The sequence below is a fragment of the Halichoeres trimaculatus genome, unplaced genomic scaffold, assembly GCF_033239565.1.
Source record: "Halichoeres trimaculatus isolate MK-OKI-2021-1 unplaced genomic scaffold, fHalTri1.1 fHalTri1_scaffold_21, whole genome shotgun sequence".
NCBI classification, from domain to species: domain Eukaryota; kingdom Metazoa; phylum Chordata; class Actinopteri; order Labriformes; family Labridae; genus Halichoeres; species Halichoeres trimaculatus.
The window spans coordinates 25,457,797-25,601,975 of NW_027437199.1; the positions used below are offsets into that span (position 1 = coordinate 25,457,797).

The 144,179-nt window shown below is 43.1% G+C and overlaps 2 protein-coding genes and 1 pseudogene across 3 annotated transcripts; 1 reads left to right on the plus strand and 2 right to left on the minus strand.

Moving 5' to 3' along the window:
* The first annotated feature begins 28,155 nt into the window (after positions 1–28,155).
* LOC141810953 (uncharacterized) lies at positions 28,156–28,784 on the plus strand (annotated as a pseudogene).
* A 41,181-nt stretch (positions 28,785–69,965) lies between these two features.
* On the minus strand, positions 69,966–118,656 carry tbc1d22a (TBC1 domain family, member 22a). 2 transcript variants are annotated; one of them, XM_074697713.1, is made up of 14 exons: positions 118,412–118,656; positions 117,679–117,735; positions 114,090–114,273; positions 112,008–112,290; positions 109,632–109,814; positions 102,294–102,364; positions 101,029–101,157; positions 94,678–94,743; positions 93,699–93,813; positions 91,571–91,677; positions 81,729–81,804; positions 79,771–79,898; positions 79,430–79,525; positions 69,966–72,906 (listed from the first exon to the last, which is right to left on the minus strand). In XM_074697713.1, exons 1-14 carry the CDS (start codon positions 118,471–118,473, stop codon positions 72,778–72,780), a joined length of 1,686 nt encoding a protein of 561 aa, XP_074553814.1. In that variant the 5' UTR covers positions 118,474–118,656; the 3' UTR covers positions 69,966–72,777. The 2 variants fall into 2 exon arrangements, with proteins under 2 accessions (XP_074553814.1, XP_074553816.1); XM_074697715.1 differs by lacking the exon at positions 94,678–94,743 and adding an exon at positions 96,499–96,561.
* Positions 118,657–127,744: 9,088 nt separating this feature from the next.
* LOC141810308 (uncharacterized) lies at positions 127,745–128,500 on the minus strand. The gene has a single exon (XM_074697716.1). The coding sequence runs from the start codon at positions 128,498–128,500 to the stop codon at positions 127,745–127,747; it is 756 nt and encodes a 251-aa protein (XP_074553817.1).
* Between the last annotated feature and the right edge of the window lie 15,679 nt (positions 128,501–144,179).

Genomic DNA, 144,179 nt, shown 5'->3' on the forward strand with positions numbered 1-144,179 from the left:
GCTGCACCTCTACTCAGTAGGCTGGCCTTGGCGACCCAGAGAAAGGCTTACACGCGTGGCAGAAACTGCTGTTAAACTCTTGTGAGGCTAATTAAGTATAAGAAAAATTATGCAAACTACTTTAACTTCATCATGGTTACACAAAAACATTCAATATATAATGCAATATACCAAAAAAACTAAAAAAAAACTAACAAGACTACAACACTACAACTCCCATGAGCACTGCCTGCACAAAATGCTAGCTCATTGGTCCATTCCCAAAGTCTTTTGCTGACGTAACTGCTGACAGGCGCCCAGATGCGCTCGTCTCCAGCCTCCGTCTTCACTGTAAACCCGAACAGTATTACTAACTCAAAGTTATTAAGGCCAGATAACTCAAAAGCAGGTTTTTAGTTGAAATAACTATAAATTATAGAGTTTTCTAGATGAGTAATGTGTTTTTAATTTGGAATAAATCAAAACTATTAAGTTACTGGCTGTCGTCCAATGATAGCTTTTAAGTTAATTGGCAGAGCGCATGTGTGATAACGTCATTGACGTCAATGCGTGGTCTGTCAACGGGCGCGTTTTGACTTCTCAACGGCTGAACTGGTAGAGCCTGACAGATTACCAAGTTAAGGTGACAAACAATATGAAACCCTTTTTTAAAAACAAGGACCCAGTTTAATAATTATGTCTTAGGTGCACAGAAACGAATGTTTTGTGTTCTTGTGTTTTTGACGGCAGCAGAATTGACATCCTCAAAGTAGCAACGATGTTCGCTTGCTACCATGCTTGCAACTGAGGCCATTATCATTCACTCGGTCAGCGGCGTTGTTCTGAGCCTGGGACTTCTCCTAATGCTAAGCGCTCTTCTGTGGTAAGTAGACATGTTTCTTAAACGTTTCTTGTCGACTGAAAGACACATCAGTGTTATTATGAGAAAGAATAGAACCGCGCACGTTTACTTGGACGGTGGCGGAGTGATCAGATAACGTGGTCGGATGCAGGTGACGCTGATATTCGCGAATATTCGTGAGGACCGTCACCGTCAGACCGAAGTTACGCGAAACCTATGGGTTTATAAGAGCTCCTAAAGTTACAACGGTCACCTAAAATCCGCCACACAGAGGTTGTAACGCCAGCAGGTCAGTGCTTTGAGTTAACTTTGTTTACAAATGGCAGTAACGCATGTCATCAACCAGAACAACAGCTAATCCTCCTTCACGCGCTCTCTGCACGTGCATGATTGTCGGGTTGAATACCGTGAGGGGGAAAGGGTGATGCAGTGATTCTGACAGGCACTCGTGCTGTCTTTTTCTCTCGCTGTGGCCTCTTGGCAAATACAGCATTGAGCCTTCATGGGGGTAAAAGTGCAGATTTACGTGCTGCCTGCATGTTTAGCTGATGTGAGACCACGGTGTGTCTGCAGATTTCATTAACTTCACTGGGTGATCCGATAGTTTCACAGAACACAGACAGGCTACACATTAAAAGGCATGTTTTGGTAGTCTGTCTCTTCCTCCTGCACATTATGAACTAAAAAAAGTTATATACAACTCAGCGCACTGAATAAGAGTTTTTCAAAAAAGCTTAATTATTCCAAATGATTTGATAAAGCATATATAGATAATAAATTGACAAAAATTAAATAGAAACTCACTACTGCCACAGACAGTTACTGAAAAAGATACAAGGGCTAAACAGGTCGAAGTTTACACTCATATAGTCAGGATACAGCAGATCACAAAAGCAGAAGGTGTGTTCATCAGGTCAGTGGAGGGTCTGAGAAGTTTGTGTTTTCATGGTGCATGAACTATAATGAACAATAATGTGGTTGCAAAATTAAAAGTTAGTTATTATCATAGGTCTTATTTCTGTAATGTTGTAATGTAAAATCTGGTCTCAGACATTACCAGAGCACTGTGTGAATTATGGAGCTATTTTCTTGCTAAAATGTGAATTATTACATGTATGCTTAAAGTAGAGGATGTTAAAATAAAGCATTTTGTCTACTGATAAGCAGACAAAAGAATACTGTGATATGGATCCCCTTGGGTCTGAAATAAAGAGTAAATTGAACAGAGAACTTGATTACAAAAATCATGGATTAGTTTAGCCCTTCACCAGTTCTTACCCAAGTTTAGCTTAAATAGGAGCATTCTGGGGCTCAGTTTTCACTTGGCATATTCATGGTCTCGCCGGAACAGTTGATTATGCACAAGTAACCTGGTAGAAATATTGTCACGTACACAGGGCATTGATCTTTGGATGTTGGTTAACCCAGAAATTAGTTATGTATATTTATGTTTTTATGTTATATAATTTGTACAGGGGCATGTGTAGAAACTAAGGTTGTTATTGTTAATTAAATCTAAATAATTAATACTAAAATTAAGCAATATTTTTTTTTCAGTTAAATAACACTTAATTAAAACTAAGCTTTATGACTGAAACAAAACTCACTTAAACTGTGTTTTGTGCTTACAAAATTAACCAAATAAAATTAAAATGTAGATAAAACATAACTGACTTTGGTCTTTGATGCAACAAAACTGACTGGAACCTACATCAAAGTCTTGAGAGAGTGAAATTTCCTAATCTTATTAAGACTTCACAAAGTCATAGTTTTATGTCAGGGGTTTGATTCCAACATCATCATGAAATAAATAGTGATAAGTGAAAATTAGCCTGTTTGAAAACACTTTAAAAATGTATAATGCTCATAAAGCCCAACAACTTTCTGTAAAAATCTAAAACTAACACTAAAAACAAACAAAAGCTAAAATAAAACAAAGCACTTTTTGCAAAATGGAAATTAAACTAAACTAATAAACTTGCAGTCAAAACTAATAAAAACATAACTAATAAACCAAAACAAACCCAGAGAAGACTGTTTCATGAATTTATTTATTGTATGCAATGTTAATTTTAATTCACGTCTGCTATGCTGAATGTTTCTTTTCCAATAGGCTGAAGAGGAGGGAAAGTAGTGACGATCTTCACACTTCAAACACAACTAGGTAAGATGAATGTAGATGATTCATTATGAAATGATAATATAAAAAATGTCAAAGCGTTAGATCATGAACTGTGAAGATGTGCCTGTGTGCTGTCTCAATGAAGAAGTGATTGTCTCTCCTTTTAAAATTACTGTCACTTTCAAATGACAGTGACAAAACATTTCCACTGGTGAGAGCTATTTTTATTGAAACTCTACTGTAGTTATGGTGTGAGAAGCTGAAATGCTTAATAGAACTTGTTCCCATCAGAACTTTCCCTATTGATTAATAATTGAGATATTATCTTTACCAAATATTTTAAGAAAATAAAATATTGATCACAATTATTGAAAGTATAATTTGTTGCAGCATGTGAGGGAGTAGTAGTGTTGCAGTTTTAAGAGGACACTAAGTGTAAGTGATAGCCAAATAGAATATAACCATGTACATCGAACGCAGTGTTTAAATAGTTTTCTATGTGTAAATTAAACGTAAAACTTTTAAAAACTTTTTTTAAAAACTATTTTATTCTTTGGCAATTTAAAGGATACAGAGGGAGCTGCTGGAGGCCTTTTCATCATTTCCACAAACACCTGACTGGCTTGATAGCATCATTTAATCTGGTAAGTCAGATTATTTATTAAACTTTGTAAGTAAAGATGGATCTAGACGTTTTATTCAATGAAATAATTACATTACTTTCCTATTTCTTTATTCAACCTTTTCCCCCAGGGTGGAAACTAATTACTGAGCAACGCCACCATTATCTAAGGTATGTTTTACATTTTTATTAATACTGCATTATTTACCTGTTGCATATTAAAAATACATTAAAAAAATTACATACATTAAAAATACATATTTGATAAATTTTACATTTTAACATATTTTGCATTTTTTCATCCCATTTGTTGGTATTTTGTTGATTGTTTTTTCTGTAAAACAATCATCCTCTGGTCTTACCTGCAACTGAAATTGATTTTTTTTAAAATGTTAAATAAATGAGCCCAGCTGTTTATTTAACAGTGGTGATGTTGTAAAAATGTATTATTGATAGTGGGGATGCTCCAAACTATTACAGAGGATATGCTTCAATTTGAGTAATCAAATAATTAATCTTTTTCTTTAATGTGAACCCACTAGATCAGCACCTACTTTACTTTGCTTATCCAAACACTTAATCATCTTTTAAAAAATGTGTAATGTAATTGCAGGCTTAACATGGACTGGAGATGCAAACTGTGTTCTACATCCCTGGATACACGTGCAAAGTTATTTAGGCATTATCGTTTGTACCATAGTCAGTATTCAAGAGTCAGCCCACTGCCATGTCTCTACAGCAATTGCATTTGTACTTTTCAGTCATTTAATGCAATGAAAACCCACCTGTCACGTTGTCATAATGACACAGACAGACTAGATGCATCTGACAGAGTACAGGCAGCACATGCATGTTTCACCTGTCCCTTGTGTGACTTAAAGAAGCCTTTTTTTAAGGCAACGTTGTTTGGACACCTGAGAGGTCATTTAAGAAATCACGAGGTCATTTAAGAAATCACTTTCAGAAACTGTAATTACAGCACCAATGCTTACACATCTTTTAATGCACACAAGAGCAGGTACCATGGAGACAGTTCAGACTTTGATGTTAGAGTTCTTGCTGCAGAAAATGTTAGTGACCAAGTTTTAACTACTGAAGGTGAAAGTGCTGGTGAAGGAAATGTTGAGTGTGAAAGCACAGAGGAACTGGATCTCCCTGAGATCGAGAGTCAATGTGACACAGATAGTTTACGGCTTAACTTGGCATCACTATTTTTAAAGATGCAAAGTGTCCTTCATGTGTCTGACATGGCATCTCAGGAAATAGTGGATCACCTGGCTCAGACTTTTTCTTTGTCCCAGCCTCTTCTCAAAAAGACTATAAGGGAAGTCCTACAGGTTCATGATGTCACTGTTAGTGAAATGACTTTGGATGAGGTAGTTGCTGCTGTTATGGACAGCAACATTCTTGTCAGTTCCACAGCCAAAGGGGGGATCCTATCCACAACTAAGAGAAGGAAAACATTTTTTGAAAAAAATTACCCTGTGGTAATTCCTGTGCAGTACACACTAGATTCTGGACATACAGCAGTCTACATACCCATTCTCGAGATGTTACAAAAACTCTGCAGACATACTGACATTCTGGACAAAGTGCAAGAAACAAAGACCGCACAAGCAGGCCATTATGTGAGCCACCAAGATGGTTCGTATTTTAAAGAGAATGACTTCTTTTGCTCAGATGAGCTAAAACTGCCACTAATTTTGTACTTTGATGATCTAGAAATAGCAAATCCACTGGGTACTTCAAGGAAAATCCACAAACTCAGTACTGTTTACTGGATACTTGCAGATCTACCCAGTAAATACAGATCTGGCTTGCACGTGATTCAGTTGGCAGTACTATGTAAAGTTTCTGACATTCAGATGTTTGGTTATGAAAGGGCTCTTGGTCCTTTGTTGAGAGATCTCCATACTCTTGAGCGAGATGGGGTTTTCATTGAGTCCCTTGGTAAGGCAGTCCGAGGTACAGTCATGTGTGTGGTGTCCGATAATCTTGCAGCCCATACACTAGCAGGCTTTACCAAGTGTTTCAGAGCACAATATTTTTGCAGATTCTGCACAGCTACGCAAGACACCATTCAGACTCATAATGCTGGGAGTGAAGAATTTAGTCAAAGAACTAAAGCCAGCCATGACAATGATGTGCATGCTGTGATACATGGGGACATTTTGAGCCAGTGTGGTGTTCAAGAAGAGTGTGTCCTTAGCCGATCACTGGAGCATTTTCACACAGTCACAGGTTTCCCACCTGATGTTCTCCATGATTTGTTTGAGGGTGTTGTGCCCACAGAAATGGCTCTGTGTATAAGTGAGATGATCCGAAGCAAATACTTCACATTGGAGTATTTGAACAACAAGATTGTGTCGTTCTCATACCAGCACACAGACAAAGTTGACCGACCTCAGACTATTTCCAAGACTTTTGCAGCAAAGAACACAATTGGAGGCAATGCCCATGAGAATGCCACGTTGCTCAGATTGCTCCCTTTAATGATTGGTCATATGGTACCTGAAGGAGATGGAGCATGGACTGTGTTGATGGACTTGAAGGAGGTGGTTGAGATAGTACTGTGCCCGGTATTTACAGACGAATCCATTCAGTATTTGCAGTCAAAGATACTGGACCACAGAAACATGCTCCAGGAGGTTTTCCCTGATTTCAAACTCCGGCCCAAACATCACTTCATCGAACACTACCCTTACCTCATGCGCTGTTTTGGGCCCCTTATCCATTTATGGACAATGAGGTTCGAGGGCAAACACCGCTTTTTCAAGCGAGTTGTGCATGACACACAAAACTTCAAAAATGTGTTAAAAACACTAGCAAACAGGCACATGGTAGCCTTTTATCTCAGTGGCTCATCATTTTTTAAACCTCATCAGCAGACATCAAATGTATGTTCTGTGATGGTTTCAGCACTCCCTGATGTTGCAAAGGCATATGTTGAACAAATGACAGACAGCAGCATGATTTACAGTACATCAAAAGTCAATGTTGATGGGACTGATTATGGTGTGGAAATGTTTGTGACTGTTGGACAGGAGGGCGGACTGCCTCAGTTTTGCAAAATTGAGCAGATTCTACTCGTAAACAACTTTGTCGTCCTTGTTAGCAGACAACACAAGTCTTACTACATTGAACACCTACGATCCTATGAACTTTCTCCTCAGAGTTTGACCATTAACACCTTATCTGACCTTAATGACACATTGCCTCTCTTTGCATACAACACAGCAGGTAGACTGCTCTTATCACCCAAGCGGTTCATTTCCCTACATTAAAAAGTATCTTGCACCTCCATTCTTGCACATAAACACAAAACAAGTGTGCGGTTAACAAAGTGAAAGAGTAGGCCCCTTCAGTACTTGCATTTTTGTTCCTCACAATTAGGGCTGGGCAATATGGCTTAGAAATAAAATCCCTAATTTTTTTCCACAACACTCGATTTATGATTTGAATCGCATTTTCCCTCCCTAAAAAGAAATAAAAATAACTCACAGTGACATTAAACAATTTTCGATTTTTTAAAATCCCATGCAGAAAATAATTTGATTTAATAGATTTTTTGCTCATCCCTACTCACAATATCACCTAACAGTTCTTTCTCTCTGAAAATAAATAACCTGTACCTGATCTCCTTTGTGATACAAAAGAACAGTCAACACTAACTTGATGACCTTGTACATATTTTTTTTTATTTCAAAGAGAACTCTGAGACACCAGCATAGATCAGGAGATGGCTGCTCCAAGGAGATTTGTGCTTTGAGTATTTGTTGCAAAGGATGTTGCCATGAAGCTCACTCTAACTGAGCGACCACATTCAGTCGAGGAGCTAAAGAGCATCATGCAAGACCGTTTTAAGCCAAGACTGGAGGGTGAATTCACATTGCAGTACGAAGATCCTGACTTTGATGGACAACTAAGTGTTCTTGTTGATATTCAGGAATTGCCAGAGAAGGGTACATTGAAAGTAATGAGGTCTGAAACAGATGACAGCTCAACTGGAAGTTCTGATACAGACATCCTCCCACACGTTCCTTTAACTCAACGTCAGAAGAATTGGCCAGATTGTTTCCCTGTGCCTACTTTTTCTTTTGAAGTTGAGCACATACTTCAGGAAGGAACCACTGTTTATGAATGATCTGGAAAGATGGTGAAATTGACAAGGTCCCAAAGGCACTACATCCTGGAAACCATGGCAGAAAAGATGTACAGTTTCAAGCCATATCCAAGTGACAGGGAAGTAGGAATGGCAGCTGAAGCTCTGGTAACATCATACCCATGTCTCAGTGAACCTGGAAGCAGGACCGGATGGTATGGATGGAAGGTTTGCTTGAAGTACAAGATGGGAAACTACCAGACGAAGATGGCAAGAACAGGATGTGCCGAGGTATCCATCAACACTGGCAGGAGAAGCCATACCAACCCTGATAATGAACATCCCCACTCGAATATCAAAAAAGCCAGACGGGCTGAAGTGAACTACTTGCCTGACCTCCCCAGAGGAGAAAGCCAGGCTTTTCTGGAACAAATGAGACAAGACATCATTGAAGAAGTGGAAAAGACAGAGAAAGATCAGATGTTAATTGAGAAGCTCATGCAGACAACCTTTGCCCTTCGTCGGCAAGATATTGTGCAGGGAAGTCCACAGGTGAAGGACTTTTTGGAAAGATGGCCAGCCCTGAAAATGGAGTCACAGGTAAAAAGTGTTTTCATGCATCACAAGAGAATGCTTCTCAAGACAAGTACATAATATTCCCAAGCTTAACTGTTTTCAACCAAACACTAATCTGTTAAAATTTGTTTGTATTTCCCCAGGTGTTCTCTGAGTTCTATCGCATCACAAATGTGAACCTCCGCAACACATTCTACCGTGAGCTTGACAGGCACACACCACACCTGCTTGCCTTGTTTAGGCAGAAGGCGTCCCGAACAGGCAAGCGGCAGAGGCGCTGCGGGAAATTCTAAGGATTTATGACCAGCAGGTAAAGCATTACTGGGCTATTGACACACTACTGCTCTACTAATGTCTTCTGTCAAAATAGGATGTGTCTGTTGTCTTAGTTTTAATAGCACTATTTAAAAACATATTTAGACAGATGTTTTTCTTTCAAAAAATACAAGTAAGAGAATCAATACTGGCATTTCATAAAAATCTGATGTTCTTCATTACTCATAAGCATTGTTAGACCAATAGTTGGAAATCCCTAACCTGTTGGGAAAATTGATGGTTTCTAGCATTAGTAACAACAGGGCAGCCAACTTTTCTCTTAAGGGTCCACTTTGTTCAAGAATCAAGTTGCCTGTGTAACAGTGAACAATTCTCGTCAGCTTAACTATCTTTTTGATTTTTTTGAAGGTTAACTTCTGTAGGTCATGTACTATTTTGGTTTTGAGATGCTGCTGAAAAGTGGTGCAACGTTTAGCTTCCTGTCGTTCCCTCCAAATTAAAATGACTTTTATCTCCTTTTGCTTTTGATAAAGGAACAGCACGACATACACATGAGACGCAGTCTGGCCCTTCGTGCTCTCCCTTCATACCTACGAGAAGATGACTCTGAGTTCTTCAAGACATTCAATGTATGTATTGCCTGACTTAACACAAATGTCTATCAATGGCCACAATATATACTGTACAGGTTGTTTATCTTTTTTGAGCAAACAAAATCTGACTCCTTGAAATTCACAGTGATCAACTATTCAGCCTGATTGATGCTGAGGCACCACTGCCTTTTACAAGGCCAAGCTTTTAACCCTTAGGTACAGTTGGGTTTTATTTCTGCCGAACAGAGCTGATCTTTAGATGTACATGACCATAGATTTCACTCTGTTCAAGATGGCAAAAACATTCTCTGAGGAAAGTTAAATCTAAATAAATTTTAAATATGTTTAAAAAGCAAAAAATGTTAATAATTAGTTTTTGACAAATTTACTACCCTTTTATCCTGTTATGGCTGTTAATAAGCCACAAACTTTTGTTGCTGTAAAATAATAAATGATGAATATTTTTTTCTTTTTCTTTTGTTTTCTCTTCATCAATCTCAGCCCTGATCAAAAATAATTAGTTCATATGAAAAAAATATGGATTTTAACCCTTTAAATGCCAATTTCATTGAAGGAGTCATTGATTTAGTGGAAAAAAAAAACCCACAAGTGTGACCCATTTTCAGTGAAAAAATGATCAGGGGCTTGAAAATATTTTACCTGCTATCATAGTATCGGATATGTCAAAAAGTGGCACAATATTTGACTTTGGTACAAAGGTGTATTATTATTTTTTGATAAGGGTGAGCTTTAAAAGAGGACAAAAAAGGAAAAAAAAAATGTCTCTGATTTGTTTGTACAGCAGCTGAACTTGTGGCTTATAAAAAGACCAAAAGGAGTAAAAATTAAAATCTGATGGTGTTCAAAAAATAGTCATGCACCAAAACAATTTGTTTTTACTCATCTTTAAAGACTGTGATAGCATATCTCCAGCCTCTGGACATTTTTTAAATTAAGATTTGTAATGTTGTGTGCTTTCTTCATCAACTTAGTGGCATCTCCTAAGAGTTTGGCATTTAAAGGGTTAAAATTCATAATTTTAAAAAACGTAGTTTTGATCAGGGCAGAGGTTAATGAAGAGATCTGAATAAAAGAACAAACAAAAAAACATTATGATTTGTTTTTACAGTCGCTAAAGTTGTGGCATTTGAATACAGAAACCGGAAGAAAGGATTTTTTTAATGGTACTTAAGTAATCTATGATAAATTTGCGCTTCTTGAAAGTAGTTGAGTTACATTAAAATGAAATTTAGATTTAGATTAAATTTAGATTAAAATTTCATATTATTTGTCAAACCGATGTATTTACATCTCCAGTATTCCATTCCACGATTCAAGCTTGAAACCAGCTTTTCAGGCGGACTCGAGCACAGTGCTTGAGCACAAGCATGTTTGTGTTCATTTTTATGAAATAAAAAAAGGCATTAGGCCTAAGAGTACATAGGTGAAGGCCTGGATTCATAATGTGAACTAATACTCAAATCACATTCGGCTTAGATTTTTGAGTCAAGATCAAGAGAACAAATCATTATGCCTCCTAACTTGTGCAGTTGCATTCAAGTACTGTGTCAAGACAAGAAAATGTATAAATAATTTCTGTATGAGGAGCATGTAATTCCAGTGCAAGACCCGAAGTCCAGCTTCCTGAATCATTTCTATAACATTTAAAGAGACTGTGAGGAGTTTCTAAATAATTACAAAAAATCTCACTTTTAGATATATGCCTGATCGAAATACACACTTATTGATGAGTTTTATAGCGTCAAAATAGGTTATCTATAAATGCTATTCCTTAACCTTCCGTTTGGAAGACCATTAAAACTGGAGCAAGATTTTTATTATTTTATTATTTATATTGCACGTCTTAGAGCACCGGGCTGTAAGTAGCGAAATATAGCCAGCTACAAAACTACGATACTAAGTTTTCCAAAAATTACTTGTTGTCACACATCAAAAACTACCGCTACATAACTAGAAAGAGATACATTACCCCATCGCTTTGCATCCTGTAAGTTGTTGAAAAAACGAAGCAATGCAGAGCTCTGATGAAGGTACTTATTTTATCCATAGCCTCAAAACAAACACACACTGTGGATCGTAAACGTCTGTGATGCGTTACAGTTGTAGTCAGAAGAAGGAATTTTAAGTTCCGAGTAGTAAACTGCAGCTGGAACGTCCCTCAAAGTCAGAATTTCCTCCGGGGAACACGGTGAAACCTCACCACCCCCGAGTTGACAGTGGAAGATGGATGCCCCCAGTGTAAACAGTTATTTAGCTCCTGTAATAATCAATTTATTTGCTCTTCTGACTGGGGTGTGTCGCTCTAGATCAGCTGTATACATAGTATTGTTAGACTTATATTTACAAAATGCTGGCATAGTGATAATCACATTCTTCATGTGATATTTGTGAAAAACAACGCAGGGCGTGCTTACAACAGCTAACAATAGCCTGGTAGATCGACATGTTTTTTTTCTAACTTCAACTGGAACACTGATAACGCTAAGATGATGTCACTCCCATTTCCGAGGTTACTTGAACGCAGCGTTACGACAGTCGCCGCTCGGGCTCATGGGTAGCGGAGTCTTTTACATTGCCGGTAACAGATTCTCCTCACAGTCCCTTTAATTCTGTATGTATGTCTGTATTTTGCAGTGGGAAGATGATCCAGACATTGAAGATACACCTGTTGCTCTCCTCTCTGTGGCAACTGACAACCCCACTGGCACCATCCAGTTTAACCCTGACAGAATTTGTGTTGTGATCGAAGATGGCATTGTTGTGAGTGGTCTCACCAGGTTGGCTGATGCATTTCTTCTCTTGTTTGGCCTAATCTATGCGTTGCATTTAGATTATCCAAAAAAACTTATCCACACATTTACCTTTGTTCAGAAAATACTGCTGTGTCTTGATGATAACAGACCACTCAAACCATGCCTGCTAAGTTTGAAAAACGAGTTGCTCAGCAAAGGCACCAGTGCTTAAATGAGACATCCCTGTATATGGCCCTGCTTAGTTGATAACTTAGCACCATACCTCAAAGGTGAGTGAAGAGAGAAAATTCCTGAATGTTCTTGTTAGCTGTTGAGAAAGTATGTTGTGTTCCTCAATTCAAGTGAGCAAAGTGATCTATGAAACAGTGGTTAATCTTTAATATCAGAGATTTACTCTTCTTTATCTACGTCAACACTGATGCACCGTTTGTGACGGATTTTGTTTTAATAATAGAATGTGTTAGCTTTCATCCCACCATAATGTCTTTTTTTCATATCTTGCATGATTTGTTGGTTATCAGTCCTTTTGACCTCAATTTGTGGCAAGTACATTGAAATATATTCACTGGTATCTAATCAAGTACACATTTATCAGAAAAAGTATATTTTTTTTAAGAGACGAGTATAATTTGTGGGGGGGGGGTTTCTTGTCGTGTTTACATCCTGCCTTTATCACTGTTGGGAAAATTTCTTCAAAGAACTGCTCTGGGGTTCTGGGAAGTAGACATCCTGTTATGTTCTGTTAAAATTAACATGGTCTGCCTTCCTGTAAAATACGGTTCAGATACCTGTAACACTTAAGCCTTAACAAAATTTTATCCTGGCTAAATTAGTTTTACAAAACTGTTCCAGATGTTTTATCAAAGGTTGCTTTAAGACCTTGATTAAAAAATATGTGAGCTGAAAAAGAGATGTGAGGTGTGTTTTTGTTTTTAACATTGATAAGAATTAATGGTATGTTGTGAGCTAAAGCAAAAACAATATAACAAATGTACATACATGAATACATATATATGTATGGATATAATAATTTTAAGCAGGATTATAAATTTGAGTTGGTTGAACATGAAAATTAAACTTAATTTTAACTTAGAAATCAAGATAACAAGAAATCTTTTGAGTAAACTGAGAGTACATTTTTTAGGTACAGTCAAACTCAGAAAATTTATTTCCACTACTCAAAAAACTAGTGTAATATAAAGAAAGCTTTTGAGTAAACTGAAAGTACATTTTTTAAGTTCAGTCAAACTCAGAAAATTTATTTCCACTACTCAAAAAACTAATGTAAAGCTTTTGAGTAAACTGAAATTACATTTTTTTAAGTTCAGTCAAACTCAGAAAATTTATTTCCACTACTCAAAAAACTGATGTAATATAAAGAAAGCTTTTGAGTAAACTGAAAGTACATTTTTTAAGTTCTGTCAAACTCAAAAAATGCATTTCCACTACTCAAAAACATTTACGTAATTGGTTACGATAAACATTTTGAGTATTTTCAACTTGTTCGGGTTTACAGTGTTGGACACTGTGACAGCTCCTGGTGTTTGGCGCCTGAAAACGTGATATAAAAAGTTTACTCGGGTCTTCTTTGCTCTCTATTGTAAACAGATTCCAGGGTTTAAGTCATAAACTAACGTCAAAACTCCCGTAACTTTTTAAAAGTGAGGGCATTTATCGGATGGAGCTCATTTAATCTCACCCTGCACCAATCTCACCAGCAACACTCACCTAAAGCAGGGGAGGGGAGGGGGTGGGCGTGGAGAAGCGCATGTAGAGAAGAGAAACTGGTCACAGATATGAGGAGCTGAAGGAACAAACCCCCTAATAAACTAACACTTAGCAAAGTTATATGTAAAAAGTTTACTTTGGAAATAATGTAAACAAACCAAATAATTCTAAATAAATGAAACTTATGGCCCATTGTGACTTATATATTTTGCTTTCATCGACGCATTTTTTGACTGATACTTCAAAAAAATGTATTACTATACTCCAGAGTGACTTATAGTCCATAAAGTATGGTACTCAGTTTATTACTGAAAAATAACTGTGGTAAATAAATATTTAAGCTGACAGTGTCTCTAGCTAGATTTTTCAGTTAGGTTTATCTGTTCAATAACCTCCAATCTTCCCAACTTTAATTAAATGGAATATTAAACTCCTCCCTTTATTACTTTGTTTTAATAGTCTGCATATTTTTATATTTAAGGAGCACAACCATTTCAGAGCTGAATACCTGATTTATGTAGTCTTTATTTGTGTATGCACAGGGGTCATTTACATCTAAAAAGGTTGTAAATCTATTTTAAGTAAACTTTACCATGTCATCATCTGCTTTACTCCTATTAAATATAAATATTCAACAACAAAATTGTGGCTCTCGTTGGAAAACTAGGTGCTATTCCCTCACCTTGTTTCCTGGTGTTCGTTTATGATAAGAGATGACGAAGAACGACTCAGTTCTTAATTTGATACTGAGATTTATTGATTACAAACTGAAAAATGTGCGATAGATCTGTGGTTCTTTTTACCTCTCCCTCATCACAGACATTCTCTGGGTAAAAGAACCCCCTCTCTTCTCTCCTGAACCACTTTATACTCTCTTGCTCTACCTGATTTAGACATATCATTTCCTAGTCTGAGACGTTGTCTTCTGGTATGCGTCACATCACTGCCTCTGTGCTTGTTCACGTTGTTGTTCTCTTACAGGACACAGTGACATCAATATGTTACCTAAAAAGGAATTATTTCATACACAGACACCTGCAGAAGCACACACCCACAGCCTCTGCAAAGACAGACCTCCAAGTTCCTCCCTTCTATGTCTGCCCTCCCAAAACCACAGCTTCACCCACGCAGCTGAACTTCTTGTTATTTATCTGCACCTGCAAACCACACTCACTCATGCTAAAACTGAAAGCACATCATTTATCTGAAATACGCACACACACACACACACAAGATTTTCCCTTTGTCACAGCTCCAAGCCAAATTCCTCACATTGAGACTTTTATTTCTTTTTAGATATGGGTGATCTGTAGTCTCTCAGGAGCTTAAAATCATCTGTAAAGAAACTTGTTAATTTATGTGTTACAGTACTGAGGTGTGCAGAAGTCACAGGACCCAGGAGCATACGAGAGGCAGGGGAACAGTCAACAAGCTTTATTAACAATAAGTGAAATCCAAAATCCCAGAGTGAACAACCGGTGAGTGAGCGTGGCAGAGTGAGCATGGCAGAGTGTGCTGGGCGGCGTGCAGGGAGCAGGGGAGACACTGGAACAAAGAAAAAGACACAAGGTTAGCAGCAGACACAGCTCACAAGAAAAGATCTAGAAATGTCTCAAAACACTCAGAAAAGCAGCCTTTGTACCAACTGGAAGCTGTAATACTCTGGCACTGTGCGCTGGTCAGAGGAGTCCTGAAAAGCAGTCCCTGATGATCCCCAATGAGTGCCAGGTGTGCAGGTGAGGGAGTGAGTGCAGGAACAGGCACCGCCCATGTTCTGCAGCAGGAAGGGAGGGGGAGAGACTCCAGCAGGAGCTGATCACCACATTATGATCGCATATGAGCACATTTTGATAATATTTTGAGCAAAGCACATATACACAGGCTAGATATTCTAACACTAGTGAAAATGCTAAGTGAATAGTTACTCTGGGTAACCACTAGCTACAGTGGCTGGTGAGCAAAAAAGTTAATGTCAAGCCCTGCTCATCATACATGATTATTTAATGTGAAAAACAGTATGATGGTTTCACACATTACATCTGACACTACTACATCTGCACCCGGAGTAAAGGACAGCATCATCATCATAACTGTCATTATGAAATGAACGTAAGTAATCATCCAGAATTTAGCCAACCCCAAGCAGATTTACTTTGATCGTCTGAGAAGATTTATTCTAACCCTTGAGTAGATTTACTGTGAGCTTTGAGTTTTTTTTTCTTTTAATCCCTGAGCAGATTCACACTGACCGCTGAGTAATTTTCCTTTGACGGGTTAAAACGCTGTTGGAGAGCAGAGTCCCGCGTGGTTGTGAGATAATGCTGACCCCAATGAGAGAACAGTTGTCTCTGATTCTGAATTACAGGACATGTTGTCTATCAGCTCCAGAACAGAGCCTGTCTGGTGTCTGCTGGTCTGTGAGCCAGCCTTCAGTAAGTAGGTCTGATAATGTGTGCTGCAGATAACAATGGCAGGATTCCTTCCCAGTCCATTAGCCAGCCCTGCTGCCTGTGTGACCAACAAATGCGCGATTGAAATCTGTGTGTCATCCAGTGGGGGGAAATTTCTCTTCTCTGTCTCCCCCTGCATCCTTGACTCATGTTCTCTCCCTCTGTTTGTCAGAGTTTATCTTCTCCACCGGATGTCTCTCTGTCAGTGAACTCCTTTTTCTCTTGTTGAGGATTCATTCTGAGTGGATTCATTTAGAGTGAGCTGTAGAGCAGCCTGCAGAGGTCCAGGGGCCTGCAGGAGCCAACCTTTGACCCTTTGACAAGTATAGCCTAGCTGTGTACTTGAGATGACTCTTCATTTCACCAGGATTGAAAGATTTAGTGCCTACACCTGTCTTGACCAAGGTGTCTTGCCCGGCAACTACATGTTACAGAAAAACAAGCTACAGACACAGAGTCTGTTTACCATAAATGGTTAGTTGCATGCGTTCAGAGATGCTCCAGCAGTATAAAGGGAGCTAGGACATCAGGTTTAGAGGAGAGAGGAGAGGAGGGTTTTTTGTCTGTGTGCCATCGTTGTGTCAACTTCAAATAAAGATGTTGGACTGAAGCTGCCATTGGATCTCCTCTTCTTCATTGAACTCCGTCTCTTCTTCATGCCAGTATTAGGGAAGTGGCCCACAAATTTATAACGCAGTCAGATCAAGGAGACCAGGAGTGAACCTCACTCAAGGAAAGACACGTCATTAAGTGGCGAGCCAGCCAGGAGAGTTTTTAGCATATTAGAAAGTTCAAAGTTCAAGTCTTCTAGGAGGTCTCCAAGCCAGGAGGCAGCTGACGGACGAGATCTGCACCAGTTCCCCAGATAAAGCGCACCAAATTTCAAGGTAAGCAGACCTTTTCTTTCTGCTATTAATTTGTAAAAAGAGTCGGGGAAAAGGTGACAGAAGTCTTGCCCAAAATAGAGGAAATTTGAGCTGTTCTGATGTGGCTTAACTCTAAAAGAGCCTAGTAATTAATTTGCATAAGAATCTAGTAATTAATTTGCATAAGAATCTAGTAATTAATTTGCATAAGAATCTAGTAATTAATTTTACACCAAAATCTAGTAACTGAAGAACCTGGCATATTTGGATAAACTAGACGGAGGAGGGATTCAAGCAGCTTGAGTCCAACTGCATGTATATGTTTGTAATATATTAATATTTAGTCTACATAACCTGATGTCCTTGTGTGTATGATTACATGTATGGCCATTTGTTGAATGTTTAATAATAGATTGGGTAAATGTGTGTTTAACGTATATAGGAGGTTTAGCCTGGGTGATCTTACTGCAGAGGTCAGGCCAGGGATCTGTAACTGAGAAGGGCAATCTTGTCTCTCTGAGTTATCCGTGTGTTGAAGGGCTTCACACATGTGTTTTGTTTTATGAGGAAGAGAGAATTAGCACTTTGCGGTTACCGCTTAATTGCGATTAAGGACTGTACGGGCAAAGGGGCTTAATAAAGTTGTTCCTGGGTGTGGACAACGGGAGATTTTCTAGGTAGATTATCTCTTGATTAAAGTTCTGTGGCTACCGCTCAAGAAACGCATGCATCTTGAGGTCTGTACGGACAGAAAGTGTATTTTATGAGCTCATGTTCGCTCCTGTGGTGGGCGATAGATAGATAAAGTTTAAGATTAAACTTGGCATATGTTTAAGGATACATATAGAACTGCGCAGAAATCCGTTGTCTGTCTGTCTTGTGGGCTGCATGAAGATTGACCTGCTGCTGAAGTGTGAGCGTGTGTCAAGTGAATTATAGCACCTAGTCTGAAACAGGACCCGTGTGTGTGTGTGTGTGTGTGAGAGATATGTTTGGAGTAAGCACCCTGTTCCTCTCCCAGTTAAGATAAGGGGGGGCAGTGAAATAAACTTACAAGGCTCCTACAGCTTTGGTAAGTGAATGAACCACTTTTCTGACTCCATAACAGGTGGTGGGCATTGTTAGAAGTAAACAGCATTGAGAGTAAAATTAGTGCCTTCTTTTCCTTTCCCTCTTTCTATTTTTCTTCCTTCCTTTCTTTCTTTCTCTCTTTCTCTCTATCTATTTGGAAGTGTCTGAATGCCATGAGCCTCTTAGGATAAAGAGGACGTTAATGTAACATGAGCCTTTCGATAGGAGGAAGGACTTAGTAAGTTTTACCTTAGCAGGACACTGTAACTTAGTATTCACTGTGTTAAGAAATCAGGATCAACTCAGGAAAACATTGCGATACGAGTGAGTGTGTTTGTGGGAGATGTGAGTTCCTGTTGGCAACATTAATCAATCTTGGATTAATAAAAGAAGTAAAAGCCTGAAATCTCTGAAACGGTGAGCCATTGAACTTGTCCGACTGTCTAAAGTAAACCCTTGTTGCTAGTGGAGCATCGCTGCATAGCCTGTCTTCAACTTGCTTGTGTTAAAAATAAAACGGAGACTGTAGGGAAGCCGATGACGTCATAGGCAAATTCTTGACAGCACTACTAGCTGAGAGCTGAATGAGATTTCTGAAATTCCACAACTCTGTGTATCAGGTGTCCCTAGAGGAGCACGGAGAAAAAGTTGACCAGTCTATTTAAAGCTCTGGGTGCAGTGAAGAAGTGAGGAGTTTTCTCTGCAGGCTGAAGTTGTGATCCCCCTTTGAGCTATTGCTAAACACACTTAATTTGTAACTATAGGCATCAATGATAAACACAAATTAATAAGGGAAAATAAAATTAATAAACAAGTGCTACTACTAGAATAATTAGACTAAAAGAAAGCAATTACAGATTAAACAAGTTAATTTATTGACTGATTCATTAGTTGAATGAATGGTTGAATTGATTGATTAATTGATAAGTTGGTTGAATGGATTGATTGGTTGATTTATTCATCCATTGATTGCTTGATTGATTGATTGATTGATTGATTGATTGATTGAGTCATCCATTGATTACTTGATTGATTGATTGCTTCATCCATTGATTGCTTGATTAGTTGTTTTATTAAGAAATTGTTTAATTAATTAAAAAAAAAAAAAAAAAAAAAAAAAAAAGAAGTGCATCATGGGAGCAAAGGTCACAAAAGGAATTGGAGCATCGACGCCCTTGGAGCAGGTAATCAGCCAGCAGCCTGATCATGAAAAGCAAATTAGAATTTGCATGAAGAAATGGCATAAGCGCACTACAGGTCGATTCCAGTGGCCAAAAGAAGGAACCTTCATGACGGCTTGTTGTGATGAAATTGAACACAATATTAAACACCATAAAGCTAGAGATACATCTTATAAGCGGATAGGCATGCGCTCGCGTGAACGAGAAGTTTTAAATTGGTTCAAGATAGAAGCGCAAAGGCGTGGAAAAGCAGCTCAAATGTCAGTTATGGGAAAAGAACAAGGACTGCTGACCAAAGGTGCTGAGAAAGCAAAACAACAGTCAACACAGTTAGAGGCAAAGGAAGGACACCCAACAGCTCCTGAATGGAGAAATGAACCACCGCCCTCTCTATCTAACACAGCAGTGCAAGGAATATACCCGATTATCTCTGAGAAAAGCCAGCTCCAGGGAACTATTAAAGGAAAGTTAAAAGGAAAGTTTACCTTGGCCATGGAACAGCAACTTGAAGAGGAAGAAAAAGAGGAGACAAGAATCAATCTTAGCGGTTGTACCATCGCAGAGAGTGTGTGCCATGATCGCACCAATGCTGAGAGCATTAATGGTACCCCAATCAGTGGCATGACTAGCCAAGGAACATCAGAATCAGAAGCAAACCGGAGACAATATGCTGAGATTGAAAGACATGAAGAAAAACAAAAAGAGCTACGTCGAAGACTGGAGCAGCTGGAATATGAGGAGATGTGTAAGGAAAAACAGCGAACTGCAGCCAAGCATCAACAGTCTACTCCCTCAGCTCGACGCCAGCGGGAAGAACCATTAACCCGAACTCCATCATTACAGAATCTCCTGGAAGAAGACTACAAAAACCAGAGCCAAATGGATCAGCGATTAGCACATGTGGAGGAAATGGCAGATGAAATCATCAATAGTCTGAAGCAGCTGACACCGCGGCATCCACCTGAAAATACCAGTCCAAAGCTTGTTACCGTACAGCTGTCTGGAACCATGACATCAAACAAAGACAACTATATGACCCAGCTACGGGAGCAGATGGACAATATGAATGACACTCTACAACGACTACAAATCCAGGAGGAAGACCCCATACCACAGCATGAGACCAGCCAACAATCTGGAGGAATAACTGAGGAACCACGTGTCCATGAAAGACTTGGAATGACCCTTCGAAGTGGGAAAACGCTTCACCCTACCAACCCGTTTTTCAATCTTGGTGAATCAAGAGCAATCACACCACATGAGGACTTCAGCATGTGTCCCCTGCTGGTAAAGCCGAATAAGCAGCCACAATACATACCATGGTCTTTCTGTGATATGATAGGCCTTGCTGGCCGACTACCGGATCTTACTGAAGGAGCAAATAAATGGATTACGGCTTTGGAAGAAAGTACGGCAGGAACAACATTGGCTTTGGGAGACATTAAAGCATTGCTCATGCATATTATTGGAAAACATGTTGCTGAGGAGCTTCTTGAAAAGGCAGGATTACAGATACTGATCCAAGGAAACAAGGCAGACCATGTTGGCTTTAATGGACATCGCAATCAGATATGGGCTGAGCTACGCAAGCATTATCCAGAGAAAATGGATCCGTCCAAGTTAGAAGGAGAGATGCTGAAAGCAGACGAGTGCCCTGCAAAGTTCCTGCATGCCTTCCAACGGAAATGGAGAGAAGAAACCGGAGGAGCATGGAATGCCAACAGCACAACCGAGAGCCTGTTCAAAGTTATGGTAAAGAAAGCTATGCCTCTGGAAGTACAGAAGCGCCTGGAAAACGTGGTTGGACTCATGAAAATGGATTGGCCGCTATTTACAGAACACATCATCCACCATGTGGAAAATGTGCGAAGAGAACAGCAAAAGGAAGAAGATGCTAATAGATCATTAGCCAACAAGCTGACACAGCTGCAGCTAAATGAACTGAGTGCCAGACATAAGAAGGAAAAAGGAAAAACTCAAACCCCAGTATTGACAATGGAACAACCCAACGCCCAGACCAGTGTGGAAACCGCTCTTCAATTCCCTGTTGCCTTGCCAACAACGCAACAGCATATCCAAGTGCCAACCCAACCACCGATAACAAGTAACAGTCAAGTAGCACCGATACCAGCGCCATTGCCACCTATTGTTCATGTACATGTTGAACGTTCAGAGCCACACCACGAATGTCCAAGAGAACACGTTGAGCCATGGAAAGGTCCAATCCGACGACCTCAGTTGGGGAACCGCCCAATACAATCCAGAAACCAAATTCGACCTCCTATGAACCCAAATTCAAATCCTGATGACAGAAGTATATGTTGGGGATGTGGTCAGACGGGCCACCAACGCAGAGATTGTCCCACGAACCCTTGGCAGGGGCCTGTGAGAAATTGGCAATAGAGGTGCCTAGAGAATCCTGAGGGGGAAAGAATAGCACCAGCTATATCGTCACAACCTCGTGATGAACCAACAATAACAGTTAAAATTCAAGAGAAGGAATATGCTTTTATGATCGATACAGGAGCGACGTATTCTTGCATCAAGAGTAGTGGTACCGTACTGCCTCTTTCTGGATCTTCGATAAAGACTGTAGGATTCTCTGGGAAAACCCAAATCATCCCCCTAACTAAACCAGTGCCTATGTTGATAGCAGGACGAACTGTTGTTGCGCCTTTACTGTACTCTAACCAAACACCTGTGAATTTATTAGGAAGAGACATTTTATGTTCATTAAAGGCCAAAGTGATGTGTACCCCAGATGGAATCTGGCTGGATCTACCCCCAGAATCTCATCAACCTCCACCCACCATGATGTTATCTCAAGCGTCAGAACACCAAATTGCCATGACAAAGGATGCGGTGTATTGGCTACAATTGAAAGACATGTCCAACCTAAAGAAAAAATGGAACCAGTGGAAACAGAGGATACAGAGCGAATATAAAGAAGTCACTGAGCCTGCTTCACCCTTACACTGCACTCTCATGTATGACAACGGCCAAGATCAAGAGGATTATGACGCATGCTGGCAAAAAGTGATTAAGAACAAGCCATACAGCTTGGAGATAAAAGACATTTACATTGGTCCACAAGGAGTTGCTGCATTTGTATCACTCCCGCCTGAATTGCAATCTTGTTTTCTAGTGTCACATTCTGCACCACACATAGCACTCTTGGTAGCAAAAGGTTATCATTCAAAAGATTTAGGCCCTATGATGAAAGCCGCTTTGCAGGTTCGCAATTGGCAACCCACTAGGAATAGATTCTTGCATGCATCACCTGACAAACAGTTCCTTAGATTATCACTGACAACAAAAGATGAGGGACAGGCAAGGAAAGTTCTGTTAGCTAGTACAACCCCCAAGGTATTGCCACTTTCTGAAGAGGATAAGATAGCACTACAACAGGTACCAACGCAAGTATGGTCACAACACAAAACAGATATAGGCTTATTGAAGTCTGTTGAGCCCATTCAAGTAAAGCTGAAATCAAACATCACCTTACCATACAAGCATCAATATCCCCTAGCACAAAAGGCTGTCGAAGGAATCAAGCGTACAATTGAGGGCTTGATAAGTGCTGGAATCTTGTATAAAATTAATAGTCCCTGTAATACTCCAATTTATCCAATTCAAAAGCCCAATTCTTCTGATTATCGTCTTGTACATGACCTGCGAGTTATCAACTCCATAGTGGATGCTGAAATTCCTGTGGTACCTGATCCACATACACTCTTGTCAAACATCCCACCTGATGCCAAGTGGTACACAGTGATAGATCTATGCTCTGCTTTTTTCAGTGTGCCTATACATTCCGAATCTCAGTATTTGTTTGCATTTACTTTTCAAGGTCAGCAATACACTTACACTCGCTTGCCTCAAGGTTTTGTAGACAGTCCATCTATATTTAACAGAGGTTTAGCTAAAGATTTGCACCACTTAGATGTCCCAAGCACCATCATTCAGTATATGGATGACATTCTGATTGCTAGCCCCACTAAAGAGCAGTGTGAAAAAGATTCTGTTGCAGTCCTAAGTGCGTTAGCTAACGGAGGACACAAAGTCAGTAAAGAGAAACTCCAGTTTTGTCAAACCGAAGTAGAATACCTAGGGAGAAAACTAAGTGGAAATCAGAGGAAAATTGCTACCTCTCACATTGAAGCCATTCAAAAAGCACCAAAGCCACAAACTGTAGGGCAAATGTTGTCTTTTCTAGGAATGACTGGATACAGCAGAATGTGGATTTGTGATTATGCCATAAAAGCTGCCCCGTTGAGAGCTCTAATTCGAGCAGCGGGACAAACAGACAAGAACGCTGAATTGATATGGAATGACCAAGCAGACCAAAGTTTTAAAGCACTGAAACATGATTTGATGACTGCTCCAGCTCTGGGTAATCCTGACTACAGTAAACCTTTTCTTTTGTATGTAGCAGACCGAGCAGGATATGCGTGTGCAATGTTAATGCAACAGACCCCAAATGGTAAGCAACCCTTGGCTTATTATAGTACTAAGTTGGACAATGTTGAGGCAGGACTACCTCCCTGCTATCAAGGACTAGCGGCAGCTGCTTTTGCATTTCAAAAAGCCTCGTCGATAACAATGGGATACCCTGTAACTTTGTATACCTCTCATCAATTACATGCGTTGCTTACAAGTCCACGGTTTGTTCTAACCCAAGCAAGAAGGACTGGATATGAAGTAATTCTTTCGGCACCAGAACTGACTATTCAGAGATGTAATACTGTTAACCCAGCTACTCGAATGGTATTGCCAGAACAAGGAACCCCTCATGACTGTGTCCAGAAAACAGAGACCTTTATGAAGCCTCGTGAAGACATGCATAATCAACCGATAACGGCTGATCTGACTTATTTTGTTGATGGATCCTGTTCCAGAGATGATAAAGGCTATCATGCTGGCTATGCGATAATACAGTTAAACCCTGATAATTCTTTCACTGAGATACAAGCAGAACAACTCCCACAACCATGTTCGGCTCAATTAGCAGAGATTAAGGCATTGACTGCAGCCTGCCAATTAGCTGAAGGAAAAAGACTTAATGTGTATACTGACTCAGCATATGCATATGGAGTATGTCACATTAATGGCAAAATTTGGCAACAAAGAGGTTTTACAAAAACAGATGGCACAAAAGTAACTCATGGAACTGATATTGCAGCCTTGTTGGAGTCTATTCACCTACCATCAGCCTTAGCGATTATTAAGTGCCCAGCCCACCAAAGACCCAATTCTCTTGTAGCGAAAGGAAACAATGAAGCTGATGTAGCAGCTAGACGAGCAGCAACTGCATCTTGTATGGGACCGTTACTCTCTAATGATGACTTTCAGCCTCTCACTTCAATCTCTTCTTTAATAGAAGCACAACGTCAAGCTGGCGTTTTTGAGCACAATGTGTGGCAGAATAAAGGAGCTAAACAGTGTTCTGATGATGGACCACACTTAGACTTGTGGCGAGGGCCTCATGGACAGTTTGTAATCCCAACTGGACTTTTGCATAGTGCCATAAAAGAGGCGCATGGTCAAGACCACTGTGCAAGACAAGAAATACTAAGAAAACTCAAGACTGTTTGGTGGTCCCCTTATATGGCCAGTATGGTGGACAAAGCATTAAAAGAGTGTAAAGTGTGTGCCCAATTTAACGTCCGAAAAACTCTCTCAGCCCCTATAGCTCACATCCCGACCCCAGATGGCCCATTTAGACATCTAGTGCTGGATCATATAGACATGACAGAAAGGATAAGAGGCTACAGATACATTCTTGTGGTAATCGACCGATTTAGCAGATGGATAGAAGCTTTTCCAACAAGAGGTCCAGATGCTAGATCCACAGCCAAATTTCTGTGTAAGGAAGTTTTTCCAAGGTTTGGATTTCCTGACACTATTAGCTCAGATAATGGTCCTGCTTTTGTGTCAAAAGTGCTGAAAAGTTCATTAGAAATGCTAGGGATTAAGCAAAAGTTTGGTTGTATTTATCATCCTCAATCTCAAGGCATGGTTGAACGAGCGAATGGAACACTAAAATCTAAGCTGGCAAAGATTAAAGCAGACAGTAACAATAAGCTAAACTGGATGGATGCTTTGCCACTTGCTCTGATGCACATGAGATCTCAGACTAACCGAGTAACACATCTAACACCGCATGAAATGGTAATGGGGAGGCCAATGCCAATGCCTCATTTAGAAGGACCAGGTGCTAGACTTTCTTCAAGAGAATGTGAAACAAATCTCATGACCTATCTGCAACATCTAACTGAAATACACAAAGTTATCTTTCAACAGACCAAGGCAACTACCGAAGACGAAAAGACAGAGATCCAACCAGAACTGCAAACAGTGACACCCGGTGACTGGGTGTATGTGAAAGTATTCAAAAGAAAATGGGATCAGCCAAGACGGGAAGGCCCGTTTGAAGTCATCCTGACAACACCGACAGCCCTTAAGGTCAAAGGAAAGACCAACTGGTTTCATCTCAACCATTGTTGCCGTGCAAATGACCCAACGGATGTGGAAGAACCACAGCCTGGATTGGACAAGAACAAAGCAACTGCACCACAGAATCAAGCGCAGACAAGGACAGAAAGACACAAGGAAGACAATCCTATCCCTGAACCTAACCGTCGATCACGAAGACTTGCAGAAAAAAGGAAAAGAGAAAACACAGCCTCTCATGATAACGGGTAGTAGACAACTGACTAAAGAAAAGGCCTCTTATTAAGTTAGCTAAAACCATAGGACAATTACCAGTGCATATCGATAATTCTGTGTAATTCACTGACATGAACAACTTTATAGAGCCAGCTGTACCAGACTCGGATTCAGACGACATGAGTTTGTAAATAAAGTTAAGCTTTATCATAAAAGTGGTTGAAAAATGTATGGTATAATGCCCTTTTTGCTTTTCAGTTTGACCATATTCACTCATCTTGTGTTTATCTTTCAGCAGGTTTGACCACTCAGCACCCAAATTAGATGTAAAAGGAGAAGGGTTGCAGCTCTACTTATTCTAGATATAGCAACAGTTGAGAAGTTAGTAGACTTGAGTTTGTAATCACATATAGTACTTTTAATGTCACTCTTCTTTATTTCTGATGGGACCGGTAGTCCAGTTTTCGCGGCTTTATTTCTGTTGTTTAGGGTTTTTAGTTTATATTTGGCAGAGAGGAGAACCCTGTTCCGACGGCCCTTTGTGGGTTGGACAGAGGTGGCTTCTCTTCTTTTGTTCTTTTTGGCTGACCCATCAGTATCTATTTGGTTAAGGAATAATATTTGAAGTTGCAGTTTTTAAATATCTTTATTGCATAGCGCATTAATCACTTTTTCAGTAGACCTGCAAATAATAAATCCTTAGGTATAATAGCAATAATGTTTGTCTCAGCTAACATGATTAAGTCTCCACAGGACCAGTAATACCCATGGGTGACGTCTGAAACATCTGACAGGAGAGAGTCTCCAGCACCAGTAGAATAAAGAATAACCTCTTTCAGTTTACAGGAACCACAAGCTACCCCCTGCAACACAACTCTGAGACTGATCCAGAATCAACGTGATCCGACAGGAACTGAAATTTACTGTTTAATGCTTCATATAATGCCTTTCATACAGTTGCAGTACACACATATGTTGTTAATAAAAATTGAATGTTTTGTGAATGTTTGTTATCCAAGAAATGTGCCTCTGTCTGGGAGTGCCCCAGCAGAAGTTGACTTCAGTGACAGAGTGGGACTGCCCCACCTGACTATCTATGTAGATGTGCAGTGTTTTAAGCCAAGCTAAATTTTGACAATGTTAATGGTAATGATGCTGTCTTTATGTTAACCCCTTATACTATATTTATGCACGAGTAAAGTAATGTTATAGATTTAGAATGTACCCCTAGTCTTAGTTTTAGATTGTCGTGATGTCACATCACGAAACGGGGGAAATGTTGAGGATTCATTCTGAGTGGATTCATTTAGAGTGAGCTGTAGAGCAGCCTGCAGAGGTCCAGGGGCCTGCAGGAGCCAACCTTTGACCCTTTGACAAGTATAGCCTAGCTGTGTACTTGAGATGACTCTTCATTTCACCAGGATTGAAAGATTTAGTGCCTACACCTGTCTTGACCAAGGTGTCTTGCCCGGCAACTACATGTTACAGAAAAACAAGCTACAGACACAGAGTCTGTTTACCATAAATGGTTAGTTGCATGCGTTCAGAGATGCTCCAGCAGTATAAAGGGAGCTAGGACATCAGGTTTAGAGGAGAGAGGAGAGGAGGGTTTTTTGTCTGTGTGCCATCGTTGTGTCGACTTCAAATAAAGATGTTGGACTGAAGCTGCCATTGGATCTCCTCTTCTTCATTGAACTCCGTCTCTTCTTCATGCCAGTATTAGGGAAGTGGCCCACAAATTTATAACGCAGTCAGATCAAGGAGACCAGGAGTGAACCTCACTCAAGGAAAGACACGTCACTCTTTCTCCTAATTTTACATTCAAGATTTTATTTAATCTTTCTCCTGCACCAGTAATCATATATAAATCACATATCATATTTGTTTAAAACACTTCCTGTATCTTTAACAGAAGCATTTCCTTTCAAGTGCCAGTCATATACAGGGGCACAAACTCCTCATCTTTCAGTGAAATTTGCTCTACAGATCAGAAACGAGTCATTCCTGTCCATGTAAATCTGCAATAATTTGTATTCATTTATTTATGAACTTAGTTTATTATTTTTATTCTTTTTTATTTATTCATTTATTTATTCATTATTTTATTTATTTATTTATTTCGTTTTTGTTGTTTTGTTTTTGTTTTTATTTTTTTTTTGGGGGGGGTCACCTGTTTCAAGTGGTGTGTGTGTGTGTGTGTGTGTGTGTGTGTGTGTGTGTGTGTGTGTGTGTGTGTGTGTGTGTGTGTGTGTGTGTTCTTGATGATGGCACACCACTGATTGTCATGGGTGACATGAACATTCACATTGACAAGACACAGGCAAATGATTTTCTGGCACTCCTCTCCTTTTTTTTTTACCTCAAACTGGTCCCTTCTCCTCCTACTCACAAAGCTGGCAAAATCCTTGACTTGGTGCTGACTTGTAACTGCTCCAGTTCTGCTCCAGCAGAAGTGACAGTTACCCCACTACACCTTTTAGACCATTTCTTGGTAAAATTCTATGCAGCCTTCCCTCAAACACAGGCATCCATTCAGATGGTTTCCTCCCGCAGAAACCTAAGGTCCCACCCACAGCAACACAGCTGGCTGATGCAGTGTCCTCCACACTGCCCAACCACTTTCAGTTCTCTTAACTGTCCCCGAATCAGGCTACAGACACACTCTGTTCCTCTCTGGCATCTGCTTTGGACAAACTCTGCCCCCTGGTGTCAAAACCAGCTAAGACAAAGCAACGTAGTCCATGGCTCTCTGAAGTTCTCAAGGAACAAAGAGGAGGACTCAGGGCAGCAGAAAGAAAGTGGCATGAATCTCAAAAACCCACTGATCTGTCCTCATACCAGCTAAAACTGGCATCATTCACATCCTGCCGCAAAGAAAGCCTTTTATCAGAACAAGATCTGTGCTGCCACTGACACAAAAAAAAACTGTTTATGGCGATAAACTCCTTACTTTCTCCTCCAACCACTCAGCCCTCTACTGCACTGACTCCAGGCGAGTTTGCCTCCTTTTTCACTGAGAAGGTTGCAAACATCAACAACCAGTTCTCTGAGCCTGACCAGCTCTGTCAGATCCAACCTGCTACTGACACCACACTCTGCTCTTTTGCCCCTTTGAGTGAGGAGGAGGTCTCCAGACTTCTCCTAAACTTCAAACCTACAACGTGTCCTCTTGATCGTATACCTACCAGCATCCTGCAGACCATTTTACCCCAAATCAAACCTGCAGTCACACACATTGTCAATTCCTCCTTGGAATCTGGGCTCTTCCCCACAGCTTTTAAACAAGCTCGGGTCACCCTACTGCTTGAGAAACTGAATCTCAACCCAGCCCGAGTTGAAAATTACAGGCCTGTCTCACTACTGCCTTTCCTGTCAAAAATACTTAAGCGAACAGTTTATAACCAAGTCTCTGAGCATCTCCTGAAAAACGACCGGATCAACTTCTATCAATCTGGCTTCAGGTGCAACCACTCCACTGAGACTGCACTCCTGTCAGTCACAGAATCACTGCCACTGGCTCGAGCCGCTGGTCAGTCCTCTGTCCTACTACTGCTTGACTTGTCTGCTGCCTTTGACACAGTAAACCATCAAATCCTCCTCTCCACACTCTCTGAACTTAGCATCTTAGGATCTGCGCTGTTTTGGTTCAAGTCCTACCTCACAGACAGTTCCTTCAGAGTGTCTGAAGAAGTGTCTAAATCACATGGCTTATCAACAGGGGTACCCTAGGGGTCGGTGCTTGGTCCCCTTCCATCCCTTGGTCTCCTTCCATCCATCGTTGTTGGGAACGTGGGATCTCGCTCCGGAGGATGGATGAGCTAGCTGTGCTAATCCAGCGGCATCATGCTGTTCACGGACGTGGTTGACGGAGCAGACATCGGACGCCGCGACACATCTGAGGAGCTTCGCCTGCTGTGAGCAGACAGGATCCAGGAGACAGAGACTGAACAGACTGCTGGGGAGGCTCAGTCCTGGACCCTGTGGAGGTGGAGACTGGCTGGGCTGGAGAGTGGTGGACAAGTGGTGGATGGGATGTCGTCATCTAATTTCTTATGGACATTTTGCACTTTCTATACTCTTTCTTACTTTTGTTTTCTTAAATGCTGCGGTGACTCCTGAATTTCCCCTCGGGGATAAATAAAGTATTTTCTATTTCTATTTCTATTTCTACTCTTCTCCATATACACCATCTCACTTGGTGCAGTGATCTACTCTCATGGCTTCCCTACCACTGCTATGCTGACGACACTCAGCTTTTCCTGTCCTTTCCACCTGACAACACAACTGTCTCGGCTCGCATATCAGCGTGTCTGGCTGATATCTCCGCATGGATGAAGGAATGCCACCTTCAGCTTAATCTGTCTAAAACTGAGATAATTGTCCATCCAGCTTGTCCCTAGGTTCAACCACGGATCAGTTGCTTGATTTCAATGAACTTGCACTTAATGGCAGCACCCATAGAGCCAAATAACTTGTAGCACTTTGTTGCATTAACTAGATTTTTTCCTTCTGTCTAAATTCTGGCTTGTGTTGTCTGTCGCTTTGGACAAAAGTGTCTGTTAAATGAAACTGCAGAACTGTAGGTATTTAATCTGTTTAATGATGTATATATGTTTATGTGTTATTCTTTATTCAGATTATATTTTCTTCTTCCTTTATAGAAAACCACACAACAATCCTGTGCAGTGGTTGTGATTGATCCAGAAAACCAGTATGGTTTTCTTTCTTTCAAAGGTCTATTTATATTGACATTTACAAATATTGACACATAAAAAAGTTTGGTTGTGCAAAGGCAATTTTTTCTTCTTAACATGTCTCCCAAATAATAATAATAATAAAAAAAAAACAAACCAACAATATAGTTATAAATGATAGGGAAGACACCCGCTCACCCACCCACACATTTACCCTCAATATCAGAATACTAGGGTTGTGGGGTAACAGCCTGCATGTATGAGCCATATATATATATATATATATATATATATATATATATATATATATATATATATATATATATATATATATATATATATATATATATATATATATCAAGCAAAGTGTTAGTTTAGACCGGCACAGAGTCAATCTGCTTAGGTGAGCTCTTGCTCATTTGCTTATGAGGGCAGTCTCACGTCAGCTGATGGGTCCCCCCTCCCAGCCAGATCAGCTGATCTATTTTGCGCTTTAATTATACTGCTCCAGTCTACCTGAGAGCCTGGCTGCTCATCTGCACGCTGCTTACTTCATCGCTCTATGTTACCGTCTACTTTGCTGTTTGAGCTGCATCTCACCTTGCTGCTCGGCATGTCGATTCCTGGCCATGATGTGGATCCATGGCAAGGTGATCGCTTTTCCGAGCCTCATTCTCAGCCGTCGGATGCAGAGGATGCCTCTTGGGGTGGGGGCTCCGTCGCTACCCGGCGCAGTGCCTATCTAGCAGGCAAGAATCCTTTGATTCCCAGCATCAATAACTGGCCAGTGCAAAGGCTTTTACAAGCATTATTTAAAAATCAAATCGCTGCTACATTCGGCGCTTCACATGAAGAATTGTTTGGATTGTTCATGGAAAAAGTTCACTCCGAACCACCACCTGCAGTCCTGTCATCCTCGTTCCCCAGGATATGTGCAAGGAAGAGGAAAACCACCTCTCATGACTCTGCCGCGACTCCTGCCCCAGCAGCCAAACAGGCACGAGCCCCTGTTTCCACCTCCTTTAATCCAGAGGCCAGCCTTGTCCTGTCCACTCTGCCCAACATCCATGCTTCAATTGAAAGCATAAACTTCAGGATCCAGGCTCTGGAATCCAGCTCCACTCCAGGGACAGATGCCTGTTTCCCGAGTTTGACCGTCCTCCTCTTCAGCTCAGAGATGGGTCCCGGCTTCCACTCCGTCTGCAGGTCCGACTCCGGCGCAGGGAGGTGACGTCACCCCGGCGACCATCGACAGTATCACCCTTCCGCGAAAGACTTTGGGAAGTGCAGTTCCCGTTTCCACCGGCGCTCCATTCTTTCCTCTAGCTGCTGCGATTTCTCCCAGTCTGAGAAGCCAGATTCTCGCAGGTAATGACATTAATCTTGCTAAAATCCTGTTGTGCTCAGAGCTTTCGGGCAGGCGTATTATGGGATGTGGAGATATGTCAGTGCTGCTTAAGGATAGTGATCCCTTGGGATGGGTACCGAATCAGGTACTTTTATAGGTACCGACCGAATTCAGTCAAAAGTATCGGGTATCGATTCATGTAAAATCAAAAGGTATCATGTTTAGGTACCTAAACGCATCCTTGTGACTGTGAGGCAGCGGAAGAGTAGGTTATTTTCCATGCTGGTCATAAACACAGCATTGCAAGGTTATATATTGAAGAACAAATATGTCAAATTGAAAAAAATCTATACTTTATCATTAAACAAATTGATATTTTTTTTACCACACAAACACAAAAAAAGTACCAAAAGTTGGTACCGTTGAGTACTGGTACCGATTGTCAGGAACCGGGCATCAGTACCGTATCATTTCAAAAATGAAAGGTACCCATCCCTAGTAATCCCCGATAAGTCTGACTTTGGCCGAATTTAACATAGCGTTTGGTGTTTTCTGCAACGTCATTTGTGAAGTCTACCCATCCCGTAGAGAAGAGCTTGACATTTCATATCTAGCCATTGTTTATTATTTCGTTGCTAGGCGCTGCCCAAGTAGCTGCCTGTTGCAGTAGCTCTCTCTTCTTTGTCCATTTGTCTTTGTATTTTTTTAGTCTCTTTTTATTTGGAGTGGATCATTACTTTGTATGGTTCATTGTTGGTCATGGACACCAAACTTTTTGTGGCTTCAGCGATAGTTTTACTACTTTTTCTCCTGTGTTTGTCTGGAGATCCTACATGTAACCATGGCTGCATTGTTTACATGTGAAATTAGCTGTTAGCAGCCTTTAGCACATCAGTGCTAACTGGTATGCTAAAGGCTTGATGATTTCCCTCGAGGTGAGGAGGAGGAGGTGAGGACGACGTGCTGGTTCTCGGGTACTTGTCCTTCCATCCATCCATCGTTGTTGGGAACGTGGGATCTATCTACAGTGGAATGGACGAGCTAGCCATGCTAGCCCAGCGGCAGAGGGCAGAGTGGCATCGTGCTGTTCACAGACGTGGCTGACAGAGCTGACATCGGACGCCGGCGCAACATTGGAGGAGCTTCACCTGCTGTGGGCAGCCAGGGTCCAGGTGACAGAGACTGAACAGACTGCTGGGGAGGCTCAGTCCTGGACCCTGTGGAGGTGGAGACTGGCTGGGCTGGAGAGTGGTGGACGGGATGTAGTCATCTATTTTCTTGTGGACCATTTTGTACTTTCTATGCACTTTCTTACTTTTGTTTGCTTGATTGCTGCTCTGACTCCTGAATTTCCCCTCGGGGATGAATAAAGTATTTTCTATTTCTATTTCTATTTCTAGTTCAGATCTGGTCATGACCTATGGAGGTGCTTTGTTCTACGATTTTCCCAAGTCATTTTTGACAAAAGCTGCTATGTACATTCAACGCTTTAATCAAAGACTGGACTGGTCAGCAGTTGATCTGAGCCTCATCAGTAGGCATTTCACGGGAAATAGGCCCTCTCCAGTTCCATCTGTGGCTCCTTTTTGCATTCCCCCAATCTGTGCCTCAAAACTACTATTAATAACCATCCGTCTAAGCCTGTTTCAAGCCCCCATAAGGAGGATGCTGAGCTACTGTGGAGAAGCGCACCCCAAGTCTGTGTGCCTGAGACGAACCCGCTTCATGAAAAAAGACAAAAAATTAAGCCGTCAACGCCTGTCAACATCCCTGAGCTGGGGAAAGCATTGGAAAAGCATCCAAACCGCTGCTTTGTCAATTAATAGATTACGGGTCTGGTTCATGGTTTTTAAGCTGGATTGCTTTGGCTTCCTAAAGTGTCTTTTGTTTGTAGTAATCTACAACCTGCTTTAAAGGAGCCTGAAGTAGTAGATGAGTTACTGGCAAAGGAAGTCAAAAAAGGTTTAATGATCGGCCCATTTGCAAAATCCCCTTTTCCAACTACCCGGATCAATCCAATTGGTGTAGCCACTCGCAAATACTCTAGGGAAAAAGCGCTTAATAGTCGACCTGTCTGCCCCTCACAACGATGAAACTCAGAGCATTAACAGCCTCATTCCTCTTGCACCATTTTCTCTGTGTTATGCGACAGTCGATAATGCCATTAACTTCATTAAGAAAGCAGGCAGAGGTGCGTGGCTAGCCAAAGCGGATATCACAGATACGTTCAAGGTCATGTCTTTGCATCCATCTCAGTGGCACCTATTCAGTGCCCCATCATGAGTGAGCTACCACCTTGTCTTGGTGGAGAGGTTTGTGTGTCCCAATGATCCTAGGAGCTAAGTTGTTGGGGGCTTTTTGCCCCTGGTAGGGTCTCCCATGGCAATGGCAAACAGGTCCTAGGGGAGGGACCAGACAAAGAGTAGCTCACAAAGACCCCTAATGATGAGCAAAAACAATGGTACCAGTTTTCCCTTGCCCGGACGTGGGTCACCGGGGCCTCCTCCTGGAGCCAGGCCTGGGGGTGGGGCTCGATGGCCAGTGCCTGGTGGCCAAGCCTATTCCCATGGGGCCCGGCAGGGCACAGCTCGAAGAGATGACGTGGGACCCCCTTCCCGTGGGTTCACCACCCGCAGGAGGGGCCATCGGGGTCGGGTGCAGTGTGAGTTGGGCGGCAGCCGAAGGCAGGAACCTTGGCGGACTGATCCTCGGCTCCAGAAGCTAGCTGTAGGGACGTGGAACGTCAGCTCTCTGGCAGGGAAGGAACCTGAGCTGGTGCGCAAGGCTCCTATATCAGGCTAGATATAGTCAGTCTCACCTCGACACATAGCAAGGGCTCCAGAACCAGTCTTCTCGAGAGGGGTTGGACTCTCTTCTACTCTGGAGTTGCCGATGGTGAGAGGCAGTGGGCAGGGGTGGCGAAACTTATTGCCCCCCGGCTAAGTGCCTGTAAATTGGAGTTCACCCAGGTGGATGAGAGGGTAGCCTCCATCCACCTTCGGGTGGGGGACGGATCCTGACTGTTATTTGTGGCTATGGTCCAAATAGCAGCTCAGAGTATCCATCCTTTTTGGAGTCCTTGGAGGGAGTGCTGGAGAGTGCTCCGTCTGGGAGTTCCCTCGTCCTACTGGGGGACTTCAATGCTCACGTCGGCAATGACAGTGAGACCTGGAGGGGCGTGATTGGGAGGAATGGCCCCTTGATCTGAACCCGAGTGGTGTTTTGTTGTTGGATTTCTGTGCTCGTCACAGATTGTCCATAACAAACACCATGTTCAAGCATAGGGGTGTCCAAATGTGCACTTGGTACCAGGACACTCTAGGCTGCAGTTCGATGATTAACTTTGTAGTCACGTCATCTGGCTTGCGGCCGCATGTCTTGGACACTCGGGTAAAGAGAGGGGCAGAGGGGCAGGGGCTGATCACCACCTGGTGATGAATCAGCTCCGGTCAGACCTGGTAGACCCAAACGTATTGTGAGGGTCTGCTAGGAACGTCTGGCAGTCTCCCGTCAGAAAGAGCTTTAACTCCCACCTCTGGGAGAGCTTTAACCGTGTTCCAGGGGAGTTAGGGGACATTGAGTCCGAATGGGCTTTGTTCCGTGCCCCCATTGTTGACACAGCCAATCGGAGCTGTGGCCATAAGGTGGTTGGTGCCTGTCGGGCAGCAATACCCGAACCCCCTACTTATCCCTTTTTCAGAAGAGATTTAGATAGTTGCCTGATGCAAGCCTCTCTGCCTCTGGAGAAGTTAAATCGCATCAAGGAGGTAATAAGGGCTGCGTTAGATGCTGTGTCCATTTCAAAAGAGATCTGCTTTCACTGCTTGGGCATATTAATTTTGCTACACGTATTATTCCTCAAGGTCGTGCTTTCGTGTCTAGACTTCTTGACCTCTCCAAGTCTGTCCAAAAGCTAAGTAATTTGGTGAAATTGGATGCTGGCTACAGATCAGAGCTATGTTTTTGGTCACTCCTGCTTGATAAATGGTATTTCATTATTTTACAACGAGGATTTTGAATCTTCTCTTGCTCTCAAGCTGTATACAGACGCTGCATCTTCTATAGATTTTGGAGGGTTTTACAAAAACCAATGGTTTGCTGAAGTGTGGCCAAAAGAATGATCAGCCTTGCCAGCTAATGCTGCTTCCTCTTCTCGTATGGAAATATATCTTATTGTCATTGCTTGTGAAAGAATATGTAGCCTATGTAGACATGTTTTTATTAACAATACTATACAGATGTGCTTTTTCTAACTTGGCTGTACACATGTGCTCATTGTTGTTGGTATGCATTGCAAGACACTTGAGGGGGGCTGGTGATTCCTGGGATTTTATAGAGCACCCAGAGTAGAGAGTGACCACAAGGGAAGTTAATGTTTATACCCAATAATAAAAAGAAGTAACTGTGTAACACTAATAACGCAAGTCAGTAATTACTTTTTTAGAGTTGAGGTGTTTCAGTCGTATTGACAAAGGTAAATGATTAAAGGAGGAAGCAAGAGATGTGTTTCTAGCAGTTTCTCTATAGATAAGTGAAGGGGGGCTGATCACCCACTTGATGAATGCCAGTCACAGACAGAGAAAGAGGACGGCCAGCAGCCAATAAGAGGGGGACAACACCTGGAGAGCCAATAAGAAGGCAACTCAATAGAATAGAATAGAATAGAATAGAATAGAATAGAATAGAAAATACTTTATTTATCCCTGAGGGGAAATTTAGGAGTCACTGCAGCTAGAAAGTGCAAAAAGGTCCACAAGAAAATAGATGACGACAGCCCGTCCACCACTCTCCAGCCCAGCCAGTCTCCACCTCTACAAGGTCCAGGACTGAGCCTCCCCAGCAGTCTGTTCAGTCTCTGTCTCCTGGATCCTGTCTGCCCACAGCAGGTGAAGCTCTTCTAATGTGGTGCCGGCTTCCGATGTCAGCCCCGTCAGCGACGCCCGTGATCAGCACGACGCCACTCTGCCCTCCGGCAGCCCCTCCGGCACTGGGCCAGCACGGCTAGCTCGTCCATCCCACCAGAGATAGATCTCACGTTCCCAACAACGATGGATGTAAGGACAGGTCCACGTCGTCACCTCCATCTCCTCACCTCGAGATCATCAAGCCTTACTCTAGTTAGCATTGACATGCTACAGGCTGCTAACAGCTAATTTCACATGTAAACAATGCAGCCATGGTTACATGTAGGATCTCCAGACAAACACAGGCGAAAAGTAGTAAAAATATCACTGAAACCACAAAAAGTTGTCCATGACCAACAAATGAACCATACAAAGTAATGATCCACTCCAAATACAAAGATGACGAAAAAGAGACAAAAAAAAATTACAAGAAACAGACAAAGAAGAGAGAGCTACTGCAACAGGCATTCCTTAGAGAAACTCTGTTAGTCACTATATATTGGTGCTGAGATAGAGAAACGGGGTCTCATAAACTGTCTCTGCAACATGTAGGGAACAGGGAAATGAGGCTGCACCAGAGATCTCTGTGAATGCATATTCTTGACCTATTGTTAATAAATTTGTGTTCAACTGAGAACCAGGACGTCTCCTGATCCTTCCCCATCAACGAACTGTGCGGAAAGAGGTGAGAGGAGAATGAAGTCAGATCAATAATTTTAAGGTGTTTGGTCAGATTGATGGCATTACATTTCCAACAAGAAGTAATTTATTAAGTATTTGGGAAATTCAGAACTAAGACATCATTTTGGGTGACAAACTATATCTGTGAGGTACCCTTCATGGTTTGCAGAAAAGCAATGTGGGAAAATGACTGAGTGCACAGTTAAAGGTACCCTGCAAGGCAGTGTGGGAAAAGTCGTACACCTCACCTCATTCCCATCACTTGTTTGCTGTGGAGTCATAACTGGGCAAGGAAACAAATTCTGTTCTTCTGTGATAACGAGGCTACAGTTACCATTATAAACAAGGGCTGATCATCAATTCCATTCATTAACAGATTTGTAAGACGCTTGGTTTGGACATCTGTAGTGAAGAATTTCCCAATGCGAGCAGTTCACAGGCTTGGATAATCAAATTGTGAATTCTCTGTTTCAGTTTCAGAAATTTCGCCAGCTGTGCCTGGAGGCCGCTCCAACCAGCTTGACCTGCCCCCCATTTACTCAAACAGTGCTAGACTCAGGCCCCGTTTACATGGACACTCCCGCCATGATTCTTCCTTTGCGTTTCCAAAAGCCACCCGCGTTTACATGAGGACGGCGTGAAAACAATCCGCGTTCATACAACTCCAGGAGGACAAGTCACTTCTTCTGTTCTTTCTTTTTCTGCCGTTTTGTTGTGTGAGACGGTCAGCAATCCAACCATGACGCGCATTACCGCCACCTACTGCACCGGAATGGCTCAACTGGAAATGTGGCATCGTGCGGAGCTTTCACCTAAAACTGCGAGTGCGCATGCGGTGATGTCTGCTCTGTGGTTACACGAGGCTGGATGGAGGAGCGGATTCAAATCTTTCCACTCTGGGGAGCATTTTCAAAAGTTTGCATTTTCACTGAAAACGCAACGTGGTCTCATCTAAACGGAAGGCCAAAACACAGCGAAATGCTTGCGAAATTGACCGTTTTCGGCGTCATGTAAACGGGGCCTAAGATCAGCCCAGCAATCCCATCTGTACTCTGCTGCTCACTACATGGGGTGTGGGCTAAAGATCCTCATTAAATCGTATGATTCTGCATGGTCCTATTTTGTCTCCTTTTGTGCCACCTTTTCTGTAGCAGTAGCACCTGTCAATATTCCATGATATGTGCTTTTATAGTCCACTGCTTTGAATCAAAAAAGATGCAGCCTTCCTCTATAAAGGGATTTGTAGCAGGTATTCAGTTCCACCTCCGTTGTCTGGATCCATCCACCATCAGCCTGCTTCAAAACTCTATATCCACCTCCTGCTAAACGGACTAAAACCTCAAGGCAAAGGTATTCGTCTCCCTTTAACTCTCCCACTTGTGCACAAGATAATTATTCGATTGAGAGCTGGGTTCTTTGGTCACTACACTGATTTGTTATTGAAAACAGTCATTCTCACAGCTTTCTAGGGTTTTCTTAGAGGTGGGGAGTTCACTTCTGTGAATGTTTCTTTTAACCCTTCTCATGATCTTACAAAGCAGACGTATCTGTTCACCCTCATTACTTCTCATTACTGCTTAATCACTCTAAGACTGATAGGGATAGGAAATGATCGCTGATTTTTTTTATTTCTGCCATTAATCCTGTTTTTTGCCCTCCGTCCTCCCTGTCCTCTTTCCTGAAGAACCGCCCTCACGCTTCTCGGCAAGAGCCACCGTTAATGTCTGAAAGAGGGGAGGCCATGTCAAAGGCTCGGTTTGCCTCCCACCTCCGCCTCCTATGCCAGTCCTGCAGTTACTTGCAGACCACTACACCACTCACTCTCTGCACATCGGTGCAGCGACAATAGCAGCTTCATTACTCAGTTGCAACACTCAAGGCCATGGGTAGATGGTCATCATCTGCTTATGAACAGGCTAGAGGCTAAATAGTTGGGTCATTTAGGACCAAAACATGACCGCAGTGAGCAAGTCCGTTTCTCAATGGATTTGTCATCTAGGAGGGCTAAAAAACAAATTTAGCCTGGGTGTATTTTTCAAAATGGTGGGGAAAATTTTTTGGAGTCCAAAATCCAAAATGGCTGTCTTGAAAATTATCTTTTTAAAAGCTCAGTCTACAATGATGGACAGTACATGTATCCAGACCTTATTTTTGTTAAGAAATATATATTTCAGGCATACATAATGATTTGACCTTATTTTAACCTTAAAATTCAAGATGGCTGCCACTTTTGTTGTTTTTTAAGGGTTTTTTTTTTGGGGGGGGGGCATTTATTGGACACTTTTTCCATTTTGTTACAGAGTCTCTATAAGGTTAAAATGGAAGCTATGCTCATGATGAATTGAATTATATACACTTAAAGTTCACAAAAATAACATCTGAAGTCAATAAAGTAGATGTTTATGTGTAAACAACACTTGTTGATCACCCATTTCCCATTCAAAAGGACTATGCAGCTACAACTTTTCAGGTTTATATCACAATTTTTTGGCTGTATTAAATTCTTTTGCAGTTTCAGACCAATGGAAATGAACAGATTCCTTTGATTCACTCCCATTAAAATGAATGGTGATTTACCATCACCATGGAAACCACTGGAGCAAAGACATATGTGTGATGTCACAAGGAAAACGCAGGCTGTTTTCGAATTTGCCCACTACATACTGTGTATGAAAGAAGTATGTAGTAGGCACTGCATACTGCCTACTACACTGAAGGCCCGTCCTTCCAGGAGATGGTAGTGTAGACATCACCACATTTATCAAAGCCGAACCAGTTTTGGCCTTTATTTGTAAGCTGTCCCATTTGCCTTGACTTATAAAATCTATGGGCTTATAAGGCTTACCACATCATAGAACACATTCACAGGAAATTGTGTTGTGTGTCTCCTATTAGGAGGGAAAACAACTTGCGAAGCTGCTGATGGGAGTGTTTTGTTTTTTGTTTTTTTTTTCCCTTGTCCTGTTCAGCGTCACGACAACCGAATTTTGGTCTGGCTGCTGTATTGTGCAGAACACATTTGCTTTTCCTAAGGCAGCCGTTAGTGTATAGTTTTAAAATTATACTCTGTATTAGTATTGTATATATATATATATATATATATATATATATATATATATATATATATATATATATACGCATACATGTATCCATATAGTTTCCCTCCCGTATATTGCCAAGTTTGAAGATTATTGCTTAACCAGAACAAGGTGATATCAGGAAAGAAACAGTGATAAAGGGAAAGAGTGTAGAGAAGAGACTAGACAGAGGGGAAGAGAGAGACAACAAAACAACAGTAGAGTGCAACCACAACAACTGAACAAATGACTACAGACTGGAGAGATAAGCAACCAGCTACTGAGCCTGAGAAGGGACAGTATCCTGAGGTCTTTGACATCATAATCACAAGAAGCACCTGTAGAGATGAAGTGGAGAAATCATGAGTAGCAGTGAGCACAACAACGACCATTGTAAAAAGGCACATATACGTATATAGAAATATACACATAAGCATATACTCACCTACACATGTAGGTACACAGGTGACAGCACAGAATATTGAGTTTGATTTAGGTCACGTGATCATGCCAAGGTGTGATCATGCAGATGTGGCCCCGCTGCTCCCAGAGGCCAAACGCACACTGAGACGGCCCTCATCCCAGGGCATCCAGCAGCCACGACAGAGCCCATAGACCAGATAGACCACCACCGAGACAGCAGCACGCCAACCTAGGAGGAGGCAAGGAGAGGGCGCCCCGGGAAGGCTAGAGGCAAGGCCCCTGACACTGCGGAGGGAGGGCCCCGGGGGGGCCAGGGACTGAGGCCTACAGGCCCCGCTAGACGCAGGGCCCCTGATCGAGCGCAGGGGGCAGGACCGGGGGTCACCTGTGCCCAGGGGCCACCCACCCCAAAGGAGGGAGGGTTCGGCCAGGTACCCTGGAGTATTGACCCAGCCCAGGCCACCACCCACCATGAGTTGGTGCCAGCCCCCAGCGCACCCGGCCAGACACCGCAGACTACAGAAGTCCTCTTCCCAAGACCCAGTGTCCCCCGTACACAACCCCCCAGTCCCAACCCACCCCTATCCCCCTCCCATCTGTACCCTGTCTCACCAGCCCTCCCCCTTGGTCCTAGTCCCCCCTCCCCCCCACCTGGCCAGAGGATTACCAAGACCCTGACACCCGCACCCCGCACACAGACATTCTGTCCATCCATACCCATACATTGACACCACAGCACAACGACACCACAGCACCACAAGTCGACCACGCACCAACATCACAACACAGCACATACCATAACACAACGCACTCAGAGCCCCAGGGGCCTTCAGCCACCCAGGTGGTATAATACACCTCCTTTATTATCTAACCTCCACACTCTCCAAAACAGAAAGCCATGGGCATCCCCCGAGGCACCGCAGGACCCCCACTGTGCCACCCGCCCAAAACCCAAGGCAGCGGATCCCCTCTACTCCCTGCTCCAGGGGGCACCACGGAAACAGGGGTGTGAGAAGAGCCCCCTACCCCACCTCCCCCGCTCTGTAGTGTGTGGATGTTTGTGATCCTAATGCAGTTAAAAATAAAATTAAAATTGGGGAGTGGACGGCCGCTTAGCTCAGGGGGCAGTGCCCTTCAGGTGGTTAGCTCAAAGAGCCCTGCCCACCATATACCATTTAGCCCACCCCCCAAGGGTCTCTGTGTATGTTGTGTAGAGTAGTTGGTACCATGTAGGGATGTGTAAATGCAAGTAAAACTGAGGAGCAAGTCTTATCAGGGTGCAGCAGAAGTGGTCCCTAAGGACCTCTACCACCGCACCTGACGATCATGCACCTCAAGGTCTTAAGTGTGTGGATGTTCTAGATGAGCGGGGGAGTGAGGGCTGTGGGGCAAAGTAAGACCAGAGAGGAGACAGAGCTCCCCTCTGGAGGGTGAGCCGCCCTATTGGCAGCAATAGGCACCCCAGTTCCCCGAGGCTCCCCTGGGCAGGGGGGGCCCAAGATCCGCCGCATATATATATATATATATATATATATATATATATATATATATATATATATATATATAAATATATAATAACATAGAAATAATAATAGTTATAATAATAATAATAAAAATTATAATACATTATTTATCAAAATTCACACACACACACACACACACACACACACACACACACACACACACACACACACAAAAATTAAGTTTGGAAGATAAATCATATGAAAATAAAATAAATCCCTTTGCTACATAATAGACCTAACAGAACAGTCATAGTACATACTACATTCAAGTGTAGTAGGCAGTACGCAGTGCCGACTACATACTATCCTTATACACAGTATGCAGTAGGCGAATTCGAAAAACGCCTGCTTTCTCCTTGTGACATCACACATATGTCTTTGCTCCAGCGGTTTCCATGGTGATGGTAAATCTCCATTCATTTAAAAGGCAGCGAAATAAAGGAATCCTTTCATTTCCATTGGTCTGAAACTGCAAAAGAATTTAATAAAGCAAAAAAAATTGTGATATAGACCTGAAAAGTCAAAGCCGCATATTCCTTTCTAATGGGAAAAGGGCAATCAACAAGTGTTGTTACACATAATCATCTACTTTATTGACTTCAGATGTTATTTCTGTGAACTTTAACTGTATGTTATTCAATTTATCATGAGCAGAGCTTCCATTTTAACCTTGTAAAGACTGTAACAAAACAAAAAAAAGCCCAATAAATGGCACCCCCCCCAAAAAAAAAATAAAATAAAATAAAATAATAATAATAAATAAATAAATAAATAAAAAAAAAACTATAAAACACCAAAAGTGGCAGCCATGTGGAATTTGAAGGTAAAATAAGGTCAAATCATTTTATCACCCTGAAATATGTATTTCTCAACAAAAATAAGGTCTGAAAATATGTATTGGCCATCATTGTAGATCGAGCTTTTAAAAAGATCATTTTCATGACAGCCATTTTGGATTTTGGACTCCAAAAATTTTTCCCCACCGTTTTAAAAGATACACTCCGGCTAAATTTGTTTTTTAGCCCTCATAGATGACAAATCCATTGAGAAACGGACCTTCGCTCACTGCGGTCATGTTTTGGTCCAAAATGACCCAACTATTTAGCCTCTAGCCTGTTCATAAGCAGATGAGTGCTCTCCCTGCCTCAGGTTTTCCCCATGGCTCGGGGAAGGGGAGGGAGGTCCCAGAACAGAGCCACACCGCCAAAGTTCAATTTGTTATGTTAAGCTTTGTAATTCCATTGGTCATCATTTACTCAGGTCAATGTTATTGTCATGTTATTATAATGCAAGCAGTTGTAATTAATCTTGATGTTTTACTGTAATGCAAGTAATTGTAATTCCAAATGGTTATGCTTTTACTGAAGTAATTGTAATACATTTTTGACAAAGTGATCCTGGCTGAAATATATATACACACTCACTGGCCACTCTATTAGGCACACCTGTCCAACTGCTTGTTAATGCAAATTTCTAATCAGCCAATCACATGGCAGCAACTCAATGCATTACAGCATGTAGACATGGTCGAGACAATCTGCTACAGTTCAAACCGAGCATCAGAATGGGGAAGAAAAGTGATTTAAGGGACTTTGGACATGGCATGGTTGTTGGTGCCAAACAGGCTGGTCTGAGTATTTCAGAAACTGCTGATCTACTGGGATTTTAACCCACAACCATCTCTAGGGTTTTACAGAGAATAGTCCCAAAAAGAGAAAATATCCAGTGAGCGGCAGTTCTGTGGGCCATAATGCCTTGTTGATGCCAAAGGTCAGAGGAAAATGGCCAGACTGGTTGGAGCTGATAGAAAGGTAACAGTAACTCAAATAACCACTGATCTGCAGAAGAGCATCTCTGAACACACAACACGTCCAACCTTGAAGCAGATGGGCTACAGCAGCAGAAGACCACACCGGGTGACCCTCCTGTCAGCTAAGAACAGGAAACTGAGGCTACAATTCACATAGCAACACCAAAATTTGACAACAGATGATTGGAAAAACGTTGCCTGGTCTGATGAGTCTGGATTTCTGCTCCACATTCAGATGGTAGGGTCAGAATTTGGCGTCAACAACATGAAAGCATGGATCCATCCTGCCTTGTATCAACGGTTCAGGCTGCTGCTGCTGGTGTAATGGTGAGGGGGAGATTTTCTTGGCTCACTTTGGTCCCTTTGTACCAACTGAGCATGGTTTAAAGTCCACAGCCTGTCTGACTATTGTTGCTGATCATGTCCATCCCTTTATGAGCACAGTGTACCTATCTTCTGATCGCTACTTCCAGCAGAATAACGCTCCATGTCGTAAAGCTGGAATCATCTCAGACTGGTTTCTTCAACATGACAATGAGTTCATTGTACTCAAATGGCCTCCACAGTCCCCAGATCTCAGTCCAATAGAGCACCTTTGGGATGTGGTGGAACGGGAGATTCTCATCTTGGATGTTCAGCCGACAAATCTGCAGCAACTGTGTGATGCTATCATGTCAACTCTCTGAGGAATGTCTCCAGTACCTTGTTGAATCTATGCCACCAAGGATTAAGGCAGTTCTGAAGGCAAAAGGGGGTCCAACCCAAGACTAGCAAGACGTACCTGATAAAGTGGCCAGTGAGTGTATAAAGGCAATATCACACAAGAGGGAGTGCTGTTGTGCTGTATACACACACTCACACACACAAGATCATGTACTCTTTCGCAAACAGGGGGCATCGGTGGCGCAGTTGGAGAATGCGCTTTGTCGGTAATCGGAAGGTTGCAGGTTCAAGCCCAGCTCTGGGCGACACATGGCCCCATGGTGTGGATGGGTAAGTGTGACCTGTGGTGTACAGCAGTTTTGAGTGGTCCATGACTAGAAAAGTGCTATATAAGCTCAAGTCCATTTACCATTTACCATTTACCATACAGTGAAGTTAAGGAGAAATGTGAACCCAATCAGAATCAGAATCAAAATCAAGCTTTATTGCCAAGTACATTTGTTCATGCAAGAAATTAGACTTGGTGTATTGGTGCTAACACTTAACAAGAAAAATGAAAATGCAGATAGAATATAGAAAAAGTTAAGTGATATGATATACAAATAAGCAAAAAATATATGGAGAAAAAAAATGGAATGAAGTTACACCTGCGACTCATGACTGTCATAATGAAGTCAAAAAAGTCTGAAGTGGCTTTGAGTTCATTTTGTAACTTTCTCACTAACTGTTCTCCTCTCTGCCATCAAAAGACTTTGTCAAAGCAGGCGACTCCCACAGATGGGGATGGGCAGATCTGTACCCCGTATATATGAACACCTTTCATGATTTCTCTGATCATGTTTGTGTGCAAGGGAGTGTTTGTTAAAACCCCATCCATCCATAGTTAAAGTCGAGAGACATTTTTAAGAGTCAAAGTTGTCATGGTCTTGTCCATCTAATATTTTCTCGTCCTCCCTGCCCAGGTATTGTCCTCTCTGCCCAGGTCTCCTTCTCCCTGCCAAGGTCTCCTCCTCCCTGCCCAGGTCTCCTCCTCCCTGCCCAGGTCTTCACCCCCATGCCCAGGCCTCCTCCTCCCTGCCCAGGTTTCCTCCTCCCTGCCCAGGTCTCCTCCTCCATGTATTGTCCTCCCTGCCAAGGTCTCCTCCTCCATGCCCAGGTCTTGTCCTCCCTGCCCAAGGATCGTCCTCTCTGCCCAGGTCTCCTCCTCCCTGCCAAGGTTTCCTTCTCAGTAATATTCTGTAGAAGGATGCTGCTCAGTAACATTCTGCAGAAACAACCACTCTGTAAGGTTCTGTAGAAAGACGCCACTCAGTAAAAGTCTGTAGAAAGACGCAGCTCAGTAATATTCTGCAGAAAGACACCACTCAGTAAGGTTCTGTAGAAAGACGCCACTCAGTAACGTTCTTCAGAAAGACGCTGCTCTTTCTACAGTCTGTAGAAAGATGCCGCTCATAAATGGTCTGTAGAAAGACGCCACTCAGTAAAAGTCTGTAGAAAGGCGCCACTCAGTAAAATTCTGCAGAAAGACACAGCTTAGTAATGTTCTGCAGAAAGACGCCGCTCAGAATCGTTCTTCAGAAAGACACCGCTCAGTACATTTTGCAGAAAGATGCCGCTCAGTAACAGTCTGTACAAAGTTGCGCTTAGTAACAGTCTGTAGAAAAACTCCACTCAGTTACATTCAGAAGAAAGAAGTTGCTCAGTTACAGTCTGTAGAAAGACGCCGCTCAATAACGTTTTGCAGACAGACACCGCTCAGTAACAGTCTGCAAAAAGACTCCACTCAGTAATTATCTGTAGAAAGACGCCGCTCAGTCACAGCCTGCAGAAAGACGCCGCTCAGTGAGAGTCTGTGGAAAGATGCTGCTCAGTTACATTCAGCAGAAAGACGCTGCTCAGTTACAGTCTGTAGAAAGACGCCACTCAGTAACATTCTGCAGAAAGACACCGCTCAGTCACAGCCTGCAGGAAGACACCACTCAGTAACAGTCTGTAAAGGATTTCACTCAGTCACAGCCTGCGGAAAGACGCCACTCAGTTACATACAGCAGAAAGACCCTGCTCAGTAACAGTCTGTAGAAAGCGACGCTCAGTTACATTCAGCAAAAAGACGCTGCTCAATAACGTTTTGAAGAAAGACCCCACTGAGTAACAGTCTACAGAAAGACTCCACTCAGTAACATTCTGCAGAAAGACGCCGCTCAGTCACATTCTGCAGAAAGACACCGCTCAGTAACAGTCTGTAGAAAGACGTTGCTCAGTCACAGCCTGCAGATGATGCAGCTCAGTAACAGTCTTCAGAAAGATGCTGCTCAGTAACATTCTGCAGAAAGACCCTGCTCAGTAAAAGTCTGTAGAAAGATGCCGCTCAGTAATATTCTGCAGTTAGACACAGCTCAGTAACGTTCTGCAGAAAGACACTGCTCAGTACATTTTGCAGAAAGACGCTGCTCAGTAACAGTCTGTAGAAAGTTGGGCTCAGTAACAGTCTGTAGAAAAGCTCCACTCAGTTACATTCAGCAGAAAGACGCTTCACAGTCACAGTCTGTAAAAAAGACGTTGGTCCATAACGTTTTGCAGAAAGGCACCACTCAGTAACAGTCTGCAAAAGGTGCTGATCAGTAACAGTCTGTAGAAAAACTCCAGCTCAGTCACAGCCTGCAGAAAGACACCGCTCAGTATCGTTCTTCAGAAAGACGCCGCTCAGTACATTTTGCAGAAAGACGCCACTCAGTAACAGTCTGTAGAATGTTGGGCTCAGTAACATTCTGTAGAAAAACTCCACTCAGTTACATTCAGGAGAAAGCGCTGCTTAGTTGCAGTCTGTAGAAAGACGCTGCTAAATAACAGTCTGCAGAGAGACACCGCTCAGTAACAGTCTGTAGAAAGAAGCAGCCTAGTAATATTCTGCAGTAAGACACAGCTCAGTAACAGTCTGTAGAAAGACGTCGCTCAGTACATTTTGCAGAAAGACGCCGCTCAGTTACAGTCTGTAGAAAGTTGGGCTCGGAAACAGTTTGTAGAAAGACGCAGCTCAGTCACAGCCTTCAGAAAGACACCGCTCAGTATCGTTCTGCAGAAAGACGCCACTCAGTACATTTTGCAGAAAGACACCGCTCAGTAACAGTCTGTAGAAAGTTGGGTTCAGTATCATTCTGTAGAAAAACTCCACTCAGTTACATTCAGCAGAATTACGTTGCTTAGTTACATTCTGTAGAAAGACACCGCTCAATAACGTTTTGCAGAAAGACACCGCTCAGTAACAGTCTGCAGAAAGACGCAGCTCAGTAACAGTCTGCAGAAAGACGCCGCTCAGTGAGAGTCTGCAGAAAGACCCTGCTCAGTAACAGTCTGTAGAAAGATGACGCTCAGTAATATTCTGCAGTTAGACACAGCTCAGTAACATTCTGGAGAAAGACACTGCTCAGTACATTTTGCAGAAAGATGCTGCTCAGTAACAGTCTGTAGAAAGTTGGGCTCAGAAACAGTCTGTAGAAAAGCTCCACTCAGTTACATTCAGCAGAAAGACGCTTCACAGTCACAGTCTGTAGAAAGACATTGGTCCATAACGTTTTGCAGAAAGACACCACTAAGTAACAGTCTGTAAAATGTTGGGCTCAGTGTTATTCTGTAGAAAAACTCCACTCAGTTACATTCAGGAGAAAGCGCTGCTTAGTTGCAGTCTGTAGAAACACGCCGCTAAATAACAGTCTGCAGAAAGACACCGCTCAGTAACAGTCTGTAGAAAGACGCAGCCTAGTAATATTCTGCAGTAAGACACCGCTCAGTAACAGTCTGTAGAAAGACGCAGCCTAGTAATATTCTGCAGTAAGACACCGCTCAGTAACAGTCTGTAGAAAGACGCAGCCTAGTAATATTCTGCAGTAAGACACAGCTCAGTAACAGTCTGTAGAAAGACGTCGCTCAGTACATTTTGCAGAAAGACGGCGCTCAGTAACAGTCTGTAGAAAGTTGGGCTCGGAAACAGTTTGTAGAAAGACGCAGCTCAGTCACAGCCTTCAGAAAGACACCGCTCAGTATTGTTCTGCAGAAAGACGCAACTCAGTAACAGTCTGTAGAAAGTTGGGTTCAGTAACATTCTGCAGAAAAACTCCACTCAGTTACATTCAGCAGAATTACGTTGCTTAGTTACAGTCTGTAGAAAGACGCGGCTCAATAACAGTCTGCAGAAAGAAGCAGCTAAGTGAAAGTCTGTAGAAAGACGCCCCTCAGTAATATTCTGCAGAAAGACGCCACTCAGTAAAAGTCTGTAGAAAGACGCCGCACAGTAATATTCTGCAGAAAGACACAGCTCAGTAAGGTTCTCTAGAAAGACGCCGCTCAGTACATTCTGCAGAAAGCTGCGCTCAGTAACAGTCTATAGAAAGATGCCGCTCTGTAACAGTCTGTAGAAACACGCCGCTAAATAACAGTCTGCAGAAAGACACCGCTCAGTAACAGTCTGTAGAAAGACGCAGCCTAGTAATTTTCTGCAGTAAGACACAGCTCAGTAACAGTCTGTAGAAAGACGCCGCTCAGTAATGATCAGCAGAAACAACCGCTCAGTAATATTCTGCAGAAAGACACCGCTCAGTAAGGTTCTGTGGAAAGATGCCACTCAGTAACGTTCTTCAGAAAGACGCCGCTCTTTCTACAGTCTGTAAAAAGATGCCACTCAGAAACGGTCTGTAGAAAGACACCACTCAGTAAAAGTCTGTAGAAAGACGCCGCTCAGTAATATTCTGCAGAAAGACACAGCTCAGTAAGGGTCTCTAGAAAGACGCCGCTCAGTAACAGTCTGTATCTTGAAAAAGTCTCACTTATGCCTGCTTTGACAAGATGGCGCCGGTGTGTGTGGCTGCTCGTCTGTCTCTGCTACGTTTGTTTGTGTTTTTTCTGTTCCTGAGTTTAATCTTTAAAGAAAGTGAGTCTCTGCTGGTTTATGATCGCCAAACTCTCTTAAACCTTCAACACTCTTGTCATCACCCAGTCTTGTCCAATAACTATGGATATCAAACTTTACCCCCGCTTCTGTCGGGAGTCCCGACTCACCTATACCGGGTTCCCGTGCCTTCCACACGGCGAAGGCATCTCCGCCGCCGTGGCAAGCAAAGCAGCTGGTTGGTGAAACTTAAGGTTGCTTTGAGAGGTAATGCTTCCCAGAAATCGCGTGGATATAGTTTGCCTCGTCGCTTCCTGGATCCTGTTGATGTCTGCCTGGTGCCTTTGGTTGGCTTTGATGACGAGACCCATCAGTCCGCTCGTCAGTGTCAACCGCGACTTACCCTGCGCCGGGAAAATCTCGGGAACCTCCGGCCACTGCGCCGGTCTCCTCGACTGGAGGAAGCCGATGCTCCAGCTCCAGCTCCGGCCAGAGTTGGTCTGGTGAACGCCAGATCGCTGGCAAACAAGACCTTCATTCTAAGGGATTTCTTCGGTTCCGAAAAACTGGATTTTCTGTGCATCACGGAGACGTGGCTGAGTGCTGGGGAGACCGGTGCTCTATCCGATCTTTTACCGGCGGATTGTTGCTATTTTAACACGCCACGGGCCTCAGGAAGAGGAGGTGGGACTGCGACCGTCTACAGAAAGGACTACAAATGTAAGCTGAGTTCCTTACAGTCTTCTTCTTTCACCAGCGCTTTGAAATAACCTCCTTTGAGGTGAGCTGCGCTGACCCGGTTTTCTGCGCTGTTATATATGGCCCCCCCAAATACAATAAGAACTTTTTAAATGATTTCTCAGATCTTTTAGCTTGGATCATGCTGACTTATGATCATGTTCTGATTGTTGGGGACTTTAATATCCATGTGTGCTGTCCTGATAAGCCACTGGTGAAGGATTTTTTAAGCCTCATCGACTCTTTTAACCTGGTGCAGTCTGTACCTGGTCCTACACATATGCATGGACACACACTGGACCTGGTTCTTTTCGGTGTGTTCGGTGTCTCTTGTTTAGGGTGTACCCTGAGTGTTGCGGCAGGTGCCTATTTATTATTGTTGGAATTTATTATATATACATTTTTAAAGGAACTATTTTTCTACTGTGATATAAAGATGAAGTTTATATTTATATTTTTCTAACAATCTACTCGCCTTTGTATTCATTTTTGGAACTTACCTGTGTCCTAAAGGGGAAACCCTTTGTTGGAGGGTCAGTAGAAAAAAAAGGATACTGTCCGTAATCTTTGGGTGAGAGTCCTAAGAGAGTTATAAGAGGCACTCTGTAAAAAAAAAAACCCTCAGCTTATCTTACATGCAGGAATGTGTATATTTTGTAAAGACAGAACCACAACACTTTTCTCATGTGTTCCTCAGGGTACCTAAAAATGTGCTGTATATATTCCCACCTTTTTTTTTTTTTTTAAAAAGTCTTTTAATGTAATTTTAATGTCCTAGAATTCAAATTCCTTACTTTGGGACCTTAAGCAGATATGAGATTAAAATGCGATGAATTAGATTAATTAATTGCAAATCCTGTAATTAATTCAATTTTTTTTTTTTTTTTATCGCCTGACAGCACTATCAAAAACAGGCCAATAGAACAGACTAACAAAACAGACCACCAGAACGGACCACCAGGTAGACAGGTAGATAACAGCCAAGTAGATAACTGGTAGTTAGATTACAGGCAGGCAGAATACAGAAAATTAGGTAACAGATAGGCAGATAACAGACAGACAGGTAACAGACAGGTAGGTAACGGACAGGTACATATTAGACAGGCCATCAAAAGGAGGCCAATAGAACAGGTAGGTAACAGAAAGATAGAAAACAGACAGACAGGTAAAAGACAGGTAGATAATAGACAGACAGGTAACAGCAGTGAAAAAGCTCAGCTCGTTTTCTGCATGCTAGCTTGGCCCTGGCTGTGGGATTTGGTCATGGAGCTCTGTAAATCCACTTTTCTCATGAAAATGAAATTGTTCAAGGCACAACCAGAAACCTAACCAACGTTTTCTTTCTCTTCTTTTGAGATTCAGCAGTAATTCACACAGGGATAGCAAGTCAACCCCAGCTGCCAAATAGAAATTCAGACTTCAGAGGCAGTTTCTTGATGATCAGTGACAGAGAGAGAGCCCTGCTCACTGACCCAGTGACCTAAAGCCTTAAATCTCAAATGAGAAACCAGTGAAAAAAACGAGAGGAGTAGCAGTTTATGATGTGGCACTTCAGCGAGTGCTAAAGAAAAGAAAAATAAGTATCAGTTTTATAAGAGGCACTAAATCAGGATGGGTTTGTAGAGAAGACTTTATAGTTCAATCTGGCCGCCTGCTTTGGAGGTGTTAGCAGGTTAGACAAGCCTGTGACGAGCACGCTGCCTCGCCAGAACAATAATCAGTGAGCTCAGCCCTGAGCTCATGACCTGTAAATTGATTAAGTGGAGGAGGGCAACAGAAAGATTCTCTACGTGGTTCTCTGAGGCGTTGGGCGATGAATTTTCGGGCTTTCATTAAATGGACTGTCTGTCCAAATGCACGGAATCTAGACTGCAGCTGATGAGAGGGTGTGAGGGGGTAATGGGAAAACTCCAAACTCATCGTCTGTGTTTATGCAAGCTGTCGACCATGAAGAGAAGGGCCTCGGCCCGCTTTGTCTCCAGATGAATAAAAAAATCATCTTCTCTGGTTTGAATGGTTTCTCCCAAATCAGAGCAGATAAATCATTTAGAGAAAAATGGGGCAGGGTGTGTGTGTGTGTGTGTGTGTGTGTGTGTGTGTGTGTGTGTGTGTGTGTGTGTGTGTGTGTGTGTGTGTGTGTGTGTGTGTGTGTGTTTGTTTGTGCAGGGTCCTTTTGTGATTGTGTTTCAGCACTTCTTTGTATGTTTGTCTTTGTTTCTATTCACCCACGTATATGTATTCGTGTGTTTTTGTGTGTTCTTGTGTGTACTTGTGTAGCAGCTTCATGTTTGTGCATGTGTCTTTTGCTGTGGACATCAACAAGCGACTATGGACGAGGATGTTTTTCTGTACCGAGGGGTCTCGCCTGAGGGGGTATGATTAAGACGCTGAGTCAGACTGCTGCCCAAACATCGAAGCAAAATCATGCATCTTTAACTTCCCCCAACCCGTTGACACAAATAAGTCGGACATGACTCCATCCAACATTAATCAGGCCCTCCAGAAATCCAGGATGCTGCAGCAAACTACATGTTCATGCAATGAAAAACTGTTTCCATGCAAATGTTATGGCGTCTAAGAATCAACCCGTGTTTTACAGCACCACTGGCGGTCTTAGGTTAAACAAAGTCTTTAATAAGTGATGTCAGAAAAAGAAACACGCATGGACAGTTTAACGAAATGACTCTTTCAGACAATCATTCAGCAGGAGAAATAAACTGTTATCTCTCCATGGGACATTGGATTTTTTTTTCAGCAGTATGAAGACATAACTCAAAGGATTTACCATGATGATTAATGTTTCACTCCACATGAGTTTGTCACTCGTGTGACGTGAACTGAGCAGGACACAGCTAACTGCTCTGCCCCAAACAGAGAAACATAGAAGACCAAAGCCACGGAAAGTTTACAAACCAAATCAGCTTCAGAGCCCTCACAGGGCAGTCACAGACCACATCAAATCCTGGGGGAGGGGATCAGAACCATAGAAAGACCACAGATGGACTACATATAGATTGTTTCCTGGTGATTGGCTCCTCACACTGTCATATCTGGTTATGTTTCCATTGTGAAGGGTCATCGCCACAATGCTTACTGTAACTGGAAACATGTAACTGTTTTTCAAAAGTCTGAAGCCATGAGCTGGCGCTTCTCAAAACAACCAAAGCCAAACCACCGAATGTTTCCTACTGTTTTACAGCACTCAGAGGAAAACGCTGTCACTGTGTCACCATCACACATATGAAAGAGCTGACCCATTGATAACTTTGATCGTTAGTTTCCAAAAGAAAGATTTGAAGTCAGATTCAAAAACCCCTTTGAGTTTAAAAGTCTAAAGGCACTGCTGGATCTTGGACAGGCACCAGCTGCAGAAATGGGGCTGTTACAGCTTGTTACAGCTGTGCAGTGATGTCTGGCTGGAAAAGAGGCATGGCTGGATGCTGTTACCTTAATTCTGGATGAACATTACATCTTAATATCTTGTTCTGAATAACACATGAATGGGATACAATTCTGAAAAGCAAGCAGACTAACCCGTATAGTAAAAATGTAAGTATTTTCAGAGCGTAAGCCTAACAAAGCTGTGATGCATTTGTCAAATATGATAGGCCTGTTAGCTGCTACAAAAGATGTTAGATGATGCAGGATCATGATTTGAGAACCCTTTTTTTTATCTTCGCACAGTTATTCTGTCAAATGGTTTACTGATTGAACGTATCTTGGAATGGGTCACTGTGGCTTGTTCCACCAAAAAAGTGGGTCACCTAAAAAAAGAAGATTGGGAATCACTGCTAAAGACAGAGTGAAGACTAACTAAAGACAGACTACAGCCAGACTACAGTCAGACAACATAAAGTCTACAGAATGACTACAGAAAGATGACAGATAGACTACATAAAATCTACAGTCTAAATATAGTCAGACTACAAACAGACTACAGTCAAACAACAGTCAGACAATAAAATCTACAGTCGTACTATAAACAGACTACAATCTGACTACAGCCTGACTACAGAAAGACTACAGTCAGACCACAGACCGACTACATGAAGTCTCCAGAAAGGCTACAGTCAGACCACAGACAGACTACAAAAAGTCTACAGAAAGACTACAGTCAGACCACAGACAGACTACATGAAGTCTACAGAAAGACTACAGTCAGACCACATACTGACTACATAAAGTCTACAGTCAGACCACAGACTGACTACATCAAGTCTACAGAAAGACTACAGTCAGACCACAGACAGACTACATGAAGTCTACAGAAAGACCACAGTCAGACCACATACCGACTACATAAAGTCTACAGTCAGACCACAGACTGACTACATCAAGTCTACAGAAAGACTACAGTCAGACCACAGACAGACTACATGAAGTCTACAGAAAGACCACAGTCAGACCACATACCGACTATTTAAAGTCTACAGTCAGACCACAGACTGACTACATGAAGTCTACAGTCAGACCACGGACAGACTATATACAGTCCACAGATAATCTCTGGTCAGACTTCAAACAGTCTGAGTCCAGAGTGGGCCTGTAATTATGTGTTTTTGATCAGACATACAGAGGTGTTAAGACTTAGAGCAGGACAGTGTCTGGGACATTTAAGGCAGAGTGGACTTTATATGAAGGACTTCCTGCTTTGTGGTAGGATCCAGTGTGGGCGGCTGTGGCTCAGTGGTAGAGTCATTGCCTCTTGATCGTAATGCTGAAGGTTGGATTCCAGCTCCTGCAGTGACCTGCTGACATGTCCTCGAGCAAGACACTGAGGTCAAATTGCACTGTTGGTCAGTGGTGTATGGGTGGGTATGACTGGATAAACTGGTGGTTCCCATAGTAGAAGCGATTAATGGAAAGGTATATGAGACTGAGTAAATACTTTAATCCGTGTGTTCTGGAATACTTGGAACTTTCGATATCTGGGGTTATTTCCAGTTTACTGAGTGTTATTTGAGAGTAAGACATTCTAACTGAAGAAAAGCACAAAAACAGTTGAATTCGAGAGGGTTAGTGAGGACAAAACACTGCAATCACACTTTGGGGAAAAACATTGTACAAAATAAAGTTAAAATTTTAACAATATTAAATGTATGCACGGTAACATTTATGAGTTTTTGTCTCTCATTTTGGAAATATTGTTCCCTGACAGCAGAACCAGAACCTCCAGCATTCCCACAGCCTCCCCCTTTCTGAGCAGACACATCCCTCGAGGATGACTGCTCCTCATCATGGGACAAACTGATAGAAGAGGAGAAAAATATTCAGCTGCTCACCTACACACACACACACGCACACACACACACACACACACACACACACACACACACACACACACACACACACACACACACACACACACACACACACACACACACACACACACACATAAAGCAGTACAAACAAGACTTGGCACATTGTTCTACAGAGGTTACACACAGTACAAGCCTGAAAGCATCTCTCACAGAGCAAAGAAGACTTGATACACTGGTGTAACATTGCAGAAAAAAATACATGCGTCACATTATGTGAAACACAACGCACACGCTTACACATGCAAAGTCCAAACAGCATGGTACGTTGTTCGAAAAAAGTCATGACACAATGCAGGCATCAGTGTGCACTTCCACTGACACACACAGAGTAAAAAAGTAATCAGGGAGAGAGGCATTCCATCCCATCTAACGTTACCTTTCTTCACATGAAGCTACTCCTTCAGATGCTCTTTCAGTCTCCTTTTAACTATCTGCACCACACTTTGTGTACGCAGGCTTCCTTAAAAAGCATCCTCAGCTTTCGCAAACTGTTGGATTTGTCAGATTCTGAAAACTGCTCAGGAATAATGCTCATTCATACTGTGCTTGTGCTGACACATATGGAGCAAAGCCTGTGTGCTGGTTCAGGCAGACAACTCCAGCTGAGCTGCCATGCACACGTCACGTCTTATTTGTCATAATCGTCTTCCAAATATGTTCTCTGCCTCTCAGTGTGGCAGTCTATTTAAATTGGCAACCTCCCATCTCTCCCTCTGCTGCCCTGCCTTTTGTAACGAGCTGTTTCATGCCCCAAAGTTTTTAGCCCCACCTCGTGTTTTTATTGGCTGACATCCATGCCACAGAGAGAGGGATGCATTATTATGGCGTCATCAGCTTTGTCCAGGGGAGCCAGGATCCACGCTGCTGCAGAAGTGAAGCCGGTAGTATTAATGACACACCTCAAGGCTAATGTGTATAATCTGAAGTCAAACCCTTGCTGGCATTTACCTCTGCTCCTCACTCGGTTCCTGGACCATCCATAGATATATTCAGTTCATCTCCGCCTGCCTGCCTGCCTGCCTGCCTGACTGACTAACAGCTGATGGTTTTGAATTTGTTGGCTCCATCCCTATGAGCATGTGCCTTCTTTTCCTTTTCTGACTTCCTTTTACTTTCTCCAACATAGAAATAAGGATAAACTGAACTCTGGAAGAAAAATGAATTGATTCCCGTTTTGAATCAAGAACCATGAGGACTGAATTGAACTGTTGCAAATAGGACCTGGAGTAGGATTTTTTTGTTTGTTTTCTCTAACAAAGCAAGCTGTGGTGTCTGAGTGTTTTTCCATTCCTTCCATTTATTGACAGGTTGTTAAGTTTTTTTATTTTTAGCCCTGTTTGTGTTGGTTTAGTTTAAGTGAAGCAATGAGTGTTCAGTAGGTCTTGCTCATCACTCTTCAATGCCTCCATGTAAACTTATCTGCCAGGAGTGGTGAGGCCGGGCCTGGGTGCCAAATATGTATCACATGTATTTGCTGCTAAATGAACACTTCAGGGGTTAGTTGTCAGACTAAACTGTAATTACAGGGTTGAAGGAGAAAAGTACATTTAGAAAAAGCTGAAAGCAAAAGGCCTCTGTGCTCTCCACATCAGGCCCCTGAAGCAACATGTCTGCCTGAGGTCCAGAAACACAGCAGGACTCCGACAAAGAGGAGAAAGAAGGGCAGGAGCAGAGGACTGTCTCCTTCTTCTCTCTGCAGTTTTAAGGTGGTTATTTCTGTAACTAGTGCTTTACTGCCACCTGCTGGATGAAATGGATTTAATAGTTCAACATCAGAATCAGAATCAAGCTTTATTGCCAAGTACATTTGCACATACAAGGAATTAGACTTGGTGTGTGTGGTGTAACAATTAACAAGAAAATAATACAGAATTACCTGCTGTACATTCTGTAAAATAGGGTTCTGTTAGGGTTGTGGGGGTTCTGTCCAAAACGTCATCGTCGCTGCTGTCCCATGCATTTGATTTGCAGCACTTTTTAAACCCACTAATTATGGCATCCATAACAAGCATGTTCCTCTTTTTTCTGAGAGCCCCACGCCATCTTCCCCACACCACTGTCAGCCAGTCAACCGCAAGTTCACTCTCCATTCAGCCTTTTTCCTGAGCACGCACAACAATAGCCACATATACATGGACCCAAATATTCCGCTTGCATTCGGTTTATTTGCTCAAACGGAAGAAATTTAACCTTTGTATACACCTCATTCTGAAAGAAAAGTGCCAATCCGAATGGACATTTAATCTGTTTCACAGGGGTGGAATATTCCTTTCCTCAAACCGATTGAGGTATCATGTGTCCACTCAGAAGGAAAGTTGTCAGGGTACGTTCTTTCAGTGCACGCTCAGATAAGAACGTAAGACGCAACTAGAGACGTTCCTCAATTTTAAAAATGGTGGCGAGCAGTCAGCACTGGAGGAAAGTTTGCTTTTGATCCAAACTTTGAAGAACTGAACATAATATCAAGACTGGACGGACACTCGCAATACGGAGTATTGCAATACCATGATAAAGAAAAACTGTTGTCCTCCGTCTTTGATAAATGACGTGATGTTTACGTTTTTCTGCGCATGCCTCATTGAGTATTCTGTTTGATTACAGCAGTGCATGAAGACCAGAGATTGGACTATTCCTTTCTATGTATACTATTGTTTTCAGAAAAGTCATTCAGAAAGATTCCATTCGGAAAGACGAAAAACTCCTCACGTAAACGTGGCTAGTGTCAGGTGGCTTTTCCTCTTTCAGCACTGTTTTGTGTTTTAAAACCACATATGGGGGCAATTTTGTCCCATCTGCTAGGCAAACCAGCATGATAGTTACCTGACTCTTTTAATTTCCAGTTGATTTCACAATAACAGACTTCTTACCTTTTTGTGCAGGTGTAGGCATGTCAAAAAACCCAGGGGTTTGGTCGGCATTGCCGACCTGATCAAGGGGATATGAGTGTTGTTTCCTCAAGCCAATCACATGGCGCTGCAAAAACAGCAGCTTCTATGCAAAGTCTGAGGGCAGCTGTTGGACTGGTTCTGTGCCATAATGCAAGACCACAACAGTGCATCATCCTTCTGCACCAACTAATGCTGGCTTTAAACTCAGTAGTGGTGGGTATGTTTAACTCCTTGGCAATATCCAAGGCTTTCAGCTGGATGATCTCTCTATTATGGGCATGCCTTTGTTACGTTTCTCAATAATAACTGCACACACCCTCCTGTCAGTCTCCTGGAAGCGGCCGTGTTGAGGACCACATAAAGCTTTTCGTCTAGTGTTAGCATTTTTCAGGTGGTCTTTTTGGGCGTGCCCTCTCCAGACATGACACTCCATAACTTCATTTTTTTTTGGTGGCCTGACAGTTTTTTGATGTCTCGGCTGTATGGACTACCATCATCTTGAAATTAGCATTGTCACTTTGCCACAGTTTTCTGTTCACTTTGATCAGCTTTGCTATGGACAGCCAGCACGCCTTCCCATTTTCCAGTGAGGTCACTGGCTTTACAAAGGCTGGCGCCTTTCGCTGTTGCGGCCGTGTAGCAACCGTCAGACAACTATCAATATGTGTCAATTGTTGGAACAGGATTATAAGACCAAACCCCCTTTTCCCACGTTATTTTCAAAGGAGAAAAGCTTTGTTGGGCATATTCAGGTCAATACAGTATTTATTTATTTATTTATTTATTTATTTATTTATTTATTTTACACAGCATGATCCTCCTTAAGTCTTCCTCTGATGGGTTCAGCATGAGATGGGCCCTGATCCTCATCCTAACCCTAAGTGTTTCAGTGTGATGGAGTCCTGACAGTAACAGAGTTGAGTAGTGTCTTCCCTCCAGTCCCTTAGCTGCTTCTCTCAAGATGAAGCGATCTGAGCACTGCTGGTGCATGTTGCAGCTCACTCTGAGCGTGTGTAGCAGCATTTCTTCTGATGCTGCTGGGGAAAAAGGGAAGTGGCCTCTAACAAAGCCAGATGAGAGGAGAAGAGGAGCTGCCGTCTGTTTGTCCTGTCTTATGGCAATAAGGCGAAGCCAGCTGGCCACAGACCTCAACAATAAACAAACAGCACTTCCTGGCTCCAGCACACAACCTGCGCTCACCTCCCAGCATGATGAACATTCAGCCTCCCAGCACAGCAGAGCACCTCTGCTGGCTGCAGCCGAGCTTTGACTGCAGGGCTTGATGTTGATAAAGCTGGAGGAGGATTTTCTGCTGCTGTAATGTGGCTATCACTCTGCACTGCATGAGGAATGCTTTGTGCCACGGTGCATATAGATACCAGCTCTGTGTCAGCTCTGACACAGGAGCATTCAGGGCACTGTGTGTGTGTGTTGTTGTGTCCCAAAGGGAGCTCTCTGAGAATGTGTGGAGTCCCTCAGCTCTGTGGCTTCTGACCGTGGTGAGTTTCAAGGCGGAGCTCCACGCCACACTCCTCCTGAGCTTTACTGAGAGCAGAGAAGCCGTTTGAACTTCCTCCTCTGCACAAACACACAACAATGCACACATAACTTCATGTTGGCCACACGTTGTCAGGAGTGCTGGGCTACCTGTATTGTAGTCATCATGAAGTATAATTCTTATGTTGGTCTGCCATGTAAGCCCAACACATGAGCACAGACTCAGACTCAAAACCACAGTGCTGTTTCTTTAGCACAGGGGTTGGCAACCTTTTCCATGACTCATGCCACTTTAAAATACACTCAAAGTGCCAATACTTCCTTCATAAAATCATCGACAGTCTATTGAAAGTCTCCTCTATGTATTCCCTGTCAGCAAATGGTTATCCATGCTTGGCTTTGCAGTGAGAAATGATTTAACTTCCCTCTTTTGCCTGGTTTAGCAGAAAATTTTGCTCTGGTAAGCATACTTTGCTAATGCTGGTTTGTGTTTGGTCCCCAACATAGCTGCACAATTCATGTCTGCAACATCACACTTTCACAGCAAAGGGTGCTTATCACCTAATCCCTGTCAGTCTCTGGCAATAAATCTATAACCACTTGTCCAACTTTGTTGGAAGAACAACCGGAACTTAGTTTGTTTGCCATAATAACACCACTAAAAGGGATGTGATTGTGAGCTAGCAGACTGACCTCCCAGGAGATTTGTGGTGACACACTTGCAAGTCACAGCTGTGCAATTATAACATCATGATTTAAATGTATTATTTAATCTTATTTGTTCAATTTTTTACCATTTATAATGTGCTCATTTTCTTGAGATGTGTTAAATAAATACAAAACATTTTTTTTAGTTTTATTTTGTTTTAATTATTTTGTCCTCTGCCTCCCTATAATTATTCCGTGTGCAAACATAAATACTCTCACGTGGCAGCAATGGCACATGTGCCCTGGGTTGCCTATCTCTGCTTAAGCATCTCAATCCAACAGCATGTTGTTAGTGTATCGTTCCCTTGGTGTATCGTTCCCTTGGTGCATCGTTCCCTTGGTGTATCGTTCCCTTGGTGTATCGTTCCCTTGGTGTATCGTTCCCTTGGTGCATCGTTCCCTTGGTGTATCGTTCCCTTGGTGTATCGTTCCCTTGGTGTATCGTTCCCTTGGTGTATCGTTCCCCTGGTGTATCGTTCCCTTGGTGTATCGTTCCCTTGGTGTATCGTTCCCCTGGTGTATCGTTCCCTTGGTGTATCGTTCCCTTGGTGTATCGTTCCCTTGGTGTATCATTCCCTTAGTGTATCGTTCCCTTGGTGTGTCATTCCCTTGGTGTATGTCCTTGGTCTGTCATTCCCTTGGGGCCTTTTTCAAACCTACACCCTACACCCTACACCCTACACACTCCCCCTCCATGACGGAGTGCTCCTGTCACGGAGTCACACTTGCAGTGAACGAAGTTCACTCCATCAGGGTGTAGGGTATAAATACAGCTTTGGGACAGAAACTTCCCTCGATCTCAGGCGGAAACAGATATACGAAGAAAAAAAGAAAATATGACGTAGATAATCCAAAAGAAACTTACTCCCACGCTTCTGTGGCTGCATTTCCTTTTTTTATTGAAGAGTTTTTCACGATTCACTCTCGCTTGAATGAATGATTTTGTTTTTGTGACGGTCCCTGTAAATATTAAACACTTACACAAATAAACATGAACTGTCTGATCAAATGCAAGGCAGGCCTTAATCAATGACATGTACATCTAAAGTTGTGAGCATCTGCATGACAATCATTAAATATTTGTGTTAGTTTGACAGTGTTTGTGCAGGCACATATGCGTGGAACTTACACTTGTATGTTGCTTCCTCCATGGCTGACATAGGACACAATTTAGCACGTGTTCAGCGAGTCGGCATCCATGCAGACTTGCTTGTGGAGGGTTTTATAGCCCACTACCCCTCCCCTGCTGATCGGTTTGGGATGGCCCTCCACGAGAACGTGCAAACAGAGGGGTAGTGGGTAGGGAGAGTGTGTAGGGGGCGGTTTGAAAAAGGCCCTCCCTGTATCATTCCTTTGATGTATGGTTACCTTGGTGATTCATTACCTTGATGTATCATTCCCTTCGTGTATCATACCCTTGGTGTATCATTCCCTTAGTGTATTGTTCCCTTAGTATATCGTTCCCTTGGTGCATCGTTCCCTTGGTGTATCGTTCCCTTGGTGCATAGTTTCCTTGGTGTAGCGTTCCTTAAGTTTACCCTTCCCTTTGCCTATCGCTCACGTAGCATATCATTCCCTTAGCATTGTGTTCCCTAAGTATATCATTCCCTTAGTGTGCCTGCAGACACCCCACATATACGGGACAATGGAAGGAGTGTTTCCTGATACAAAGGAGAGGTATTTATGAGAAAATGTCTTTAGTTTTCACCTTTGTCCCTGTGTCATGCATAAACTGATCATGTCACACAGACCTGCCAGCCCTTTTTAGCCCTTCCTCCGCTGTACTCCTGACTTGTGATTCCTCTCGATTATCCCCCTAGTGTGGTATTGTTTTGAAGTGGAATCAAGTCCTGTTCTTGTGCCTTAAATCAAAACCTCAAAACACATCCCCCCTCACCCTGTAGTTGTATCCAAAGACGCTTGAGAGCCTATCTTACACACAGAGACAGCAGGTGGCTGTGTGACACTGGTTACTGAAGAGTTTAGCAGAGCATCAGCAACCTTAAAGAGTCCATTAACATAATGTCATGAGTTAAACTCTGACACTGGTCAAGGAGTTTAGACCTGATCTGGCAGAGCATTCTTGTAGCATCCTTGAAGATTCATCAGGAGAGTTCAGAGCTGTGTGAATCTTACAGTGAGGAGACTGACAGTTACTGTCACTATATCACAGGGGAAACTCAGTCAGATAGGAAATTCTAGCCCATCATTTCAGGTGGAGATGCAGAGGGACATTTTTACCTACATTTTAAACTGTGCTCATGACTTACTTTGAAATGAATCCAAAAAATAAAATGCAGTATAAAATCAACAGTTATGTGAAACCAACATTATTTCCATCTGAATATTAGACCTAAACTAATACTGAAACTAACAAAAACTAAATAAAAATAAGGACTTAAAATTAATTAAAAGAAAGAAAGAAAACCTGCTTAAAAACAAATTTAAAATTAACTGAAATTGAAAGCAAAAACTCAAAATGAATAGAAAATTGGAGTGAAGAAAAATGTAAGCCTATAATAACCTTGGATTCAGGTGAGAGTATGATGAGTTGCTGTGTGTGTGTAAAGTGACTCCTTGACAAAGCTTGCCTTCATATGATGATCCTCTGATCACAGCTGTTGAAATTCGTCGAAGGGGAACAGCTGTGATTGGAGGATCATGATTGGTCAAGCACAAAGGCAGGTTGAGTTTGGGTCCTGGGGAGACGGTTTTTATAGGAAGCCACAGATCAGTTAGCATCAGAGTTTTATGCAGAGGACTCACCTCCATCACAGACAACAGAGGGAGCCTCCACAGCGACTCTGTCTGCTATGATCTTCAGCTGTGTGACCTTTTACATGCCACAGATCGGTAATAGCAACACGCCTCCTCCACGGCTCTTCCAGGTAAATAGGACATCCAAATCCACTCAGCTCCAGGTCCAAGTCGGGATGCGTTTCATTTAGCCATGTTTCCGTAAATGCTAGGTGACAAGTGTCGTTTACCTCCTGTCAAAACTTGGTGCTCACCTCCTATTCATCAAGTTTGTCCAGGATAGACTGCATGTTTGACAGCAGGACGGCTGGCAGGGGCAGCAGCATACGACGGCCTCTCTGCTTACCCCTAACAACTCCACCATTACAGCCACCAGGACAACAAAAACAACCCCTCCTCCCCCCATGTCCAGCTTGCGCTTTGGGAGGGTCCCTGTGCTCTGTAAGACATCATGCTTCACCCCTGTCCCCAAGAAAAAAAACCCAGTGAGCCAGGTGACTACAGACCAATTCTTCTGACATCCCATGTCATGAAGACCTTTGAACGGCTGCTGCTCCATCTCCTCAGACCTCAGGTCCCCCATGCCCAGGATCCACTGCTGTTTGCTTCCCAGGCAAAGGTTGGCGTGGATGACGCCATCTTCTATCCACTGCACAGGGCATACTCTCATCTGGACAAAGGGGGCAGCATAATGAGATTCATGTTCTTTGGTTTCTCATGTCCATTTAACACCATCCACCCCCTACTACTGTGAGACAAGCTGACTGAGGGGACATTTACACGACAACGGTTTTAGGGTGAAACGCAAAAGCTTTGTTGTGTTTGAACACTGCGGCTGAAACACTGGCAACACCGTTGCCGTGTCAACAGTAAGCAGGCGTTTTCAGTGGAAAAGCTGATGTCACACTCGGCTTCGTGCAAGCACATACGACAGGACAACAGTACCATTGTTACAATCGTCGCGAACCACCGTGTTGACCTTGTGCTGTTCAATCTGCTGTATCTGCTGACTGTCTCTGTACAAAACGTGCATCTGTTGCACTCCTGCTCTTGGTTTTCACCAATACACCAGATGATTGGCTCAACTCTACTCCGGTGGACATCTCCCAGAAGCTGCTTCTAGACAAGACAGTTATAGCACCACCTGCAGGCCTTGCATGCTTACTACAGCGCTTTCAATCCCTTGGCATTTCCGTGTAACAGATTTTTTTCACTGCGTTTTTGCTGTATTTTAGGATTTTCGGATGAAACGTTGTCGTGTAAAGCCTGAGATGAGGGTGGACTCACACCTGGTTAGTTGGATTATGGACTACCTCACAGAGACCACAGTACATCATACTGAAGGACTGCATGTCTGACACTGTGGTCAGCAGCATCGCAGCTCCACAGGGGACTGTGCTCTCTCCTTTCCTGTTCACGTTGAATACCTCTGACTTCCATTATAACTCGGAGCTCTGCCATATGCAGAAATACTCAGATGACACTGTGATCGTTGGTTGTGTCAGGGATGGGCAGAAGGAGGAGTACAGGAGCCTGATTGATGGCTTTGTGACGTGGTGCAGTTTGGACCATCTGCAGCTGGACACCTCCAAGTCCAAGGAGTTGGTGGTGGCCTTCCAGAAGAATAAACCACAACCCTTACGTGTTTCCATCACAGGAGTGGACATGGAGGTGGTCAAGACCCACGGATACCACAAGCTGCAGCTGTTTGACAAGCTGGACTGGTCAGCAAACACGAACACAATCTGCAGGGAGGGACAGAGGCGCTTGTACTCCCTGGAATCCTTCAACATCTACACAAAGCTGCTGCTGAGGTTCTATCAGTATGTATCAGTATCAGTAAGTATGTATGTTCTGGCTGGCATCCTCTTCTATGCTGCTCTGGTATGCTGGAGTGGAAGAAGGAAGGAGAGGGATTTAGCACGGCTGGACAGACTGGTGAGGAGGGCTAGCTGCAGGCGAAGCAGTTTCGCCCAGTGTGCTTAGGGCACCGCCAGTGGCCCTCAAAAAAAAAAAAAAAAAATATGTGGGTGCCCAGGTGCCCCCTCCTATTCTACACAATGAACAAATAAGCAAGAAAAAATACACTTTTTATTTACAATATTTCATCTGGCCTGGCTGATGCACTTAAACAGAGACACGATGCTACTGCTTGCTTTAGTGGGGGGAATATGTCTCTGCACAACTTGCAACAGCAGCCCAATCAAGACGTGCGTGTCGGTGTAATGTAAACACAACCCCATGGTTGGCGCCGCCGCCGCGCATATCATATCAGGCAGACAGGTAGTGTTCTTTAAAAATGAAAAGGCACAAGCCCTCAGGTGCGCAGGGCAGAAAACAGAGAAAAGAGGAGGAGGAAAGGAAAGCCCAATTAAGAGGTAAGCTATGTCAACAAAGCGCTGTTTTGCGTTTCTGTGTTATTTTAGGTTGATTTCCGCTAACCCTAGCGTTAGCTAAGTAATAAAGCTAAAGGCAAAGCTAGCTAGATAATGGAATGTTACGATGAGCTATTGATAGATTCATACAGATTGAGATGAATGCTCAACCCTCATGTTTGGGCTTTTTTTGCCAAAAATTTGTTACTACCATACACCTGCATTGCAGAGTTACAAACCCAAACCCTTGTCATCATGCTTGCCTAATTTGCCTTGAGTCTCAAAATGAGTAGCAGGCTGCACCATGAGTGATAATGTGGCTACAGCTATCAATTAAAAAATCGATTTAAATTGTTTGTCCTGTGCAGCTATGCATGCTTTTGCTAGGCTAATAACTGTACCTGTGTCTGTACAGACACACTCAGCAAATTCTTAAAGCCCCTAACTCCAGAGAAGGGACTTCTACACCACTCTCTGAAGCATGTAAGTAACTCGAGCCAATTATTTGTGGTCTCAGTGTAATTGATAAGTTGTTGTAGTTTACAGTTACACCTTGCTATTACATGTAGGATTTAGTCAAATTTAATAAATTGTATTTGTTTTGATTATGTGCAGTAACATTACTGTACCCAAAAGACAATGCAGTGGTGTAAGAGTATGAATGTGCTTTGTTTACAGCTGCACCTCCAGCTCCAACATCCTCAACATCCAGCACCTCCTCCACTGACACACACAGTGCAGCTCCTCCAGCCCAAACATCTGGTGATCTCCAATCTACACCACTCTCTGAAACATGTAAGTAACTCAGACCAATTATTTCTGGACTCTATGTAATTCAAAATACACTGCTGTGTTATTATTATTATTATTATTATTATTATTATTATTATTATTATTATTATTATTATTATTATTGCTGTTGTTGAATGTTAGTTACACCTTGCTGCTAAAAAAGTTAGGTCTTATTTTAAGTTAGGTCAAATCAAGTTTATTTGTTCAGTGTTTATATGCGATAAAAATGACAAAGGACTGAATGCAGTCGTGTAAGAGTATGGATGTACTTTGTTTACAGCTGCACCACCAGCTCCAACATCCCCAACATCCAGCACCTCCTCCACTGACACACACAGTGCAGCACCTCCAGCCCAAACATCTGGTGATCTCCCATCTACACCACTCTCTGAAACAAGTAAGTAACTCAAACCAATTACTACTGCCACTAGGACTGGCTGACTTTGTTAGTAATTTTGTTAAAACTGCACTATATGACCTTTATAAATGTGAATGAGACATCCAATGCACAATTATCTTGTTTGAAGATTGTTTTATAGTTTTATCTGTATTTTTTCTCTTACCTCCTTAAAAGAGTAAAACTGACTTTGTTGTGTGAGCCAGAAAAAGAAAAAACAAACATGTTTGTGTTCTTTAATTCGTGGTGATGTCTGAGTGATGTTTGTTTGGGGGGGCACCCAAATGCCAATCTCGCTGGGGCACTAAAATGTGTAGGACTGGCCCTGGCTAGCTGTGAGGTGGGAGCTCAGCTGGACTCTTTGGTCACAGTGGCAGGGAGAGAAGGACCCTGATGAAAATGCTCTCCATCATGGACAACAACCACCACCCTCTGCACAGCACCCTCACCAGGCAGAGAAGTGCGTTCAGCGGCAGACTTCTGCAGACTACTGTCCTGCTCTACTGACAGACTCAGAAACTCTTTTGTCCCCCTGGCTATCTGTCTGTACAATACCTCACAGTCAGAGCAGGGCGATAACACACAATGAGGTCGCGGTCACACTGGCCAACCGTGCCGTGCCTAAGCACGCTTCAGCCCTAAAGCACATTTGGAAAGGCCAGTGTGACCGCAACCATGCCGTGCTTTGGCACGATTTGCTTCCATGCTTTGGCACGCTTCGGATAGGTGGGCTTTGGCACGGTTTACTTCATGCACAAGCACGCGGACAGCGCGTGTGATCCATGACATATGATCGCCGTAACCGCATCTCTCGACAATCATTTTAAACGAAGCCGGTGTGTTAGAGGGCTGTGTCAGGCAAAAACGACTTACTATAAGTCCAAAAGTCCCTTAAGTTGTAGCAGTGCTCTCTGTGTCTCATTGTGCTGACTCTGATGAGATTGCACTTCATATAAACAGACGCTTCACGATGACAAAGGCGGGCTGTGCGTGTGTGTGATACCTGCTAAAGTCTGGTTCATATAGGGGTAGTGTGACCGCTGGCCGTACTCTCCAGCTGGGGAACAGCTCTGCGGGGGGGGCAATCGTGCTTAAGCATGGCACGGTTTGGATGGCCAGTGTGACCCGCCTCGAGTCTCAGACTCAACCTCCCTTTTTTCCCCTCCCCCATTTGTACAGTACCAGTTGGACACTTTTGTAACTAGATAGACACTTTAATATTTTACAGCACAATATTTAAATATCACCTTTATGTTTGCACTGGCTGTGTTTAATAATCTTACGCTTTCTACTTTCAATAACTTTAGAACAGATCTTTTCCCTATAGGTGTTTAAATTACAGACATTCTTGCTGCCATTTTCACAGGTTATGAACATTTTGTTTCATTTTTTATCTCAATAAGGGTAGAGTTTTCTTTTGATAAAGGGTGTGTGGGAGGAGGGCATCAGTCCTTGGGGTTAGTTTTAACTATGTTTCATGTTATGTCAAAGGTGGTCACCTCAAAGGTTCCTCTGGATCAGTCCTCTGGACGACCTGCTGCTGTGGACCCATAAGTTTCACCCAAACCATCGACACGGTGCCAAACTACAGACTCTACAGTCTGTCTGTGTGAGCATGTATATGTGTGTGTGTGTGTACCTAACCCCAACACAGTCCTCAGATGTCTGTCTAACATGAGTCTGGTTCTGTCTGAGGTTTCTGCCCATTAAAGGGAAGTTGTTCCTCTCCGTTGTAACTTGCTAAATGCTGCAGAGCTCTGTACTCATGGTGGGTTAAGATGAGATCAGACTCCTTATCTTGTCTTGATGTTGGGTTTCTATTAATAACATTTTATTGACATTTACAGGTCCAGACCTGTTCATGTTTTTGTAAATACTGAGCAGTGTGTCCTGAAATGATTCAACAGCCAACAGGAGAGAATGCTGTTAGTGTGTGTAAATCCATCTACTCTCTCTCACACACATAGACACGTGCACACTCACATTAATTACATATCCTGAGTGTGTTATTGCTAACCACTCTGTCCTTATGATAAAAGCAACACTTCGTCTCAGGACAGCAGGGTCTGCTGCTGTTTTAGCAAATGCAGTAGCTGAGTGGCCCCACACTGATAGAGGTTATTAACACATACACACACACAGCACACTTATTCGCCACCAAATGTACCGGGTTAAGACACTGAAACTGCAGTTTTTAAATTGATGTTGGACTCAAAAGCTACATTTTCCTGCTTCCAAACCAACCATCCCAAAAACAGCCCACACAGCACAAAGAGGATGAGAAGGAGAAAGACCAGGCAGAAATCTTAACTCTCTTTGTCCTCCAGCAGATTTAACTTTTTGTCCTCCATCAGCTGTGTAGAAAATTTAATCATTTGAATAATCTCAGTTTCCATTATTGTGAATTTAATGCAGGCCAGCAGGTTATCACAGTTTAATGTCTGTTTGGTCAAAGCTATGACTCCTTTAGTTTTTTATATTGAACACTAAATAATTATAAATGTTGCCTTGCTGAGACAGTCAGATAATGTTGCAACTGTCTCTTATTCATAAACTCACACCACAAACAGCTGCACTTTGAACACTTGAGGAAAAAATCTGAGGCAGTTTGTCATATATAGGATTTATTTACACTTTGTATTTACAGATTTTATTTCAAAATTTTTTCTGTACACATTTTATATTCAAGAATCAGATTTAGGACTTCCACACTCTCTAGATTAGACGGTTTGAGGCAAAGCTACGGGAGATGATTTTTGTCATCAATACATTTTGGTGTCCCAAGAGAAAAGAAAGAATAAAGCAGCTGAATATGTTAAGGATAGATTTATTATCTGAAGGTGTTTCCTGCTGTGAGATGATAAAAAAGGCTCATAACAAGGATTCATCTTCAGTGTTTGTCCTGTTATTCACACACAGATGTGTATGGATAAAAAGGAGCTGAACACAAAAGCCCAGAGCCAAAACCAGGTTCTATAGTGATTCTTAAAAAGGAACTACACCTGCCCTGAATGCTCTTACCTGACACAGGTAAAAAAAAAAAGAAAAAAAACCCCACACAGTTTAAATCTTGACTAGGGACGCAACGATACCACCAGCCCACATATTGATGTGTTTCTCGGGTGCGTTTTGAAGGCATTTATAACGTCTGGGACGTTTTGGGTAAATTTACAAAAAACATCAAAGGGAGGGAGACGAAGCTTTCCATAAGTACTTTTAACTAAAGACGAGTTTCCATTACTAAAGCCGCAGGTGCCTCATATGATACCAAATGAGCTGACATTAAGAAATACAGCTGTAGTTACAGTCCATGATTCTGAACTGCAGTCTGTGTGGCAGCACTCAGCTCTTTCTGGAGCCTGACTCCACCACTGGAGGAGGAGCAGTATCAAGGATTGTTGCATCCTTAATCTCAAAATGATGAAGTCTAAACCCCCCACCCCACTAAAATAAGTGTGCAGTAAGGCCACATAAATCCTGGAAAACTGGACCTCCTGGTGGGACAGCACAGGGACACATCGCTGCCCCTCTGTGACTGTGGCAGTGGCGGTCCAGCTTTCCACTTGAGCACATGTGCATTAAACAAACCACCTTCTGACAAAACAACCGTGACAGGGTAATAAGCTAACAGTAATGTGTCAGCTGTTTCTCTCTCTGTGTGGTCTCTGAATGATTCACTCAGAGCCTCACATCTTAATTCTTTCATGGGTTCACTCGGACTGTTGGAGACGGCCTGGTGTGGACCTTCTGATCAGTCTGTTGGTGTTACTGGAGTTAAAACCTAAACAGAACATCACTGCTCCAACCATGACGCACTCAGACTGGGCACAACCTTTCAGAAATATAAAACCTTTTAACTTCATCTGATGTCAGAAGCATAGACTGGTCTATGTCCCAAAAGTCAGGCACAACTTCATGTTTGTAAAGTGAACAGCTTAAAAAGTAATGCTACAATTAAAAAAGAAAAATCCAACTCCTAAAAACAAGTTGAATGCAGAGTTTCTAAAGGAACTTTCAGAGGATGGAGGCTCTGACTGAAAACTGACAGCTGAGGAGGAAAATCACAAACTCAGCCTCGCTCTCTGGCCCCTTCCCTCTCCTTCACACACCTACACACACCATCTCTCTGGACCGGCTGACAGTAATTGGTTCTGGCAGGGTCACAACAGGAGGCTCCAAACTTTGAGATGTCATAGATGCATAGTTCTGAATGTCTCTGGGTCAGACTTCACGTTTGGACAGGGAGAGAACAGATCAGGGACAGGTTAAGGGGCGTGTTCTTACTCGTTGGCACTAACACTTTAGGTCCAAACAAACCTCACATCAGAATACCTTATCAGAGTCAATGAGGAGAAAACATAAGTGACTGTCAGTGAAAGATCATGACTCCAGCAGACCTGCTCTATGTTCAAGGGTTGAAAAGACAACACAGGCCGTGACTATTAGATGGAGACGTCTCTCAGAATAATCCTCTCTCTAACCCACCAAGCTGGTGGGCCCGAGCTTTCTCTGCTCGTTTGAGCACAGTTTGTATGTGTGCCAGTAAAGGTCGGGCCCAGAGGGAAGAGACAGGACACAGAAACTTTATACGCTCCATTCAACGCCCAGGCAAACTGTGGCTTTCCTTCAATGTGGATGAGACAGTTCATATGACCATATGATGAGAATGTTAGAGTGCACGTTTGGTTAGCGTCTGACAACACTGGATCTGTCTGTCTCTCCCTCTTTCTGTCTGTCTGTGTCTGACTCTTATAAGAAAAGAGATCCCTCTTCCTGCCTCCTCTAGTGCCGGTGTGACCCTCCTCACGCAGCTGAAACTAAGTCGTTATGTGTGTGAAAGGACGATGAATGGAGTGTTTGATTTAGTGAGAAAGTGACCTGCCTTCTGTCACAGACTGGTTTCTGCATGAACGATAAAAAGTCACGGAGGATCTGGTATAAGAACTCTTCACCACAGGGACCTTTCCTGCCTTTCAGACTTTCAAGGGAAAAATCCTGGCCTCTGTGAAAAACCAAGACTTGGCATTAGTGGGATTAAAAGAGAGAAGAGCAGAATTTTTCATGAGTAAAACTTAACCCCTGCAGTGCCGAGGTAAAGCCACAGCTCATGGTCCTGAAATAAGTGTGGGGTTTTATTTTGAGCCTGAGCCGCCTGAAGGACGACAGACACTTTGGATTCCAGTCAAACGAGGCCACTCGTCCAACTCATGGAGTGCAAATTTCAGGAGATCACAATGATTAAAAGGCTCAACATCATTACGTTAGAATGCTAGATCACATCCGTCTCAGTCATAGGTTGATTCAGACCTCCAAACAGCTGAAAGGTTAAAGAGGAGAGGTCCGTCCAGGTGTGAACAGAGGCCTCCTGCTTCAGTAGAAGTCAGCCGGGCAGATGAGGGATAGGATGGGGAAAGAGGAGCCCTGCTGATCATCTTTTGTAATGGTTTGGAGCATCAGCAAAGGCAAACTTTAACCTGTAGGCTTCAGCTAGCAGCACGCTCACTTCTTCATTTCCCCAGTGCATTGTGGGAAGGTTCTGCAGTAGGATCATCAACCCCTGTTGGAAAACACAGAACAGTGATGAAAAAAAAAGGTAAAACAAAAAACTGTGCAATAAAAGCTTAATTTTTATTCCTAAAAATCAAATCCAGTCAAAACAAACTGAGAAATCCCTCCAGGATCAGCCCAACAACTTCTGCTACAACAATAAGACCCCAGATCAGTCCAAAACTAAGACTTCAACATACAGACCTAGGATCAGTCCAACAACATTAGCTTACAAAAACAGACCCATGATCAGCCCAAAACATCAGCTTCAACAAACAGACCCAGGATCAGTCCAAAACCTATGCTTCAACAAACAGACCCAGGATCAGTCCAAAACTTTAGCTTCAACAAACAGACCCAGGATCAGTCCAAAACCTATGCTTCAACAAACAGACCCAGGATCAGTCCAAAACCTATGCTTCAACAAACAGACCCAGGATCAGTCCAAAACTTCAGCTTCAACACATAGACCCCAAGTCAGTCCAAAACTTCAGCCTCAACAAACTGACCCCAAGTCAGTCCAAAACTTCAGCCTCAAGAATATTACAGCTTCAACAAACAGACCCAGGATCGGTCCAACAACCCTCACTCAAAGAAACAGACCCAGACTCAGTCCAACAACTTGATCTTACACAAACTGACCCAGGATCAGCTTAAAACCTCAGCTTTAACAAACAGACCCAGGGTCAGTCCAAAACCTCAGCCTCAACAAACTGACCCCGAGTCAGTCCAAAACCTCTGCTTTAACAAACAGACCCAGGATCATTCAAAAACTTCAGCTTCAAGAAAACAGGCCTAGGGTCAGTCCAACAACCTCACCCCAAGTCTGGGGTTGCATGTGTTGTGGTTTCAGGCTAATTTATGAACTCAAGTATCTGAAGGCAAAAACTGCATGAAACATAGTTTTCCTTTAATTGTTTTGGTCATGGACCTAAGGCAGTGATGACCTTGAAAGATGCACTGGCCATGAGTCAGCTCTTCCTGTGTTTGAGGTCAAGATGCTGTGGTCCTCTGCTAAAAAGACAAAATCTCACCTTTTTTGATCCACAAAACTAATCAGCAGACAGACTTTTCTTTGGTCTCATCACTGCCATGACAGATCATTTTAGCAAACACTAAGAATAAACTCCGACATGAATCGGTGATGGTCTATTCAAAGAGGCTCCTGAGTGAACTTCATCTGTCAGTGATAGAGAGCAAACTGATGAAGCAAAGCAATGAAAGACAACTGTTGTGAAGTAACAGAGGAGATGTGGTGGAGGGGATAACAATCTTTTCCACCATATTTAGCCCTCTGCCTTCCTCCCTCTGCTTTGTGTTCTCACAATGTTTTGGCACAAAAAGATTTATGCTATATCAGGCAGAGCACTCCATCACTGGGTGATTATCAAACAGCTTACGGGGTGGCCCTGTCTTACTTTCTGCACTGTTGACTCTAGTACCATCCATCAGAGGAGTTTCTGTCACACCTAAGTTAGAGGAGAAAGACAGGAGCAGATGAGGATGTTTCCGTTTGATAAATGGATCAAACATTGAATTAATCCAAGGCTTCCTGCTCTCAAACCTAAACTGTGAGAATCTTGAGGTGTTTGTGGGGACTTGATGGCTCAAGCAGAAAAAACTGACAAAAAAGGCATGGTTCCACATCCTCTCATGGCCTGTGTGTGTGTGATTACTGCGCACAGAACATACCATATTTCTGAATATGTTGGAGAAAAGTGTATGGAAGGGTTGTTCTGGTGCTTTTCTGACTCTCATGTGTGTGTGTGTGTGTGTGTGTGTGTGTGTGTGTGTGTGTGTGTGTGTGTGTGTGTGTGTCTCAATGCACACACTAACCTATCCATGCTGTCCAGGCCTGCAGTTTGCAGGACTGTGTTACCTGAGGTGGAATGAAGGAAAGAGAATTGCTTCAGGAGTGCTTGGTTTTCACTTAGCAGCTAAACAAATCTAATCCCACAACCAGGAGAGTAGATCTCTTCACTAGGGAAGGGTACCAAATTAGGTACTTTTAAAGTACCGACCAAATTCTATCAAAAGTATCAATTCACGTGAAATCAAAAGGTACCTAAATGCATCCTTGTGACTGTGGGGAGTGGAAGAGTGGGCAATTTTCCATGCTGGACATGAACACAGCATTGCAAGGTTATATATCAACAAAGAAATATGTTAAACTGAAAAAAATCTATATTTCATTATTAAACAAATTGATATTTTTTACCACATACAGCAAAATTGGTACTGTTGAGTACCGGTGCCAATTTCCAGGTACCAGGCATCGGTGCCATATCGTTTTAAATGTGAAAGGTACCCGTCCCTACTCTTCACAGTCACTTTGTAAGATAAAAATGCACGCAATATTCTCCAAATCACCTGTTGCATTCCCCCCATCATTAAAATCTGTAAGTAAATTCCTCTTTCCATTTCCTTTTGAGGGCTCACACCATGGCATTCTGCAGCCACTTGCCATGAACTGAGGCAACGACACTAAACACTTTTAGCTCAACACTTTTAAGTTCATGTTTCTTTTTGGGTCAGATGAGCAGGGAAAGGATGTGAAGGGATTTATATCTAATGCAGTGCAATAACAAGCATTAGCATTCTGTCAGTCTGCTGAGGCTATAGGTCTGAGGACACTGAATGAGCAGCAGACTGGTACAGAAAGCATGGCTTGTTTGTGTGTGTTCCTTTGTTATTTCACCCTTTGTCAAGCCACGCCCTCCTGTGGCTCTGTTGCTAGGTCTGCGCGGGTTCCCACCCGTTTTCCCATCCGCTCCCATTGTACAGACCAGTTTTTACATCTGCTCGTATCGTGGTTTTGTGTACACATGTGCACTCCGTAACAACAACATCGCATTGAGGAAAGTCTGAGTGCAGTATAGTTAATTTGCAAAACGTTTTCCAACCTGAAAACGACGGGTTTTTTAGCTTAGCAGCACAGCAGCTCAAACAAGGGCTGCTTGCAGCCTTCCAACAACAGACCTACCTTTAGAAACCATCTGTAACTATTTTTCAAGCCAGGGCTCTCAAATATCTTCTAAATGTAGACAACAGGGCCTCCAATATGCATTGGAAAGTTATATACATGACATGACAAATCTATGAGAAAAAGAGAGAAACCTCATTCACTTTCTGTCGATGTAACTCCTGACGGAAGGATCACTGGTCAATACCAGTGTTTCCCATTAATTAATGAGACTGTGGCAGCCCGCCACAGTCTCATTTGGCCCCGCCACAGTCTCATATGGAGACAAAAAATACGATCCGTCACTCTGTCAGACCATTACACAGCTGTACTTTCCTACCACACGTAAACAAGCGAGAACAAGAGTGCGCACGCACTGGTCACACTCATAGATGTCGCTCTTTACCTGTTACGTTTGGCGCCAACCAGATTCCAGTGACATTAGAGCGGGGTGTCTGACTCTGAGGTACGTGCAACTTCTTTTTTGGGCATTAGCGGCCATGCTAACTGCGGCCGTGGACACAGTATCTCACTGCGCTGTCTGCCTCCCTTCTTGGGAAGAGGAACAGCTGCACCGCGCATGTCTCGGTTCCAGAGTTTCAGAGACAAGAGCGACCACACTGTTTCATTATCACCGCGCATTCAGGGTCAGTGCAGGCACACAGTACAATCACCTGTTACCATACCAACAAGCTGAAGTGGCTTAGTATTTCATATTCTCCTCTCCTGGGGCCTCATTTTTTACAGCATGTAAAAGTCCTCTTAAGTTTCACTTACGACGAAAAGGCAAAACGTGGATATGACCAACACTCTTTTCAGATCTATCAAACTCTGCGTACATATGGCTGCACGCTATTCTCCGTGATAAATCACACAGCGCCGAGAAAAGCGTGAATGTGGTGAGCACGCCTCCTTTCCCGCCTTCAGCGCGCCCGAACTTTACCATATATGGTCAATGCAAATCAGTACGTGCATATTAAGTAGCCATGTGCGCTCTGCGATTTTGTAGAGTGACGTCAGCTTAAGACGGTGAGCACAACAGACAGAGCATGGAAGAAGATGAATTTCTCTCAAAGCCAGACACACAGCAATATCAGGAAATATCAGACAGAAAATAATCTTGCATTGATTTAGGCTACATTTTGTGATGAAGTGGGCCTCAGCAAATTTAGGCATCTTCATTTATTAAGACTATTTTCTGCAGTCACTGTAGAAAAAAAACAGAATGAAAACATAACACTCCCAAATCCAGATAAGGGATCAGAGAGAAGAAGAATCGTAATCTGACCCTTTATCCCAAAAAATATTTTTTTAAGATGTTAAAACAATATAAAGGGTTTCCACTTTGCCTCCCTTTCACCTACTCACATCCTCTTGCTCTCTTTTTTTCTCATCAGCTTCAAACACACACCTCGTTAACTCAGGTGAGAGAATAACAGTAGGCTACAGTCTCAGTAGCCTGATAACGGATCACAGATCATGGGAAATAGTGTAAATAACATGTTGTTGAAATGTTGTTCAGTAAATTGTTCAAAATATTGTGAGAGAGTGAGTTTTTGGTTTTGTTTCTGAATCAAATTTAAAATATTTCTGATATGCCTTTGTAAGTTCTTATTTCTCAACGTATCTTCATGTCTATGGTCCCAAACTGCACTTACTGTAAGGGCGATACATTGCGCTTAAAAACGTACACACACATTAAAACTGCCAAGGGTCAGCGACTCTGCCACCACAGTCTCCTAAAATCCTGTGGGAAACACTGAATACTGCAAACATACTGCAGGGTGAGTAGCCTAACTTAATCCAATCATATTACATTATACAGCTCGTAATACTCCATTCATTATTTATTCTACATACCCCAGAAACTATATTCATACATGCTAAAAATAATTAATCATTGATATATAGCTACATACCAGCAACTTTATTTATTCAATATCACATGCTAAAATTCACTTATTATGTATACTTTACAGGGCTGCTGGTTACTGTTCCAATGTTGCTGGATTAATGTATACAATAGACCCTCAGCGTGGTCAGTGTTTGTCCAACCGCATAAAAAAACAGTGGGTGGCGGCAGAAAAGGATTTTTCTGATTGGTCAGTCCGGGACCAATCAGAAGGCTGACAAAGGGTGAATTGTGACTTAAAGCAAACTGTATCTGAGGAGGTTTTGGGGGAGGAATTGTATTTAAGTTTAAAACAAAAATAATTATCTCTAAGACGTTTTGCCACTGAAAACTGGTTCAAGTGATCCACTAATGTAGGTCTTGCGTTTTATCAAAAGACAACCTTTGCTGCCATGCTCCCCGTCTGTATAAATCCAGTTCCTCAGTGACTAAAAAAATGTCTAAAACCAGGAACCTCACGCAGGAAACACCTGAAAATACAGATTCTCAGCAGAGAGTGCAGATGCAGTCCTTCAGCGGGTGGATCCAATCTGCAGAAACACAGACCAACCAAAAGCCCGGAAGACAAACCAATATCTGGGCGTCCAAGGGTTTCTTCAGCAAGAAATGACCACATCCTAATCCACATGAGCAGGGAAAACCACCACATGACATCACAGGAGCTTCAGGAGCAGAGGTCAGACTACTACTACTACTGGGCTCCAGTGCCCCCCCACCCCCAGAGGTTAGCCCCAAGCACACAAGACCTGGACCCCCAAGAACTGGAAGAGGACTTTGTGGTAAGATGAGTCAAGCTTCCAGCTTCATCTTCCTCTTTCTAATGTAAGAGGATGCAGAGGACCAGGGGAAGCATTATTTCCAGCAGGTCCAGGACCTACTGTCAGCATCTGAGAAGCAGAATCACGGTTTGGGGATCCATGGGAGCTGCTGCCGTTGGTCCTCTTCCAGTTTGTGATGGCTCATCAAAGTTTTACTGGTACTGAGCCATTCTCCTAACCTACATGATCCTTTCTGCACGCGCTCTATTCCAACAAGATCAAAACTGGATGTTTCAACAAGATACAGCCCTTCACAGCATCCAGGACCAAAAGAACCTGACTGCAGGAGCCCAGGTCTTAGAGTGACCTGCTCAATCCCATGACATGAGCCCCATTGGAAATCTGTGGTGGATTATCTAAAGATCTGTTTAAAAAAATAAACCAAAGAATTTAGCAGAATTTAGAGCAGTAATTCAGGAAGAATGGGACCAGATGAGTCCTCCTCAGAGGGGAAGGCTGGAGGGGGACAGCCAGGATCAGAGCTCTGCTGCTGATGACGGGACTACTGAACATTAGTCTGATGACGAGATGGGTTCATTCGTTGGCTTTGAGACAGAAAGTGTTCAAACCTACAGAACTAAACGGTCAGAGCTTAGCTGTGGTAGTTTTTTGGTAAACAAACAGAAAAAGTATCAGTTGCACTTGTTGGTGGCTGTCTAACCCAGCCACACCGATAGAAACACTAAAACGCTTTTTCCACAAAAAGGACACAGCGTTAGATGGTTTGATACACAGACTGGTGTGTCCAACCTGCCCAGTGTCTATTGGTGGGTCTAAATGCAAGTCCCAATGTGAGAAGAAAGACTGAAGCTCTTCCAGGACCCCTGCTGTGAGAGATTACCTGAAAGTCCCTCTCCTCCAGGATTTCTTTCCTCCACCTCACCAAAAAGGCGGCGCACACATAGAGGTGGAAATGTGAGAAGCCCTCAGGTTCAGCCTAAAAGAGATGACATTTGTTCATCACACAAACAGTATTTGAGATTCTTATAAGACAAGTTTATTGTTCTGTTCAAACAGGATCCTACTTCTAACTAGCTGTCAGACATATCTGAAGAACCAACACCATTTCCTAAACAATCAGAAATAGCTCCCTCATCAGAGAATGTCCCTCTCTTTGGGATTTGCAGCAGAGCCAATGAAAAAAGAGGCGAGATAACAGGCAGCTTTGTTCTGTGTCTTTACCTGGTAGGTGTCCCACAGTCTGATGGTGCAGCGGAGAGGAAGCTCCCTCATCAGGAGGTTGTTCATCCAGCGGAAGGCAAACTGTAGGTACTCCACCTCATACTGCTGCATGTGACGGTGTACACTCTCTGTCAAAACAATAATAATTACACGAATATACGGATATACAGTGAGTCCCATTTACAGAGGTTACTACACCGCAATCCCTGAATTCAACAACATGACTCTGTAGAGATCACTGCATTAACAAAAACAAATAGGACTCTGTAGAAGAGATCACTGCATTAACAAAAACAAATAGGACTCTGTGGTGGAGATCACTGCATTAACAAAAACAAATAGGACTCTGTGGTGGAGATCACTGCATTAATGAAACCAGATAGGACTGTAGAGAAGATCACTGCAGGGGGGGTATCTTTACAGAGACGCAGAGAAAACGTTGGGAGATGTTTCATGTGGTGGTATGGTTTATTTGTCCTCTAAACGGAATGATCTTGTCTGTGTGTAAATGCATGCACATGTTTGTGTGTCTGAACACATTGGAACAGAACTTGGCCGATCAGAAGCACTTTTGCAAACAGTGAAGTTCCGCAAGGAGGAATGTGAACCCATCAATGTACTAGGCTTGTAGTTCTCAAGACCACTTTTCTGTGGTCTCAGTCTTATCAGGGTCTTGACAGTCTTTGGTCTCAGTCTTGTCTTGGTCTCGGGTCTTCTGTTCTCGATGGGTCTCGGACTAACATGTCGGTCTCGGGGGGATTAGAAGCTAACCATAAATCCAGGCACACTGCTGGCTTTGCAGAACACAACTTTCTATAATGTATTTTACGTGCCCTTTGAGTGTTTTGTGACAAACGTCTGCGCTCATCCTGTTTGTGACTGCAGAGAGGCAGACAGGACAGAAGGGCAATCCACATCAATTTAAATGGAGAAAAAGAGAGAGAGGGTTTTTAATCTAGAACCTTGATAGCCTTCTTATACAGCTGCTTGATTGGTTTAAGCGCTGTGGTACCAGCAAAAGACCAAGTCGTTAAACAGTATTCAATATGTGCGAATATCATGCAATGAAGGTATGACTTAGCTGCTTTCGTTGTTATTGAGGACCGAATTTGTTTGAAGTTTCGCAAACCAAATTTGATGGTGTTGAAGACCTTTTTAATGTGCTTTTTGAATGTGAGGTTGGAGTCCAAGATCAGCCCTAGACATTTGAAATGTGTCACCAACTCCAACTCCTCTCCATCCAGAAACACAAAGGACCTATACTGTTCTATTTTTTTTTTACTGAACATCATGCATACCGTATTTTCCGCACCATAAGGCGCACCTAAAAGCCTTCAGTTTTCTCAAAAGCCGACAGTGCGCCTTATAATCTGATGCGCCTTATATATGGAGCGATATTGACTACGTATTTTCTGCGCAGTCAAACCTGCCATTCAAGCCGTGCCATACTCTACCTACTGGCACAATGAGGTGGGGAACACTGCTACAACTTCAGTGACTTTTAGGCTCATGTTAAGTCGTTTAGGTGCGACATAGCCCTCTAACCCCCGCCATTGTCTAAAATGACTGTTGAGAGAAGTGGCCACAGCGACCCTATGCCATTAATCATACTGGATGTCTGCGTTTGAGCACGTGTATTAGGTGTGCCGCGCTGAAGCCCACCTCTCCAAAGGTGCCAAAGAGGAGGCGTTAGTCTTGTGGTCACATAGGGGAAGGGCTCAGCACGTGCGGTGTGTTGAGAAGCAGCTGATGCAGATCAATTCATGCTTTCATATCAGTCTCCAAACTCCAGAAAAGAAGCTAGATTTGTTGCTAGTTGCTATCTTGAAAAAGAGGTGGCTTGAGGGGTGTGAAAACTCTCTAAATATGGCATCAGCTCCATTTGAAATACCACTCTTTGATCTTGACTGAAAAGAGGGGATGATGTAAGGTACAGTGACACACGGCAGGTGGCTCACCATCAATCCTGCTGACCAGCTCCTCCAGGGCTTTAACCTTCCTCTGGATCCCTGGCTGGGCAAAGGTGTAGTTGTCCTGACGAAAAGAGCAGAGATTTCATCTTCCAACACAGCTTTGTCATTTGTGACAGAAACAAAGGAAACTAGAAGCGGCTGCTCTGTGATTCGCAATAGTAAAGTTTTCTTATTATAAGAAGTCCCTTGGGAGGGAACTAAATCATGGAGGTGTAAATACACTCAACAAAAATATAAATGCAACACTTTTTTTTTGCTCCCATTTTCATGAGATGGACTTAAAGATCTAAGATTCATTCCAGATAAACAATATTACCATTTCTTTTAAATGTTGTTCACAAATCTGTCTAAATGTGTGATAGTGAGCACTTCTGCTTTGCTGAGATAATCCATCCCACTTTACAGGTGTGCCACATCAAGATGCTCATCAGACATCATGATTAGTGTACAGGTATACCTTATACTGCCCACAATGAAAGGCCACCCTGAAATGTGCATTTTTTTGCTTTATTGGGGGTCTGGGGACTCAGAACCAGTCAGTATCTGGTGTGACCACCATTTTCATCATGCAGTGCAACACATCTTCTTCCCATATAGAGTTTATCAGATTGTCAATTGTGGCCTGAGGAATGTTGGTCCACTCCTCTTCAATGGCTGTGCGAAGTTGCTGGATATTAGTGGGAACTGGTTCACGTTGTCTTTTGCGCCTGTCAAGCACATCCCAAACTAGGGCTGCACGATTATCGCAATCATAATCGCAATTGCAATGTCAGCACATGCAATTCAGATTTTTCTCCATGATAACCAAGCAAGTCTGTAGACTCATCATGACACAACTTTTTTTATTAAATCGCAAGCACAATCGCAATCCCAATATTGTCCACCTAATCGCAAATCACACCTTTTCCCCAAATCGTGCAGCACTATCCCAAAAATGCTCAATAGGTGACATGTCCGGTGAGTATGCTGGCCATGCAAGAACTGGGTCATTTTCAGCTTCCAAGAAGTGTGTACAGATCCTTGCAATATGGGGCCATGCATTATCTTGCTGAAACATGAGGTGATGTTCATGGATGCATGGCACAACAATGGGCCTCAGGATCTCATCACGGTTTCTCTGTGCATTCAAAATACCATCAATAAAATGCACCTGTGTTCTTCGTCCATAACAGATGCCTGCCCATACCATAACCCCACCACCACCATGGGCCACTCCATCCACAACACTGACATCAGCAAAGCGCTCACCCACACGACGCCACACACAGTCTGCCATCTGCCCTGAACAATGTAAACCAAGATTCATTTGTGAAGAGAACGTCTCTCCAACGTGCCAGACCCCATCGAATGTGAGCATTTGCCCACTCAAGTCTGTTACGTCGACGATCTGGAGTCAGGTTCAGACCCCGATGAGGACGACGAGCATGCAGTTGAGCTTCCCGGAGACGGTTTCTGACAGTTTGTGCAGAAATTCTTTGGTTATGCAAACAAATTGTTTCAGCAGCTGTCTGAGTGGCTGGTCTCAGACGATCTTGGAGGTGAACCTGCTGGATGTGGAGGTCTTGGGATGGTGTGGTTACACGTGGTCTGTGGTTGTGATGTCATATTCTCTGAAACGCCTTTAGAGACGACTTATGGTGGAGAAATGAACATTCAATGCACGAGCAACAGATCTGGTTGACATTCCTGTTGTCAGCATGCCAATTGCACGCTCCCTCAATGCTTTTGACATCTGTGGCATTTTGCTGTGAGACAAAACTGCACATTTCAGAGTCGCCTTTTATTGTGGGCAGTATAAGGTACACCTGTGCACTAATCATGATGTCAGATCAGCATCTTGATGTGGCAGACCTATGAGGTGGGATGGATTATCTCAGCAAAGCAGAAGTGCTCACTATCAAACATTTAGACAGATTTGTGCACAAAATTTGAAAGAAATGGTAATATTGTTTATCTGGAATGAATTTTAGATCTTTGAGTCCATCTCATGAAAAATGGGAGCAAAACCAAAGTGTTGCGTATATATTTTTGTTGAGTGTAAAAGTGACACAGGGCTGCGACCAAAATGGTTGTATATGCAACCTTTTTTTTTAAGCATGAGTTAATTTCATCGGGTCACGTACAAGACTTTGTGGTTTGAATTCGCCCTCTCTTTCACTGGCTCAGTCAGTTACATTACAGAAATAACCTTTTTTTTTTTTTTTTTTGTCAGCCAGAGCTGTTGTAAATAGAGGTAGACCGATATATCGGTCCGATATTTGGACATTTGTCTCTATCGGCCATCGGCCGTATTTTCTTTTAAAAAGACGATTTTTGATCCGTTGTATAAAATGACGCAATTTTTGATCAGGCACAAAAAAGATGTGCACCTCAAACTTGTGGAACCACTTGGATACATTACATACTTTTGTTCAAATTATATTAATAAGTTTAAATTTATTTTTTGACATTTTAAGAAGAGTGTGAATGTTTACTATTGCTTGTTACATTGTGTGTTTACTCAGACAAAATATTTAATTGTTTTGGAAAGCTGAATAAATGTTCAGAGGACTGGACACGACTTGTTGTAATAGATTTCTTTTAGTTGCTCAGAAATTGCTGCGTTTCACAAAAATGTGATAAATATATATCTATTTAACAATCGGCCTGAATATCAAATTGGAAAAATCGGCTATGCATATCGGCATCGGCTGCTGAATTGTGGAAAGCATCGGCATCGGCATCGGCATTGGCCCCCAAAAAAAACATATCGGTCGACCTCTAGTTGTAAATAAATAAATATATAGATGTTGCGACCAAACCATGTGCTGGTGTGACCAACTGAGAAAGTTGGTAGCACCAGTGCTACAAGTGAGTTAGTGTAGAGCCCATGGAGGATGTGACTCAATGCAGCATAAACATGAGATTAGGAAGAGAAGACAGTATTTTCACATTTTGCTGCTTAATTCCCCTGAAGAGATGTTACTGTCTTTCTGGTTAAAAAAAAAAGTTTGATTGGAGAAATAATGCAGTAGATTTGTTCTCACTTGAAGAACTGACGAAACGTTATTTTATCTGTATCCCGTTGAAAGGTCACTTAGTGCCTGGACTGGACAATGGCAGCTGGTTAACGAAGTATTAATAATAGAGGCAGAAGTAATGCGTGCGGAGCCTCATAGAAGCCCATAGGAGAGAGAGAGCAATGATCCCACATGACTGTTTGTGTCATAACCTGCTGCACTGACAGACTAATAACTGCACTGAGGTGTCTGACTTCTGTTTCTTTCTGTTCATGTTAAGTTGGCTCTGCAAGATTTTCTTAAAAAATTAATAAGTCAACTGTTATAGGAATAATCCTGCTCAGTCATCTCCTATGTGCCTCTATACATGTGTGTCTGTGTCTGCCTCAACCTCATCCTCTGCCTGGATGTTGATGTTTTGGTTTTTTGGGATGTTTCTGGGTGAACAGCAGGCATGGTTGCATCAGTCAATCACAGCACACCCAGTGTGCAAGTGACTTTGAGTGCTGATTAGCAAGTGGAAGAAGCTAATCAGAGCAGCTAGTGTGTGTTCATGTAGCTTTAGTTGGTGGGTGTGCGATGCCACTGGCTCTGATCCAAGAAGGGGGAGCCCAGCTTGATTGGTGTGATTACCAACAAGTCATGAAAAACCCTGCAGACCCTACCTCTAAGCACATCAGATTTCAGTTAGGAGGGAATCAACTTTTGAGTGAGTCTATAATTAGGGGAAATTTCAGGTATACAAAAAAGTGAAAAAAAATTCTGTGCTTTTTTTTTTGCTTGATATTCTATTTGATTTCAAACGATAGACTTGGATTGTACTAAATTCATCAGTAGGCAAGCTTAAGCTCTAATGAATTCTTAAATATTCAAGTGACATAAAAATTTGGAGCATAATTTTGTGGACAGTGTTATCGGCACAGTTGTGAGTGTTTTTTCAACATAATCCATATTATACTGATTTTATAGTTATTCAACATTTCTATGCAGGACTACACTCACTAGAAATGTCCCTCATCATTTCTATCAGTTTAGCCACAATTCAAAATAATAATGGCACAAAAATCACATGTTACACGGTTGACAACACATGGTTACATGGTTGAAAGGACAAACCTGTCTCTACAACATTCAAATTTTGTGATGTGTAACACGGTAACTCCATTTTTTTGGCCCTTGTGCTAACTGCAGACCTTGAACATGGCACCACCTGACCTCCATCAGCTCGTATTTCTGCTCCTTTTTTCACAGTTTGGTCTTTCTAACATCTATAGTAAGAACAGCAGAAAATGTTGGTAACACAGTTGATGAACAGTTAATGCGCCCCATGTACAGACAACCATTCTGATGAAATACTGATGAGGAGGAGCTGAAACATGCCACACTTTCTTCAAGGTTCACACTAGAAAGGGGCAGAGTGGCATCGTGCTGTTCACAGACGTCGCTGACGGAGCTGACATCGGACTCCGGCGCCACATTGGAAGAACTTCACCTGCTGTGGGCAGACAGGATCCAGGAGACAGAGACTGAACAGACTGCTGGGGAGGCTCAGTCCTGGACCCTGTGGATGTGGAGGCTGGCTGGGCTGGAGAGTGGTGGACAGGCTGTCGTCATCTATTTTCTTGTGGACCTTTTTGCACTTTCTATACACTTTCTTACTTTTGTTTTCTTGACTGCTGCTGTGACTCCTGAATTTCCCCTCGGGGATAAATAAAGTATTTTCTATTTCTATTTCTAAAAAGGATGGGACTTCAATTGATTGCAGTCATGTGACTTTGGAGCAAACCATTGCTAATTTATGGGCTTTTTTGCAATGGGTAACACGGTTGATGCTGATTTCTCAGACAAACAAAAAATGAATTATTTCATCCATATAAATTATTAAAATTGTTTTTTAAACACCTTTGTCATATTTTAATGATTATTTTAAACAAATAATACCAAAAATAATATTCCAAACGTGTACTATAGTGTTAATTTTGTAGAGCAAAATTGACATCTGAGAAATTGGACAGCACAAAAACTGGTAATTCCAATACATGATTCGCATGTTTAGCTAAATAAACGATGAACCTGTTAACTTTCTGTATTAAATAAAAGTGAGGTATCAGCCAAATGACCCACTGTAAAATTGGTCATTGCTTGAAATTAAGATTTAGTAAAATTGACAAGTTTACCCCATGGACATGAAATGTCCCCCTAATTTCAGAATCACTCTTTTACTCTTTCATTAGTCACACATTCTCCCACATCTGAGCCAACAAGCAGGTTTGACTGCCTCAGTGTAGCACATGAACAGACAGAAACAGACCTGTTAAAGGCCTGGTAACAGCCTGCAATGCAACGACTCCAAATGTAACAAGATACTGAGCCAAAATGTAACGTTTGGGGAAAATTTACCACATTTTGGGTCTAATTGCATTTTTTTTCATGACCTTTCAGGTTGTTGTTATGTGTGGAGCTTCACAACGCCACACAAGCATTAAACCAGTCTCTCTCTTGTGCTCTCTCTGCCAGGTGTCAAACTGCCTTTTTCTAGCCTTTCATTCTGAGTCGCCTCCTCCTCCTTTTCAGCAAGCTAAATCAATAGCTCCTCTTTAACTCTCCCTCCATTCTATTGGTGATAACAATAGTTCAATGCCAGACTAAGATTGCCTTGTATTGTGGCAGTGGATTCCCATCAGAGGGTTGGACAGAAGCAACATAACAACACTGCAACCGTCTGTGTATGTATGGAAGAGGAAGAGACACAAGAAGAGACAAGAGATGACAGGCCAAGATAAAGGGCTAACAATAAACTGAGGAACAGGTCCATGTTCCGTCATGCTCTGGCGTGTGCGTGTGTGTAAGAGAGAGAGAGAGACAGAGAGAGGGACAGAGACAGAGTTGGAGGTTGAAACAGCTTCTATGGTACTATGTGTCCATTTAATGGTTTCGACCCATCACAGTAGAAATAATTCTATATGATTGGCTTTGATCTCATTTAAAGGAAAAAGTCAAAGTAAAAACTTTGACAGCTGAAGAAGTCTCTGTAGTTTCCTCTGTTCTTGAGTCTTTTTTAACAGTGACTTGGAAATTGAACTTTCCTTTTTACGGTTTGAAACAGATTGTGTTCACATGATGGTCACATAATTATCGTAGAAATATTCAAGACTTCAGACCCACTCACATCCTGAAAAGAAACTACAGTATATGGCTCAGATTACTTATTATTAACGGGAGAAACTGACCAATCAATACTTGTTTGGTGAAAAGAGGAGTGAAAAATACCTGAAATGAAAAAATGTCTACTTGCTAAATTTAAATCATTATATCTTTCATTTACTACAGCTTATCCCATTCAGTGTCTCAGGTGGCTGGAGCCTATCCCAGCATGCACTCATGTCCCAGCATGCACTCATGTACAGGGACAGCATGTGTACTATACACAGAAAACTGCCCAAACTGGGATTCTAACTGGTGGCCTCCTTGCTGTGTGGCACTAACCAGTGGGCCACCGTGCAGACTGAAGTTATGTCCTGCAGCAAAGATACCGAACCATCGCCACATGCTCCTGGAAGCTGTTTGCAGATTCGAGCCTGGCCCATACATATGTATGGAGCCAAATCAAAACCCCTTTGATGGACCTTGAGAGGGGGGCCTCCTAAAGTCTGAGTCAAGGCTGCTGTGATGGTTATTAAAGGCACCACTCATTAAAGAAGCAGCATTACTGACCTCAAAGCCAAACAGCCTGTTCACTGTCATGCATGAGGGAGGCATGGCACTGAAACTCTGAATCCAGACCTAATGGCCAACTTACACTGAGAATATCAGAAAAGACTGTTCACAGCCCTCCAGGCAACTGAAGGTCCCCAGAACTAAGCTCCACAGCATGGGTGATCGGGCCTTTTCCTCTGCAGCCCGAGGTTGTGGAACGCCCTCCCTGACCACCTGAGGGCCCCACAGTCTACAGAAGATTTCAAAAGAAATCTTAAAACTCATCTCTTTAAAAAAGCATTTGGCTAGTTGGCAGTACCGGGTTCTCCATTATAACTCCTAGAATTTATTTTTAGAAAGGATTTTTAAGGTGTTTCTTAATTGTTTTTAATTGTGTCTTACTCTGTAGCACTTTGAGATTGCGAAAATGTACAGTGCAATACAAATAAAATGTATTATTATTATTATTACCTCACCTTCAAGTAGAGAGCAGGGACTGATCAGTGAAATCAGCTGGTGGAGTTTTTGGTTGGGAAAAAAAAACCTGCAGCCTCTTGGCCCTTCATGGCACAAGTTTGAGGTCCCTGCTGTAAAGCATGCCGTGAGTGCTTTCAGCAGAGACACCTCAACAACTTCCAGCTGCTGCTCTGGCTCAACAGCTTCACTGAATCTGGTGCTAATGTGCGGTTTTAGTGCTGCTAGAAGGGAATCAAAATGGACAGACAGTGAGCACACCCAGATATGATCAGGAAAGCAGGTCTTCAGTGAGCACGTTGAACCCTCCTCTCTGGGCTTGTTTGCAGGAGTGAATGGATCCAATGTTCTCCTTTTTTGGTTTGTTAAGGAGTGTAGTGTCATGGGTTTTGCAAAGAAATAGAAATCAAACACACCAGACTCAGAGTAATGGGTGTCTGTGGGTCACAGATCTTTGACCCTCTGGCCTTGAATCTGGTATTTTGCGCTCACTTCACTTTTTTTTTACAACCATTTTAGCTGTGTTAACGCTGCCGGGCTGAATTTTTAAGGATCTGTGTCATCATTCCAATTTTAATTTTTCAACTTCAGCACCTAAACTATATTAAAAATATACTGTTTATTTCAAACACTACCTCCTTTCATGAAAGTGCCCAAATGTGCCCCAGCCATGCCCATTCAAACCACATTTTTTTATTCCTTGTTATTTGCAGAACAAAATCAGAAGATTTTGATGAATTTGATTTTTTCATAAACTCAACGCTTGAAAATTGTGGTTTCTTATGTATTTTACCAGCTCCTGTCATTAATTTATTTCTGGTCAAATAACTAATTTCATGTAATACTATTAGTTTCTAATAGCAGGGTTTGATAGCTTGCTGCACTCCAATGAAGAAAATCAATGACACGATTACGACCTGGGTGTGATCTGATGGATGCACCTGAGCATACACATACACATACACACACACACTGATACACACACACACACACACACACACACACACTCATGCACGCACGCACGCACACACACATATACACACATATACACACACACACACACACACACACACACACACACACACACACACACACACACACACACACACACACACACACACACAGCACAAATGTTGTGGTTCTCCTTAAAAAGCGTATGTCGTCCAAAGCTGATGCTTATCTCCTATACAAACAGCTCATTGTGATTTAAAAGGAGTTTAAAGGGTTAAAATTCTGAATTTGAATAAAATTTTTAATCTAAATGAAAAAGACCAGAAGAAATAAAAAAAATCAAGTGGTGAAAGTGAATTAGTATTTTGAAATGTATAGCATAGCATAGCATTTTCAGATTGTAAACAGAAGGTGGCGTTTTTGGTCACTTTCATGAAGAGAGGGAGTTCTGATGTTTTTTATCACTGCACTCGAAATAAAAATGAATCTAAATCCGTGTTGATGTTAATCAGTTTCATTATTCAGACTGTATTATTATTTACACCAGATTTATTGGTGGCAGGCAGAATATATAAAAATGTGAACCTTGAGGGTTTTTTTCCAAGAGGTGCTTTGTGCAAACAAACTGGCATCTGAAGGGCTAAAAAATAAACAAGTTGAAGATATTTTATACTTTATGACAAGCACAGATGTTGGTTAAAAACATTCTGCAGTAAAAGTAACAAAAAATTCTGGGTCACTCTGTAGTTGGGCATTTTCTGCCACAATCACGAAGACAGGGTGGTGTTGTTTTACAGGGCCAGAGGGTTAAAAAACTGACTTAGTATGCAAAAGCCAAACAACCAAAAAGGTTTCAAAGATGATGTTTGAAGTTAGTATGTCTGCTGGGTTGATCCCTGGTTTGTAAATTACTTTGTTTTTTTTAAGTAAGACAATGGCTGCTCTAAGTGACTACTAAACAGACGCTAAACAGACTGATCAGCAAAGCCAGTGACTGTTGGAGTGAAGCTGGACTCCCTGACAGAGCTGTCTGAGAGAAGGATGCTGTCTAAGTTGCATGTCATCTTTGATAATGTGTCCCACCCTCTCCATGATGTGCTGGTGGGCCACAGGAGTACGTTCAGTGAGAGACTGATTCCACCCAGGTGCACCACTAAGCAGTACAGGAAATCATTCCTGCCTGTGGCCAGCAGACTGTACAACTCCTCACTCTGAGTGTCTCTCAGTTTCACATTGGACTCAGTGTTTTCAAGCAATAGGTCCAATAACTACCTGCAGAGCAATACACATATTTAAAGTATATGTGCAATAGTTCAGAACTTATGTTCCTTTAGTATCATATTCCCAACAAATGTTCCTACTTGTATTTCATAGTTATATTCAATTTCACGTGCACTTATGCTCCCACTTTTTCCACTTTCTTATATTTGCATACTCGTAATTTCTTTTATCCTTGATTTAATAAACTCTTATATTTCAATTGTTTTAATTTCTCAAATTTCTTTTAGTTTTTAACCTTTTGAAGGAGTAGCTGTGACAAAAGAGCAATTAATTAATAAAGTAATAAAGTATTTATGATTCTGATTATTTCCTAAAGTACATCAACATTTCCAGAGAGCACGAAAAGCTAACCAAATGGATGGATGGATGGATGGATGGATGGATGGATGGGTAGATTAAACCCGTTTAAGCTTAGAGAGTGTTTACCTGGATACCATCAAGCAGTTTACTCATGCACCAGAAGCTGTCAGCTTCAATGTTCTTCAAAGCATCTTCCTGAAGACTGGACACGTCAAAGTTTTCCACTTCCTCCTCTAGAGGAAAGAAAAGAGAAAGACAGAGCGTGACGGTGAACTAAGGCTGGCAGAGATACAGAGTAAATCCAGGACTTCAGAGACTCATGACTCGCTCATAAACCATCATCTACTGGGGGTGCAAGAAGGCAGGAAAGAAAGTAACAGTGCAGAAGAGCATGAGAGTGAAGCAAGGAAAGGGGTGCTGAGGAACAAAACAGATTGAAATGGAAGAATACAAAGTCTTTCTAATCCTCTTCCATCCAGACCCCTCTCTACACTTTGTCATCCAGGTTTGGGCCGTTATGTCCCAATAATCTCCAGAGTACCAAAGTTCCATTAATCCCCCTCATGGAATGTGTCAATTGCGGAGAGAAACTACAATGGCAGCATCAAGGAACTTTTTTCCTTTGAGTTTGCCTCATAGGAGAGGCACCACCAACCTGCCAAGCTTGTTGGAACTGAGCTTTCTGTACAGGTTCGGAAAACCTGAAGCCTCTCGTCACTCTCAGAGCCCGTTCACACGACAACGGTGAAAGGATGAAAAGCAAGAGTATTGTTGCATTTCAGCCTCACGTTTACACTGAAAAAGCGTTTCCAACCTCAAAAGCAAAGTTTTAAAAACAGCCTCAAGGGTGGTATTTTTCTGAAACTCTGCCGACACCGTTGCCTAGTAAACGGTAAGTCGGCGTTTTCATTGGAAACGCTGACGTCACACTCTGCTTCGCGTGAGCACATACAACAGTCTAACAGAACGGTTGTTTTGATCCTCACGGACTACGGTGTTGAGCTTGTGCTACTCAATCTGCTGAATCTATGACCGTCTTTAACAAAATGAGCATCTGTTTACTAATGCAGTTAAAGTCGCAAATTTGGCTTGGTGTTTCTTAGTTTGGGTTTTATGGTTTCCAGGCTTTCTGCAGCCTCTTCCCATGGCTGGAGCGTGGCGCCTGGTCAAGGCCCATGGTTGTGTTGGTCATTGAATGGAGTGTGGTCAGGTGCAAAGGTGCTTTCCAGATGAAACTACAAGAGCCTGGTCTAGTGTCCTGAGCAGTCCTCTACTGATACTCGGTGCTCACTAGTGAGACAGAAGATGGGAGTTCCTCCTGTCACACACACACTGAGATACACAGCAGTGCTCTCACTCAAAGAGAAACAGCTGAGTTAGGGAAATATCTGACACAGTGAAACCAAGCCCTTTAACAGGCTTGAGACATGAGTGTTTTTTCCTTCGTCCCCTGACATCATGAAACTGCTCTCTACATGGGGCTGGTCCAGAGGTACCAGAAGATGAGGACACTTCAATGCTGTCTTCTCCATTCCCTTCAGTTTCTGGTCCTAGGTCAAATTGCAGGCCAAGAGAATCACCAGGCTCTCCAGCACTTACAAAAACATCATCTTATGCATGCCCTCAAACTCAGCTCAGGGTCAGGGTTAACCTTAAATCATGGAGTTCTCTATTGCCCTGAATGACTGAGGTCTATCAGTGTGTGAAATAAAGTGCAATTTGAGGACTATAATAGCTAAAGCCCAATGCTTAGCTACCTTGGCGGCTAATATGGCTTGGTAACTGACGCGCTGCACCCTCCACACCTGTACTGTGTATGAATAATGTCCGACATCATGTCTTGTATTTCTTTCGATTTATTTTCTCACCCAGTGGAGTCCACAAACATTCACAAAGGTCCACGATGCAATCAGCTTCACACAGCGGAGCAGTGGCCTCACGGCGCTGCGGTCAGAAATCGTAAGTGCTGCCTACCGCCTAGCAACACACGCTCCCACCAAAGGTTCCTACCTAAATACAATTACATTTATGGCCCCCCAGTGCCATAGCACCCTCTAGTGGGTATACTGGGGGTCACACCCATCAAAAGACATGAACCAGTAAAATGGCCATTACAAGGACTCTGCTGGACTGTTAAAATTGGGCCCCATGGGTCAGCAAAACATTGGCATCAAAAAGGTGTTTTATCATATCAAGAACACATCAAAAATTTAAATTTTACATTCAAAGGAGGAGAGAGAAAGTCAGCACTTACCTATATATTCAAAAACATAGACGACAAAAAACGGTGTAACCAGATCATTGATGCCCTGCACATAGCCACTGGCTGGGTGGCGAATGGCCCAAATAAACAGGATGCGTTCAAAAATCTTACAAAGAAAAAAAACAAAGTGTAAGTGGCAGAAAAAATGTGTCAGTTACACAAACTCCCCACACAACAAAGAGAAATCACATCAAGGTGAAACAGACAAAAGTCCGTTCACATCAATTCAACTATAAAAGCTTTAAATCTTAGCCCTCAATAACAGACAAGAAAAGACAAGTTTGAAACCTGATATCACTGAAAATCATTCTGTCAATAAATCAAATCAACCAGTTCAAATTAAAACGTCCAACTGGTTGCAACACACGTGTTTATCACAAAGCCTCAATTCCAGGAGGTGAGTTAGCTGCAGAAGGCCATTTTAAGACATGCAAAGCTGTTCTAGTGCAAAGCAGAATAATTTTTAGTAAATGTGCCTCATGCAGCAAGATGACTGTGCAGAAGAAGGCACCCACTGCACAAGTAAGAAAATAAATAAATGAGATGTCAGTATCTGAAATAACTACACTAAATGGAGGTTATGAAAAGTTCACATGGGTTTGATTCCATCTCTTTCTGTTACTCTGTAGACCTCTGTTTTTACTTCATTGATGTTTTGGCTTCACACTCAGTAAACACTTATATAGCTTTAATGAACAGTCCACAGAGTGTACATGTGCCGTCTTTCTTTTGAAAATGTACTTGTGTTGACACTTAATGTCTCACATGCTGTTCCATACTACATTTAAGCCAACACCTTTTAAATTGTGTGTCTGTGTGTGTTTGTGTGTGTGTGTGTGTAGGTATGTGTGTGTGTGTGTGTGTGTGTGTGTGTGTGTGTGTGTGCGTGTGTGTGTGTGTGTGTGTGTGTGTGTGTGTGTGTGTGTGTGTGTGTGTGTGTGTGTGTGTGTGTAGAAGGGAGCCATCTCACCTCTTGAACAGAAGCTTGTTGAAAGAGAGGAATAAGGGGATTAGTTCTCGGTATGTCAATGTGAATCTGCAGAGAGAAGAAGAGAAAAAAAAGACACTCAAGCAACAGGCAGGTTAGCATAGATCTGGCAGAAAAATAGATACTGACGAAAGCAGAAAAAAGCAACAGTTAGTGGATTGGTGTCCTTGATTGAAGGCGAACAGGGTTACTGTTCTGAAATTGGTAGCAGGTGTGGTCAGGTTGTGTTTTTGGGTCTGTTCCTGTTGAGGTGTAACCAGAGATGCAACAAGAAAAGACAAAAAGTTATGAAATAAAACAGTTATAAATAGAACATTGCAAACCGTAAATAAAACCCCACTCCCCCTTTGGAATTTATAAATAGTGGGAAAAATTGCTTTTCTTTCAGTCATCTCTAATGCCTGGCATTTACCCCACACAGACAGGAGGAATCAGTCACTAGAGACCCGTTTCCACCAAGCAGTCTGGTTTAGATCAGTTGGAATTAGATCAGCTTGGTTTAGATCACTAAAGTTTGGTACAGGTTGGATCAGTAAATCCTGATCCTGTTTGTGTTTCGACAACCAGCCCTGTCCTTCTTAGTAGGTGGCGTGTAAGCTGGACGTTGATAGCTGCGTCAGTTATAGAACAGCGTGATGGCATAGCAGCACGACACACCGTACCCGGCTAATAAATCCAAATAGGAAGAAAAACGTGCCACAGTGATTGGCATGTGGCTCTATGTTACAAAGAACAATCAAGCTTTGTTTCAGAGAAGGCTGTGAGCTGCCAGGACAAATACAGCAGCTGCTGTCAAACAGGAAGTGACCATTCTGTCCACCAATCAACAGACTGCAGTGTTTCTAGCTCCACCTTCTCGGATCGGATTGGTTCAATTTGGCACCCCAATGGATGAGTCCCAAAGAGTGGAGAGGTATGGGTCAGTGATTTGGGGACCTGTCCTGCTTTAAGTCACAGGAAACAGCATAAAATACATGCCGTACCAAGACAAACTGAACTAAACCACTTGGTGGAAACAGGGTTTTCAGGGACTGGTTCTTCTTCAAGACTTCACTCTGCCTTGCAGCTGTGTCTTGTTAGTTGACTTTGCATTAAAAGCCAAACCTTCCCAGTTCGTAGCTATAACACATGTTGAGTCTAGTTCCTTAAGTACATAAAACTTGAGCTGGGCATGCGGTACTGGGTAGGGATCCCACGGATGCTGTATCAGTACTGATATGTTGGACCATTTCTGCTGCAGATTTTACAGTTGGATTATCCTGAATAACTCCTCGATCCTAATGTGCTCAACATACTGTACTCTGACACTGCCAACTCATCTGGTTTCTCCTGGTGGCACAAAACGACAGCGATTGGTCCCTTGCCACAGTTGAGCTATTGTAGCATAGCCCGTATGCCTCATGATGAACATGGCACTTTATGGTGGTACACCACCATGTGATACATAATGTGCCAGCTTCTTTTAAGAAAAACATTTGATGATGTGGAGCTTTTAAAGTTAAATGAGCATGACATGTCAAAGACCCAATAACTGTTAAACCAGTGAATCACAGAACACCTTGAGCTTTTGTTTGATAGTATATTTGTGTGTGTTATTTGTCTTGGACCACAATTACTCCATTTCAGATTGTCACCGCAGATACACAAATGACAGGCAGGCAGACTGGTCAGAAGAAAGCCAGGGGGAAGGCAGGACAATATCTGGAGCAAAGCCAGCTTCAATAGTTCATACTGGACAGGCTAAATATGGACAGTTTTGGGACAGAACTGTCCTCCCAGTCCAGTCTGCTCTGCCCACCTTACCTCTGTCACCTTTGGCTGCAGCACCAAAGACTCAGGGCTCATCCTAGGAATGTCTATGTGGATCTGACAGCAACATGGGAGAAACAGATGTTAAACACACCCTAACACAGGTAGGGACAGCCGTCCGGGCAAAGGTACATAAGTACACACACACACACACACACACACACACACACACACACACACACACACACACACACACACACACACACACACACACACACACACACACACACACACACACACACACACACACACACACACACACACACACACACACACACTCAGAGGCTATAACTTAAACACAATTTGAAGACAATAGACTGATTTGTGGTAGAAGTTGCAGGGTGACTGTTTCTCCATTAAGCTGGCAGTAAAATGAGTGTTAGAGATATTTTGCCTACAGTTTGGATTGGCATCAGAATCCAGTGTAAAAAAAATCATCACTGAACTTCATTTGATACCATTTTCAAAACTGCCTTGATCAGACGCCCTGGGGCGTGTGCAAAGTGTCCATGTGGTTGCAGATTGGTTTCCAGCTTAGGAGGCGTTAGCTTTAATTTGCTAGAACTAGGGATGCTCCCTTCTGACAGGCGTTGATCAATAGTGGCCGATATTGCCATGATGGGAAGGTATTGGCGCTCTCAAAATGACCGATCAAACACGGATAACATGAAACCCACGAGAATTACTATTTGAAATTGAGCATACAAAGCTGGAGGAAAACGTTTCCGTCCAGGTCACGTAAATGGGCGCTTGCGATTGGCTGTCTCGCTTTGTTATGTCACGTGGTTGAGCCCGCTCTCAGGCCTGGAGAGAGGGGACAGAAAATGGCGTCGCCAGTGTGGGAGTTTTTTACAGTTTCAGAAGCCGACCAGAAATATGCAATTTGTAATGTTTGCTCAAAAGAAATTCCCCGTGGAGGAAGACACCAACGGAGTTTCAACACCACTTTTCTAATTCGCCATTTGAAGACAAACTACATCAAAGAATTTGAACAGTTCGAGTTGACGAGGGCCAAGGGAGAAAAAGCTAAGCAGGAGAAACAGCCTCCCCAAACATCACTTTGGCAGGTAACAGTGACAAATGTGCTAAAACGGCAGCAGCCCTACGGCAACGATAGCAAAAGAAGAAAGGAAATTAACGCAAAAGTGATGGAGTTTATCCGTCCGGATGAGCAGCCGCTGTCTGTGGTAGAGGACGCAGTGTTTGAACGCCTTGTGCCCATTTTACTGACGTTTGTCTGCCGGAGTTATATCAAAATGTCTACAAGCACATCGAGGGCCTTATGAACGACAATATCGCAGCAATCAGCTTCACGAGTGATACATGGAGTTCGAGTGTATGTCCTATGTCTATGCTGAGCCTAACCGCAGAATTTATTAATGAAAACTTCGTGCTTATAAAAGAAGTGCTTCACTCTCAAGAGTTTCCAGGCTCGCACACGCGGAGGCGCTTGCAGCAGCATACAGAGACATGTTCCAAATGTGGGGAATTTCGAGGGAAAAGCTTCACGTTATTCTACGGGATAATGCCAAGAACATGGAGAAAAAGCTGGATCAATCTGCCACTGATGTTGCTTAAGGAGAAATAAGTCTTAAATGTGTGCCCACTATCAGGCAGAAATGCCTGGGCTGAGATAGTTACAGATGGCACAGAGAGCAATGTTTTTTGTTGTTTTATTTTTAATATTATTTCTCTGTCTGTGCACTGTGCCATGGCTCTCTCAAAATTGGTCCAAAAGACACAAAAGAACTTGTTACATAATGGGCCTACAGATAAATATACATGTAAATTCTTTGTTTAATTGCTGTGCACTTTTCTGTCTGTCATGTCTTCAAATGCAGAAAAACTGACTTGAAATCTAATTTAGCTTTTGTTATTGCCTGTTAGTGGCAGTTTAGTTAATTACCTTTCCACAGGAAAGCTATTGTTTAAACTCCAAGCTCAGGAACCTTTGGAGTGGAATACTGCACATGAGATGTAAACATATACATTTCGTTTGATTTATGATTGATTATATTTGACTTTATACAGCCTTTGCAAGTTGTCTCAAAGAGTAAGAGTCTCTAGTGTGAAACGTTGCATGTTCTCTGCAATAAAACAGATTGTCAGCTCATCATCATACTTTCTCGTCTCCTATTTTAATACTCAATGTATGGTACACAATAATGAATCATTTGCTGTTTTCTATGCTGTGATCAGTGATCGGAAATATCAGATTGGCAGATATTGATTTCAATGATCGGTGATCGGCGATCTGCACTAAAAATGCTGATTGGAGCATCCCTAGCTAGAACCTTAAAAACAAAAAGCCTAATCGCCCCAGGCTTTGCTAATGACAACACATTAGAGGATCATACATGTTTTTCTGCCCTCTGCTGGTGGTCGATTTTTAAATGAATATTTTACACAACCGCTAGATAGGGGTAGTTAAATATTACTCCTGTCAGCTAAGAAGCTACAAGGTAGGCCTTGGCATCTCCTGATAGCAATGGGAAGCTAGGTTCATACACTTCCTGTTTTAATGCAGCTTAAAGTTTTAAGCTTGGTGAATGAGCTCGGGCTTCATTTTGTACATCAAACACACACAAAATGTGAGTGGGCATGTCACCAACAACATTAACAGATATCTGAAAGAGACAGATGGTCAGTGTGGACAGGAGGCACAAACTATGGAGAGATGGTCTCAGGATGAATGGACATGGATAAAAAGAAACACAGATGAACATTTGAATCAATAAATAAAGACTAACATATCCATGCAGTATTTATCTATTTCCCACTGCCACATGGAATTTAAGATCAAACATCAACACATGTGGGAAAAACTTTTAAGGACAGAAAAAAATATAACAGAAGTTTCTGCTCAGTGACCAACACGAACAGTGTTTGGGAGTGAAAGTTTCTTTTGGACACTTTCCAAACAGTCATCATTTTAAAGTGTGAAAGCTCTGTGGGACCAAAGATGAGATGGATGGTAAAAGGACAGGAGAATATATTTTGGGTCATTAATGACCCACTTGAATAAACTTGGGCTTCAGTCATTTCTAGCCTTTTGCAGAGAGGAGAAAATACTTTTCACCAAGTCAAAGAAAAGTCTTCATTTTAGCAATTCTCTTAGATTTAGACCCGCTTTTAGTGAGGAGATTAAAAACTAATGGAAAGGAAAAAAACAGAAGTGTTCTTCAGTAACCAACATCCAACAAATCTGGTGAAAACAGTGACTCAGCTCACACGACCTACTCTTCTGTGTAGGGATGGGTAACAAATGAGGTACTCTTATTGGAACCGACCGAATTCTGTCAAAAGTACCGAGTACCCGTTCACATAAAATCAAAAGGTACCATGTTAAGGTACCTTAAATGCATCCTTGTGACTGTGAAGGAGTGGATGAGTAGGTGATTCTCCCTGCTGGACATCATCACAGCATTGCAAGGTTGTATATTGAAGAATAAATATGTTAAACTGAAAAAATGTGTATTTTATTATTAAACAAATTGATATATCTCACCACCTAAACACAAAAAAGTTCCATAAATTGGTATCGTTGAGTACCGGCACCGATTGCCAGGTACCAGGATATTGGTACCATGTTGTTTCAAATGTGAAAGGTACCCATCCCTACTTCTGTGCCAGCTTCATGCTGCAGGAGCACATCGGTGTTGGAGAGAGACTATCTGCAGTATAGAACTTTGATCTTGAGTCACAAAGTTCATATAGATGTACAAAAAGCCTGAGAAGTCATAAATATCACCCCAATTCAAAAATGTTGGCACAATATGTTTCAGACAGTTTTGGGGTTTGCAGTTCTTTGAGGCTCTAAATGACCTGAAAAAAAGTGCAAGGACTCCAAAACGAAGCAGTGATGGTAGGGCTGGCGATGTCACATGCTTTAACCAAACTAGATCCGGTTTGATGGTTTAAGAGCTGATGCTCCAAAAGGGGAAGTGGGAGGAAGGTCCGAACAGAATTTTTTTGACCAGGCAGTATTTGACTGTGATTATATGGAAGCAGTTACTCCCTTAATCAGCAGGGGACACTGTGAATTTTGAAAAATGTTGATTGTGTCCTCAGGCTCCCACCCCTCACAAGCACAAGTGTTGGTGCAATTCTGCTGATGTTTGGCTGAGCTGCTGACCACGGCCTCTGATGAATTTCTGTCACACACTAAAAACTGAATCTCTAGAGTGCAGATACACTGAACTGCCCAAGAGATAAAACTCGTAGCAGCATGATGTGTGTTATCAGCTTTGACTGAATGGATGTGTTCAGGCCATGACACTCATTACACATGATACAACAGCCCATTTATCTTTGAGGCCATGCCCTGAGACTAAGTCATAGAAGCTTCAAGACACAAAGACATGTCATGGTTCAGACCCAACTTCAAGGCATCAAGAACAAAATCAGAACAATCATTTGTTTTTTTTTAAATGTATACATTTTTAATGTAGGCTTCTGACATGTTTTTATTGCACTTCTTTTAGTTTAATATAATGGTTTTAAAAAAGAACCAAGGTGTTGTACCTGTCTGTATGTGTCCTGATGATTTTCATCATTGCGAGAGTCGTAGTATTGCTGGATAAAGCCAAAGTATTCCTCTCTCTTTCTCTGCAGGATGCTCTCCCTTCTCTCTGCGTTGGCTGGTAGGTAACCCTAAGAGAGAGGGAGAGGTACGAAGAACAGAAGCCATGGCATTGATGAATTATATGTCAATAAAACATCCTTGTTTCTGATTTTTCTGTTTCATTTGCCTGACCACTGTATGTGCTGGATCTGTAAGGAGCTCAGTGTCAAGTTTAGAGTTACAATTAAGAAATAAAACTGTCAGAAAGCTTGGATAAGCATCAACACTATCCTCAGTGGGTCAGGACCTTTGAATTTTTGATAATGCTGACAAGATCAAGTTCCTGTTTGTGAACCTTAATTTGCTTTGATTTGGTTTGTCAAATTGAACTTCACCCACAAACACACACATTTTACTTTGGAATGATGCAGCATGCTTATTTTCAAGACATCTGACATATGTAGGAGGAGGATGTACTTTAAAATAACATTTGGATAGACGGATGCAGAGAGACCCTCTGTACCCACACACACACACACACAAACACACACGCACGCACGCACGCACACACACACACACACACACACACACACACACACACACACACACACACACACACACACACACACACACACACACACACACACACACACACACACACACAGGCAAACATCACTTTTAATGACTTTTTTTCTGCACATTAGCTATTGTGCAGTAATTAATGGGAGAGTCACAGTGTTCAAAGCACAAGTCTCTCTGCAGAAGAAGAGCTGCCCACCATGGCTTAAAGAGTAAACACACTGCATAAATCATCTGTATATTTTTTCACCATCCAATTCATTCTCACAACATTCAAAAAGAATGACTTTTACCAGTCTGTGGTCCTATAAGCTGCAGAGCAAAATTATAACTGAGTGAGTGAGTGAGTGAGTGAGTGAGTGAGTGAGTGAGTGAGTGAGTGAGTGTGTGTGTGTGTGTGTGTGTGTGTGTGTGTGTGTGTGTGTGTGTGTGTGTGTGTGTGTGTGTGTGTGTGTGTGTGTGTGCTTGTTCTCTCAATGTTTTATACTCTTCTGTTTGTGCAGTGTTACCTGTTCACCTCTGTGCAGTGGAGTGTCCATGTGATCATGAGCTGAATGTATTTTCTAACAGGTTCTCTTTGCCCCTAGTAAACCTTTTTTTTTTTTTTTTGGAAATGTGTTGCAGCCTGTGTGTTGGTGAAACTTACTGACAGAAGCTTCCATGTGATTGGTCGGACCTGTCTTGGGATTCCAGACCAGCTGAGTTTCCGTAGTTCGTCTGTAAAAAAGCAAAACAAAGCAAAGAGTGTCTAAGGCTCATGAGGGCTATCAGCTCACATTAACCAACAACAGTGTTTCCCTTGCCAACTTTAACAGCCATAAAAATGAACTAATTCACATCCATTTCTTACATTTAAAAGATAAAACACTGTGTTATTATTCTTAAGCATTGTTCAGATATCTACACAGAAAGATATTACAGGTGAGGATTTTTTAAAACCTTTTTTTATTTAATCCGCTTAGTAACATTAACGTACATGTTTTTTTTAATAGTGCCTTTTAACGCTGCTACCCTGAAATATAGCGTACATTTGTATCGGATGCTCTTTGCATGCATCCTTTTTTGGTAAAGGATTTCTTGCCGCTTGTCATCCAAGTCTCCCACTCTTTGCGCAGTGCGACTTTAAAGGCCCAGTTCACACTATGTCCAGTGGCTGTAGATACTTAAGCAGACCGGTTCGGTTTGTCTCCGGATGGCCCACTTTTTGCTGCGTTTCCACTGACTCATCCCGGGACAGAACCCTAAAAACCGAGACGAGCCGACCTACTTTTTTTGGACCCTTTCGTATGGGTGCCAGACTGAACCGATCCGCTCTCAGAAGGTGGAGCAACACTGCAGACCATTGATTGGTCAAAAGAATCGTCACTTACCCCGACAGCGGCTGTATTTCTCCTGGCGGCACACAGACTTCTCTGAAACGAAGCTTGATTGCACTTTGTAACAGAGAGCTACATGAAAATCACAGAGAGGATGAAATGCTGCATGTCTTCCATCCGTGCTCTTTGTTTACCTTGCCCGGTTTTTCTTCTTTGTTAATTTCAATAGCGGGGTAAGCTGCTAAGGCGTCGCACTATTGTTTAACAGCTGCGGCTTCCGGCATCCGGCTTACACGCCAGTGATGGCAGCTTTCACAGAAACCGTTACATGAGCCCCATGCTGTCCATAACGAGCAATGCTTTTTTTGTGTGAAAAAAGCCACCAGTCACTTTGAGTAACACTGTGAGCCAATCCTTCATTATGCTCTCCGTCGTCTAACCTTTCTCATTGACTTTCACCATGATTTCCTTTGGGAATTTTTCCTTTGGCATTGTCAGCTGCTTAAAAACTACCATTGGTGGAAGCTTTAGTCCTGATGCTGCGCAGCTTTTACACAGGTAAAATGTGTTCTCTCATGGCCGCTTGTTTTCAGTGTGACTGAGAAGTCACCTTTTTTATTTACAGTCCGAGTGAGAGGCAGTTCAAATATCAGAGATACTTCATCGGCTGCTGTCTCTGCATCGCAAGCGAGACAGCCCCCCGTTTTCACACTTTATACTGCAGACTTCAAATACAACTCTGAGTCCTGTCACATCCAAAAATACTCAGATGACACTGCTATTGTGGCGTGTATCCAAAATGGACAGGAATCTGAATACAGGGATCTGATAAAGGCTTTCTGTGACTGGAGTCATAGAAATTGTCTCCTACTGAACACCTCAAAAACAAAGGAAATGATTGTGGATTTCTGAAGGTCTGGGCTCTGCCATCAGCCAGTTAACATCCATGGGGTGGACGTGGAGGTGGTGCCAACCTACAAATATCTTGGTGTTCATCTAGACAAGTTGGACTGGTCCCTTAATACAGATGCACTCTTTAAGAAGGGGCAGAGCCGTCTCTTTTTCTTAAGGAAGCTCAGATCAATTGATGTCTGTGGAAAGCTGCTGCTGATGTTTTATCAGTCCGTGGTAGCCAGTGCTTTGTTTTATGGTGCAGTCTGCTGGGGAAATAGTTTAAAGCAGAAGGACAAGAGGCGACTGGAAAAACTGGTGAAGAGAGCTAGTTCTGTGGTTGGATCCAGTTTGGACTCACTGGAGGCAGTGGTGGAAAGGTATACACAGAAGAAAGTGAAGGCCATCATTCGTCACACTAATCACCCACTCCACACCATCCTGGACCAGAGAAAAAGCAGCAGTGGACGACTCACGTCTGTGCGCTGTAGGACGGAGAGATATAGAAGATCATTCCTCCCTGCAGCCACCAGAGTCTTCAACTCTTTAATATTTGGAAGATGAGCTACAAACCAAATGAATTTCCCTTCTGGGATTAATAAAGTATTTTTTATCTTTTATCTTTATCTTTTATCCATATTTATGATTTCATCTGGCCTGATGGAATTCTCAGCTATCTTTGTTAGAATCAATGGGCGGAATGAAGTAAGTTGCTCCTCGTAGTCGGGAGGGAGCTGCTGACACAAAGTCGTGCGTGCCCTAACAGACAGGCTTTTCCGTTTCATAAATCTAAAACACCACAATGGCCCACCTTTAAAATCTTCTATTTTCATCTCGTTCGCAATTGCTTTAGCCTTCAGTCTGGTTTGTACAGTGGAAATACCACAGCCGCCTGCTCGCTGTGTGAACCCAGTTCTCCAGAAAGTTTTCAAGCTCTGGCCACCTGCTATGGTTACCTCTGAAAGCTTTGGTCGTCTTTTTGCGCTGGCTTAGTTCTTCTTGCTGGCCCCTCCACCTTCTCACCATTGATTCATTTATGCCAAGATTACGGACAGCAACTCTTTCCTTTTTCAACTGCCAGAGTGATAGCTTTTAACTTTGAGCCACATCATATACTTTTCATCTAGTATTTTCCATGTTGATGAGGGTTAGTACAAATGACTGATTTACAGTAATTGAAGTTGTGATTGATCATACAATTTAATTGAACCTCTGTGAACTACTCATTCATTTTATTGATCTACTCTTGTTGGGCAAAATGTTTTTCCTGCCACAAAAAAAATAAAAATAAAAATGAATGAGCCACACCGTAGTATAAGCCGCAGTGTTTAAAATGTATGAAAAAAGTAGCGGCTTGTAGTCTAGAATTTATGGTACCCAATGTTCATTGTGCTATCTGCCTCAAAAACCAATCATCAGATGATCGTTCTGACTGCTGACATTTAAAGACGTGAAGTGACAGTGAACATGGGAAAAACCAGACCAACTCATGTGACAAGAGTTGTTGTTTCACCTGAAAACTATTGTACCCTACAATTAATCAGAACAATCTTCATGAAATCATCAAGTAATTTATTAAGCGCTCAGTCAATTGATGAACAAAACCTACTGACCTTCTAACTCTGCCTCTCTACCAAAACTTCCCCCGTCTTTCTGATCTGTACCTGAAGTTATTGGAGTGGATTGTTAGACCCGGTTCTCAGACTGGCAGACCATGGTCAAAACTTAGCCTGAGGTAGTGCCATCATGGATCTGTTAGCAGGACATGCTTTTTAGACAAATAACTGTCCCCTGGGGGTCACTCAGAGGACAAAAATGACCTTTTTAAACATCTCTCAGAACCTTTTTTTTTCTGTTATTTTTTTCCTGATTTTCTTTAAGCTGGTGTGTTTGTACCCAGGAAACAGTCCGAACATTAGGACTGATACGGTGTGTTTCCACCAAGCAGGAAGTTTGGAACAGTCAATCCTGAACTTTCTTGGTACTTCAAACAGACTAACTGACCACTATGAAACAAGCCTGATTTCATTTTGACATATAAGTAAACAGATTACATGTCGACCATTGCCTCAATCTGTGTGTCCCTGTCACTGCTCAGCTGGTGTCCATTTTGAAACTGAGAACAGGTTTTTAAACTAGATAATACTATGTTAAGACCCTGATTGCGCATGGCCATGAAAACACCAATAACCATTGCAAAAAAAACTGAATATGCTCATAGTCTAGTTTTATAAACCTGAAAATCCCCCCTCAGTTACTCCTTTTCCAACCTGAATATTTGGTCATGTATGCGCCTATTGTGATATCCCCATCCAAAGGAACATTAATTTGTGTCCTGCACAAGTTCTGTTCACAAGGAATCTTGGTCTTTTGAGTAGGGATGCACCGATACCAATCCTGACATCGGGTATTGGTGGATCGGTGCCCCTCAAAGCTGGATCGGTATTGGTGGGAAGGGGCCGATCCATGATGCCGATCCAGCAACCAGCTTTTTCCCCTTTTCTTTTTGATTAAAGCTCTTGCATACTAGATTTGGAATGTTACCTCTGATGCACTTTCTTTGTTTTTTTGCTGATTTACCAGTCTAAAAATATTACAATTGAATATTAATTTCTACACATTCTGAAGCATAGTTTTTACCAAACTGCTGGTTAACATTTATATATGTTATAGTTAAATTAAATATTAATCTAAGTAATTCCATATATTCATTTTTTGCCTTTTACCCAAAACACGACCAGCCTTCTCCCACAGTAGGGCATGCAGGTTATTATTTAACACTGGCATCAGATCAATATCAGTCAATACCTGAAGCCCAGGTATCGGTATTGGTACCAGAAAAGTTGGATCAGTGCATCCCTACTTTTGAGTACAGGAAGTTCACAGTGCTGCTTCTGTTGTTATGGATCCAGGAAGAAGAAGAAGAAGAAGAAGAAGAAGAAGTAGCAGAAATTATGTTTTTCATCCACTGAGATGTGTGTGTGTGTGTGTGTGTGTGTGTGTGTGTGTGTGTGTGTGTGTGTGTGTGTGTGTGTGTGTGTGTGTGAGTGCGTGCGTGCGTGCGTGCGTGCGTGCGTGCGTGCGTGCGTGCGTGCGTGCGTGCGTGCGTCGCTGTTTTGATCAGGATACCATGTAAACAGTTTGAATGTTTCGGAAACCAGAATATTGGCCTTAACCTGAATATTGACTGAATGTTAAGGTAGCCAGCATTGTCTCCATCCTCTGCTTTCAGTGTGGCTGGTACAGACACACATGTAGCATGTGTCTGTAAGGAAGGCCAAGGAACTGAGCAATGCTCAGCTGATCTATGAGGAGGAGAATAAGCAGTGCAGCGGATGAGAAGAGACCAGGTCATGTGACAGACAGGGGTTCCAATTGTTGACTGTGCTTAAGGACACTGCTTTGCACGTAGTCACTTTTTCTGATATTAACACCATCAAGTGCCAAATGTGTATGTTTTCTCCATTTTGCAAGTAAAATTCATAAGGTTATGCACCAAATGACAGGTAAGCATTTGTACCACTAAGTGTGCTAAGTTGAAACTACATTAAAACATATCTGCAGTCTCTCTCCCTCCTGGTGCTCGGCTGTCTACATGTCAGGGCTTTGCAGGGTCGGGCTGACACACAAAGCCCTATCAGAAAGCCAGCCACTATGTGCTGCAGTTAACTCAGCTGAACAGCAACAGCCCCATTCTGTGGTCACTTTTTGCATGTCTTACAGGAAGCTCTTTATGTATTCATTACATGAGACATGAGATGATCCATGTTCATCCAATGAGAGTAGGCCCTTTTTCCTCCTCCCTGAATAAACACACAGCAGTGATCAAATGTAGAAAAAAAACTGTTCCCAGGTGTTTGTTGAGAGAGTCATTGCACAGGATCTAATGTTTCCGTGGGCTCCACACCTTTAAAACTACCCTGAGGTTTTTCCCCAACCTCTCAGCATGCATCAGCACCAAGTCACAGCACCGTAAACGCCTGAGTGAAGGTTCTCACCTGTGGTCCTTTGGGCTGCAGAGCAAAAATTATAACTGTCTGTGTGTGTGTGTGTGTGTGTGTGTGTGTGTGTGTGTGTGTGTGTGTGTGTGTGTGTGATGAAGTGTGATGAAGTGTGTATGGGCTTGCTCCTTGGTGTCGTCCTGTCAACCTGCCTGTCAGGCATCCTACCTGCCTGTGTGCTTGGCTCTGTATAAAGGCCAGTAAAAGCAGAAGACAGCACGAGGCGAGGACGTGCTGTCAATCAGTGCTGGCTGAGCAGAAAGCTGAAGGGAGCGCAAGGAAAGACAGTTGGCAGGCCGAAGCCATGCACTATTCAGGCGTCATTCAAATGGAGCACAACCACTGAGGCAAGACGCCACAAGGTTCCTGGCAAAAACAAACATGCAAATACCACACGCAACTCCGCCATTTCTGGTGTCAGTATTTAGCAAACACAAACTTCCTCACTAAATCCAATAACAAGTCTGCACCGGATGAGCTTTTACAGTACAGGTGATAGCACCAAAATCACAACTCTATAGCTGCGTTTCCACCAAGCAGTACGGGTCGGTTCGTCTCTGTACGGTGCGCTTTTAGCAGCGTTTCCACTGACTCATCCCGGGACGGATCCCTAAAAACCGAGACGAGCCGTCTCACTTTTTTGGGACCCTTTCGTATGGGTGCCAGACTGAACCGATCCGCTCTCGGGAGGTGGAGCAACACACTGCAGACCGTTGATTGGTCAAAAGAATCATCACTTACCCCGACAGCGGCTGCATTTCTCCTGTCGGCTCACAGACTTCTCTGAAACGAAACTTGATTGCACTTTGTAACAGAGAGTTACATGAAAATCACAGAGAGGGCGAAATGCTGCATGTCTTCCATCCATGCTCTTTGTTTACTGTGTCGCATTGCCTTCTTTGTTGGATTTATTAGGGGGTAAGCTGCTACGGCGTCGCGCTATTGTTTACCAGCTGTGGCTTCCGGCATCCAGCTTACACGCCGCCCACCACGAGAGGGCACAGTTTGCTGTGGAAACGCAAACGGGATGAGACTTAACTGTCCCAAACCGTCCCAAACCGTACTGAACCGACCCGTACTGCTTGGTGGAAACGCAGCTTATCATTCTGGTTTCACTACAGCAGTACCAGTAAGGCTGGTTAAAGACGCACCAATTGCAGCTCCTTTGGAAGATAACGTTTCCTAGTTTTCTTCTTCATTTGCTCCATTTACATCAATTTTAGCAAATGGCCTACTTCAGCAAATGCTGCTCGTTCAAACAATTTAATTCACTAACACCATCGCTGATCAAAGTACATATCTATGCTATGTTGTGCTATGTACGGTGGCTGGTAGGTGTCAGCAGATTTGCAAAAGCCACAAAACAATGGAAGTAGGGTTAGGGTTAAGAGGTCAGTTAGCCCAACAAACACAGAAAAGTTGTGAAAGTAAGTGAATGATTTTCTCTTTTAACTTCAGCAATGTTAGCACTACAGCTGTAATGCTAACATTATGACATGAATGGATTATAAATCCAAATATAAGACCACTCATTACCGGTAAATATATAAATATAACTATAAAGAATAACACATGATGAGACTTGTACGAAAATAATTTACTCACTTTCAGGATGTGAGGTGCAAAGGAAGGTGAAAAAATGACAATTAAGACGCAAAACAACAACAACAAAAAAAAACACACAATGGTCAAAGATGAGAATAGCTGAGTGAGACAACAGAACTCTTCAAGAACATTGGTATGGATACTACAGACTTTTAGAAAAGCATTTCTCACCCAGATCTGTGTTGGGTCCAGCCAACAACTGCTTGAACTTATCCAGACGAGATGCCTCCCTTTCAGTCATGGCCAGGGTGCCAGATGTGTTCTGGTCAGCCATGCGAGCCACAAGTGGGATGACGGGCGGCCGATGGGGCAGAGACCGTTGTCTGTGAAGAGCTGCATGCTCACCTGCTGCATCTGGTGGGACAGCAAATATATAAAACAAACTTTCACAGACACAAGATACACACAAAACCCACAAGATCCTGTATTAAATTCCCTTTGCTTTTGTGAAACATGTGAATACATGTACATGCAACAGGCTACAGGTTACCAGCGCTCTGTGCCGTACTGATGGACCTCTGGCTGTTTTTTGGACAACGACCTCACTATCTTCGTCCCAACTTTACAGAAAACGAGTTTGATTTTACTCGACTGTTTCCCGCCAGCTAAGTAAAATGTTGTCCAAAACCAGGACTAGTATTTGTTTTGACATCTGTAATCATTATTAACAGGTAAATATCAAATCATGAATCCCCTCAACCACATTTACTCAGCTGATATTATGTTAAAAAAATACATTTCTAGATTAAATGAGCTGCTGTTTACTGTTACTCTGTATGGCACAAGTTAAGAATGTTTGCTGTCACAATGATAAATCAAACCCTCAGTACACAGTGAATTTAAAATCATCTAAACTGTGTTTCAGCTGGCAAATTTAAACAGTACCTTAAGAGCCCCTTCCACAATTAACTCCTGACCAAGGGGCAACATCCAGTTTAGAAAAATGAAGCCTATGTGGAAGTGCTAAAAGTTGCTGTTGATCGAAAATGTGCTTGAGGCTGGCTACAGAAAGACCAGACGTGACATGCGCACCAAGCCAAAAACACAGACTTTTGCAGCATGAAAAGATGAAACACTGTGCGACTGACGGGCCTCCTTTAGCTGTGAGAAAGGAAGCTCGAAGCCTGAGTCATATCCAATGTGGCTGCGTCAAACGATTGCCTTCATTTCACTGTTTCAGGAACAGATGGGTGATGTCACTGAGATTACGTCCATATTTTATACAGCCTACACTCCTGACTCTTTTTACTCGTTGATGCCGCGTACCAAAGAATTATAATATTGTGAAAGTGCTTTACTTTATGGAACTCAAAGGGTTAACTTCTATAGAATATTGACAGTAGGAAAAGTAAATTAATTGAAGCAGTTTTCATTATGAATTTTATGATTAAGGCTGACAGTTCATGGAAACCAAAAATCCAGTATCTCAAATTATTGGAATTTTATCTTAGATCCATAAGAAAAAGATTTTATTCCACACAAATGTTGGCCTTCTGAAATCAATATTCATTTATACTCGCACTACTTGATCAGGTCTCCCTAACCACTAACACTCGCTCCTCCTTAACCATTAAAAGTCATCTTGGTAAAAAAATAAATATTTTTTTTTAAAAGTTAGATTTTTGTTTGGTTCATAACATAACCAATTTTACATTCTGAAATATCTGATGGAAAATATGAAACTTTCTTTAATATCGGTGGTTTTATAAATGCACCAATAGATTGTCACATTTCAGGACCTATCTTTCAAGATTTCCAAATATATATTATATTGCAGTGCACACAACCAGTCACCCAGGACAAGTTAAAGGCACATTGTTTCCATGTGTGTGCTGGTAATTTTGAATAGCTGACAATAGGCCCAGGTAAACTGATCACAGTGTGAATGGTGAACTGGCTGCAGTTAGCTCTCCTCTCATTCACAATAACTGTATACATCCTGTGTCTGGCACAGGATAATCCAGCTAAACTACATTCTTTTTGACTACGCTTGAAGACTTTGCTCTGAAGCTGGCTTTGTTGAAGAGCTAGTTAATACTATGGCTGGAACAAAAGTAAGAGCCTGTGGTAAAGAGGTTAATTTTTGGAAACGTGATCGTAGCAGACAAAGGAAGAATTATGACCCCAAATGAAAGTGTACACAAACAGTAGCTAAGCTAGGAGACAGGGTTTAAAGCCCTGAAGAGGCAAATGGAATAACTTTTAAACATTGTCCGAGCGTATTGGACACAGCAGGGTGAAAGACAACTCAAAGTTCAGAGGAATAGTAAAAAGGAAGTAAAAAGGAAAGGGCAGGTGGCTAAGGCTTTTTATGACAAACCGTCCAGTTAACATCTTTTTCTAGTCTGGTGGTTTTTCATGGGCCAGAGTACCCAATGTTTTAAGTTGTTCTGAGACTAATAGTAGTTCGTCCAGGTTGTTTTCTGTACTCCTTTCCCTTTGCATCTCTTCTAGGACTCACAAAAGGTTTTTTGAACAAGTTATTTGGAAACAATGAGAAGTCTAACTTTCAGTACAAAGGTGTCAAGCGCAATGGTTTTTACTAACCTTTAGGAGACCCAATTGGAGCTTCACTGTGGGACTTGACTAGGCGCCCATCAGTGTAAGGGCTGGTTTGGGAGGCAAACGACATCTCTGGGCTGGTCAGATATTCCTCACCCAGTCTGTTCTCCTCATCCCCTTCTTCACCGTTCTCCTCATCCTCTACCACGTCCTCCTCCTCGTCCTCCTCCTCATCGGCTACCTCGTCTTGAGCACTCTGTTCTCTGTGCTCTAAATCTGTTTCATCCAGCCTCTGCCTCTCCTGCTGCTTGCTATGATTTTCAATCACCTGCTTGACAGACAAGGGAGGTTATTGGTCATCTGTAATCAGAGTTGTGGACAGATTGTATACACCTCTAGCTAAAGAACACAGTGATTCAGTCACTTTAAAAACATTCTTTAAGAGGCTGTGAGGAGGACCTGTTTGAAGTGGACTGCAGCGCCACCTTTCGGCCTGGAGTCTCACACTCACTGTGGTGAAGACATGACTCCTAACAAGGCGTGAGTTTGTTTAGGAAATGATGGAGTTCATATCTTCGTTTCAACTCTACCAGATACAACGCAACAAGTTAATTTCTTCAACAATGATGTAGAGCTATGTAGTTTAGTGGTCAGCTATATTTAGCTATAGTCATATGGAGCCAAAACTATGACTTTAATGTTTGGTATTGAAAATAGGATGTGGCATTGAAAAACATCTCCTGACACTGAAAAAAGAATCATTGGCACTGAGAAATGTGTATGAAAAAAATAACTATATAATGGCATCAAAACAGGAAATGGCATTGATATCGTTTTGCTGAAGTTAAAAACACAGACATCAAATTTTCTGTAACATTATCATTGTGTCCAGCAATAATGCTGAATGCTCATGACAACAAACAGCTAAGCCTGTGTTTATGCTTTAGCTTGTGTTTTAGCATTTAGCTATTTGTAGCCTTCAGCTTATGTTTTACTTTTAGCCTGTGTTTTAGCTTTTAGCCTGTGTTTTAGCTTTTAGCTTGTGTTTTAGCTTTTAGCTTGTGTTTAGCTGTATGTTGGCCTTTAGCTTGTGTTCTAGCTTTCAGCTGTTTTAAGACTATAACTTGTGTTTTAGCTTTTAGCTGACTTAAGACCTTAACCTTGTGTTTTATACTTGAGCCTATGTTTTGGTCTTTAGCTTGTGTTTTAGCCCTTTAGCCCTTGTTTTAACTTTAGCTTGGGTTTCAACCTTCAGCTTGTGTTTGCATTTTGACCATTACCTCATGCTCTATTACTCTCCTGTTTATTTTGCTTCTTCTCTTCTTAACTTGTTCCTGTCTGATTGGATTGGGAGGCTTAGAAGTAGCATTTTGGAATAACCAAGCAGCAAACTTCAGGCTAAGAAAATGAGATGATGCGGAAGTGCTAAATTCTGCTGTTTCTCGAGTATTCGCTTGAGGCTGGCTCTGGAAGTAAAGGACGTCACAGACACACCAAGCCAAAAAAAGCTGTTTTCAAAGCAGAAATTAACCTATTTACAGCCTGGTTAAAAAAACGCCTTCTGTCTGAGTCGCTAATTTTAGCATGGCACACACTGTGTGGGGGAAATATTTTTCTAACTCAGCCGTTCAGAGGATATTAAGATAGCAAGCTCGCCCAATCAGAGGCATAGCTCAGGGTCATGTGACTGACAGACACCCTATAGCTGTACTCGAAGTCCTTGCCACTCCCAATACGGCTGCTATAACAGATGTGCTTAATTTTCTGTTTTAGGAACAGATGGGTGACAACGGGGAGACAACGCCCAGTAATTATGCAGCCTATGGTAATAACCTATATTGTCGTGATTATCTCATTTTATATTTAGATCAGGATTAGGTAAATATCTCAAATTGAGACTTTTTCAAAATCCCTTAAATTCCTCACAGCCCCTTTAAATCTTTGACTATTTTTTCTTTAAATCTTCATAATTATGTTGTTGGAAAAATGTGATTTTTTTTCTAGAGATCTAAATGTAGAGGATAGGTGTTTACATTCATATTAATGCTTTATATTGGACCAAATATAAATCTAAAGGATTCATCAGGCGTTGAATGTTTTATAACGAATCAGTTTTCTGTTCTTCACCTTATTGGCTGTTTCCATGACCACCTCGATGTTAAGGTTCTGAGCAGCTATAGCCAGCAACTCATCATCATCATCCCCAACATCCCACGCATCACTGGTGATGCTCTCAAACTCCTGGAAGGTGGTAGCCTTCTTGGGTTTGTTTGGTGTGGCTGGAGGCGGCTTGTTCCCTGCCTTAATCAAGCTACAAGAAAAAGACCATGAAACAAAGAAAGAGAAGTTAAATCAAAGTGAGTTGAAAAGAAGGTGTGGGGTGAGGATGCTGTTGAAGAGAAGAAAAGACACAATATGCCTTTGTCCTTATTGAGCTACATTACTTATATTAATAGAATAGAATAGAATAGAATAGAATAGAAAATACTTCATTTATCCCCGAGGGGAAATTCAGGTGTCACCGCAGCATTTAAGAAAACAAAAGTAAGAAAGAAAATAGAAAGTGCAAAAAAGTCCATAAGAAATTAGATGACGACATCCCGTCCACAACTCGTCCACCACTCTCCAGCCCAGCCAGTCTCCACCTCCACAGGGTCCAGGACTGAGCCTCCCCAGAAGTCTGTTCAGTATCTGTCTCCTGGATCCTGTCTGCTCACAGCAGGCGAAGCTCCTCCAATGTGGTGCCGGCGTCCGATGTCAGCTCCGTCAGCCACGTCCGTGAACAGCACGATGCCGCTGGGTTAGCACGGCTAGCTCGTCCATCCCCCGGGGCTAGATCCCACGTTCCCAACAACAATGGATGGAAGGACAGGTCCACGTTGTCACCTCCCAGCTCACATCCAAGAACCAGCACGTCGTCCTCACCTCCTCCTCCTCAGCTCGAGGGAAATCATCAAGCCCTACATTAGTTAGCACTGACATGCTACAGGCTGCTAACGGCTAATTTCGCATGTAAACAATGCAGCCATGGTTACATGTAGGATCTCCAGACAAACACAGGAGAAAAGTAGTAAAAAATACCGCCGAAGCCACAAAAAGTTTGGTGTCCGTGACCGACAATGAACCATACAAAGTGATGATCCACTCCAAATACAAAGATGACGAAAAAGAGACGAAAAAATTACAAGAAACGGACAAAGACGAGAGAGCTGCTGCAACAGGCAGCTACTTGGGTAGCGCCTAGCAACGGAGGATAATTAATGGATAATAAGTCACGAGTCACAGCATGAGTCACACTCTCTCACTCTGCCACTCTAGTGGGATCCAGGATGGGATCCACCTGCAGGCAAAATAAGTCCACTTTTCCTTCCCAAGTCAGACTCTAAATGTCTAACATATTAATCTGCACACCATGTCTAAATGTATTATCTCTTTGTATACTTGAAATTAAATGAGGTATACAAACTGTCTCTATTCACTACAGAAACATTGGATTTATCAGTCAAAACTGGCAGGCATGTAGTCTGCCCATCTAAACCTAGTGTTTGTGTAAGGTTCGAGGAAATAGATGGTCCTGCACCACGACCCAGAATAGAAAATAAATAGATTGTTAACATATGCAGCACACACCATCTGGTGCATTCACTCACGGACAGTGGAGTAAACATGCATAAATCGATGGGTCAGCGGACCAATAGGTGCCGATTTCCTCAATTTCTGGGAATTGGTGATTGGCCCATCCTTACATATAAAACTGATCTTGCATACCTCCGGGAAAGTCTGACAGCCAGCCATCATCACTTTTTTCTCTGAGACCTAAAAACTCAGGACAATTTATTGATTTTTTTAAGTTAAAACATTAAGATTTTATTGTTTCACAGCAGGGCTGGGTATCGCCACTGATTTTCTGGATCGATTGGATTCCGGTCCACAAGGTCCTGGTACGATTCGATTTACAATCCGTTTCGATTTGATATCGATTTATTTAGTATTAATAAAGTTTCAATACTTATTCTACTTTTGCCGGAGCTTTGAGTGAAAAAAACAGTGCCTGAAATCAGTCTTTTGTTTTCAGTAACTATGCAAAATTTACTTTTACATGGTTATTTTTCACCATGTCCACCTGGGTTGTGTTTAACAGCACATTTGTTCACATTTTCATAGAAAAGATTCACATTAACAAAAAAAAGTTGTTGTTTTTTTTACTGGTGCTTGTCTTTTCACTACTTCTTCAAAGAACTGATTCTCACGACTTGCCAACAAAACTGGTATCATTATCTTTGAAACTAACTCACTCATATTTTTTGTATTACAGCATAATGCATAATCCAGTTCTCTCCTTTGTGAAAACAACATCCCTCCACAGTAGCTATTTTACAAACGGGGCAGAGTGGAAGAACAAATCAAATGCGCCCTTCCCAACACAGAGTGTGTTAATGTAGCAGCTGCTCTCAGAGGACCAGTCTGAAGACAGTGAAGTCATATCTCCTGTTCAGACTCTCAAGATTAAACATTTTGTTAGTTGTTGCTCACACGAGCGTCAGCTGATTAAAAGGAGGATGATTGACAGCGTTTTCTCATCTCTGACACAGATGTCATCTTGAAGCAGGACAAAAACACTGAAACAGGAGGTCTGACGCTATCTTTCTGTAGTTTTTATCTAACGTTAAACAAAGTTTGTTACGCTAAGATGGCTGTATGCCAAAGTTAGGATCTCCTAATGAACTTAAGTCTGTCGAGCATGAAGCGACGCGCTGATCTAGATGTATCCTGGGCTGATCTACACTTCATATAATCTTGCAAAAACTTGAGATATACAGATATATTGTATGAATATATATCCCACATTGACTTGCAGAAACAAAATATTCTGTACGGAGCACCAGCGGCCTGCAACTGAAATCTAGCCGCAAAAGGGAATTTTTTCTTTTTATAAAAAGATTGATCCTTAGACTTTATGAATCGATATCAAATTTTGAAAATGAGAAACGATTTTTTTTAACCCAGCCCCATTTCACAGGTATAATTCAATGATTTTTAATGAAATAAGATTGGACCATTGAAGGTATATGCTGTCAGTTATAAAAAAAATAAAAATTGGTATCAACCCAAGTCAGTATCGGCAGGTCAGGCTTCTAAAAGATCGTGATCGGCCAGAAAATTGTGATTGTTGCACCCCTAGTGTAAAGACAAAGGATTGACACCTTCTTTAACAAATAACATCAAAACAATGGAAATCACATAAGCAAAACAAAGACAATATTATTAAAGTCAATCCCTATAAAGACAGCCATATAAGAGACTGGGTCTTAGCAACATCTGTATATTGCTCGGCTGGTTCTGAGTATTCAAATTGAAAAAAACAGAAAAAAAAATAAATTCCTCTTAATGTCCTACGAAGTAGAACTCACAGAGATGATAGGAGGACGAGCTAGTGTCCCTGTCAGCTGTCAGATGGCACAACAAACATGTACAGCTTCCTGTTTGGGAAGTGACTCAAGGTGAATACTTCCCATCAGATGTTTTCCTTCATGGGGAATTAGAGTGGAAAGAAACTATCTTTCAGTAAATGACGTGAGTGAAAGCGTTAGCTAGTGTTCCTCAGTTTAAGAACTGAACACATGTGAACATTAAAACACACCAGCAACGTTAAGTCCGCCCAGCATCATTACCAGGCATGAACTCGGGCTTTTAATTGAATCAAAATCATACTCACTTAGCGTGAAGTAGTGGGTCGAAAGGTGGATGCTGTGCTCCATAAACATGCTGGATGCTAAGGAAGTGAAACAGGAAAGCACATAAATGAGCTAACAAGCTAGCAACGTCGGCTAATTCGTCCGTAAGCAATACGAATGTTTATGTGAATACTTCGAGCAAGCGTCATGAAAACTACTCTAAGTATTACAACCCCTGAAAGCAATGACTGCAATACGACTGTTTAATCATTAGTTATAGATAGCAATGTAGTTTAGTTTGCTCAGCTGTTGGCCGCTGATAAACGAGGGATCGGCTAACAGCCGACGAGTGTTAAACTGTCTATGCTTCAAAGAGATCCACAAACAGAAAGCTAACGAGGAGAGACACTTACATGGTCAGTTAACTGAAAGCTCTGCTTCGTGTTCAAACATGCGTCTGCTCTTTAAGAGTAAATCCCCACAGAGAAAAGTTTATAAGGACAGTGACTCACAGGGACTAAAGAGGAGACTGGCTCTCTCTCTCTCTCACTCACACACACACACACAGAGAGAGAGAGAGAGAGAGAGAGAGAGAGAGAGAGTCCAACTTAGAGACTTGCGTCTTTTTAAATACTTTCTGCTCCCTGAGAGCAGTCCACATGCACACTGGGGAAGTTAAAGAGGGGACAGACTCACACAGAGGGTCGGGGATTTCTCATTTTACCGTAGACAGAATGCTAGCTGCACCAGGCTAACAGGTAACACGTCACTCACCTGCCCGGGACCTTCGCAACGTTTCTTTTCCAAAACTGTTTTTTATTTCCGTCAGTTGACATGTTCCCTGTGCTGTCCACCCAGGCGTGGACACAGACACGCTGATGTAAACTGTACAACAGATTATTTTATTCAAGCTACTCGCTCCACAAACTCAAACAGCCGCCATGTTGAGGAAACAACCTTTTGCATTGATTGGCTCAGACGACGCTTTCGCGCTGTGAGCCAATCACAAGTGCCTCTACTTCTTCTTCTTCTTCTTCTTCTTCTTCTTCTTCTTCTTCTGTTGTGTTTGATGGCGGTCGGTACTTGTAGTTTATTTATATTAGCACCAACTCCAGAGTTTAATCACTACAGTGCAATTACCTCCAGCCGGGTTTATGCCAGGTCCTGGCATAAGTCCCCTTTCAGATTTCCTTGTAAGGGTCGAAGACCACAAAATGCTATCTCTGGTGCTCATTCATAACCAGCCACTTAAGTGTCAACATGTCATGATGTCTTAATACTGAAATCAAGATGTCTCAAGACATCTCAAGACACAAATTTGAAGACGCCACTCATATCTTAAGACATGACATGGGACTCACCCAGACAGATTTTTGTGTCCTGAAGACATTTGGTGTCTGTAGACATTCACATCTTAAATGGCTTCAGACATGGTATGTCTCAAAGACATGGTTGCTTTGTTTCATCTGGAGTATTATGATAATGATTTGATAATGGTCAATTTATATTTCACTGTAAGATTGTATTTAATGCTATTGAATGAATAAGTTAAAAATGTAAAATATTGCTTCAGATGAAACGGGATATGGAAATTGTAATGTGAAGTGAGTTGAATAAAGATAGCCTGTTTTGTAAGGCTAGACTACGCATGCGCACAGACGCAAAACAGTTGTCATTGTTGTGACCTGTCAATAAACTTTCCTTTTTGATAAAGCTTACAGTTAGAGCTGGATCAGGTCTGAACCAGCTCTTAGTCATGCTGCTACAGGTTTAGGCCCCGTTTACACGGAGACTCCCGCAACGATTCTCCCTTTGCGTTTTCAAAAGCCACCCGCGTTTACATGAGGACGGCGTGAAAACGATCCGTGTTCATACGACTCCAGGGGGAGAAGTCTCCTCTTCTGTTCTTTCTTTTTCTGCCGTTTTGTTGTGTGAGACGGTCGGCAATCCAACCATAACGCGCATTACCGCCAACTACTGGCTCAACTGGAAATGTGGCTGAGCACGGAGCCTTCACATTAAACTGCGAGTGCGCATGCGGTGACGTCAGCGTTTCACCCTGAGACGCTCCGCTCTGTGTTTACACGAAGCTGGATGGAGGAGCAGATTCAGATCTTTCCACTCTGGGGAGCATTTTCAAAAGTTTGCGTTTTCACTGAAAACGCAACGTGGTCTCGTCTAAACGGAAGGCCAAAATGCAACGAAATGTTTGCGGAATCGACCGTTTTCGGCGTCGTGTAAACGGTGCCTTAGACTGCTGGGGGGAACTGACACACAGGGCTCCTGTTTCCCTCTTTTTCTGTCAGTCTAACTTCTAGTCTTACTGTCCTGTTATAGTTACTGACCATACACCTCTCTGGGAGGATCTGAGTTTGTCTCGTAGGTTCCTGGGGATCGGTGAAGTAGACGCCCTGCTGCTGTGCTCCTGTCCAACACCAGCTGCTACGGCTTTGGATTATTGCTGGGAATGGCCTGCTGGTTTCTCCTTAACTGTCGCCACAGTGCCAAACTCCAGACTGCGTCTGTTTCTCTCTCTCTCCCTTTCTGTGTACGTGTGTGTGTGTGTGTGTGTGTGTGTGTGTGTGTGTGTGTGTGCGTGTGTGTGTATCCCTACCCCCCCCCCCTCCTTCTCTCTCCCACTCTCTCTCCTCTCTCTGTCTCTCTCTAACCCCAACACAGTCGAGACAGATGTCTGTCTAACATGAATCTGGTTCTGTCTGAGGTTTCTGCCCGTTAAAGGGAAGTTTTTCCTTGCCATTGTAACTTGCTAAATGCTGCAAAGTCCTGGAACCATGGTGGATTAAGATAAGATAAGACTCCTTATCTTGTCTTGATGTTGGGTTTCTGCTAATAAAATTTTATTAACATTTACGGGTCTACACCTGTAAATGTTTATGTAAAGTGTCTTAAAATAACATTTGTTATGATTTGGCGCTATATAAATAAAGATTGATTGATTGAAGATTGAAAGTTTTGAGAGCCAAGCAGACAAATGTCCATCATTTAGTGATGGTGAGATGAAGCCTCATGAGGCATCGAACCACTTGAGCCAAATAGTTCAAGAAAGGGTTCATCTCTCGAAGCTTCATTTGCTCACGAAACCACCTGCTGGTCAGGCACATGATCACAGGCAGTTATAGCTGTAACGTAAGTCAGGCTGGGACCTGGTTTTGCAGCTTTGTCCTGGTCTCCAACTTTAAGCACCCCCCCCACACACACACCCCACCCCCCCAAGGAAGGAGAGGTAATAAAGCAAATTGTGGAAAAACAGACCTCTGCACTAAAGTGGTTTTCTCCTGAAGTCTGCCTCATCCCTTCCTCTGATGTTTGCAAAACTATAAAACACTGAGACATCGCTGTAAATTCGAAGACTTTTCGTTGACACCTGGTGGACATGTGAAATGTACAGACATCCCTCTCTCGGGGGAGGCTGGAGAGACCTCTCAGCCTCCACCTAGCATCTTGTGACCCTTGACCTTTCTCTCTGGGAACAAGAAAGAAGGAATGCCAGGGGGAAGATCTGCTCCCCACCTTCTCTTCTAAAGACAAAGACTCTTTGATTCACACAGTTGAGAACAGCACACAAATGATGTTTTTACACTAAGACTTACATGTACATCTTCATCTTTGCAAACATGTACTGTGTAATGGAAATCATTGATAATGTGTGTGTGTGAAAACTGCTGTCTTGGAAACATATTCCATTTTATTATCTTGATTTTTATTTTATTGGGTTCTTAAAGAGAAAAACCTGTCATGTTTAGTCTTGATGTGAAGCTTAAATCATAAGAAATGTGATTTTGACTATTACATGTGGGAATCTCTTTACAGTTTAAAGTTATAGTTAGTTAGTAGTCTCTGGGACAAAGTGATCCACGTGCACTGAAAGATGAGATGTGAAGGGGCGTCAGCCAAAAGTGACCTCACTGACTCGGCGGGAAAAGCTGATCAAAACTCCACTCCAGGACAAGAACACTGGCTCTCCTTTGTCCTTCTCCCCGAAGGCTCTTCTCCTTCTTCTCCTTAACCTTAGCACGTCTTCAATCTGCACCCCACCTATCAGCTCCGGACTCCTCACAGGCCCCAGACAACCAGCCCGAGATGCATCCAGCCATCCATCGGTGCCTATCTCTGCCTGAGTCAAGCAGCTGATCGAGGGGGATTCCCCCTCATGCGCTGACGTCAGGAGATGAGCGCTGCTCACTGCTTTCCCTGAGGTGATTCAACTTTGGGGACTCTGCCAAAGTTTCAACCCGACACCCGGCATCATTGCCGCTGTTCCAGCCGCCACTGCCGCTGTTAGAATCGACTCTGTGGACTCAACTCATTGGACATCACCTCCGTGACACTCAGATGACCTGCAGCAGGCTTTCAGCATCTCCATCACCCCTCAACGGACATCCTCAGACATCTGCAGCGGGACCCAGCCACCTCTGTCGCCACCTACCTCGGCCTCAGAACTTGTGTAAGACAATCTTGCATTTATAGGTATATCGTGGTCAATGCCCAGAGATCTTGGGTGGGTTGGTTAGATTTATGTGGGTTGGTTTGGGTGGGTAATTCTATGAATTATTAAATCACAAATTCTTACAGTAAACCTTTCTAAAGTTTCCCTGTTTTCTCTTAATTGGGTGGTGCCCCGACTTAAATTTAAACACACATATAAGTTTAGATGTCTTTTGAAAGTTATACTTTCGCTCTGGTGGAATGCTGGCATTCTGCTGTTAATAATGAATTAGTCATTATTTGACACTGATTCATGATACATAGCTTAACCACATAATGTGTGATACATTGAACTTCTGTGCCTGTTTTTGCTCTTGGGAACGACTGTTAATTATAAAAATAAAAAAAATGTTCAACCAAATAATTTCTCTACATAAATTATCACATATTCATATAAACAGCATTTTTGAATATTCTGTGAGTACATTTCCCATAAATGGTAGTATCAATGATATGGCAGGTTGTATAATAATGTTTTTTTGTTGCTTTAAGAAAATTGCATGAGCTTAAACAGACAGAGCACAGTGAAAGTGTGGAACTAGGGAGCACTGAATATGCTTATATGGGCATTATAAATAAAATATACAGTACAGGGGAGATTTTACTCATTTTCATTTTGAAATAACAGTTCTTCAACTGTTTTAAACTGTTTTCAAACTAAAAAGGCTATCCCAACTCTAGTATCAACATTATCAGTGACTGATCAACTCTCTATCAAAAGCCTACAGTTTGAATGGAGCCTGATGGGCTTATGCTGCTGTCAAACCTCGCGGTAAACTCTGAACCACTTTCCGAAGCAGTCACGTGGTGCAGTCAGGCAATGAGGCTTCGGACGTCATCATTTTTGGCTCCTCCTCCTAATGAAGCAAGCCTCGATACGCGCTTCGCGGGAACACCCCCTCCATTACTCGATACACACTTCAAAGCCTCGGCACATCTTGTAACATCACTACCATCATTCATCCTGCAGATTAAACATCATCTCGTCGAGCGTATGACATGGTGTCAGAAGTCAAACTGAGGGTGAGAGGTGAATCTGGACGATTGCTTTGAGTCACTTTGGATGAGTTTGTGCATCGCCATGGCAAAGTTTTGCCCTCTGGATCCGCTGGATTTTACAAAGCCCGACACCTGGCCAGATTGGAGGCAAAGGTTTTTGCAGTACATGGAGACTACCAAGCTAACAAAGGACGATGAATATGTGCAGGTTAGTGCATTGATTTATTCGATGGGAGCAGAGGCTGAGCACATATTCAAATCATTCACCTTCGCCAATGCAGAGGATGCAGGAAAATATGACTCGGTGCTTGCTAAGTTTGATGAACATTTCATACCGAGACGTAACGTCATCTATGAAAGGGTTAAGTTCCATTCAAGGGTACAGCTTGCAGGTGAGAGCGTGGAGGCTTTTATCAGACAGCTGTATGAGTTAGCCGAAAACTGTGACTTCGGAGCCCAAAAAGAGGAGCAGCTGGGAGACAGAATAGTGATCGGGATTCGTGATGCAGCGCTGTCTCAGAAGTTGCAAATAAGGGATGATTTAACTCTGCAAAGTGCAATAGAAATGGCAAGACATTACGAACTCATTAAAGGACAGAATCAAGAACGATCTAGCTCAGCTAATGTAGATGAGGTGAAGACATTCAGAAGTAAGGGGCAGCGAGGCTACAGCGCCAGTGCAGCAAAAACACACACAAACAAAGGAATGTGAATGTAAAGGAGTGTGGGAGATCAATCAATCAATCAATCAATCAATCTTTATTTATATAGCGCCAAATCATAACAAATGTTATTTCAAGACACTTTACAAAAACATTTACAGGTCTAGACCCGTAAATGTTAATAAAATTTTATTAGCAGAAACCCAACATCAAGACATGATAAGGAGTCTTATCTTATCTTAATCCACCATGAGTACAGGACTTTGCAGCATTTAGCAAGTTACAATGGCAAGGAAAAACACACATACACACACACACACACACACACACACACACACACACACACACACACACACACACACACACACACACACACACACACAGAAAGGGAGAGAGAGAGAGACAGACGCAGTCTGAAGTTTGGCGCTGTGGCGACAGTTAAGGAGAAACCAGCAGGCCATTCCCGGCAACAATCCAAAGCCGTAGCAGCTGGTGTCGGACAGGAGCACAGCAGCAGGCCATCTTCTTCACTGACCCCAGGAACCTACAAGACAAACTCAGATCCTCCCAGAGAGGTGTATGGTCAGTAACTATAACAGGACATTAAGACTAGAAGTTAGACTGACAGAAAAAAAAAAGGGAAACAGGAGCCCTGTGTGTCAGTTCCCCCCAGCAGTCTAAACCTTTAGCAGCATGACTAAGAGCTGGTTCAGTCCTGATCCAGCTCTAACTCTAAGCTTTATCAAAAAGGAAAGTTTTAAGTCTACACTTAAAGGTTGAGACCGTGTCTGCTCCCCGGACCTCAACTGGTAAGTTATTCCAAAGAAGAGGAGCCTGATAACTAAAGGCTAGACCTCCCATACTACTTTTAGAGACCCTAGGTACAATGAGCAGACCTGCATGTTGAGAACGCAAAGACCTAGACGGATTATACGGAGCAATCAAGTCTTTAAGATACGATGGCCCGATGCCATTAAGCACTTTGTAAGTCAAAAGAAGAATTTTAAACTCTATCCTAGATTTTATAGGTAACCAGTGTAGAGACGCTAACACTGGAGACATGTGCTCTCTCCTCCCAGTCCAAGTCAGTACCCGAGCGGCAGCATTCTGAACCAGCTGAAGAGTCCTAATAGACTTATTAGGACAGCCGGATGAAAGAGAGTTACAGTAGTCCAGCCTAGAAGAAACGAAAGCATGGACCAGTTTCTCAGCATTGCTCCGAGACAAGATGTGTCTAATTCTCTTGATATTGTGAAGATGAAAAAATGCCGTCCTTGAGACCTGTTGGATGTGAGAGTTAAAGGACAGGTCCTGATCCAAAAGAACTCCCAGGTTCCTGACAGTGGTGCTGGAAGCCAAGCTGATGTCAGAGGCGGCGATGTTGTTCAAGAAAGCTTCTCTGAGATGTTTAGGTCCAAGAACAATGACTTCAGTCTTCTCTGAGTTCAGCAGTAAGAAGTTTCTGCTCATCCAGGACCTTACGTCTTTGAGGCATGCTTCAAGTTTAGATAAGCGGTTGGTTTCTTCAGGCTTCATTGACAAGTAAAGCTGAGTGTCATCTGCATAGCAGTGAAAGTTTATGGAGTGTTTCCTCAATATAGTGCCGAGAGGAAGCATATACAAGATGAAAAGAATCGGTCCGAGCACTGAACCTTGAGGAACTCCATACTGCACCCTGGTGTGCGAAGAAGAGACGTGCGAAAGATACGATCGAAGCCAGGCTAAAGCGGTTCCTGAGATACCAAGAAGACTCTCTAATCTCCGCAGAAGAATGCAATGATCAATAGTGTCGAAAGCGGCACTAAGATCAAGCAAGACAAGCACAAAAAGAAGACCACTGTCCAAAGCCAAAAGTAGATCGTTGGTTACTTTCAGTAGCGCAGTCTCAGTGCTGTGGTGGGCTCTGAACCCAGACTGAAAGACCTCAAAGAGACTGTTGCTATGAAGAAAATCACAGAGCTGATTTGCAACAACTTTCTCCAAGATCTTAGAAACGAAAGAGAGGTTAGATATCGGTCTGTAGTTGGCCAAAGAGCCTGAATCAAGTGTAGGCTTTTTAAGAAGAGGCTTAATAACAGCAACTTTAAAAAGTTGGGGCACGTAGCCCGACAGTAAAGACGCATTAATCATCCTTAGTAAAGAAGATCCGACCAAGGGAAAGACTTCCTTGAGCAGCCAAGCTGGGATGGGATCCAAAAGACAAGTTGATGGTTTGGCTGATGAGACAGTTGAATCCAGCTCTGACAAGTCCACAGGCGAGAAGCAGTCCAGGAGTATATTAGCTCTAAGCGACGTTTCCGCAAATTCGCCATCGATCGAAGGTTCTATCACGGTTGCATGTAACACGCTACTAATTTTATCTCTAATCTTTAATATCTTATTGTTAAAAAAGCTCATAAAGCTCTCACTGCTAAGCGATAGAGGAATGCATGGCTCAGTAGAGCTATGACTGTTTGTCAGCCTGGCTACAGTGCTGAAAAGGAATCTAGGATTGTTTTTATTCTCTTCTATAAGAGTCGAGTAGTAAGTTGCACATGCCAGTCGCAAAGCCTTTCTATATTCATTTAGACTATTTTTCCAACGCAAGCAGGATTCATTTGTTTTAGTTGAACGCCATATTCTTTCTAATTTCCTCGATTGTTGTTTGAGCTCACGAGTTTGAGCGTTGTACCACGGAGCGGAACGATGTCGTCTGAGAGTCCTCTGTCTGAGCGGAGCAATTGAATCGAGGACGGCTTGAAGAGAACCCGTGGTATCCGCAACAAGTTGATCAAGCTGAGAGGGAGCACAAGAGCTCTCTGCAAAAGTAGAGCAAGAATTCAAGGCAGCAGGAATAGCTTCCTTGAAAATGTCTACAGCTCTGTCAGACAAGTTCCTGGACAAGATGGTTTTGTTCCCAGGTGAGAAATCCGACAGCAAGAATTCAAAAGTAATGAAGAAATGATCCGACAGAAGAGGATTCTGCGGTAAGACAGCCAAGTTGACAGGTTCCACGCCATAAGCAAGAACAAGATCCAAGGTGTGGTTAAAGCGATGAGTAGGGTGGTTCACATACTGTGTGAAACCAAAAGAATCCAGTAAAGACATTAAGGCAATACAAAGACTATTGTCAAAGACGTCCACATGAATATTAAAGTCACCAACAACGATACTTTTATCCGAAAGAAGAACAATATTAGAAAGAAACTCTGAAAAATCGGAGAGAAATTGAGAGTACGCGCCAGGAGGCCGGTAGAGGATAATAAACAAAAACGGTTGTGCGGTTTTTACAGCTGGATGCAAGAAACTGAGAAAAAGACTTTCAAAAGAGCTAAAGCCTAGTTTAGGTCTAGTGCTAATATTAAAGCTAGAGTTAAAGATAGCTGCCACTCCCCCCCCACGGCCTGTGTCTCGAGGGTTATGAGTATGAAGGTGACTGGGAGGAGTGGACTCGTTTAAACTAACATATTCACCCTCACACAGCCAGGTTTCAGTCAGAGCAAGTAAATCAATGTGATAATCTGATATAAGTTCATTAACTAGCACAGCTTTAGATGACAAAGATCTAATATTAAACAAACCACATTTGACTTTAACGTCATGTGGTTCATCCGCACCGGAAGTTTTAATTTTTATAAGATTATCATAATTCACTCTTTTATTATAATTATTATTATTATTATTATTGTTGTTGTTGTTGTTGTTGTTGTTATAATAGTTATTGTTGTTATTGTTTTTTTTATTGTTATAGAAAAAGGGTCTCGGTCGGGGAAACGACACAGTCTCTATGTTACAACAGGAGTGGCTGGGAAACTGCACTAAGGGAAACGCAGAGGAGCGTGTAGGACTGCTGCTCTGCTGCCTGGTCTCCACTCTGAGTTGCCAGATGGGTAAAAAAAATAAAATCAGCCAGATTTCTAGTTAAACGAGCTGCGCCATCCAGAGTGGGATGAACGCCATCTCAGCTAATTAGACCAGGCTTGCCCCAGAAGGATCGCCAGTTGTTAATAAAACCCACACCATTATCTGGACACCAGTTCGACAGCCAGCGGTTAAATGAGGAGATGCGGCTAAACATCTCGTCATTTGCCCTATTTGGCAGGGGGCCAGAGAAAATTACGGAGTCCGACATAGTTTTGGCCAAAGCACACACCGACTCCACATTTATCTTTGTGACTTCCGACTGGCGACGTTGGGAGTCATTAACGCCGACATGTATAACTATCTTACGAAATCTACGTTTATCCTTTGCCAGCAGTTTTAAGTTGCCCTCAATGTCGCCCACTCTGGCTCCCGGGAGGCACTGAACTATGGTGTCTGGCGTCGCTGATTTCACATTCCGTACTACCGAGTCACCAATCACCAGAGTGTTGAGTTTCTTAGCAGGTGTGTTGCTAAGAGGGGCATATTTATTGGAAATGTGAACGTTACGGTTATCTGGCGTGCGATTTTTATGCTTGCGGCTATGTTTCCCTCTCACGGTCACCCAGCCACTACACCCCGGCTGCTCGGGATCCGCCGGGGGGGAGGCTAAGCTAGGACGGCCCGCACCGGCTACAGGAGGCTGGCTAGCATTAGCTAAATGTGGCCTAGCTTCGGTGCGGGGCCGTGTCTCCAATTCAGTAACCCTCGCCTCCAGAGCTACAAATAAGCTACATTTAATACAAATATCATTATCCGTAAAGGAGGAAGAGGAATAACTAAACATCTGACACATCGGGCAGAAACGAGCCGCAGAAGGAGAGTCAGAGTGAGAGCTGGAGCTAGAGTGGAGAGACATCGCTAGTGCTGGGGAGCTAAAAGGCTAACAGGAAAACCAGTTGTCAGAAACACCGAAAAAGTGTACACCCTTGTGGGAAAAAAGGCAGAGTGCTTGGTGTAAACTACTATAGATCAAAAAGATGGTAAGTTTGAAAAGAGTGAAAGTCCGTAACAGGGAAAACATCAAAGATAGATTGAGAGCGAACAACACGACCGTGCTGTACACAGAGTAAAGGAAAACCGGAAATGATACCACACACTCACGTGACCGCAGAGATCCAATCCCTCAAGCCTTAGACATTATCTCGACATAATATTAATATTTGACTTTCTTTGTAAAGTTTATAAAACTGATAGTTACAGTGTTTGACAGGTGCTGAAGGCACTGAGCAGGAACTGCAGGTGGCCATTTCTTTTAGTCCATATTTTTCTCCAACCCCTGTTCTAAAAGGGTTCAATTAAAAGAAGAAAACATATTTATACATGTATCCATGACTGCATTGTTTACATGTGTTACCATTGTTACCATTTTTCCGTTGCTAGGTGCTGCCCAAGTAGCTGCCTGTTGCAGCAGCTCTCTCTTCTTTGTCCGTTTCTTGTAATTTTATCGTCTCTTTTTCATCATCTTTGTATTTGGAGTGGATCATTACTTTGTATGGTTCATTGTTGGTCATGGACACCAAACTTTTGATGGCTTCAGTGATATTATTTACTACTTTTCTCCTGTGTTTGTCTGGAGATCCTACATGTAACCATGGCTGCATTGTTTACATGCGAAATTAGCTGTTAGCAGCCTGTAGCATGTCAATGCTAACTAGTGTAGGGCTTGATGATTTCCCTCGAGCTGAGGAGGAGGAGGTGAGGACGACGTGCTGGTTCTCGGATGTGAGCTGGGAGGTAACGACGTGGACCTGTCCTTCCATCCATCATTTTTTTTGGAACGTTGGATCTAGCTCCGGGGGATGGATGAGCTAGCCGTGCTAACCCAGCGGCATCGTGCTGTTCAAGGACGTGGCTGACGGAGCTGACATCGGACGCCGGTGCCACACTGGAGGAGCTTCGCCTGCTGTGGGCAGATAGGATCCGGGAGACAGAGACTGAACAGACTGCTAGGGAGGAGCAGGACCCTGGACCCTGTGGAGGTGGAGACTGGCTGGGCTGGAGAGTGGTGGACGGGGTTTCGTCATCTAATTTCTTATTGACCTTTTTGCACTTTCTATACTTTCTTACTTTTGTTTTCTTAAATGCTGCGGTGACACCTGAATTTCCCATCGGGGATAAATAAAGTATTTTCTATTCTATGTGAAATTAGCTGTTCGCAGCCTGTAGCATGTCAATGCTAACTAGTGTAAGGCTTAATGATTTCCCTCGAGGTGAGGAGGAGGTGAGGACGACGTGCTGGTTCTCGGGTGTGGGCTGGGAGGTGACGACTTGGACCTGTCCTTCCATCCATCGTTGTTGGGAACGTGGGACCTCTCTCCAGTGGGATGGACGAGCTAGCCGTGCTAGCCCAGCAGCAGAGGGGCAGCTGGAGGGCAGAGTGGCGTCGTGCTGTTCACAGACGTGGTTGACGGAGCTGACATCGGACGCCGGCGCCACATTGGAGGAGCTTCGCCTGCTGTGGCCAGACAGGATCCAGGAGACAGAGACTGAACAGACTGCTGAAGAAGCTCAGTCCTGGACCCTGTGGAGGTGGAGGCTGGCTGGGCTTGAGAGTGGTGAACGTCGTCTATTTTCTTGTGGACCTTTTTGCACTTTCTGTGCATTTTCTTACTTTTATTTTCTTAAATGCTGCTGTGACTCCTGAATTTCCCCTCGGGGATAAATAAAGTATATTCTATTCTATTCTATTCTATTCTATAATCCTTCATCCTTCTAGACAGACTGCATTCCATTGGCATTACACACACACCCCTCTCCTGGTTTAAATCCTATCTCTCTGGCCGCACTCAGTTCATTCAGCTTAAATCATTCACTTCCCACCCTCTCCCAGTCACTACAGGTGTGCCCCAGGGCTCTGTCCTGGGGCCCCTGCTCTTCATCATTTACATTCTTCCCCTTGGCCACATCCTCCGCAAACACAATATACAGTTTCATTGCTATGCGGATGACACCCAGCTCTACATCTCCACTAAACCTGATTCCCTCCTCCCACCATCCTCCCTCACCAACTGTCTCCTTGAAATAAAGTCCTGGTTCACTGTCAACTTCCTCAAACTGAACAGTGATAAAACAGAAATGTTACTTATTGGCACTAGCTCCACTCTCAAGAAATCTAACAGCTTCACAATACCATTTGACCACTCTTCCATCTCCCCCTCACCCCAAGTTAAGAGTCTGGGTGTCATCCTTGACAGCACCCTTTCCTTCACATCTCATATTAACAACATCACCCGGTCTGCTTATTTCCATCTCAGAAACATCAACCGTCTCCGCCCCTCCCTCACCCCGCACAGTGCCTCAATCTTGGTCCACAGTCTTGTCACCTCCAGACTTTACTACTGCAACTCCCTCCTGTTTGGTCTCCTCCATAAGCTTCAACTGGTCCAGAACTCGGCAGCTCGCATCATTTCTCGGACTCCATCCACCCATCACATCACTCCCATCCTGCAGCAGCTCCACTGGCTCCCCGTCACGCATCGCATCCAGTACAAAATCTTACTTCACACATTCAAAGCCATCCACAACCTCGCCCCCCTGTACCTCTCCGCCCTCATTGACATTCATGTTCCTGCCCGTACCCTTCGTTCCTCTTCTTCCATCCACCTCTCTGTCCCCTCTGCGCGCCTCAGCACCAGGGGGGGCCGAGCATTCAGCCGCTCGGCTCCCCAGCTATGGAACTCACTACCCCCTGACCTCCGCAATACTGACTCCTTAGCACTCTTCAAAACAAGACTCAAAACTCACCTGTTTAAGCTTGCATACTCCCTCTGATAATCTACACTGTCTTTGTTTTGTATGTCTCTTTTTAAACTTGCTTTTTACTCTTCTTTAAATGCACTTTTACTGATACCCTATGTAAGGTGACCTTGAGTGCTATGAAAGGCGCCCTGAAATAAAATGTATTATTATTATTATTATTATTCTATAAATATGCATGTGTGTGTATCTTTCAAACCCTATTTTCAGATGCCATACACAAAATTAGTGTCATGCTTTTACCTTTATATCAAGGTAAAAAGCATGACACTAATTTTGTCCCCTGGAACCATAATTTATCAAAGCCCCAGGACACCCTGTTTCTCAAAACTATGAATGTACCAAATCAAATTACAACTAAATGAAACTGACTTTGAAGTTTGAATTTTTGAATTTGCTTTATTTTGGCGGTTTCATAAATGCTGTAGAAACAGAAAAATACTAAAAAAAAAAAAGTGCCTGGTATTTCTCAAAGTAAGTAGCATTTAGTGCCACTTTGTTGGGAGAAATGGCTGGCATGGCCTGAGGTTTCCGAGATTTTCCTGGCGCAGGTTGACACGGAGGGCTGCACGGTGGTGCAACGGTTAGCGCTGCAGCCTCACAGCAAGAAGGTCACCGGTTCAATTCCCCACCTCGGCCGGTGGGTCTTTCTGTGTGGAGTTTGCATGTTCTCCCCGTGCATGCGTGGGTTCTCTCCGGGTACTCCGGCTTCCTCCCACAGTCCAAAAACATGCTTACCAGGTAAATTGGTCTCACCAAATTGTCCCTAGGTGTGAGTGTGTGCGTGCATGGTTGTCTGTCTATGTGTCAGCCCTGCGATTGACTGGCGACCAGTCCAGGGTGTACCCTGCCTCTCGCCCAATGATTGCTGGGATAGGCTCCAGCCACCCGCGACCCTAAACAGGATAAGCGGTATAGAAAATGGATGGATGGATGGAGGTTGACACGGATGAGCAAACTAATGGGTCTCACTGTCATCAAAGCTGACCAAAGGCAGCAGGCAGACATCAACCGGATCCAAGAAGCGATGAGGCAAACCATATCCAAGCGATGGCTGGGAGACATCACGCATCATAGCAGACTTAAGTTTGACCACCCAACCACTTCAATTGCCACAGCAGCGGAGATACCTTCATCTGTTGCTGAAATGATATGGTGTAAAAGAGTTTTTGCTGTTCTAAGGGATGATGCTAACACTCACTTGTCTTATTAAGATGAGTGATTGTCTCAGTAAAAAATTGTAATATTACTTGAAAACCGCCTGCCTCATAACCAACTAACTCCCAATTCACACATAAAGCATGAGTGCAGCGCCGCGCACTACACCGTACTTAGAAACCACTCTAGTCAATCATTGCATTCACACAGCACACAGCAGCACCAAACAGGAAATCAGACACAAAAAGGATCACAGCATTCATTTCAAAATAAAACTCCATGTTTCGGCTCCCTTGTAAATCTCATCCTTGTTTATCAAAACTATGCCACTGGCACTTGGCCAGAAAGACAGGGAAAGATAATTGTGAGTTGAGATGATAAATGAAATTTTTCTTTACGACACAACACATCCTTTCGACAAGGGCACTGACAGAAAGGAGAAGTCATGAACTGAAAGTGCAGAAGTTTAGGGAAATTTAGGGAGGGCCAGGTGAGTTTCACATGCTAATTAATCAACTGTCATGGGCGGGATTCCTGCAGGAGCATGTGTCTCTCATGTGTCACATCTTGTGATCTCTGGTTTCCAGCTGCTCTGGGCGCTGCTCTATGCTGCACGGAGCTCCTGAGACGCATCCAGTGTGAATTGGTGCGCGCCCCAAAACCGCGGCACTGCACAGCGGGGGTATTGTAGATCAAAACAACTTACCTTCCGTATCTTCTCTGACCCTTAAGGGATGAAGGTTGTCATTATCAGAGCAAATGTGCAATATTTAAATAACCAAGTTGGCACGGTAACGTTAGTCTGCTAGCTACACTCTCAAACTGCTTACAGTTTGGCTTGATGTGTTGTTGTGACGTCAGCCTTTTTGCAAAAGCAACAACACAAATACAAATGCCTCCTGTTTATGTTCACCTTCTGTTGAAAGCATTTGTTATATAAAAAATACCAGTACATTTCTGTGGCGTTTTCATAGGCTCGACGAGATGATGTTTAATCTGCAGGATGAATGACAGACATTTGTCTGCTCGGCTCTCAAAACTTTATTGACAGGTCAAAACAATGACAACTTTTATGCATCTGTGTGCATGCGTAGTCTGGCCTTACAAAACAGGCTATCTTTATTCAACTCACTTCACATGCATCTCCCCTCTAAAGAAAAGAGTTCCTGGCTTTAACACTTAAACTTCTAACCAAGCTAAAGTTCAAATAATAAATAATTTTTATCGCTTTGCACATCACTTACATATTTTTTTAAGTACAAATAAGTGCAAATTAAGTCACTTTTCATTTCAGTATTTAAAGTGAACATGCAAACACATCAAGTTGTAAATAAAGCACAACCAGCTGAACTAAAGGGAAGTGGGTAGACTACCACAGTCCCTTAAGAGAATGGAAGCAGGATTGTTCCGCCCTTTTGTGCCATACATCTCTATCTAGCTAACATAACGTCTGTTTGGCTTTATCACTCTTCCACTCCTTGTGACAACTGGATCTCCAGGGTCTGTTGTTGGGTGATTAATGACAGGTGGGGTGATATTTAGCTCCTGGTAAACTGTCTCTGGCTGTAATGTCTCTGGGTGTGCTGACTCAGACGGGGCCATGCGAGTCTCTGCATGAAGTTCTTTATTCACAAGTTGGATGTTCCTGCGGTTCCTCCTTGGTGTGTCACCTTGGTCTGTTTGTAATGTGGCAGGGCTAAGGTGTACAGAAAAACTCGCCACCTGGGGGAAGTTTGCCCCCAGGACTGTAGACTGGTTATGCTACCCACTAAAATAAGAATGCGCAGGTTCAACACCACGAGGGAGACGTGATTCACTTTATAAAAAAAATACATATTTTATTTATCTTTTAAAACACATTTCTTTTCATTAAAACACTGGGAAGAAAAACAACTAAAGAGGGGATGCACAAGGGAGAGGCAACGTATAAGGCAGGGCTGGGGCTTACCACGGCGGCAGGACAACCAAAGGGGAAAATATGCAAACCAAACACCCGTGCATCAACCAAAATAACTTGTGAAAAGCACCATCACCAGGGAAAGGGACTGACGCTCGTTTTCGGCCCACAGCACCTGTAAAACAGAAAAGAAAGAAATGTCAGGGTTGCCTCTTTCCTAGTGCGACCACCTATTTTAACCAAAATCCAAATTCAAATTTATATACAAAAAAAGAAGAAAAAGAAAAACCAAATGTTCAAATTACTGAAAGAATGCAACAAACCAAAATTAACACTTTAGAAAATAATCACAACAGAATAGAACCAAAAAAAATAGTAACTTCCCTAGTCAATGTTTTTAAAATGACTCCCCGCCTGAACAGGTACTAAACAAATAAGAAACCCCAAATATGTATAACATAAACCTAAATTGTAAATGAATAAACCCTGACAAAGAAAACTACCACTCAGGAAACTAAAGCAACCCCCCCAAATGAAAGAATGAAACCAAATATAAAGACAATGAAATCAAAACAAGAAGTTAAGCCAAAACAAAAAGAAAAATAAAGTTAACTGTACATAACAATAAACCTAAGAAATAAGGAAAACCATACAAATGAAACTAATTTAACTGAGATAAACTTAAATCCTAATTGAACCCAACAAAAGAAAGGAGCGAGGACAACGGGCTGTATCCAGGACAGCTTTAACTTCTCCAAAACAGAAACCCGCAGAAACCAATCATAAGCGCATGAAAGCAGCAGCTAAACAGCCGTATAAAACAGCAGTAGAAACAAATGTGTAAAACAGCAATGTCCGCCTCCTGGCTGGAGCAAACCGCTCCCTCCCTCACCTCAGGTGAGAGAGGGCAATTTTGAGGGAGAGACGCTGCAGAGCTTGGTGCTCCTTACGAACTTGGAGGAGGCACCTGTCCAAAAGAGTGCATGTCAAAGCCCGATCTTCACATTGATAAAAGGAAGACAAGCCGAACAACCAGACAGCTTACCCCAGTGGTTGCGCTGCGTCGGGCGCGCACACTCTGGCTGCTGCCCAGCACACAGACTCATCCGCGGCCACTCACACCACCCCGCCAGCTGAACCTCGTTGGCTTTAAGCTGTAGCACCTGCAGCTCCCCTCTCCCGCTGCAATACCGCCATGCTGCACAGAGAGGGAGCAATGGTCTATAAAGACTGTGTAGGCTGACCCACGCAAACGGTGAGGGATCAGAAGTAGCTTACCTTCGTGATCAGACGTAAAAGACGCTGTGAAAGGGATACCCAGGCCACGCGCTCAGAGTCCCAGCTGAGGGTAATGCACCTCTGCCCACGAGACCACGCCAACGCTGACCTGCCAGGACTGGCAGAAAAGGGCGAGGCACGGTGTCAGCCCCCCTTTTAAAGGTGCGCACCGCCCAACACCTTACATCACAGGGGAGCCAGTACAGCGCCACACAAAGGCCAGGAGTGCCCCAAAGGGCACCTGGTCACAGTAATATGAATGATTGTGGCGCTACATTCATATGCTGCGCTACAGCTCTTCTCGCCCATGTTTTCTCTCCATCAATCTTAAGACGAACGTGGTCACCACAGCTAAGTAGAGTGAGTAGCTTTGTTGAGTACTGGCGGTTGTAGAATCTCTCGTATGACTGCTTGGCTAGCTGGTCATTCTTTCTCACTTTTTCAAGATTGGGCCAGGTAGGTCTTAGATTTCCTTGAAGGTTGGCAGGGTTGTGTGTAGTAGACTCCATCCCATCATGAGTTTTGCAGGGCTCTCTCCCGTCGGCTCTGTTGAGGTTGAGCGATATGTTAGAAGTGCCAGGTGAGGGTCATCCTGTTTCAGAATGGCTTTGGCTGTTTGGACTGCACGTTCAGCCATACCATTGGGGCAAATGAGGGCTGGAAGTGACATTCTGAAAGTCAAACTCTGCTGCAAATCTCTTAAACAGTGCAGCAGAGAACTGTGGTCCATTATCCGTCCTGACCTCCTCTGGTATTCCCCAACGACTGAAGGTGCTTTTCAGCTTCTCGATAACAGTTTCACTGTTTGTCTTTGGCAGATTAAGAACTTCAAGCCATCTAGAAAAATAGTCAATGATGACGAGGTATGTATGTCCTTTGTACTCACAGAGATCAGCTGCAATTTTCTGCCATGGGAGCCCCAGGAGGGGTGTGGTTATTAAGGGCTCCCTTTTCTGGCTCGGTAGGTTGATGTTGCAGTGTTGGCATGACTGTATCAGCTCTCTCACATCGTTACCAATGCCTGGCCACCAGATGCAGTTTTGTAGCACTGTCTACATTTTGTCAGCCCCTGGTGACCCTGATGTATTGTCTGGAGCATATCATCACGCATGCTGCATGGAATCACGATCTGTGTGCCACGTCTCAGGACTCCATTCAGTACTGCTTGGCTGACATAGCTATGCTTTTAATGTGGTCAGGCCAGCCATTTCTTATGTAGTTAAGGATGACTTGCAACTCACTATCCCTCTCTGTCTGATCTTTGATCTGCTTCAAGATTGGCTTCCTCACTCCCACACTCTCCTCTATAGCATCCACGTATGCCTGGACGTCCTGTTCCAAGCCATTTGGTTCTGTGTTCTGTAACGGGTGTCTTGACAGTGCATCAGAAGCGACAAGGTTTTTTCCTGGAACATACACTGCCAAAGGATGAAACTTTATCAGTCTAATGAGAAGGCGCTGGCAGCGGAGAGGTGTTGGGTCCAAGTCTTTTAAGTTGATCAATGAGACCAAAGGCTTGTGGTCTGTGTAGAGTTTGTATGAGTCCAAGCCACTCAGATACTGGTAAAAACGTTCTGAAGCCCACACGCCAGCCAGACATTCTTTCTCTATCTGGGCATATCTTTGTTCGGTGTCAGTCAGGGTCCGTGAACAGAATGCCACTGGCTTCAGCATAACTTCGTGCTCCTGTAATAGTAGGCTTGCTAGGCCATAGCTACTTGCAGCAGCACTCACAACTGTGGGTCTCTTGGGGTCAAAGTAGGCCAAAGCTGGGGCTGATGATATCAGAGCTTTTACCTTGGAGAAAGCCTGGTCATGTCGAGGGCCCCAGGTCCATACTCTGCTGGATTTAAGCAAGTCATTTAATGATTATAGACAGGTTTGGCAGGTAGCGACCTATGTAATTCACCATACCCAGGAAGCGTCGTAACTCCTCAATGTTTGTGGGGGCGTTCATGCCTGTGATGGCAGCAACCCTTGCTGGGTTTGGCCTGATGCTGTCTTTGCTCACCACATGACCCAGATACTCCAACTTTGGTTGCAACAGCTTGCATTTCTTCTTATTGAGCTTGAGGCCAGACTTCCTGATGGACTCCATCACTTTGCTGAGTCTCATATCATGCTGCTCCTGTGTTTCTCCAAAAAACAAAATTTCACCCATGTAGACTATCACGCCTTTGTACCCTTGCAGTAGCTCTGACACTTTCCTCCCTGAAATATTTCAGGCGCGGACATGATGCCAAATGGCAGTCTTTTAAAACAGTACCTGCCCAGTGGGGAGATGAACGTCGTCAGCAGAGCGCAGTCCTCAGCTAAGGGGATCTGCCAGAACCCACTGGCGGCGTCCAAACTTTAGAAGACAGCACTTCCTGCGAGCTTGGGGAGAAGATTGTCGATTGTGGGCAAGATATACTTTTCACGCTCCACACATTCGCTCAGTCTCTTTAAGTCAACACAAATTCTGGGTTTGTTGTTTTTCTTCATGACTGGAACCATGGGTGCGCACATTGTGTTGGCTGAGTAACTTTTTCTATAATGCCCATTGACTCCATTTGTTTTAGTTCTTCCTCCACTTTGGGTAATAGTGGGACAGGGACACGTCGTGGTGTGGCTACACTGTAGGGTTTTGTTCCATCTTTCCTCACAGGGTCCCACTTTAATAAGCCTATATCACCAAAAACATTCACTTCGTCTGGCTTTACATGTTAAATCGTGCCTAACTTGGTGGCAGTAGCTCGACCTAGTAGATTGTCCCCACGTGACTTGACAACAACTACTCTGAAGTAGCAGTAGCTTGTCCTTGATTTCAGCTTTAATTTTGGCCATAAACTGTACTTTTGGTGGTCACAGTGCCACCCGGGCTGCCTAATGGCGGTCCTTTCATGGGTTTGAGATGAGGCTTTTCCTTTAGGCTATCATATGTAGCTTCTGTAATCACTGATGTGTCAGCTCCTGAGTCTATTTTGAATGTCACAAGAGTGTTTGCAATGTTCATTACAGTGTACCATGGTGGCTCATCCTCTGTGATTACTTCGTTCACTGTCACTTTAGCCTCAGTGAGTGAACCCAAGAATATTGGGTATTCCTCGTTTTCATCATTACAGTTGCTGACAGTTATTTCCTGCACACTCTTTATATAGCATGCTACTGCAAAATGACCCATTTTCTTACACTTGTTACATCTTTTCCCTTTTGCTGGACACTGTTCCGAATCACCGTGCTCCCTGTTGCATCTCACGTGTGTGGTATCATTTCTGGTTTTCCTTTACTCTGTGTACAGCACGGTCGTGTCGTTTGCTCTCTATCTATCTTTGATGTTTTCCCTGTTACGGACTTTCACTCTTTTCAAACTTTCTATCTTATCGATCTTTAGTAGTTTACATCAAGCACTCTGCCTTTTTTCTCACAAGGGTGTACACTTTTTCGGTGTTTCTGACGACTGGTTTTCCTGTTAGCCTTTTAGCTCCCCAGCACTAGCGATGTCTCTCCACTCTAGCTCCAGCTCTCACTCTGACTCTCCTTCTGCAGCTCGTTTCTGCCCGATGTGTCAGATGTTCAGTTATTCCTCTTCCTCCTTTATGGCTCATGGTCCACACGTGCTGCCTGAGTTTGAATGCCAAGGGGATCTGGCTATAAAGAGCAGCCCAGCTCATGTGGCTGAAAACTGGGTAAATGATTCCAAGATATCCCCCAGTTCATGGTCCAAGTGTACCGCCTGAGTTTGGATCAGAACCAAGGTGGTGTGGCTATTAAGAGCAGCCCGGCTCAGGAGGCTGAAAACTGGGTAAATGTTTCCAAGATATCCCCCAGTTCGTGGTCCAAGCGTACCGCCTGAGATTGAATGAGAACCAAGGGGGTTCTGGCCAGAGAGCAGCCCGGCTCAGGGGGCTGAAAACTGGGTAAATGTTTCCAAGATATCCCCCAGTTCGTGGTCCAAGAGTACCGCCTGAGATTGAATTAGAACCAAGGGGGTTCTGGCCAGAGAGCAGCCCGGCTCAGGGGGCTGAAAACTGGGTAAATGTTTCCAAGATATCCCCCAGTTCGTGGTCCAAGCATACCGCCTGAGATTGAATTAGAACCAAGGGGGTTCTGGCCAGAGAGCAGCCCGGCTCAGGGGGCTGAAAACTGGGTAAATGGCTTCCAAGATATCCCCCGGTTCGTGGTCCAAGCGTACCGCCTGAGATTGAATGAGAACCAAGGGGGTTCTGGCCAGAGAGCAGCCCGGCTCAGGGGGCTGAAAACTGGGTAAATGGCTTCCAAGATATCCCCCGGTTCGTGGTCCAAACGTACCGCCTGAGATTGAATGAGAACCAAGGGGGTTCTGGCCAGAGAGCAGCCCGGCTCAGGGGGCTGAAAACTGGGTAAATGGCTTCCAAGATATCCCCCGGTTCGTGGTCCAAACGTACCGCCTGAGATTGAATGAGAACCAAGGGGGTTCTGGCCAGAGAGCAGCCCGGCTCAGGGGGCTGAAAACTGGGTAAATGCTTCCAAGATATCCCCCAGTTCGTGGTCCAAGCGTACCGCCTGAGATTGAATGAGAACCAAGGGGGTTCTGGCCAGAGAGCAGCCCGGCTCAGGGGGCTGAAAACTGGGTAAATGGCTTCCAAGATATCCCCCAGTTCGTGGTCCAAGCGTACCGCCTGAGATTGAATTAGAACCAAGGGGGTTCTGGCGAGAGCTCAGGTGGCTGCACACTGAGCGATCATCTGACAGTGATCCCCTAGCCCATTGTTCACTTGTTTGTGGCCTGAATGAGGGCTTGATCAAGGGATCTCGTGACACAGAAAACCCAAGCTCCAGTGGCAGTGAATTGGACTATACTGTGTTTGTGTTTGTGTGGCATGATTTCAGAACCTGACCAAGAGATATCACTGCTGCTTTTTCAGGCTAAAGTCCATTTTCACAAGCATCGAGTCCAGTTACAATTCTCAGTCAACTGATTGAAAATCATTGCTTTGAACCCGGATCCCACGGTCCCCAAGCATTCTCTCTACCCACTGAGCTAATGTCGCTGCTGCTACTGTCGCTTGCCGTTTGCACCAAAGTCCATTTGCTCCTCAGGCTTTGTGCGAGTTTGTGCGTTCCTGCCACCTGTGGAGAATGCCCGCCTAAAAGAGCCATTTCTCAGGGAATGATTAACGCCAATGATGGTGGGGTGACTCTTTTCTGCACCTGCCTGACCCAGGACCACTGTGGTATTTTTGACTTGGTTGCTGATGCATACAGTGGCTTAATATCCACACGAAACTCGAGGTCAGGCTCCAGAACTGCCCACCGGAGGCTAAAGTCAAAGTAAGAAGGACTGTTCCCAGTCCCTGCTTCTGGTTTATCACAACCGACAGAGGTGCCAGGAAGTTGAAGGGGCCACACGCAAAATACCTCCCTCTGGTGGCCCCTCCATTGCCCTGGCAGGTTGGGCATATCTGGGCACCCGGACTGGGGAGGTTCCGCTACAACCTAGCCAGGTTCTCCTGGTTCCGACACGGACTGGTACTGGAGGCTTGGCTGAGTGGGTGTCAGAACCTCCAGGTCAATAAGCCCTTAGCTCGAGGTGTCAGAAGGGCCAGGGGTTATTTGTGTTGGACCCACCACTGGGGGGCGTAGGCCGGGTTTCTACTGTGAGCGAGGCAGGGGTTTCTGCTGGGGGTTTGTTCACACTTGAGGGTGGAGCATTCCAAAGGTATGAGCCCTGATGGACTTTGCCCAGCCCGTGTGACTTATTCATGTACAGCTGGCAAGGGGGGCCAGGATGTTGAAGGGGCCACATGCGAAATACCTCCCTCTGGGTAGATCTAAGGTGGCCCCTCCATTGCCCTGGCAAGCTGGGCATGTCTAGGCGCCCGGACTGGATGGGGTTCCCTTATGACCCGGCCAGGTTCCCTGGTTCAAGCTCAGACCAGAACTGGAGGCTTTGCTGAGTGGGTGTCAGGACTTCCAGGTCAATAAGCCCTTAGCTCGAGGTGTCAGAAGGGCCAGGGGTTATTCGTGTTTGACCCACCACTGGGGGACGTAGGCCGGGTTTCTTCTATGAGCGAGGCAGGGGTTTCTGCTGGAGGTTTGTTCACACTTGAGGGTGGAGCATTCCAAAGGTTTGAGCCCTGATGGACTTTTCCCAGCCCGTGTGACTTATTCATGTACAGCTGGCAAGGGGGGCCAGGATGTTGAAGGGGCCACATGCGAAATACCTCCCTCTGGGTAGATCTAAGGTGGCCCCTCTATTGTCCAGGCAAGCTGGGCATGTCTAGGCGCCCGGACTGGATGGGGTTCCCCTACGACCCGGCCAGGTTCCCTGGTTAAAGCTCAGACCAGAACTGGAGGCTTTGCTGAGTGGGTGTCAGGACTTCCAGGTCAATAAGCCCTTAGCTCGAGGTGTCAGAAGGGCCAGGGGTTATTCGTGTTGGACCCACCACTGGGGGGCGTAGGCCGGGTTTCTTCTGTGAGCGAGGCAGGGGTTTCTGCTGGAGGTTTGTTCACACTTGAGGGTGGAGCATTCCAAAGGTTTGAGCCCTGATGGACTTTTCCCAGCCCGTGTGACTTATTCATGTACAGCTGGCAAGGGGGGCCAGGATGTTGAAGGGGCCACATGCGAAATACCTCCCTCTGGGTAGATCTAAGGTGGCCCCTCTATTGTCCAGGCAAGCTGGGCATGTCTAGGCGCCCGGACTGGATGGGGTTCCCCTACGACCCGGCCAGGTTCCCTGGTTACAGCACAGACCAGTTCGGAGGCTTTGCTGAGTGGGTGTCAGAACTTCCAGGTCAATAAGCCCTTAGCTCGAGGTGTCAGAAGGGCCAGGGGATCACACTTGTCGGACCCAGTACTGGGTGGCGTGAGCCAGGTTTGGACTGTGAGCGTGGCAGGGTCTTTTGCTGGAGGTTTGTTTTCACGTGAGGGTGGAGCATTCCAAAGGTTTGAGCCCTGATGGACTGGTGGCCCCTCCATTGTCCAGGCAGGTTGGGCATGTCTGGGAGCTGGACTGGATATGTTGTGTCAGCCACATATGCTTGTATTGGGGAACTGCGGTGGCATCCCTAGAGAAGGGCATTCCTGGCGAGCCATTCTCTTCCGTCTTCCTGCACACTCAACAAACCGTCTGCATCCAGGAGCAGAGCCAATGGCCAAGGAGGAAGACTGTGGGCTGTTGTAAGTATGCTGGTAAGTATGCACATTCCTATGTGTCTATTAACTCTGCATCAAGGGCGCGACGGAGTGTCCAGTGGGCCATCTTCCCACGAAACTTGTTTTAAGTGTGTCAACACCTACCAGGGGCACGAACCTCAAAAGATATTGATATAGTTATAGTAGGTCACGGGGGCAGTTATATGACTAACATGACTAACATGACTAACAAATTTATACTTCCAAACACAAACAGTGCTACCATCATGCAGTAGTGAGAAAGCCACCAATGGAACTGGCTGGGTGGAAGTCTGGAAAAAAACAACAACAACAGCAACATTTTAGTATTTTTTTCATTTTGCAGTTCACAACCTTTTATTTTGCATGGTGGAAGGCCTGAAAACAGTTTCTCTCCTTGTTTAAGCAAAGATGCACTCTGCATTTCTGACAGTACACATGGGCAACGTAGCTCCAGTTCTGGTCCGTGCTTACAGCAAGTTTCATAGCTAAGTTTTAACTCTAAATGTAGCAAACTATGTCATTTGAAAATAAAAAGACTGTATGTTGCTTGATTTTAGACATAATGCATGAAATGCAAGTAAATGGCCATTGACTGTTTCAGAGTTACATGACCTTATATACCCGCTGTATCAAATTTGATAAGCCATCTTCAACACAGTTTACTCAAATATATTGTGGTGTCTCCCCCCACCACTGGTGTCTCATGGCCAGCAGAGGGCGCCAGAGAGGAGGACTGAGCAGACACCAGCTGGGCAGGGTCATATCATAGGTACCTACCCTGCCAGGTGACCCAAGGCTGGAGAGAGCCCAGCTGAAGACAATCAAAGATCAGAGGGTGCTGGGGGGTGAGAGGAGTGGAAAGGGAGACAGAAGAGAGAAGAGAAGAGAGAGGAGCAGGTGGCTGAGACCAGGAAGGGCAGAAATAAAAAGTGTGAGCTTTAAAAAACCCATCCCTTTTTTTGCCTCTCTCTCCAGGAGGACACCAGTCTGGACCCCGCAGACTAGAGGCTACCCCAGACCGGGAAGAAGATTGGTTGTGTTTTCTCCCCTACCCGTTTCCCTAACGTAAATAGACTGTGATTTTTGTTAAAAGCAAACCTTGCAGTCCAGACTGGTCTCTCCTCCACTGTCACAATATATTGTGATTTTTTTGTATTTTTTTTTTTGTATTTTTTTCCCTTTGCATGAACCCAGTAAGTGTCCCTTTTGATGTGCCAGTAAATATTGTGATGTTTTTCTTACCTT

Bases quoted from the DNA above. Each gene is read 5' to 3' on its own strand.
- tbc1d22a (XM_074697713.1), bottom strand. From the start codon at position 118,473: ATGTCAACTGACGGAAATAAAAAACAGTTTTGGAAAAGAAACGTTGCG. The intron at 102,365-109,631 runs GTGAGAAATGCT...GCTTTTTTACAG, and splicing joins TGGACCCAACACAGATCTGG to ACGAACTACGGAAACTCAGC. The intron at 79,899-81,728 runs GTGAGCCACCTG...TTGTTTTGACAG, and splicing joins GCTGGTCAGCAGGATTGATG to AGAGTGTACACCGTCACATG.
- LOC141810308 (XM_074697716.1), bottom strand. From the start codon at position 128,500: ATGTGTCAGATGTTTAGTTATTCCTCTTCCTCCTTTACGGATAATGAT.